Below are 134947 nucleotides of genomic sequence, written 5' to 3' on the forward strand. Positions count from 1 at the left end.
ACTGTACCGGGGCTTCCCTGGTGGCGCAGTGGTTGAGAGTCCGCCTGCCGATGCAGGGGAAACGGGTTTGTGCCCCGGTCCGGGAAGATCCCACGTGCCGCGGAGCGGCTGGGCCCGTGAGCCACAACTACTGAGCCTGCGCGTCTGGAGCCTGTGCTCCGCAACAAGAGAGGCCGCGATAGTGAGAGGCCCGTGCACCACGATGAAGAGTGGCCCCCGCTTGCCACAACTAGAGAAAGCCCTCACACAACAACAACAACAACAAAAGCAAAAACACATTACTTACTAACTTGGGGGTCAACATGAAATCAAAAAGTGTAAAGAGCAAGAATCGCATGACACTGCATTCAGAATTTACGGTATGCAGTGAATTCACTCAGATCACAGAAAAGTAGCCATGACAGAGGAAGATGATGAGTTCTCCAAAGTACACATGAAAGAAAACAGCTTTAAATGTTTATTTGGTAAAAGAAGAAAGGCTTAAAATTAATAAGCAAAGCATCGACCATGAGAAGGGAGAAACAAAACAACAGAATATTCCCAAAGAAAGTAAAAAGAAGGAAACAACCTTAAACGAAAGAAGCAGATAATAGATATAATTAAGATGACCACTTCCGGGTAAGATGGCGGAAGAGTAAGACGCGGAGATCACCTTCCTCCCCACGGATACACCAGAAATACAGCTACACGTGGAACAACTCCTACAGAACACCTACTGAACGCTGGCAGAAGACCCCAGACCTCCCAAAAGGCAAGAAACTCCCCACATACCTGGGTAGGGCAAAGCGGAGAGATCCCCACACAGAGGATCGGTGCCGAGCGGCACTCACCAGCCCGAGAGGCTTGTCTGCTCGCCCGCCGGGGCGCGCAGCGCTGGAAGCTGAAGCTTGGGCTTCGGTCAGAGAGCAGAGAGAGGACTGGGGCTGGCGGCGAGAACTCAGCGTGAAGGGGGCTAATGTGCCACAGCTAGCCGGGAGGGAGGGAGTCCGGGAAAACTCTGGAGCTGCCGAAGAGGCAAGAGACTTTTTCTTCCCTCTTGGTTTCCTGGTGCGCGAGGAGAGGGGATTAAGAGCGCTGCTTAAAGGGGCTCCACAGACGGGCGCGAGTCGCGACTGAAAGCGCGGAGCCCAGTGACGGGCGTGGGACGCTGGGGCTGCTGCTGCCGCTGCCAAGAAGCCTGTGTGCGAGCGCAGGTCACTGCCCACACCGCCCTTCCGGGAGCCTGTGCAGCCCGCCACTGCCGGGGTCCCGGGATCCAGGGGCGGCTTCCCTGGGAGAACGCACGGCGCGCCTCGGGCTGGTGCAACGTCACGCCGACCTCTGCCGCTGCAGGCTCGCCCCGCACTCCGTGCCCCTCCCTCCCGCCCGGCCTGAGGGAGCAAGAGTCCCCGAAGCGGCTGCTCCTTTAACCCTGTCCTGTCTGAGCGAAGAACAGACGCCCTCTGGCGACCTACACGCAGAGGCGGGGCCAAATCCAAAGCTGAGACCCAGGAGCTGTGAGAACAAAGAAGAGAAAGGGAAACCTCTCCCAGCAGCCTCAGAAGCAGCGGATTAAAGCTCCACAATCAACTTGATGTACCCTGCATCTGTGGAATACATGAATAGACAACACATCATCCAAAATTGAGGAGCCCGGAGTCAGTGCTGTGCCTCTGAGGTGGGAGAGCCAACTTTAGGACACTGGTCCACAAGAGACCTCCCAGCTCCACATAATATCAAACGGCAAAAATCTTCCAGAGATCTCCATCTCAACAGCAGCACCCAGCTTCACTCAACGACCAGCAAGCTACAGTGCTGGACACCCTATGCCAAACAACTAGCAAGACAGGAACACAAAGCCACCCATTAGCAGAGAGGTGGCCTAAAATCATAAAAAGTCTGCAGACACCCCAAAACACACCACCAGACGTGGACCTGCCCACCAGAAAGACAAGATCCAGCCTCATCCACCAGAACACAGGCACTAGTCCCCTCCACCAGGAAGCCTACACAACCCACTAAACCAACCTTAGCCACTGGGGACAGACACCAAAAACAACGGGAACTACGAACCGGCAGCCTGCAAACAGGAGACCCCAAACACAGTAACATAAGCAAAATGAGAAGACAGAAAAACACACAGCAGGAGAAGGAGCAAGATAAAAACCCACCAGATCTAACAAATGAAGAGGTAATAGGCAGTCTACCTGAAAAAGAATTCAGAATAATCATGGTAAAGATGATCCAAGATTCTATTTCCCAGATCCAAAATCTTGGAAATAGAATAGACAAAATGCAAGAAACAGTTAACAAGGACCTAGAAGAACTAAAGATGAATCAAGCATCGATTAAAAACACAATAAATGAAATGAAAAATACTCTAGATGGGATCAATAGCAGAATAACTGAGGCAGAAGAACGGATAAGTGAGGTGGAAGATAAAATAGTGGAAATAACTGCTGCAGAGCAAAATAAAGAAAAAAGAATGAAAAGAACAGAGGACAGTCTCAGAGACCTCTGGGACAACATTAAACGCACCAACATTCGAATTATAGGGGTTCCAGAAGAAGAAGAGAAAAAGAAAGGGACTGAGAAAATATTTGAAGAGATTATAGTTGAAAACTTCCCTAATATGGGAAAGGAAATAGTTAATCAAGTCCAGGAGGCACAGAGAGTCCCATACAGAATAAATCCAAGGAGAAATACGCCAAGACACATATTAATCAAACTGTCAAAAACTAAACACAAAGAAATCATATTAAAAGCATCAAGGCAAAAACAACAAATAACACACAAGGGAATCCCCATCAGGATAACAGCTGATCTCTCGGCAGAAACTCTACAAGCCAGAAGGGAGTCGCAGGACATAATTAAAGTGATGAAGGAGAAAAACCTGCAACCAAGATTACTCTACCCAGCAAGGATCTCATTCAGATTTGATGGAGAAATTAAAACGTTTACAGACAAGCAAAAGCTGAGAGAGTTCAGCACCACCAAACCAGCTTTACAACAAATGCTAAAGGAACTTCTCTAGGCAAGAAACACAACAGAAGGAAAAGACCTACAATAACGAACCCAAAACAATTAAGAAAATGGGAATAGGAACATACATATCGATAATTACCTTAAATGTAAATGGACTAAATGCTCCCACCAAAAGACAAAGATTGGCTGAATGAATACAAAAACAAGACCCATATATATGCTGTCTACAAGAGACCCACTTCAGACCTAGAGACACATACAGACTGAAAGTAAGGGGATGGAAAAAGATATTCCATGCAAATGGAAACCAAAAGAAAGCTGGAGTAGCAATTCTCATATCAGACAAAATAGACTTTAAAATAAAGACTACTAGAAGAGACAAAGAAGGACACTACATAATGATCAAGGGATCGATCCAAGAAGAAGATATAACAATTGTAAATATTTATGCACCAAACATAGGAGCACCTCAATACATAAGGCAAATACTAACAGCCATAAAAGGAGAAATCGACAGTAACACAATCATAGTAGGGGACTTTAACACCCCACTTTCACCAATGGACAGATCATCCAAAATGAAAAAAAAATAAGGAAACACAAGCTTTAAATGATACATTAAACAAGATGGACTTAATTGATATTTATAGGACATTCCATCCAAAAACAACAGAATACACATTTTTCTCAAATGCTCATGGAATATTCTCCAGGATAGATCATATCTTGGGTCACAAATCAAGCCTTGGTAAATTTAAGAAAATTGAAATTGTATCAAGTATCTTTTCCGACCACAATGCTATGAGACTAGATATCAATTACAGGAAAAGAGCTCTAAAAAATACAAACACATGGAGGCTAAACAATACACTACTTAATAACGAAGTGATCACTGAAGAAATCAAAGAGGAAATTAAAAAATACCTAGAAACAAATGACAATGGAGACACGACGACCCAAAACCTATGGGATGCAGCAAAAGCAGTTCTAAGAGGGAAGTTTATGGCAATACAATCCCACCTTAAGAAACAGGAAACATCTCGAATAAACAACCTAACCTTGCACCTAAAGCAATTAGAGAAAGAAGAACAAAAACATCCCAAAGTTAGCAGAAGGAAAGAAATCATAAAAATCAGATCAGAAATAAATGAAAAAGAAATGAAGGAAACGATAGCAAAGATCAATAAAAGTAAAAGCTGGTTCTTTGAGAAGATAAACAAAATTGATAAACCATTAGCCAGACTCATCAAGAAAAAAAGGGAGAAGACTCAAATCAATAGAATTAGAAATGAAAAAGGAGAAGTAACAACTGACACTGCAGAAATACAAAAGATCATGAGAGATTACTATAAGCAACTCTATGCCAATAAAATGGACAACCTGGCAGAAATGGACAAATTCTTAGACATGCACAACCTGCCAAGACTGAATCAGGAAGAAATAGAAAATATGAACAGACCAATCACAAGCACTGAAATTGAAACTGTGAAAAAAAATCTTCCAACAAACAAAAGCCCAGGACCACATGGCTTCACAGGCGAATTGTATCAAGCATTTAGAGAAGAGCTAACACCTATCCTTCTCAAACTCTTCCAAAATATAGCAGAGGGAGGAACACTCCCAAACTCATTCTACGAGGCCACCATCACCTCGATACCAAAACCAGACAAGGATGTCACAAAGAAAGAAAACTACAGACCAATATCACTGATGAACATAGATGCAAAAATCCTCAACAAAATACAAGCAAAGAGAATCCAACAGCACATTAAAAGGATCATACACCATAATCAAGTGGGGTTTATTCCAGGAATGCAAGGATTCTTCAATATACGCAAATCAATCAACTTGATACACCATATTAACAAATTGAAGGAGAAAAACCATATGATCATCTCAATAAATGCAGAGAAAGCTTTTGACAAAATTCAACACCCATTTATGATAAAAAACCCTGCAGAAAGTAGGCATAGAGGGAACTTTCCTCAACATAATAAAGGCCATATATGACAAACACACAGCCAGCATCGTCCTCAATGGTGAAAAACTGAAACCATTTCCACTAAGATCAGGAACAAGACAAGGTTGCCCACTCTCACCACTCTTATTCAACATAGTTTTGGAAGTTTTAGCCACAGCAATCAGAGAAGAAAAGGAAATAAAAGGAATCCAAATTGGAAAAGAAGAAGTAAAGCTGTCACTGTTTGCAGATGACATGATACTATACATAGAGAATCCTAAAGATGCTACCAGAAAACTACTAGAGCTAATCAATGAATTTGGTAAAGTTGCAGGATACAAAATTAATGCACAGAAATCTCTGGCATTCCTATATACTAATGATGAAAAATCTGAAAGTGAAATCAAGGAAACACTCCCATTTACCATTGCAACAAAAAGAATAAAATATCTAGGAATAAACCTACCTAAGGAGACAAAAGACCTGTATGCAGAAAATTATAAGACACTGATGAAAGAAATTAAAGATTATACAAATAGATGGAGAGATGTACCATGTTCTTGGATTGGAAGAATCAACATTGTGAAAATGACTCTACTACCCAAAGCAATCTACAGATTCAATGCAATCCCTATCAAACTTCCACTGGCATTTTTCACAGAACTAGAAAAAAAAATTTCACAATTTGTATGGAAACACAAAAGACCCCGAATAGCCAAAGCAATCTTGAGAACGAAAAATGGAGCTGGAGGAATCAGGCTCCCTGACTTCAGACTATACTACAAAGCTACAGTAATCAAGACGGTGTGGTACTGGCACAAAAACAGTAAGATAGATCAATGGAACAGGATAGAAAGCCCAGAGTTAAACGCACGAACATATGGTCACCTTATCTTTGATAAAGGAGGCAGGAATGTACAGTGGAGAAAGGACAGTCTCTTCAATAAGTGGTGCTGGGAAAACTGGATAGGGACATGTAAAAGTATGAGATTAGATCACTCCCTAACACCATACACAAAAATAAGCTCAAAATGGATTAAAGACCTAAATGTAAGGCCTGACACTATCAAACTCTTAGAGGAAAACATAGGCAGAACACTCTATGACATAAATCACAGCAAGATCCTTTTTGACCCACCTCCTAGAGAAATGGAAATAAAGACAAAAATAAACACATGGGACCTAATGAAACTTAAAAGCTTTTGCACAGCAAAGGAAACCATAAACAAGACCAAAAGACAACCCTCAGAATGGGAGAAAATATTTGTAAATGAAGCAACTGACAAAGGATTAATCTCCAAAATTTATAAGCAGCTCATGCAGCTCAATAACAAAAAAACAAACAACCCAATCCAAAAATGGGCAGAAGACCTAAATAGACATTTCTCCACAGAAGATATACAGACTGCCAACAAACACATGAAAGGATGCTCAACATCTTTACTCATTAGAGAAATGCAAATCAAAACTACAATGAGATATCATCTCGCACCAGTCAGAATGGCCATCATCAAAAAATCTAGAAACAGTAAATGCTGGAGAGGGTGTGGAAAAAAGGGAACACTCTTGCACTGCTGGTGGGAATGTGAATTGGTACAGCCGCTATGGAGAACGGTATGGAGGTTCCTTAAAAAACTACAAATAGAACTACCATATGACCCAGCAATCCCACTACTAGGCATATACCCTGAGAAAACCATAATGCAAAAAGAGACATGTACCAAAATGTTCATAGCAGCCCTATTTACAATAGCCTGGAGATGGAAACAACCTAAGTGTCCATCATCGGATGAATGGATAAGGAAGATGTGGCACATATATACAATGGAATATTACTCAGCCATAAAAAGAAATGAAATTGAGCTATTTGTAATGAGGTGGATAGACCTAGAGTCTGTCATACAGAGTGAAGTAAGTCAGAAAGAGAAAGACAAATACTGTATGCTAACACATATATATGGAATTTAAGAAAAAAAAATGTCATGAAGAACATAGGGGTAAGACAGGAATAAAGACACAGACCTACTAGAGAATGGACTTGAGGATATGGGGAGGGGGAAGGGTAAGCTGTGACAAAGTGAAAGAGCGGCATGGACATATATACACTACCAAACGTAAGGTAGATAGCTAGTGGGAAGCAGCCGCATAGCACAGGGAGATCAGCTCGGTGCTTTGTGACCGCCTGGAGGGGTGGGATAGGGAGGGTGGGAGGGAGACGCAAAGGGGATAGGGAGGGGATATGGAAACATATGTATATGTATAACTGATTAAATTTGTAAAAAAAAAAGAAAGAAAGAAAGAAAATAGCCATTTTGGCTGATGTGTTGACAATACAAATTAAATATTGAAACCAAAAAAAAATAAAATAAAATAAGATGATCAACAAAGCCAAAGACTGGCTCTTTGAAGAGACTAACCCCTGGAAAGACTGATTAAGGAGATTTTAAAAATAGAGAGAAGGTACAAATAATATTTGTAATAATATTTGTAATATTTACAAATATTACAAATGTAAATATTACATGTAAAAATGTAAAAATTACAAATGTAAATATTACAAATGTAAATAATATTTACAAATAATATTTGTAAAAATGGAGAACACACAAAGATCTAAAGGATAATAGAAATATAAGATAGAAAACCTTATGCCAGTAAGTTAGAAAATGTGCATTTCAAATGGAAAACATCCTAGAAAAATATAACTTACCAAAGTTGACTAAATAAGAACTAGAAAGCATAATCAGTAGTAAAAAATCTTCCCACAGAAGAAATCTTAGGTTTCCAGAGTTCTATTTGTGAGTTCTAGGAGACATTTTAATTACAGCCTCTGATTACAACCAGTATGTTAAATATGCAGGATGCATGGGATGTAATTGAGGAAGTGATCATATTGTTGCCTCCTACTGTCCCTTTAAATCTTCTCACCCGCCATTGGATGAAAACTCAGACTTTTGTGGTTATTACTGAATAATAGAAATGCTTATATTTACTTTTAGACATAAACTCTGAATCAAATTAGAAACTTAAAATGCCCAGTACAATATAATAAGCTAGGCTTTCAATTTAAAAGTTAAGACTTCATTCCATTCTTTTCCCCCAGCTAGGGGCTGTGGCTGGCTGACCACCTATCTGGGGGGCAGGAGATGGAGTCAGAGTCTTCTCTTTCTCTCTTCCACCTTCTCAATCATCCCTCCCTCATCAGTCAGGGTCCAATCAAGGAGACAAAAACGTACCAGTTATTTGAGAAAGAAGTTAATATAAAGTGTTATTAACTAAATGTAAAGTTACTAACTAGGCAACTGAAGAGAATTCTAAGGTATCATAAATGTAGCAATTTCATGAAGCAGCTACCATCTCCAGGGTTGAAGGAATAAAAGGATGAGGTTAATATTCTTAAGGCTTCAAAGCATAGACAAGGGACCCCACAGAGCTGAAACTCTGGCTCCTGAGGAGGAAGTGATGCTTGGCTGGTGCTGGTGTCTCCGAGCTCAGAGGAAGGAGCCCATGAGGTCAGAACCCAGACTCCGAAGAGGAGGTGGCTGGCCAAGACGCAGTCATGTTTCCGAGTGAAGGAGTGGGTACGACGAGTCTGGTCCTGGAAGTTTTGTAGAAAGTGCAGACGGGATTGGCTGGTGCTGTGGAAGGAACTGCCACTGCAGGGGTGAAGAAGTGGCGCTGGAGTGACACTCACAAGGACCACAAACCAACAGAAGTCCACAAGAGAGAAGCAGGGAGGGCACATCTCTTCTGTTCCTCCAGCCTTCCAGTCTCCCTCTAGCACCCCGATTGGCAGAATCCAACAGGGAACAAACTGGTAAAGCACAGGTGTGGTTTGCAGGACTACGGCCCCAGCATCAAAGAGCAGAGGATGAAAGGGTGGGCTTGGAGCTGAAGGAGAATAACTTAAGAACTGACATCCTCCCCCTGCCGCCCCCCACTGCACCGCCCATTCACTCAGCGTTGTTTCTGATCCTGTCCAGTTTTGGAAGATGGAGAAGGAAGGGGAAGAGAAAGTCTTTACTGAACCGGTACTGTTATTAGAGTGTTCTGCTCCCTCTGGACCTGCTGGGTATTCGAAGCTGGTTCTTTCTCTCATGGAGCGCTTTCGTGTGAACTGTGGAGAACCTATTTTCTTACCACACCACTGCTGATTTCGTTTGATCTGAACGAATGCATTACATTCTAGAAGTTGCTTATTAACACCCCTTTAATGCCCCAAACCTCCCTACCCCAGCATCCACCTCCAGCTTCCCCTGTAATGAAACCTGTTCACCTTCCAGCTGACCTGGCTCTATTTGAAACAATCTGGGAGGACACCGTGCCAGCTCTTTTGTGCATACCTGGCTGTATATGAGCCAAGGAAAGACTCATGCATTCTTTGCCCAGGCAAATTTGGGGAATGCAAGCTGATTCAAGCCTAGCAGCAGCTTTCTTTCACTCTAGCCAGCTCTGATCTTGCCTTCCGCGTTCTAGGTAGGAGCCAGACACAAGTCCTCTGGACCTGCCTAGCTGCAGAGGACTCATATGGAGTTCTCCAAGGGGAACTATTGAATCCCTTCTCAATTGGCTCAATTCATACCAGTAACACTTTCCAAAGGAAAAAATTGAAAAATCTTACAGAGACATCTCCATCAAACTCCACTCTCTCAAGCCATTTACATGCTTCAGAGGATGAGGAGTTGATGTCAAGGAACTAATCCCTGGCTATTTCCTTTGAAAAGGATCTCTTGGCCTATCATCTCACTTTGGAAGTTTGTACCTTCTGAATCTTGGTGCTTCAATTGAAACTTAGTTGAGCATCCTCTTGCACCAATCTTAAATTCTTCCAATCCATTCTGTGAGATTAGTATAACATTGATCCTAAAATCAAATAAAATATGACTGGAAAGAAAACTTTATAGGTCACTCTTACTCATAGCCAAAGTTGCAAAAGCAAATTATTCTAACAAACTATTATCAACCAAATCCAGAAGAATATGAAAGACACTCCATCATACTAAGCTGGGTTTATACCAGGAATGAAAAGTTGGGTTAACATCATAAAAATAACGTAATTCATTATATTAACACGTTAGAGAAGGAAAACCATTTGGTCATCTCAAAAGATGCAGAAAAAGCATTTGAGAAAAAGCAACCTAATTTGTGATAGAAACCCTGAAAATTATAAGTAAGAAGGTTACTTCTTAATTAAAAGCTAAAACAAAAGACATGGAAAATATCATTCTTCATGGTAAAATTTATAAACATTCCCTTTAAAATTCGGAACAAGCTGAAGATGCTATCATTCTATTCAACGTTATTCTCATGATTCATTAGTAAAATTTAAAAGGAAAAATAAATAAAAGGTATTCAAATTGCAAAGAAGAAATAAAATAATCATTATAAGACTGTACCATCATTAAGCAGATACTATTACTGCCTACAGAGAATATCCAAAAGAATCTATTGTCTAGTTATTAGGATTAAGAAGGGAATTTAGCAAAGTGGCCGAGTAAACAAAAACCAATTGCCTTTCCATACAGCAGCCATAAAATTATAGTAATATAACTTTTAAAAGATAACATTACAGGGACTTCCTTGGTGGCACAGTGGTTAAGAATCCGCCTGCCAATGCAGGGGACCCAGGTTCTACCCCTGGTCCAGAAGCTCCCACATGCCGGAGCAACTAAGCCCATGCACCACAACTACTAAGGCTGCACTCTAGAGCTTGCGAGCCACAACTACTGAGCCCACGCACCACATCTACTGAAGCCTGTGTGCCCTAGAGCTCATGCTCCACAACAAGAGTAGCCACTGCAGTGAGAAGCCCTGCAGTGAGAAGCACCGCAATGAAGAGTAGCCCCCACTCACTGTAACTAGAGAATGCCTGTGTGCAGCAACGAAGACCCAGTGCAGCCAAAGCAATAAAGAAAGATACCATTACAATAGAAATAAAACTATACAGTCAAGACATTTATGAAGAAAAATTTTATTGAAAAACATTAAAGAAGACCTAAACTAATAAAGAGATATACCATGTCCATAGGTAGGAAAACTCAATATCATAAATATGTCAACTCTCTCCAAATTTAATGCAAATCCAACCAATATCTCAATAGTTTGTTACAGACATTATTAATCTGATTCTAAATTTTACATAGAAGGGCTAAGGCTCACAAACAGTCAAGATACTTTTGAGGAATAAGAACAAGGGTGTGTGTGTGATGGAATGGGGGTGAGGGTTGCCCTGGCAAATGTCAAAGCAAGATTCATAAATCTATGTACATCAGGCAGTGTGGTATTTGAACATGGATAGACAAATAGACCAAAGGAAAGAATAGTGAGACTAGAAGTGGATCCATAAATATATAAAGACTGATTCACTGGCACTGCTGAGCAGTGTATGTTGGGGGTGGGGGTGGTGGAAATGACTGTTTAATAAATAGTGTGGGAACAAGTGTTTGTCCATATTGGAAAAAAAATGATTCTGGATTCCTCCCTCACATCATATATAAAATAAAGTCCAGGTAAAATAAAGAAAACTTTCAATGTGAAAGAAAAAAAAACTTAAAAAAAATTTTATATATCAACATAGAAGAATATTTTATGACCTTGGGTAAGGAAGTATTTTCTAAAAAAGATGCAGAAAATACAAATCATAAAGGAAAAGATTAAGAAATTAAAAAACTCAAATTATGAATTTCTTTTTAATGAAAGACAACATAGGGGCTTCCCTGGTGGCGCAGTGGTTGAGAGTCCGCCTGCCGATGCAGGGGACACGGGTTCGTGCCCCGGTCCGGGAAGATCCCACATGCCGCGGAGTGGCTGGGCCCGTGAGCCGTGGCCGCTGAGCCTGACCGCCCGGAGCCTGTGCTTCGCAACGGGAGAGGCCACAACAGTGAGAGGCCCACGCACCGCAAAAAAAAAAAAAAAAAAAAAAAAAAAGAAAGACAACATAAAGACAGTGAAAAGACAAGCCAAAATTGAGAGGGCATATCTGCCATGCATATAATTAACAGAATCCATGAAGAACGCCTAAAAATCAGTAAGAAAAATTAAAAACAACCCAATAGAAAATGAGGAACGGGGATGAAAAGGCTTCTCATGGAAGAAGAAATATGAAGGCCAACCAATACACAAGATGTAGTTTAATTCTATTACTAATCAAGGAAAAGCAAGATAAAATCACAAGATATTTTTACACCTACTAGAGTAGTACAAATTTAAAGTCTGACAATTTTAAGTGTCAGCAAAGCTGTGATACAATGGGGTCAACTAAACACAGGTAGTGTTACCAGATAAAACATAGGGGCCCAAATAACTTTGAATTTAAACAATGAATAACGTTTTTAGTATAAGTATATCCCAGATATTGCATGGGGTGTACTTACACTAAAAATTATCTATTGCTTATCTGAAATTTAAAGTTAATTAGAGAAAAAAAGAATGTTAATTAGGTGTCCTTTTTCATTGTTGTTTGTTTTTAGCTAAATCTGGCAACCCTACTCACAGGGAGTTTCAATGATATTTATAACATTCTATTTCTTAAGTTGGGTGATAGGTTCATGACTGCTTATTTTATTGTTTTACTTTTAAAAAACAAACAAACTTTAAAGCAAGTCTGTCATGATTTATAATTCTACCTGGTGGACCCAAAGCTTTGGCTAAAAAATCAGCAGCAGCCGTAGGCTGGGCTGGGGCATCAAGTGCTGATCCTTCCTGGCCTCCTTGGGATGCACCAAATTGGTTGTGTCTGGGCTTTCTCCTTGCTGCTCTCGCTGTGCTTCTGTTGGTGATTACTGCACACCCATCGCACAGCTAGATGGCAGCTATTAGAGTCGGTTAGATAGGGCATCCCACCATCTTGCTTTCATAGTGTCTGGGTGTTACTCAATGCAGGATCCACTTTAAGCTCTTGTTCCAAGCCATAAGATTTTCTAACCATCAAAGGGCCCTCCAATCTCCCCTGCTCCTCAGAGAAAACACAGAAAAGAGATCACAAAGAACATTCAGATTAAAGAGGCTATTAGTTGCAAAATCACTTGCCTAGTCCCATGGGAAGGAGCTTACTGGAGGGAAGAAAGTCTTCCATAAAATTTAATTGATGAAGACTCAATATCTAAAGACTCTTCTTGAAGCAAGTGCATAAGCAATGGGTAAAGACTACAAAGAATACTGAGACCACTAAAACAAGAGTAGGACCTTCCAGCATAGCACAAACAGCAAGGGAGTAGTATGGGGGCTGACAGGACATAGAGAAGAGATTCCAACCAGATGTGCAACTAATAAGCCCCAGGACTGCAAGCAGCTCTGTTCTGCTCACTGTGTAATCCCAATGCTTAACCCACTGGCCAGCATAAAGTTATCCTCAGTATATATTTGTTCATGGAACGCATAAACGCATAATGAATGAAAGAAGTACCAAAGGGAGGATTAAAGGCTACATCAGATCCTTAGAAAGGAGGATTTAAAAAGTCACATCACAATCTGCTGAATCTCTTATATACTGCATTGTGTATCGGTATGTAAACTGTTTATTTTTCTCAATACAAGATGTGGGTTCATAAAGCCTGAATTAAAAGAACCCCTGGGTGAAACCACATATCAATTTCAGTCAAGAACCTGGTGTCCAGAGTGGGCAGAACCAAAGAAGCAGGTTCTAATAGATGCCATCATAACTGGGCCTGCTTCTGCCTGTGTTTGCTTAGTCATCCTAGCATCACTGTTGAATACATCCTTGGTTTCCTCTGGCAGACCTTGAGGGATCATGGCCAAAATTCTGACACTTTTTATTTTGCCATAAGGTTGGGATATACTGGACTTCTCCATCAATTCTTGCATTTAACCATTTATTCAACACACATATGCCAGGTACTGTGCCTATGCCCTGGAGATTTAGAGGTAGTATTTAATGAGCACTTACTAAGTCAGGCACAGTGTAAAGCACATTGCTTATTATCTAATTTTCAGCTCTAAGCAGTAGATACTATTATTAACCTATTTTACAGATGAGGAAATTCAGAGGTGAATAAGACATGGTCAATGGCTTCAAGAGAGGAGATGGACATTTGCAATATGCTGTTCTGAGGATTTTCCAAAGTACCATGGGAACATAGTGTATATGTGACCTGAGATGCTGTCCCAAAACACCTGTATTAGTTAGGTATTGCTGCAAAACAATATTACAACACAATTAGCAACTTAAAACAGCACACATTTATTTTCTTACAATATCGTTGGAATCAGGAATCCAGGCATGATAGCTAGATCCTCTGCTTCAAGGCTAGATCCTCTCACACAAGGCTGCAGTCAAGGTATCAGCCAGGGCTGGGTTCTCATCTGAAGGTCTGACTGGGGAAGGATACACTTCTAAGCTTTTATAGTTGTTGAAAGAGTTCAGTTCCTTGGGGGTTTGAGGGCCTCAGTTTCTTGCTGGCTGTCAGCTGCTCTCAGTTCCTCGCCATGTTGCCCTTTCCATAGGGAAACTCATAACATGGCAGCCTGCTTCTTCAAAGCCAGCAAAGGAGAGGGTCTCCTAGCAAGAGAGATGTTACATTCTTATATAACAAAATCCAGAAGCAACAACCTATCACCTTTTGCATATTATGTTAGTTAAAATAAAGTCACAGGTCTTGCCACACTCTAGGGGGAAGGGGTGACAGAGGATGTGAATACAGGAGATTGGAAGCACAGAAACCACTTTAGAATTTACCACCCTGTGCTCTTCTTCATCTGACCAGATTAACTGTCCCTCCTATCTGCCTCGAGAGCTACCAAGGCTGCCACATGTGGCTGTGCATTCCCGTGGCTGCAATGTGAAAGGCACCCTGTCCCCACCTGGAATTATGTAGCACACAACCTACATAACCACACACAGCAGGCGTGCCACTTCCATCGTAGTGTTTCTAACACTACATTGTGAGAATCTGTTTACTTTTCTCTCTCTTTATTAAATTGAAAGCTCCTTGAAGTCAGAGACTGCTAGATCCCCAGTATAGCAAGTGCCAAACAAGTGTTTGTCAAATAAATGGGAAGAAGAAGGGAGCACAGCTGGCTCACATGGGGTAGCCTGGGGAAGACTTCTCAGAGAAGGCACGTGGATGCTCCTCCTTATTTCTCCGCTACAGATGGACACTCAACTTCCTTAATTTCAGGAACAATTTCTTCTTTTTAAAATTTATTTATTTATTTATTTATTTGGTTGTGCCAGGTCTTAGTTGCGGCAGGCAGGCTCCTTAGTTGAGGCTCAGGGGCTCATTAGTTATGGCTTGCCAGCTCCTTAGTTGTGGCATGTGGGCTCTTTAGTTGTGGCATGCAAACTCTTAGTTGCAGCATGCATGTGGGATCTAGTTCCCTGGCCAGGGATTGAACCTGGGCCCCCTGCATTGGGAGCGTGGAGTCTCAACCACTGCACCACCAGGGAAGTCCCTCAGGAACAATTTCTAAGGAGATATAATAATAAAAATTTTGGTATACTGTGCTTTAGTTTCCTACCAAATAATCTCCATGGAGATAAACACAAAAACACCCTGTTCATTCAACCCAGTAAAAACCAGAGTCTTTGTTCTCTTAAGGAGGTAGTGGGAAGTAGCAAGTGGGATGTTGCCTATTTTTCTGGACCTGGCAAGTAGGGCCCAGAGCAGAGAAAGGGCACTGAGCTTCCTGCAGTCCAAGTCTGGACAGCATGCAGCTCTGGGATGCACCTCTCTGCAGGGCTTGCTGAGCGATGCCATCTCTGCGGTGCCGGCCTCAAGTTCCTCTCCACCACCTTGCTTCTCGCACTGCTCCACCCCAAGCCCCTGGAGCATGCTGAGAACTTTAACGTAAAGTAAATAGAGAGGTGGACAGAACTAAGGACAGTCTTAAAACTGGTTACACATTTTAAGATCATTAGCAACTCTCCTTTCAGGTTTTCCTTCATATAAAATCATTTCTGTTTCTTTAGAGTTTCTTTATGGTTTCCATGTTACAGGCCTTAAGTCATTTGCTGTGGTTCTTCTAGGGACTGATAATGGTAAAGTTAAGACCAACGCTCGATATCCCAGGTCATGGCAGCATCTGCCCCGGGCTCTCTCACCCAGACCTGACCAAGGGGCCAACTTGGAAATTTTAGGACCAGCAGTCACACATGAGGAAACTAATGATATGTGCAGCAGTGATGGGAATTAAAAAACTAAAGCCAGAAATGGCCACCACTTCAAAATGATCGTTCTGTGGTTTTCTTTGTGGAGACAGAGTTGGTTCCTCAAATTAAGCTAATAAAGAAACAGAAATCAAACACTTGCCTGCATGCCACCTCCTCCGTGCTCTCTCGGGGAGGAGAGGCTGGGATGAGTGGAGCTGAGCTTTGAAGGAGCTCATGTTATCTGTTCAGTCACTAGAGGCCTTTGGACCTGCTGTTCCTCTGTGTTCCGAGGAACTCTTTGACTCAGAACAAAGGTGCCCACCAGCGAAGTTCACGGCCTTCTGCTGCTCCCCCCACAGCAAAGATCACCTTCACACTGTCCAGACACCGACTGACTCCACTGACTGCATCCTCGGGCCCTGCTACTGAACGATGCCAGAGTTGGAAAGTTCCTTTTATGCCGCTTCTATTAAATGTGAGCTTTTGGGTGCCCTCGAGTGGTTTTGAGGCAGTAAAAACTACTCAGAGGTTAATGTTGCTTTTAAAAATTAATATGCAATTTATTGAAGTTACAGATTTAAAAAACTATTTTTTTTCTGAAGTTTTTAAGTTCTGCATCAAATATTATTTTTCATTGTATACTATATACAGCCTGTCATATTTTTTAAAACTATGTCAAAGGCCTTTGAATAATATATGATCCTGTTTCTAAGCTTAGATAAATGAACACCTTCAAGCATTTTAAATTGCATTTATAAATCAATGTATTCTATTTCTTTTTTAAATTATTATTTCCATGTTTTGATTGAACTAACACAACCTTCCTGAGTATTCAACTAAAAAGGAATCATCATAATTCAAACTTATAAATAAGGGTGATTTTAACTTCTTTTAATATTTCAATACTGTGTATAAACTTAGTAAAATTATAACAAAATTGAAAGCAATTATTCACACATTATAAATTGGAATTTAATATCTGGTAATTTTAAAATTAGGCCAAATTGTGTTAAACACTGCAGGCACATGAAATACCAAATATATTCTTTTCCTTCACACAAAATATTAATATACCACAGGCTGATTTCCTTAAACACATCCATACTTAAATCTAAACCAGCCTGTGGTTGAGTGATGCTTAAGGTCTGTACTGCTTTCTTAGGGCTGCTGTAACAAATGATCACAAACTGGGTGGCTTAAAACAACAGACATTTATTCTCTCCCAGTTCTGGAAGCTCAGAGTCTGAAATCAAGGTGTCAGCGGGGCCCGGCTTTCTCTGGAGGCTGGAGAGGAGCATCCTTCCTCACCTCTTGCAACTTTGGTGACTCCAGGCATTCCTTGGCTTGCGGCCACATCACTCCAATCTTTGCCTCCATCTTCTCATCACCTTCTCTGTGTGTCTCCCCTTCTGTCTCTTATAAGGACTCTTGCAACTGGATTTAGGGCCCACTCAGGTAGTCCAGCCAGGATGATCTCATTTCAAGATCCTTAATTTTATTACATCTGCAAATAGACTTTTCCCACATAAGGAAACATGCACACATTCCAGGGATTTGGACATGGACATGTCTCTCTGGGGACCACCATTCAACCCACTATCTGCACAGAGGAGCTGTCATTCCAGTGAATCACGCAGTAATGCCCAGAGGTGGTCAAAGGGTGCCTTTCTGATGGCAACACTGCTGGGACATAGTAGTTCTATTTCTAGCATTGCTGTCAATGCCCTTCGGATGAGGCTGTCTCATAATTGAGCCCTGAGTTTACATTCTGTTTTACTGAATTTGTTTAACTTATCACAGAAGTCTGCACCAACCCTCCTCCCACATGGACTACACACTTCACTTGATGAGGTTTTGCATTTATTAACTCAACATATAAAAATATATTTTCTGGTTATCTCTAAAGACATTTGAACTTCAGAATCCTGGATTCTTTTCATATCCTTTCAATCTGTTAGGCTCATCAACTTAGGGTTAGTGATTAAAATGGTGCCCAGTTGAATTCTGGCATTCTTTTTACGGTTTTGCCTGACTCGTTAGTCCCACTTCTAAGGTCTTTCCACTGCCAGTTTCAAACAGCTGGGTAGGAGTTCTCTTAGGACTTTAAACAAGTCATTGAAAAATGAATCTCAAAGAGCGAATTCTGACAGTAGGTCTTTACTTAAAGGAGGTGGATTTGTAGAGTGGTTAAGAAACTATTCTATATGTATAAGCTGTGTGGCTTGAGAAAATTACTTAGTCTTTCTGAGCTGGTGTACCCCTCTCTATAAAGTGGAGGTAACATCATTCCAAGTTTCTTCACTGGGTTGTGAGGATTAAAAGAGAAGTGCATGTAGAGTACTTCCCACGGTGCCCAGTTTATAACAAACACGCAAAAAAATGTTAGTGTTTAGAATACTAGAATATTTGTGTCTAGCAGATGTTCAGAAGAGTGTTCCTATGTTCCCTTAGGACTATATGAACACAAATTGTGGTAGATAGAGATAGTCCCTAAAAGGAGGTTTCCTCCTGCATATAATACATTCATTCATCTTTATTTATATTCAAATATTTATTGAGCATCTACTATCTGCCAGGCACTGTTCTAAGTGCTTGGGATGGATCACTGAACAAAACAGGCATCAATTCCTGCCTCACGGAGCTTAAGTTCTAGTGGAAGGAGCCTTACTGAAGGGGATAAGTACCACCAAAAAAATGGAGTGGGGGAAGCGGGGAGAGCAGTGCCGGGCGTGGGGTGGGCTGCACGTTAGATACGCTGGTCAGGGCAGACCTCATGAAGAAGAAGACATTTGAGTAAGGACTTGAAGGAGGTGAGGGATATGCAGGTATAAGGGGAGACACCATTTCAGGCAGAGAAACCAACAGTGCAAAGGTCCTGAGGTGGGAGCATTCCTGACATGTTCAAGGACAAGCAAGAGATGATATAACTGGAGTGGTGTAAGCGAGGGGGAGAGTACATGGGAAAGACGTAGAGAGATGACGGCTAGATCTTGAAGGTCATTAGCATCTCTTTAATAAGATGGGAGGCCATTGCAAGGTTAAGAGCAGAGGGATGACATGATTTAACCTGAATTTTAAAAGGATCACTCTGGCTACAGTGTGGAGGATAGATGGGAGGAAGGGAAGGGTAGAAGCAGGGAGACCAATCAGAGACTATGTAGGAATTTAAGCAAGAGACAAAGGTAGCTCAGACCAGGAGGTAGCACTGGAGGTGGTGAAAAGTGGGCAGATTCTGCTTTTATGATAAAAAGAGCTTAGGCAATTTGTTGACATATTGGATGTGGGATGTGAAGGAAAAAGAAGTGAAGGAAGGCACTAAGATTGCTGACCTGAGCAACCTGAAGAATTGTGTTACCATCAACTGAGACAGGGTGGGCTGTGAGTAGATCAGGTGTGGGGTGGGAGTGAATGTATACTAGACATTCAAAGGCGAATTTTCTTTTTTTAAATTTATTTATTTATTTATTTATTTTTGGCTGCGTTGGGTCTTCGCTGATGCCTGGGGGCTTTCTCCAGTTGCGGCGAGCAGGGGCTATTCTTAGTTGCGGTGCGCGGGCTTCTCATTGTGGTGGCTTCTATTGTTGCGGAGCACAGACTCTAGGTGTGTGGACTTCAGTAGTTGTGGCACGCAGGCTCAGTAGTTGTGGCTTGCAGGCTCTAGAGCGTAGGCTCAGTAGTTGTGGTGCATGGGCTTAGTTGCTCCATGGTATGTAGGACCCTCCCGGACCAGGGCTCAAACCCGTGTCCTCTTCATTGGCAGGCAGATACTTAACCACTGCGCCACGAGGGAATTTTCTTTCTTTTTCCCAATTTTTAAAAATTGAAGCATAGTTGATTTACAATGCTGTGTTAGTTTCAAATGCACAGCAAAGTGATTCAGTTGCACATATATATATCTTTTTTCAGATTCTTTTCTATTATAGGTTATTACAAGATGTTGAGTACAGTATAATTCCCTGTGTTACACAGTAGGTTGTTGTTGTTTACCTATTTTATACATAGTAGTGTGTATATGTTTCCCAAACTCCTAATTTATCTCTCCCTCAAGGGAGAATTTTCTGTATGAGTTTAGAGTTTGAGAGAGAGACAGAGAGGTCTTGGCTACAGATAAAAATTTCGGAGCTGTCGGCATATGTATGGTATTTAGAGCCATGTGACTAGATGAGATGACTAACACAGTGGAGGTGGATAGAAAAGAGAACTGGACCGGTGGCAGAGCCCATCAGCATTGTGGAGCCAGGGAGAAGAGTGAAACCAGCAAAAGACACTGAGAAGGGGCAACCAAGAGACATGGTGTCATGGAAGCAAGGGGCTGATTCTCAACGGTGCTAAAGTCTGTATTAAACTTGAAATGCCCTCCACTCGATGACAGTGAGCCCTTAACAGTCCAGGTGACATCTGTTGTAGCCCTCCCAGTTTCCCCTAACTCTTCCTGTCTAGCTAGACATCTTTTGACTTTCTGCATAGACTTCTGTAGGGGAAATCTAATGGGTTTTAATAATTTAAAAATAATAAGGAAATGAAAGTCAAGAGATACACCTTGGGATAGCAATAATAATTTTTTTAAAGTATGCCTATAACTTGTTCACATAATCTATATAAAATGTGCACATCACAAGCAAATGCCCTTGCAGTCACTGGTTCTTAGGAAAATTCCAGTTAGTTCCATAACAAAAGTGAATTTTATGCCATAGCCTATAAGTTGTGCAATGGCAATCCATACAGCACTTCTGGGTATAACTCTGGCGATACATTTTGGACAGTGTGGGCAACCACCGATTTTAGCCCCTTTCTTGCCCATGAATATCTACTGGAAGAGGCTTAGTCACTAATGTAAGCTCTTTTTGAGCTTAGAGTCAATCTCATTTTCCTCAGTATCTTTCTCAGTACCCAGCACACTGTCTGCTTTAAGGTAGATTCTCTGAAAGTATGCTCAGTGAATGAATGAATAGTGAGAGCATGTTGCATTAATGAATGCCTTGAAATAAAAAAACTTTCTTGGTCAGAAACTGAAAGTCAGATGAGCATAACAAGTATACTTAAATGTGGCCTTTTATGTTGAATTTATTGCATACTTTTTGATGGGATCATTTATACTTTTGTTTCCACCGCAGGGCAGGCAAACTACTTTCCACCTTATCTGAACCACATATATTTCCAAAAGCAATAACTAGGCAGAGAGAGGAGAAATTCAGCTTTCTAATCAGCACTACTATTGAGGACACAAGCTATTTTATTTTTCATATCTCTCTTTTATTCTCTTGCTACCACTTCAGGAATTATGATTTTCCATATCCTCAAAGTAAAAAATCTCTGAGAAGGCAAGCCAACCAATGTCATCACCGAGTACACCACACAGGTGCCTATGAGAAGCTGTATTACTGGCCAAAGGGGCATAAAATAGTTACTCTGCAAACCAATCAAAAGGACCATTTCCATGAGCAGCTGCCTTATTAGATGCATAATCAACAGTCTATCTAGGGCCTCTTTCCATGGGGGAGGCGGGGGAGATAAAGATTCTTTTTGTCAGTGTGTTCCAGTTTTTCATATGATTCTTTGCTGTCTCCAGAATTCTTTTTCAGCCCTCAGACAGCTATAAAATTGATTGGCTTGAATGCCAAATAAAATAAAACACAGTAGCCTACTTTATCATTTACTACTAGCTATTTATTATGAGCAGTGCTGTGTTGGGGTATCGACCCTGAGATTAAAGCTAGAGAAGTATAGATTCTAAGATTCTGCGGACACATAAAACTCCCCAGCCAGGGTGACAGATGATAATGAGATTATACTCAGAGGCCATCTTTTATCTCAATGGAGCCCAATGGCTAACATTTCTTAAAAATCATGAATTGTACAAACAATGCAGGGAACGTTTGCTTAGCAGTTCTGCAATGCAACTTCCTGGGGCCCTAAGTATGCTGGCAGGCTGCCCAGCTGTCTGGCCACTTACAGCAGACACTCCCTCACTTGGTTGGTTGGTTGAATCATTTGTTCCTTCATTTACTTCAACCCACCTGGCCATGGGAGGTGCCTTTCTTCCTGAATTTTCCTTGTAATCATCATGTTCTTTCTTGACTCCATAACCTTTTTTCTCACAGTATCCCTGTAGCTGGGAAGCCTTCTTGCCTCTCCAAAATCAAAACCATACTCCTCCTTTAGCACACAGCTCAAGTCTCACATCTTCCACAAAATCTTACACAAAACTTTAGAGTAAATTTGTTCCGGATCTAAATACTGGCCTGACGACTTATTAGCAGTGGAGCTGAGGGCAACTCACATCACCTATCTAAATCTCAGCTTATTTACTATAGAGTAGAGGTTAAAATTCTTATCTCCAAGATTCTTATCTAATTCTTATCTGATTCCGAGTACTAAGTATATAGGGCACAGCACAATTCCTAACTCATAATGGGTACTCCATAATGTTAGTTTCCCCTATCTTGCCTTCTTTTCTCAGCTAAAATTTCAGCCCACAATTAGGTCATTAAACAGACACTGAATTTTTTCACAGCAGGATGTCCTGGATCTCAGGCTCTTCTGTGAACATTCCCTTCACCTTCTTGCTTTAATCAATGGATCTGAACTCTGGCTACACATGGCAATCACTTTGGATGTACCCACAGCTTGGGCCAAGTCCCAGAGATTCTGATCTAATTGGTTAGGATGGAGCCCAGACATGACTTGACAAACAATTCAACTCTCTGTCTGCACCACGACTGCAGCCAGGCAACTAGTCAGGCTGAAGGGAAACACATGAACTTTCTGAATGGTCTTAAATCTCACTGGGTGGGCCTTGGTCCAGCAGCCCTTCTAACTCCCCTGGTCCACTCACCGGCCTACTCCCTTGGACAGTGATTTCTCACCTCCTCTTCTCTACTCAAACCTCCAACTCCTCTTGCCTTATCTTTATTCTCTGCTAAGGATGTGAAGCCCTCACTCATTGATAAGATAGGAAAAAAAGTGAACACACCCCCATCAACATATCTTCCAGCTCCCTGTGTGCATACCTTGCCTTCCCCCGCTCTGACTATGAATGGAATGTCCCCACTGCTGTCAAAGGCCAAAACTTCCACTTATATCCTGGAGCCCATTCCTTTCAGCAATTATCACCATGACTCTCCCAAATCATCACTTACTCCCTCTTTACTGGAGCATTCTCACCAGCAGCTAATAAACTGTAATAATTCCCATCTGAAAATAAATCCCACCCCCGACCCCCCAACCTCACATACATCTCCAGCTACTGCCCCATTTCTCTGATGCCTTTTTAGGAAAATAAAAACAGTAATTTAAAAATAACTAGTCCTGGGACTTCACTGGCGGTCCAGTGGTTAAGACTTCGTGCTTCCACTGCAGTGGGCACAGGTTTGATCCCTGGTCAGGGAACTAAGACCCTGCATGCTGCGTGGTGTGGCCAGAAAAAAAAACAGTCCTCACTTGTCTCCTATCCTCTCCTCCCAATCTCTCTTGAACCCCCTCCAATTGGGCTTTCACCACCACGGTACTGAAACAGCTTTGTCAGGTCACCAAACACCTCCAAGGCCAAATCAGCAGTCACTTCTCAAGCCTCAAGTCACAGCATTTGATACAGTTGATCATCCCCGGGTCTCACTGACTCTTGGTTCCCTCCCTACACCACTGGCTGCTCCTCCTGTCTCCTCAACTGACTCCTCATTTCCCTGACCTCCAACATTGCAAATGCCCACGGGTCAGTTCTCAAATCTGTTAATCCATCTACACTTACTCTCCCCGTGTGATTTAGTCCAGCCTCGTGGTTATAAATACTATTCATACACTGGTGACTCCAAGATTAATATCTCCAGCCTGGACCTCTCCCCCAAGCAGCAGATTTGTTTCTCCAGTTGTCTTCTCGACATCTCCACCTGCATGTACCTCTGCCACATCTAGTATCACACTGAACCTGAATTCCTGATTCCTACCCATCCCCAAATCTGCTGCTCCTACCACCTTCTCCGTTGTAAAAAGAAATCCCATTTTTGTAGTGGTTTGGATCAAAACACTTGAAGTTGTCTTAAGACAAATCTCTTGTTGCCATATCCACTCCATTGGTATATCCTACATCATACACATTTTTCAATGTTATTAGATTATCCATACCCATAACTTAAAATCGCCAAATAGCATTCCATCAATAACAATAAGTACACTTACACAGTGCCCAGCATTGTTCTAAGTGCTTGACATATAATTTATTGAATCTACAACAACTCTGTGAGGGAGGTAGACTCTCGATCCCCATTTTATAGGTGAGATACTTAATGCACAGAGGAATTGCCCAAAGTCACAGAGCTAGTAAGTGAAATGGCTGAGATATGAATGCAGGCAATTTGATTCCAGAGTCCATTTGCTTGACTACAATGCCTTACATTTGTCACATGCTTGAATATTTACATTGTTTAGAAGTTTCCAGTGTTATAAATCATGTTGTTTTGATCACCTTTGTGTAATAAACCTTTTCTTAATTTAGAATCATTTCTTTAGCATACATTCTTAGAAGTTGAATTGCTCAATGAGCATAAACGTTCTCAGTCCCTAAAATGGCTAACCTATTATTCGTAAACATTGGCTCTTTGAAATCTGAAGTTATATACAGTGGTAGGAAACTTTTTCTTAATAGAGAAAAACCTCTGAAGAAGAACTTAGCTAGCTAAGTTTGATCCTGACTCAGTCACTTAAGTACTCATTTAATCTTGTGGTCTTCAGTTTCCTCATTTGTAAAATCAAGATAATCCTTACATTACAACTTTCTCACAACGATGCATAAATCAGGCCCTTATTTCCATCAAAAGAAGAAACTTGAGTGTTACTTTCCCCAAAAAACCACAAACTCTGAAACTTAGAACTATTACCATTCAACTCTAGAAAAGTCTTGATCCATTGCATCTTTTAAGGCCATGGAACACACAGTTCTGACTTCTAAATAACTTTGCACATCTGCATTTTACACCTACCTTGGCTCACTCATTATTGTTTCAAGGTCCTATTCTCATCATCTGGAAACCTAAAGGAAAGATTAAGTAGTACTAAATATGCCACGGCTGTATATCAACTGTGACCACACATTTTATTTCTTGTGCTCTAATCTCAGTTTTGATATCACAGGTTTGGATAATGAATAGCCAATAAGTAAACCATGCTCTTATGCTCTTTTTTGTCTTATTTACCCATTCAGCCTTCAGAAGATCCATATACTGTAAGGGGGAAACCCATAACTTACACATACCAACACTTTACTTTTTAGAGAATTTTCATCCCTTACTCTAGAACTAGTTATATTATCTTCTACCCACAGTCAAGATAAACTAATAGGACCCCTATCTCCGCAAGGCAAAAGTCTCAGAAGCCAAGATGACCCACTCCCTTCCTTTTTTCTTTTTCCATCTGCTGTATTGTCTGTCAGCAATCAGCTGGATTGCTGGCCCTTTCTCTGCTCTCCCCTGAATCTGAAAGGTTGGAAGACTGGGAATTCTATTTCTCAGAATACAAAGCCGGCAAATATCCCAGTTTAGATTCTGCCAGTGCCAGAGACAAGAGATGAGGAGGGCAGAAGGGAAGCAGGAGACATAGTCTTCCCCTAGCAGCAGATGTTAGATTTGGCAGTGGCCTCTGAGTATCCCTCAGGAAGCAGTTTCCACAAGTTCCTGACCTGTGTGGCAATAATTCCCTACAGGTTAGCTGCAAACCTGAGAGCTAACAATAGGCTTCCCTCACCTTTGCTCCTCTAGCCTTTCCAACTATTTTATAAGCACTTAATTGCCTATTTTAAATACCTTCCTGCTTCAAGTACCCAGAGTGGTTTCTGGTTTTCGAACTGAAGACTGACGGAAATATCCCATCTCCTAATTTATATAAACCTGTGGTCAGGTGTCCACTTAAGAAAAAGACAAGTCTAGTTTAGATGATCAGTACCAGATCCCCAACCCATAAATTGTAAACAGATTTTAACTCCCAGAGTAGCCCCTTTATGTGATTTCTTTTTCTTCCCCTAGGTCTTGGAGAATTCTATATTAAGAATTATATTACAGAGGCTGTATCTAAAAAATGCAACACCAATATCAAACAATGTTCCAAGTGATATCTGGAGGATGGCTACCTCCACATATGTCCATCCTTAATATTTTCAGCTCCCTTTCATTTTATTTCCCTTCAATTACTTGTGTGTATGTTTAATTTATGATTTTGTTCACTCTTTTAATGGCAGGGACTTTTTGCTTGTTTGTTCCCTAGCACCTAGGGACTATTCAAAGATTTTGGTTAAATTACATGTAAAAGTAAATTTGTGGGTTCCCATTTGCCTTGATGGAGTAAACATCAACTCACACACTTTGAATTTAAGTTCACTTTAGCACACATAAGCAGATCTTCAAGTCTCTTAGGTTCTCCATTTTGATTAGCAGTTCCATTGTATTCCAGAAATTCCTTCTCGTATTGATGATGGGTTTACAGTTACACATTTCACACCTGCCTCAATCTCATAGATTTTAAATGGTCTCTCCTAGGTGATCCTTACGTACACTAAAGCTTGAGAACCACTGCAATAAATAGAAACAGAGCTCCTTTTATTTGAAATCCCTATGCAAGGAGTAAAACCCAACGAATCCAAAGACTTGGGGTTCTTTCCATGATTCACATCTGGGAGGTGATGTATAGAATGACAGAATTTTGGAGCTGAAAAGGTCCTTACAGATCATTTAAGCTTATCATTTAGGAGATCATAAATCATATCTAGAATTTCATAGATAGTTTAGGACAGAACAGAACAGAACTCAGAACCTAGGTATTCTGAATTTCAATCTTGTGCTTTCTTTAAGATGGTTGTCATTACATTTGGGTGAGTGGTGAACTGAACAACTCTATGTGTGCCAATCATACTGTGAACACGCATATGTGTTAGGAAGTTGTCTGACAAGTAGTAGTAAAGTTCTAACAAAAGTTCTAATACAAAATGTATTAGATGCTTTCCAATAGATGCAGGTAAAGTGTCTTGAGGAAGGGACAGTGTTTTCTAATATGCACAAAGATGTAACATGGACTTCTGACAGGTGCCACCCCCTTTTCTTCAATACGACCTTACGACTCACAAAGAATGTGTAAGTGCTAATCTCAGTAACAAATACAATACAGATGCAGCTTTTGGAAATTTGAATTATGTAAACTTGAAGTTGCTAATACAGAAAAATTTTTATAAAGTTGCAACTCTCTAAAAAGCTGGCAAGGGCTTCCCTGGTGGCACAGTGGTTAAGAGTCTGCCTGCCGATGCTAGGGGACACGGGTTCGTGCCCTGGTCCAGGAAGATCCCACATGCCGTGGAGTGGCTGGGCCCATGAGCCATGGCCGCTGAGCCTGCACGTCCGGAGCCTGTGCTCCGCAACGGGAGAGGCCACAATAGTGAGAGGCCCGCGTACTGCAAAAAAAAAAAAAAAAGCTGGCAAGAACTGCAAATTCCAAACTTGGCTGACCCAGTAAATTGCAAACCATGTTCATGGATTGACATGCAGAGGTACTGCATTATATATATAACATGACCCACCCTCTTATTCACGTGTACCGGAATCTCCCCATGTGATTTTAGTGACTGTTGTCCTATTGTTTGCACCATAAACCTTTAGCTCAGAAGTTATATATAATAAAATACTCTGAACCCATAACCACTGCCATTAAAACTTTACCATCTATTAATTTAGGAGAGAGCACACTCTAAAAGGCTCCAGAGAGAATGATGTAAAAATAGATAGAGGATTAGGGCCAAAAAGAAAAAAAAAAAAACCCCTACAGCAACAGCATCTCCCATCCTAATGTTTACTCCTCTGTGAAAACCAGTCTTACATTATGAGTATTGTAAATTATGTGACGTGTTCGGCAGAGCATCCCTCACAAAATGCCTCTCTCTTAAAGCTCCTTCATGTCTTTAAGTGATTCTAACCCCAACTCCTATGCCTGAAAGACAGTGTGGAAAGTTGGAAGGAGCTCTAGGAGTTTCCAATTTAAGCTCACATTTAGTGGTCCACCAAGGGGATAGAATTCTCTGGTAAACATCCCAGAAGTCAGATCTGTCTTTGTGTGTTTTAAATTCTTTTTAGTATGCCAGGAGATGCATCATCGTGTAGAACAACGCTCTGGTTATTTTCACTCCAGGTTCTAACAGGGCTTGTGTTTGTCGTTAAGTCACCTTCATGAATGTCTTCATGGGGCTTGCTTTCATTATGCCTAGTCAATCAATTAAAAGAGGGCCAAGCATTCTTATTGCCCCCACTCCCTGAATGATTAGAGAATTGATGAGCTAATAAGAACAAAACACTCTCAACCTCCTACAGTTAGTCTACAAGCACGGGGCATGGCATGCCTTGTAGTCCATGTGGGGCAGCACCAGAAGATGAAAAGAGCTGCATCCCCCATGCCTCCCCGGTCCCCTCACTACCTGATGCTGCTGCTGCTGCTGGGCTCTCCCAGGCCTTGATCCTGGGCCATCCAAACTCAGGGTGCCAGGGCAGCAGCATTGAAATTGCTAAATTTTGATTGTCAACATTTATAAAAAGCATCAAAGTGCTAACTGTGAAGGAAATTAGAGTTTTGTTCAAGGCTTACATTTGTTCTATGGTTAAGTACTGTTTTTATTTGGAATTACACAAATGGAGGCATAATCATTTCAGTGCTTAGGGCTTCTAAAAGTTACATTATGGCCTCAAGTCTACCAGTCACTTAAAAAAAAATGTCACCAAGAAACTTCAGTTTACTTCCAAAAAATTCTTTCTTTCCAAGCAGGCAGTCTTCATGAAGGACTAAACTCTCTCACCCATATAGATTTAACAGAACACCTTGGACAGTGCTACAAATCTAAGGAGAAAATGAAATCTTGCTTGGCTCAGGAGTAGTCCATGCTTTGAGTCAAGGGCTGGTCTGAAAAGGTCTAGATCAAATTTTAGAATCATCATCACAATGACTTGCAGATAAACTCGGGGGTCCTAGGACTTGAATAGGAACATTCTTTCCTTGTTTTTTTTCCCCAACTAAGAGATGGTTTTGCTGTGTTCTTGGTGAGCCCTGTGATGGCTGGCACTTGTCATCTGCAAATATACATGACTCTACTCTTGCACAAGTGCTGAGATATGTGTGTGCATAAAAGCAAAAGCTATATATTTCCACCCTGAGTCTCCATAGTTGGATCCCCTCCAGACACCATTCTGAACATGACACTCTGCTGCAGGGTACTAAAAATGGTGCTTTGCTCAAAATAAAACCTTTAAAGATCCCTTAGTAGCTATTCAGGGATGGGAATTCAATCTCAATTCTCCACCCTTTGCCCAGCTGCAGATTCAAAATGCTTACATAAAACACTGAGAGTATGTACTTCCTGGCAAATCTGATTTTTCTTCTGCAATAGAAACGTGTTATAGCTACCACAAACTATATTTTTACTTAGAAAATACACAAAGTAATAATGCACCTCCAACAACAGAAAACAGATCCTCTTTTTTTATTTTATTTTATAGGTAGCTTTGGTATAAGCTTCAGATAGACCCACTTACTACACAGTTTGTGAGATCTATACCTTTAAATCATACTACTCTCTATTTTAGGCCATTATATCTAAAAGCATGACTTCTCAAATCCTTTTATTACAAGTAGTTCTTGCACATAAATGTTACACCACAATAGCAAAAAAAAAATGTAAACTTCTTTTGCAAACTACATAAATACTATAATATCTGCCTTGAAGTTATTCTCATTTTAGAATCAGAAGATACTCTATATGCTTTACATAGAAAACTCTGGTCAGTAGCCTATGTATATAAAATTTTTTTTTCTTACTGACTTGCCTTTCATGTTGCCTACTTAGGTCTTTGAAGGAGAAAACTTTCAAATAGAACCCAGATCAAAATTCATTCCACAAGTAAAACAAGTAGTGGAAACATGTCAATAATTGTGGGTAAAATATGAGGTGTGAAAATTATTCTAAATACTAAATCTGACAAGTCACCAGTGGCATGGAAGGAACTGGATAGAAAGACTCATTTAAGCTCATATTTGATCCTATATGCAAGGAACTCAGCCCGCATGCTAATGTACTTTTTTACCCTGCTGAATATCTGTTTTCAAACAAATCACCTCTTTCTATTTTAGGGCACAACAGGTCATTTCTACAACTGTAGTCCTAGACTGGAAAGTCTAGGTGGTCAGTAAATTTATTTCACCATCACTGTCTGTGATGCATTTAAATACAAATTCGAAGTGTGTAAATATACAGGTGTGTATACACACGCATGCACACTGAGAGGACCACGTCAAGGCCTCTTTTTCTTTTTCCTGCAAGAAGAGTTTTTAACATTTACCTTTTTTGTTATTACTTCAAAGTAAATCTTTTTCCTCAGAATGTTCTTTCAGTTAAAAATCAAGTTAATTAATCTGGAGCCCTGACTGATTTGTTATTCTGAGATTCCTATTGCACACCTAGCTACTGGCCATGATTTGTTTGAGGAGAAAAACATCACTGCTGAAGCATTTTTTAAAATTTCAAATGCATGCAGAAAGAACTACATAGGCTTTCCAAGCAGCTACATAAGGTGGCTCAAGTGACATTTTTATTTATTTTGGTCTAAGCCCTTTAACAGCATCCTTCAGAAACACAAAGAGAATGGCTACAAGATGGTGGCAGAGCCCAGGATGTATGGCCTGGTGGGCGATGCCCCAAGGGGTTCACAGGATGTCAGGCAGGAATCCACCGTGCTGCCTTCCCGCTTTCTGTGCGTTTTCTCTCAATGCATTGTGTCCTCTCTTTCCTGCCCATGCTTTTAAATGATGAAAAACAATTTTTAAAGAAATTTCCCAATGATTCATTCAGAGCTCAAATAACACTGTACGTGGGCTTAGTTGGAGACAGGTAACCATTCTGAACAGTTCTCCCAGAGGAGGCTGGGCCAGGCAGAGGGGCATTGAAGCCTAGGAGCTGCTCTTGTTGCAGACCTGGTCTCGGTTGCTGTTATCCTCCATATACTGGCTGCCCCCCGTGTCGCTCTGGCTGAGGACCATGGAGGGGATGTGGGAGGGCCGCCTCTCTGGGTTCTTCTCCTGCGAGAAGCAGCAAAGCATCCTCTTCATGGTGCTGTACATGTCCTCATCCTTGTAGGAGTAGATGATGGGGTTCATGACGGAGTTAAGCAGCGCCAGCAGCAGGAACCACCTTTTCACATGCTGCACGTTGCACCACGTGCAGTTCAGGCCGTCGAGCAGCAGAACCACCAGACCTGGTGTCCAGCACACGACAAAGGCCCCTGGAGGGAGAGAGAGGAAGCAACAGGCACTCAGACCTCAGGCTAATTATTTGGGTTTCTTCTCGCCCAGTCTTTGGTCCGGGGTGTCAAGGGACCTTGAGGATTTGTTCTGACAGCTGCAAAGCAAACTTCCAGCCTTCCTCTGAGCATTTGAGACTGGGCCTGTTAGAAGCAAACAGACTCTTAACCACGTTCCACTTCACCTTCTTATCTGCTTACCCAGGTACCGTAATTAGGGGCTTACACTTATCTCTTACTTATTGAGCACAACATGGACCTTATTTCTGTTTGTTCTCTGAATCACACTAGGAGGCTGTGCAGTCATTATCCACACTCTGCAGGTGAGAAAACTGAGGTCAAATCCCAGGGTCTATGTGGGGAAGCCTCACACACTTAACCCTGCACTCTACTGTTCTCCAAATCAGACGTTCCAAATGTTTTCCTGAAAATAAGATGCATTGCATCTATGGGAGTCTCCTAGTCTTTTAATCAAGTCACCTGCTCAAAAACTGTATTCTTTACAAATTCAAGTTGCTGCTGAGTAAGCACTAAATTCTTTTTGACATATTCATAGGCCATCTCCTTTAATAATCTGTTCTAGGATGAGATATTGTTGTCAGAAATAAATCTTTCTCTTTCATGATGAGATAGAGATGTGCTTTTTATTAGCACATTTATTTATTTAGCATAATTTTAGCACCAATGGCACACGAATGGGGGGTCTGTTCTGAGTCTCTACCCATATGATCATACTTAGCTTACCTCAAACTTTCTGGTATGTTTTTCCTAAAATATGAGACACATGTTCAATATTTCCCTACTTAGTCATCGTAACATCAGATAACAATGACAGCTAACACATCAACGCTTCCCTTTATTAACTCATAGAACCACACTCTGAAATAGACATCATTATCATCCTCAGGAAACTGAGGCACAAGAGAAGTTCAGTAACTTGCTTACAGGCAAATAGCTTGTAAGGGACATTGAATTTTGAACCTAGGCAGTCTTCCTCCACAGGCTGTACACTGGGCCACTATGGGACCTGCCTCCATACTGGGACGTGGTTTCTTTCTCCCAAAGTCCTTCTGATTTCTGAAGGCCCTTACTTATCCACTGAACAAATAGTCATTGTGAGGTTTCAGTGTGCCAAGAACTGTACTATACAGTGAATGAGGTGAAGACCATGCGGTGCGGGAACAAAAGTGCTAATGGGAGAGACAGAAGGAACAAGCGAGTCTGTGAACCGTTTCACCAACTAGTTACCCTTCCTGGTTAGAGTCAGACCTGGACAGTATTCCTCTTGGTGCTTTATCTTCCTTCTGAGAGATATAATAATAAGCAAGTCAAGTCAAGAATTATAAAGAGGCAGTATGAGGCCGTGAAACTCCATGAGCTATGGGGTCAGACAGCTACGCCCAGCCCCTCACCTTACACGCTGCTAGTGAGGCAAATTACTCTTCTGAGCCTTCATTCCCTTATTTAATAAGGATAATGATCCCGATTTACGAAGTGGTTGTTAAGAGTCAGAGGTAATGAAAAGTGGCGTCTAATACCGTGTTGGGTTCACTCAGCAGTGGTTATCATGAGATGCTTTGTCAAAGACATCTGCCAAAAGTAGATGATCAGGAGTTCTCAGGGGGTTTCATTTCCCATTTCATAACTACAGCTCTCCAATGGCTCCCTTTTTTCTCCATCCTGTATTATTTTGAGTTTGGCTGACATATGTGAAGAAAGAAGTGAACTTAGAGATAAAATATCAGGGATTTGGGTCCTAATTCTTCACTTACTGTGCAACTCTGGGAGATCCATGCCATTGGTCTGGGCTTCATCTTCTTAAACTGTAAACTGAGGATGTTAGGCAAGTTCTGGGTTTTTCAAACTGTGGGCCAAGGCACCTTAGTGAGTATGCAATCAATTTAATGAATTGGGAAAAGTTTCTTTTCTTTTTTAATGAAAGAATGGAAATGCAAATGGAATGGAATAGCTCAGAGTATATTACACAGACCAAGAGAAGTACTGTTTCATGAAACTTTTGTTTCAGTTTTATATACTATATTTATGTGTGCATTGGTTATAAAATAAAATATTATTTTTGACTGCTGGGATTAGTCAAAAAGTTTGAAAAACACTAATTTAGATAACCTTTAAGGCTGCATCCAGCTCCAGTGGTCTGTATTTCCCATAGAAGTAATACTTTTGTTCTCTCTGCCATTTCTGAGACAGGGTTACTATGTTGTCAGGAGGGAAGAACTAAACAAAGCAGACATCAAAAGCTGTAGCTACCAAATTTGATGTGAAGAGTCCTTTTTGTGTGAGATGGCAGAATTCCAAAGAAATCCTAGTGGGAGTGTTCCAAGGTTTTTGTGTTAATGGGTAGGAGGGAGAAATATTGATAAACTTTATACTTAGTTAAATACGCATGTCAAAATTTAATAGTGTATATAACTTCCAAACCAATGGAGGGGGAAGGATGCAAGTAAAGGAAAGGAAAAAAAAGTCTCAATGCATAAGAAAGGAGGGAAACATAGAAAAATGGGATAAAGAAAAAATTAAGATGCTGGAAATGAATCCAGATAAGTTGATCCTTGAACAACACAGGGGTTAGGGGCACTGACCCCTGCACAGTCAAAAATCCATATATAACTTTACATTTGGCCCTCGTATCTATGATTCCACATCTGTAGATACAACCAACCTCAGATCAGATTATGTAGCACTGTAGCATGTATTTACTGAAAAAAAATCTGCACATAAATGGACCCGCTCAGTTCAAACCCCTGTTGTTCAAGGGTCAACGGTATACTAATAATCAAAATCAATGTTAATTGTATAGTTAAAAAAGTGAATCTAAATAATTTGATGTCTAACATTATAACCATATGTGCTAAAACCATGAAGAAAAGCAAGATGATTAACATGAAATTTATAATATGATTATTTCTACAGGAGAGAGGGGGCCACCAGGATAGGGCACAAAGAGGTTCTAAAGACACTGAAAATGTTCTATTAAATTGGGTGGCAAGTACACAGGTGTTTTAAATTTTTAATATTCTTTTAAGTGTTATTCTTTAAACTGTACATATATCTTATATAATTTTGTTTGAATGATATATTTCACACACACGTCAGAAAAAAGGATAAAAGTAAATTGTCAACATGTTTTCCTAAAGACTGTTTTTAAAATTGGATTTTTAAAAATCATTAAAGCTTTTTTCCCTAGCATAAAATTCTAGTTTGGATTAATCAGGGGCCCTAAACACTCTAAATAAATCTTCAAATTGATGCCCTGTTTGTCATAATGTGGTACTTCACATACATTTTCCTTTTGCATTGAATTTCATAAAATAATTCATTCAGTCAACACTGACACACTTTTCACTGAGCAATGGTTATACACCAGGCACTCTTGTAAGCATTTTATATGAATTAACCATTTAATCCTCATAGCAACCCTTGGAAATAGGTACTATTACACACACACACACACACACACACATATACATATAACTTTCATTTATATATATAAAACCCTCATTTTAAACCTGAGGAAAGTGAACCACAGAGAAATTGGTAAACTGCTCAAAGCCATGATAAGTGGAAGGGCCAGGATTTGAAAAGGCAGCCTGGCCCCAGGGCCTGTGCTTCTTTTCACGTGCTAGGCTGCTCAGCAGTGAGCTGCAAAGGATATTATTTCTAAAGTAAGTGATGGGGAAGGGGGGAGGGTACTTCTGACCTTTAAAGTCTCGTTCATAGAATATCATACCTGACTGTGAAACTGCATACAGTATATCACAACCAAGTCATTCTTTGCTTTGCTAACAGAAAGAATTTCTGGCAAAGGAAGGAAGGAAGGGAGGGAGGGTGGGAGGGAGGAAGCGAAAACGATGAAGAAGGAAAGAAGGAAGGAAGGGAAGGGGAGGAAAGAAAGGAGAAAGAATTTCAACAAAAATACAGGTAAGAAGAGCAACAAAAATCTGCTGACCTGGGGCTTCCCTGGTGGCGCAGTGGTTAAGAATCCGCCTGCCAATGCAGGGGAAAAGGGTTCGAGCCCTGGTCCGGGAAGATCCTACATGCCGCGTAGCAACTAAGCCCGCGGGCCGCAACTACTGAACCTGCGCTCTAGAGCCCGCGCGCCACAACTACTAAGCCCACGTGCCACAACTATGGAAGCCCGCGTGCCTAGAGCCCGTGGTCCGCAACAAGAAAAGCCACCGCAATGAGAAGCCCCCTCACTGCCACGAAGAGCAGCCCCTGCTCGCCGCAACTAGAGAAAGCCCGCGCGCAGCAACGGAAACCCAATGCAGCCATAAATAAATAAATAAATAAATAAATAAATAAATAAATAAAATTTATCCAAAAAAAAAAAATCTGCTGACTTTTTCTTTACACTGTTTCCAAGAACAACAAAAGGCAAGTCTCTGACAGAACAGCCGCCACACACTGCACTGCTGATGGGTGCTTCAGCGGTGCTGTCTGAGGTGATGATTGCACTCCGAGCAGGAACCCTGGGAAATTGCAGCTCCCCAACTCCTCCACCAGCGGCCAAGCTCTACCTCCAAACACATCTCAGAGCGGGGTCACAGCTTATCTAAACAGCTCATTCCTTGGGAGTTTTTACTGTATGTCAGCAGCAACAGATATGAGGTCCCCAAAAACATTTAAAAGAGAAGAAAATGTCAGGAATGGTTTTGGCCTTGGGAATCCGTCTTTTTGGAGAACTCTTGGAGAATGTGGGAGATGTCAGAAACATACAAATGTTTCTGTCTGTCCCAGTTCTTAAAAGAGGGGCAGAGGGTACATCCTGAGAAATATATATCAGTCAGTCCCTTATCAATTTCCAAAAGTTTCTAGAGGAAAAAACTAAGATGAATGTTTTTTGAGTATTTAAACTCAATGCTCAGACCAAGACAGCTGGGACCAAACAAGGCTTTCAAAGAGACATATGCCAAGCCCGGATCTTTTTTTTTTTTTTTTTTTTCCCTAAATCAGGCATTAACAAGTAGGAGCAGATCTAAAGGTATCTATCTGGGAACTGATGGAAGAAATCAAGCATGTTTCTCTTGGAAAAGAAAAGGCAAAGGAAAACCACATTATGTTAACTATTCCCAAAGACCTGAAGGGCCATCACATAAAGAGAAGCATGACTTATCTTGAAGGTCACCCTGAGACAAATGGAAAAGTACCAAAAGGCAGAATTTGAATGTAAGACTTCTTTCTAAGAAAATGAAGCTATTAGGAGAGGAATTTGTTGTTCGGCAGATAGAGAGCCTCCCTTGGCCAGGGTATTTACTTTGCCCAGATCATCCTGAGATGTACAAAGGGAAGAGATTTTTCCTAAATGAGAGAGAGAGGGTTAAGTGGCTTCTGAACTCTTTTCCAAGTAGAAAACTGCTAAATTCTACAAACTATGAGTTTCAACTCCCCATAAAATTCAAACAAATTCGACGTATTGGTTTCCCTGACACCATTATCAGACAGTATGGCTAAAAACTGATTAAGATGAATTCTCTGAGCTACCAGTTCCCAAAGCTGGCTGGCCATCAAATTCCCAGGGGAGCTTTTTAATAATGCAGATCTCCTGGTCCTAGATCAGAGCCAATGGTCAGACTCTCTGGGGTGGTACATGGAAATCTGTAGTACTAAAAAGTTCCCTGGGTGATTATGATGCATGGCCAGTTTTGCAAACCATTTTTCTACGCTGACCAATCAAGCTGATCCTGTCAGCAAAATTGTAGACTCCAGACACACTTGGCAAAAAGTCATGGAAAAGAGAAAGGGGGCAGAATTCTTTAGAACAAGAAAATCACCTTCAGATCAATACCTTCAGCTTCTATTTGGACAGAATGTTTGAGTACATCTTATGCATAAATGAAATGTACAAACACTAGCAGGGAAACTAGTCTACAGGCAAGGCATATACCGTCCTCCACTGGCCTTGGTTGGTGCTCTGGTTTGCCCTGCCAGGAATGCCTTCCTGGCTCCTAATCTAAGGTCTACTTTTCATTCTAAGCTTAGCTCCTCCACTGGACCTTTCCCATATGTCCAACCCACAATGACCATTCCCTCCTCTCAACTCCTGTGGCATTTTCCACCTACAACATCCACATGGCACTGGGCATATTACCTGCTTAATTCCACTCTAACATTTCCCAAGAGCTCTGGGCTGGGCAGTGTGCTTAGAGCTTTACATACACCCATTGTTTAAAACTCATGGCCCTGTGAAGTTGCCACTCTTATTTTCCGTCTCACATATGAGGAATTTGAACTTCAGAACAGCTCAAGAGTTTGTCCTAGGTTTAGTCAGAAGCCAACAAATAGAAGAGTCAGAATTTGAACCCAGGCCTGATTCCCCCATGCAAACTCTTGAGTGTTGTGCTATTCTGAGGTCATTTTTAATATATACATCCTGTCTCTCGGGCCCATTGCAAGCTTCCTAAGCATGTAGGCTGTGCCTCATACCTGTCTGTGTCCTCAGAATGAAGTATAGAGCTCCATACTCAGTAACAGAGACGATGAGTCCATTGAACATAACTGAAGTTTATTAAGAGGACACATGGGGCCAGGTAACGCATGAGCTGCAGCACTTGCTGATGCAAACAGTGTGCCATCCTGCCCTTCGGGCACTGACAGGCAGGGAAACAGGATGTGATGATTCTGATTACTGTCCAGGAAGGTGTCAGGTGAAATGACACTCAGTTGAGCTGAGTATTGAAGGTCAAGAATGACTGTGCAGAGGTGAGAAGTAGCATGATGTACTTGGGGAATTCCAAACAGTTTAGGATGGTTTTAACCCAGGAAGGTTACTAGGGAAGTAAGATGAAGTCTGAAAGATGAACATGGGTCAGACCTGGAAGGGCCCTGTGGGCAGTTCTCAGGAGTTTGGATTTATTGTATAGATCACACCCCATAAGTCTTTTTCAAGCAGGAGTTCATCAGGTGAATGCCCTCAAGTATCCATGGTATGTAATGAATTAACCTCTCTCCCAAGCACCTAGAATGGTATGAGTCATACACCATCATGGGAGGATTAAGAAAATATTTCTAGGTTCCACGGTTCATAAAGGAAACCTAATGAGAAAGGTTAAGAGCTGAGGTGTTTCAGGCTCAGTTGTAACTCATCAGTGGCTTGTGAAATCAATTTAGTAGGTTGCAACCAGCTTTTTTCCAAAAAATAAAACAGAAAACATCAGGATACATCAAGTATAGTAATGGTATGTTTCATGAAACTTGTTTCAATTACATACAAAACTATGTGTATGTAGTGGGCCATGATAGAGAATGTACATTATTTCTCACTGTGGGGTCCTGATTGAAAAATAAAAATTAAAACCTACTTCTGTAGATTTTTTTTTTTTAAGTAGAGGATGACTTCCCAAAGAAAATCTCTTGTTAAACTTCAATATCAGAGCTGCTCTGACTAAAGAAGGAGACGGGGTGGGGGGAGTTGAATAAAGATCTTCCTGGAGAATTCACTCCCATCTTCACACTACAGTGCTCCCCCTGCTCCCCGCTACACATACATACACTGAGGCACCTCTGAGGAACCCCTGGGAACCTCGCTGGCCTAGGTTTGAAAATGACTGCTGTAGAATGGTAGTTCTTTGAAGATTTTTAATCAAGAGCATGGATAAGTCTTATATTTTAAAGCAAACCTGTGTCTGAGTGCTCAGGATGGAATGGAGGTATGTGACGCTCCCCCTGCATCACAATCACCTGGGCTGACTGCTTGAAATTCAGATTTCTGGGTCCCACCCAGACCTACCAAGTGATAAACTGATGAAGGTATGATCTGGGCATCTCCAGTTTTAACGAGCTCCCCGGGGAATGCTTTAGTAGGGTGAAGTATAGGACCACTGACCTAGGCATGGAGACTCCTCTGAAGACCAGCTAAAATTCAGGTGGAAAGTCTAAGGATCTGATGGAGTTGGAGAGACGTAGCCAGGTCAGCGAGGTGGTAAGGAGGAAAACCTGTAAGACTCGATGTATAAACAACTGGATCTAGGTAGTGAGGGAGAGGAAAGAATCCAGGGTGATTGGGTAGCATGGGATTCTGATAACCAAGCGGGAGAGAGAGGAGGGACAGGCTTAGAAGGAAGAGATGGTGATTCAATTTTAGGCATCGGGCACTTAGAATATCTGTGGCTCCTCCAGGCATAGACGAGTAGAAGGCAGCCAGAAATGTGGGTCGGAACTCTGAGAGCTCCAAATTGAAATGTTAACTTGGGAGTCATCAGCAGTAGGTGGAACTGAAGCCGTATGTTCTTTCATTAATAAATACTTACTAGGCAACCACCTGCCATGTGTCAGCCACTAAGAGTGAATGTCTTCCAGATGATTACATTTGAATAACAAATATAACATCCTTCTAGTGCCACGTGACAGGTCAGTTATGTTGATAAGAAACATTTTTTTTTTTTTTTTTTTTTTTTTTTTTTTTGCGGTACGCGGGCCTCTCACTGCCATGGCATCTCCCGTTGCAGAGCACGGGCTCCGGACGCGCAGGCTCAGCGGCCATGGCCTCACGGGCCCAGCCACTCCGCGGCATGTGGGATCTTCCCGGGCCGGGGCACGAACCCGTGTCCCCTGCATCGGCAGGCGGACCCCCAACCACTGCGCCACCAGGGAAGCCCTATTTTTTTTATTTTAATGATATTCTATGTTCTTTCAGTACCTGTTTAAGAGACTCACTAATAGTCCAATTAGATTACCACTGAGCTTTCCTCTAGTAATTCAACGAGTTTCAGTGCTGTACTCAAAAACCAGTATCATGAATTCAATACAAGTTTCTAAAGTATAGTGAATCATACACTAGAATATTCAATTAAGTTCTGAAATGATATTTAATGACTGCAATTTAAGGTAATCGGAAACATCAAGTTAAGGAATGTCTAACACTTTAGAAGAGACAATTACAACTGAAAATATTGGTGACAAGTGAAATCAAAAATCTTTCAAACTCCCTAGTCAATATTATGCTGAAATAATCTACAACCACCATCCCCCTTGTTTGGAAGTTTTCAAAATATTTCAAACAATACCCTGGTTAACACCTCATGGCTACATTATATGAAAGAAGATACATACATTATAGGAAAGAATACCAGTCCATATGGGAGAAGGGCCCCTCACTGCAATGTATTTAAGATAGTTCTTGGGGTTTAGGTGACAGACAAGATGTATAGAAGATTCAGACCTCAAGTTGTATGACTCCTGTTCTTTAGGACTCATACTTTTCTATTCCATCTAGTTAGCCTTATTTTCCTCTGTTTAAAAATTCATACATACAATTAAAAAGAAAACTTGACATGTGAGTGGCACATAAATAAAACATCCATAGTGATAAAAGCAATCACTCACACAGAATAGTCTCACTTTGGCACACAGGCTACTCATTTCATCAAACAAGAGGATATATTTTAAATATGTTCACTCTGTTATTCTTTGTTTTTAATCCAGGAAAAAACAGCAGGGCACCAGCAATAATGCTAACCTACTAAGCCACAGGGCTGTCTGATTTACTAAAATAGAAAATTACAACTCTACATAAAAATCAGGCTAGGAACCTCATCCTATGGAAGCTCTCTTCTTATTTGAAAAGAATTTTAAAAGTAAAAATTTAAAGTTAATAGCTATTCTTGGTTAGAAGTATTACAATGTGTAAGTTACATACTAATAGAATATTCAAGTAAAAATGCTCTTATGATACTAAAGAATTTATTCAATAATTTAAAAATAACACCTCCAGATGTGGTTTGCATTCAAATTCATACTCGTTTACCCACAGTGTTTTAGAAGTCCAATAATTCAGAAAATAGATTGTCACATATGTGAAAGGAATGAAAATATATACCTTGAGTAAACCTGACTTATTTTTACTGCAGAAAACAAGAAACACTGAGACACTTCAAATAGATGATGAGCAGTTAAGCATTCCACAAATGATTCATTTAACACGGTTGTTACTACCGCTGTATCTTTTGACTCTAACAACTGCTTTTAGACACTTGTTTCAAACTTGTAGCCAGCTTTGGAAAGTTGAAATTCTTTGCTGCCAAGGAGTTATGAGATAAAATTTAAAGCAGAGGCATACTAGCTAGAACCACAGCCTAGACCTAATTGTAGTGTCTATCTCAGGGCAACAGCTGGAAATCATAAACTGCAACAGTAAGAAAACACCATCTCCACCTCCAGATTCCTCTTTAAGCACCGTATGCGTGGACCTACAATACCTCAGTACCTCACTAACTATTATATCAAGGGCTCTCTAGCATCTAAGAAAAGGTGTGAGGTCAGCAGCTATTTGTCTGGTATAATCTTAAAGACTGACAGATCCCAGCTAGCCTGCCCAAGGATCTGAACTTCTTTCTGCTGGAGTCACTTCTTTGAATTAGGAAGGCCTGCACCTTACCTAGACACGAACATATTAAGCTGTAGGCATGTAATAATCTACATATCACATAAGCTGTCATCAGCATGGAGCAGGGTTGTGAGGCAATGCAAAAGGGATATCTTTGATGGGGCTGAAAATTTTGAAAAGGGTTGCAGCATGGGACAATGTACAGGGAAGCTGACCTGATTAGGAGACAAGATTCTAGACACCCAGATGGCACAAAATACCATCTTGAGCTCAGAGGAAAGGAACAGGATGTAGGAGACTTGACTTAGAGAGAGTTGGGCCTGGAAGAGTGATGGTATGGTATAGCTCAGGAAGTACGAAGTCCTGACTCAGGGCTACCCCTTTCCGTCCTACTCCCATGGCTGCCATCATTAATCCACCATGTGCTTCTGAACCCAGATGGCCTGGGAGCCTTCACAGCACAGTGCTCAGCCTCTAGCAATCAGCTGGAATTTGCCCTTGAGATGACATCCACTTACCATCCCTATTATAGTAAAAAAAAAAAAAAAAAAAAAAAGAGCATAGGCTAAAGATCAAGCAGACCCAGAGTTGAAATCCTGGTTTATGCCCATAGGCAAATCAGTTCACCTTCCTGAGCCTCCCTCCACTTCTTAGCTATGGAATGAGCATGAAGGATACTGACCTGACAGGATTTTTTGGGAGATTTACTGCGATAATGGGTGGAGAGTGCCTAACACAGAAGACACTCAGAAAATGTTCATTCTGACTGCCCAGATGGTGTGGGACACTTCCCCTGCTGTGCTTCCTCAGGCAATTTATGAACACATCTGGTGTGTTGCTGTCGTGTGAAAGTGTGAAAGCTTGCTGAAGTGTGAAAGCTTTGGTCGCTGTCATAGGCCCACACCTGTGTGTACACATGTGCACACACACACACACACAATCTATTACACTCTATCCTATTTTGGCTACCCTGCTACACTGACATCCTCAGAGGAGATCCCTTCTGCACCTTCTTCAGCTTGGGATGCACAGTGCTTGACCATGTGCCATACACATAATAGGTACGTAATACTTGAAGCTTATTAAATGAAGAAGTAAGGGATCTTGATTCAAATGCAGACCCTGGACTAGAGTAATTTGAAAAGGTCATTCTATGTCTCTGCCTCCAGTTTCTTCATCCGTATATTAAGGGATTTGGACCATAATGACCTGTAAGTTTCCTTCTGGCTCCTACACTGGCTGATTCTGAGTTTCACCTACAGCTTCCTTCTCTACATGCAGATGTGTAGATAGTCTGCTGTAAATACACCCCACTAGTTCTTAAATAGCCAGCTTCTCCAATAACTCATTTTGCATTTGTTATGCTTTCTGCTACCAAGTGGGGAAAAAAAAGAATCCAAGTGACAAACATCTATAGTTTCAACTTGCCAGGTGTATGAATCAGAGCGCCATTCAGAATCTGTCAAAATACCTTTAACTTGCTACTTTTGATCATATGTAACTTGTCCCTAAGCTTGTTGGAATTGGTATTTACCATAATTTGCTTTAAAGGAATGTAATGTGACACTGTCTTTGTTTTCTAAAGACTTTTTAAAGTTTACTTTGTAATTTAGAAAGCAATGCTAGTCAGAGCACAGTGCTCAAGTCCCAAGAATATGGCAATAATTACTGATTAACCTTTTAACCAGCAATTCAGTGATGCTAGAGGTGCAAACATAGCCTTGTTTTCTAATTTTCTTTATTCCTCAACTCCTTAGCTGCCCTGCTGCCACCCTCCCCAACCCCCAGTCATGTCCGATTCATCCCAGATGCTCTCCTTTATCTACTTTTCTTCATTTTCTCTTTTTCTTCAGGAATTCTGCTTGTATCCTATTTGTGATATAAGCATTGCTATCCCAGGACTGCATGCATCATCCAACGAAAATTCATTGAGCCCCAAGAGGTGCCAATAATTATGTTAATTACCCAGGACACAGGTAAATAAGGTGAAGCATACTAGCTCTTTCCCAGTTCCTGATTTCACTGGCTCCTTCTCATAGTTCAGCTCCAAGTGTACCCTTTGGAGAGCTTTTCCTTTGTGCCATATAAAGTAGCCCAACCCAGCCATTCCCTAAAATATTATTCTGTTTGATTTCCTTATATCACTCTCTGCACTTACCTTGTTTATTTGTTGACTGGTTGGTTGCTTCATTTACTAATTGCCCATCATCCCAGTTGGACAGAAAACATGAAAGTGAGGACTTTGCCCATTTAACTCACCTACAAACACCTTTCTTGTATACAGCGCCTTCTAGTTCGCTTCTGGAGGTTCTGATTCCAGGAGCCTGGAGTGGGGCCCAAGAATCTGAATGTTTAACAGATGTCCCAAGGGAGTCTCATGCTCAGGGTGAATGTGTGAAGTGCTGGATTTTATACAAACCTAGGTCTTAAAGTCTGATGACCATATCTGCTTACATCCCACTTGGGGATCCTTCCACTGAAAAGGAAAAGTCTTCAATTTGGATATACTCTGTGGACTCCTCTGTGAAATGTAATTTGGTGACAGTGAATGGTGTAGGCCTACAGGCATTTAAGAAAAGCCATTCTCCATCAGGTTCATATTCAAGAAAAATAAAATTATTGGTAAAGCACAACCTGCTTAATAACTTAATGAACAAACTATGTAATCAGAAAAAGAAAAAAAAAACCATTATTTGGAAGCATATTCTCAGTTTGCATTGAACAAACTTTCAAAGCTTGATAGAAGGAATATGAGGGAATGGGCGGCTTAAGTATACAGTAAGGATGAAAGAAGAAGAAAGCAAAGTAAGGTTGGAGGTCATAAATAGAATATGTATAACAGATAACAGTGAAAGAGACAATGGACACTGCAAACAAGGAGTGCCAGGAGTACACTTGCCAGGAGTGCCAAGTACAAGGAGATGCCGACAAAGTATCCTGTAAGAACCTGGAAATGAGAGGAAAAAGGTCGTTTTTTTAAATTCAGCCCTATACCAAAGTCATCTTAAAGAGACATTATAGTTCCCAGACCTGCAACACCTTTTCTGAAATCTGACTGAACTGACTAACATCTCAGAAGAAAGAATGTCATCAGAGCCAGGAATGTCTAGAACGACTGTATGCAATTCAGAGGGAGAAGAGTTCTTGGTCAAGGTCAGCCTTTCTCATGTCTGGGATGTCTCTATTTTTCCGATTCTGTACAAAAAACAACGTCTAATGGTAACTTGATTTGCCAGGTATTGAGTATCTAAACCTCTTGGTAACTTTATTTCCTCCATCCAAATAAATACGATGGCATTCTAGTTAATCACACACACACACACACACACACACACACACACAATCCAGAGAGAGGGCAGGCCAAAGGGAGGAAGGAAGGAGGCAAACCGGTTGTGGTGCCATGCTTGATTCACATTCTCCCCTCTGCCATCTGATGGCCTGATGGTCTCCTCCTCCTCCTTTGAAAGCAGCTCCCTTGTTACCTCCTGTGTGCAGCTTTCCTCAGACACTCCTCCCAAGGCTGAGCCAAATGTCCCCATCCCACATTTCCATAGGCTCTCCACATATTTACTGTCAAATTAGACACCATTAGTAGATTATCCCTCCATCTGGCCAGCTGGGTTGAGAGCACCTGAAGGGCAGAGATGCTGCCATATTCACCTTGGATTCCTGACACCTGATTGGGGCTGGATGCTTAGTAGTTGCTCAGTTTTCAAGGAAGCAGGAAAGGAAAGCTGAAATGTCCCTAACCTACTGACCACACACATGACCATATAAATATACCAATACCTTTGAGATCAGGCACTGTACCTTGGTGCTGCAATACCAGCAAGCTTGGAAAACTCCCCGTGCATTTTTCTCCCAGAGAAACTATAAACCATGTTATCATAGGTACCTGGGAAACCAAGGACTCCTCTTCTGATTTGGGATGGTTTATTATAATCTAGAACAGAAGAGTCTGAGGTTCTTATAGTCCATGTGTTTCCACATTTGGGTTAATCAAACACATTTAAGACATTATATCATAGCTTGAAAGAACTCTGTTTAAAATGTTACTTTTACTATACTATTAATCAAATGAGATTAATAAGTCAAAATGTGTAAACGACAATAAATGGTTTATAAATTGTCAATCAGTGAAGACGAAACATCCAAATCACATAAATATAGATGCTGAGAAAGACTGTTCAAAGTTTAAAGGAGTCTATCTTTGAACTAGAGACTATCTATTTACCTTGGTCCAGGATATTGGGCACATCAAATACCCTAAGTTCAATAAAGGGCAAATAAATAAAGTCTGAGATACTGTCTCCCTCAAACTGTGGAACTAAAGACATCGTGATACTCAAATAACAGAAAGCTCATCTTCTTATCATTTAGCCCCTCCCCCACAGGAAAACATTAAACACTTCCTCTTTCAACATATACCTTTTTATTTTCCTGAAGCAAATGTGTTCATTTATTATTGAGTACAATGACTAATTTGATCTTTTAACCTAATGATATACATATACTGAAGGATTTACTAGTTAGGTAAACTCGGGTAATTTACTTAAACTTGCTAAACCTTGTTTCCTCATCTGTAAAACAGACACTAAAATTCCCCTCGTGGGGTTGGTGAGGCCCAGTTGGGAGAACAGATATAAGGCCCTTCAGTGCAGCATTTAGCACAAAGACATCATCGTGATCAGCATCCCTTATGTGTACTCCTTTTGTGATCTGATATTTGGAAAACCTAAAACAGCATTGGTCAGAGGAGCATTTTAACAGCTCGGCCCCTGGCGCCAAACTACTGCGTTCAAATCCCAGAGGTACGCTTGCTTTGGGGTACCCTTGGGTGATTTTTATTTAACCTATTTAACCCACCTGTACCTCAGTAACCTTCTCTGTAACTTGGAGATAATAAGGACGCCCACCTCCTGGGATTGCTGTAAGGGCTACATCACTGATTATACATAAAATATCCAGATCATTGCTCAGCACTGAGTGAGACATGATGTGTTAGTCATTCTTGCTGTGGACCCTGCTTTCCAGGTTTAAAGACGGTCAGAATCAAACTCCAGAGTGGGAAGATGTGGAAAAATACTAGGAAACTAGAGTTATTTGAGATGCAGTAACTAGTTGCTATTTCCTAAGTAATCCCATAGGGATAATGACTTTTTTTCAATAAATTTCGTCTTTATTTTTTATTTTTTTTAATTTAGTCTTTTAGAACATAGGTGTATAGGAGGAACTAAGTGAAAAGACCTGAGTGACAGAAGTAGCCTGCGGAGTCCCGTCCATTCAGCACATCTCTGTTACAGCACTAGCAATGCTGCAAATATTTTTCATTTTCATGCCCGTTTTCTCTACTAGACCATATGTACCTCAAGGATTACAACTAGATACAGCCAATTTACTTTTGCATTCCCAGTTCTTAGCAGAGTGCCTGACATAAAGCAGACACTTAACCAATACTTATTAATGAGTGAGTGATCAAATGAGTGAATTGAAGAATGGTCTAAAGATATATGTAGATATTTGTCCAAGTACAAGAAGATCTTTTCATCCTATCAGAGCAGAATCTGACTCTTGCATCACCAGGTAGGAAGGAGCCAACAGCAAACGAGAAGATCAATGAACAGGAGTGACGTCTATAGCCTGGAACCTCAATTTCACAGAACCTAGTTTTCACCGTGTGGAGGTTTCATTATGAATCCTCTCATTTGCTTGGCAATTCTAATTAGCCCAGCCAGAGCTCATGTACTGCATAAGGCCTTTGGCAAGATTGTTTTGCTTTATGTGGATGATATACACCCAACCAACTAAAGTAGTTAATACTTGCTCCTAGTTCAAATAAGATCAAGTCGTCTTCCCATACCTGCACAAAAATGTTATCGATAACCCTAACAAACATTTTTTATAGAGTCATAGACTCTGAGATTCACAAGCGTTCTTACAGTTTGTCCATCTATCCTCCCACGTTGTGTAAGAATCCCTAAGTAGCACTACACATGAGAGTCATCTATCAGTTACCCAGCACCTCTAGCAAGGGGAAGCCCACCCGTATCACTAGGCAGCCAGCTCCATTGGAGAACAGCTCTAATTTTTACAAAGTTCTTCTGATAATGAGTGAAAATATTCTTTCTCAAATTTCTACCCCTTGATCCTAGCTTTAACTACCAAACTTCTAAAATATAATTCCTTTTTTTTTTTTTTTTTTTTCCTTTTTGCGTTATGTGGGCCTCTCACTGTTGTGGCCTCTCCCGTTGCGGAGCACAGGCTCCGGATGCGCAGGCCCAGCGGCCATGGCTCACGGGCCCAGCCGCTCCGCGGCATATGGGATCCTCCCAGACCGGGGCACGAACCCGTATCCCCTGCATCGGCAGGCGGACTCTCAACCACTGCGCCACCAGGGAGGCCCTAATTCCTTTTTTTGAACACATAAAATGTTTTAAAATAACTGTCATGTCCTCATTTCTTCTCTTCTTTGGTGACAATTCCAGTTCCTTCATCTGTTCTGGATCCTTTCAAACCCCAGTCACTCTCCAGTAGGTACTGACTACACTGACAATATTCCTCTCAAAATGTGATGTCCAGATCTGGCCTTACGGTACCACTGTGGACGTCCTTGTATCCAGAGAAAGCAGCACACTTTCCTTCCTAAGCATAGATCCTTCACATTCCATGAGGATGCCTATGACCACACTCTCCTCTGGGACAGCGTAATGTCCTCGACACGACAGCACTTCTGGTCAGTAAAAACCCTTAGTTCTTTTTTTCCCCCAAACGTATATACATATATTGTTTTTAAGATCTTCCTTATCTTTTTGGTTGTATAACTTCAGTGTGTGGTGTGTGTGTGTGTGTGCGTGCGTGCGTGCACGTGTGTGTGTGTGTTTTGTCTAAACCTAACGACCATATCTATTCTTATAAAGTGCTGTTCTCGCTTGCTTTGGCAGATCATTCTACTCTGTTGACAGCTGTTTGAATAAGGAACCTCCTACTTAACATATTAGCTATTCTTCTCTCTTTTTGCTACCTACATGTTTTGACACCTGCAAGTAATGTTTTTTTCCATCTTCTCTAAGTCGTTGCTACTTTGCTGGGGAAATACAGACCAAGTGCAGAGTTCTCTGGCATCCTTGAGATTCTTGCTAGGTTGACATCAAGCCTGTCCCTAATCACCAGGGCTCAGGTGTACCTGTTCAGGTACTGGTGAATCTTCTGACTATTCTATCATCCTGCCCACAGTTCCTCTTGATCACCAGAATATGACGTCCAATTAACAAAGGGCTTCTTGACATCCACATATACATACTATCTATAGCATGCTCCTATCTATTCTCCTAGCAACCTTATCACAAATTATAAACTGAGCTAATTTGTTATTTAATTTATGTGGTGTTTTATGAGCACCACTTCTTATTTTTTAATTAAAAATCTATTCTACAGTTTTGCTGAGCATGTAAGATTCTTCATCAAACATTAAAGTAGTTAGTTATGCAATATAAATTCATGACTTATCTTCTGACTTCATACAAAACTGCTCATATTTGTAAAATACTCAAAGGTCTTGTAAAGGTGGTCAGAAAATGAAATTTCAAATTTTAAAGTTCAGAACTGTTGCTTTTTTCCACATATACACTGCATCCTAGGGAAGAATAATAACATTTCATTTACAGTCAACCATAATTGCTCATTTGGGACTTTATTTAGAAAATTAGAACAAAATCTTAAAATCACAGGTCTCAAAATAAAGTCATTTCTGTGCTTTCTAATTGCTTCAGTTCGTAGGTGAGGAAACTGAGACACAGAGGGGTTAGTAAATCTTACTAGCAAATAATAAAATTAAGGCTGATCTATTTAACAAATTAAAAGCCCTATATTCTTAAGAAAAAAATAATCCTATCCCTGAAAGAAAAACATTTACTTTATCACTTATTTATTTTAAAACTCCCTTGATATGAACATAGCACTTTATTTAAAGAAAGACAGAAACTTCCCCCAGGTTGACTCTACATGGTCAGCAGATACGCTTTCCTGCAGGTTCTGAGCCAGGTTGGGGCCAGTTAGGAGAATCTGGGGTCCTTTCCTATTCTAGAAAAAGCCCAAGTGACATCAACTCTGACGGAATTAACACAGGGTATATGAAATGCCAAACTTAGGCAGGAGTTTCTCATCATAAAACATGGAAATATGGTATATATACATATATATATATATATGACACACACACACAAATACTATTCATATCAGTTTGTTGCCACTGAAAAGAAAGGCTGAAATCTAATGGAGATAACAAGATACAGAAACAGGAGGGTAGTGAGGCTGGGGAGAGTTATGTTCTTATTGGCACAAAAACTAGGGTGAAAACAATCTTATTTGGAGCTGGAAGAAAAATGGTGTGATTCAGAAACGGTATCCTTACAATACACATAATTCAGTATTATCACATCTACTTGTGAAATATCCTCCAGGGATGGTTGAACTAGATGGCCTTTGAGGTCCTTCCTGGCATAATAGCATGTGATTTTAAAATTCCCCCTAGAACACCAGTGCTCTATAAAACACAGGTCTAACATGTATTGGGGCATAAACAGCATGAAGCCAACTCCTTGAGAAACAAGTTGCATTCACCTCCTGCTAGGGCAGGCTCTGGAGGCTAGGGGGCCAGTGGGGATCCTCAGAGCAAAAGGTATCTGAGGGTGAGGATCACTGTTTCCAACAGTCCTGTGCCAACAGTCTGGTTATTAGCCTCTCTGTACAAATGTTAAGAAATCTGTGCCACCCAGTATTGACGCCAGATCCATTGTGGATTCTTTCATAGGCCATCCTCTTTCACTGTGTACTCTACCATCTCTCATGGTCCTTTTCTCAATGCTGCCAGAACCTGCACTCATATATGGGTTACATGCCATGAGTTCCAGGGAATAGGACCACTGTCCACTCAGTTGTCCAGGCCAGAATTTGGGTGTCACCCCAAAGGACTTTTCCCTTCTCCCACCTTCGCATGCAAACAATCACCAAGTACTGTCAATTCTACCTCATTAATATCTCTCTAATGCATTCGTTTCTTTCCAACCATCCTATGCTTCCCTTAGATCAGATCACCATCATCCCAAGCCTGGGTTAATTTAATAGCTTTCCAAATGGCCTTCCTGCCTCTATATTCTGCAAAGTGTGGTCAGAGATCTCTGTATGAGTCAAGTCTGACAAAGCTGCCTCCTTGTTTAGAACATCTTCAGGACGAGTCCAAAGTCACCAGCCTGACCAGCAGGTCCCTGATGACCTCTCCCTGACTGACCCACCAGCCTCCTTGCTCCCCTCACCCCTTGTTCCTACTTTCTGTGTTACTGGCAGTGCCCTGAATAGGCCATGTCGTCTTTCGTTTCTGGGTCTTTGTCCCTGAAGCTCCCTCTGCTTCCAACACACTTTAAAGATCCATGGGCCAGTTCCTCACACAACTCCACAGCTTCCAGTGCTCAGTTTAATAAAAACAGTAGCTTCCACTTAATATGAGTGGTTCTGTTCAAGGCATTTTTATGCATCCAGTCACTGAGTCCTCTCAACAACCCTTTGAGGTAGGGATTATCATGTTCCCCTTTTAGAGATGATATCACATGATCTCTCAAAGCTGGGTTATGTGCCTCTTCTAAGTGCTCCCAGAGCCCCCTGTGTTTATCATAAAACTTACAATTATCTATTTTCCCAATTTTCTGCACCACAGACTGCAGGTCCTGAAGGAAAGACATGTCTGATTTTTGGTGGTCTCCTAGGTGAAGCTCAGTGAATGATTGCTGAATTAATAAGTGATGACAGTACTTGGCAATATGGTATAGGGTTAGGAGCACATGCCAGGAGCAATCTGCATTCAGATCTCAGCTCTTCCAATGACTAACTGTGTAACCTTGAGCAAGTTACTTTACTTCTCTGCCTAGAATGGGGATAATGATAATACACAGTTCATGTAAGAGTTAAATAAGTTGATAGCTGTAGAGTGCTTAGATGAGTTCCTGGAACATAGAAGGACTATACAAGTGCTTGCTATTATTAGCATTCATGTTAAGGAAGAAACTAAAAGCACTTGTAAAATGATGAATATCATTAGTTCAACTTTACAGGCAAGAGAAACTAAGATAAAGTGACAAACCTCAAAAATATGCTCGTCCTAGAATTAAACATCACTGCCCAAATACTTGTTACAAAGCATCAAGGAAATAGTCTAAGGATGGATTCCTTACAAAATAATCTCATCAGTAGACTTTTTAAAAAACAACAAAAACAACTAACTAACTAACAAAAACAGCAGATGAATGAGTCGGCTCTAACCAACTCTAAAGAGGAAATGATCTAGAAGTTTCAGAGCACACCACTTACATAAAAGATAAACTCCCACATACGAGGAATAAATTTATAAGAAAGCTTTTGGGAAATGTTTCCTAAGACTAACTAATAGGACAAGCTCAGATTTGTGAGAATGGTTAGGACCAAAGAAATTCCATTTTACGGGGAAAATTTCCTGAACAATTTACTCACTGACAGTGAAAAAACTTTAATCCTCAGATCTCAACAGGGATTTAATTGTGTGCTCTTAAAAACAAAGCAGATGTCTTATTAAAACAATTATTTGATCTAAGAAAAGATATAACCAAAGGAATAGACACTGTGCCAGGATTTTGTGGAGTAACTGAGTATTGCATCCCTTGTTAGGGACAGTGTCTTTGCTTAGAGAATACTGGAATGGAGACCCCATTTGCTGAAACAGTGGCTGGTTTTCACCAAAAGACACACATAAATAGAGAAAAGTTTCATTCAGAGTAGACCCTCTGCTGAGCAATCCAAAGCCTTGGTCCTCACGTCCATGACCCATTTAAATACTCACTGGAATTTCCTTGTGAAGAAACAGCAACCAGAACTTTTACTATAAACATTATCCTTCAGTTCTCAACAATGATCCATTCTTTGCCAATGCTTGGCAATGAAAATAATACAGTATTCATTGAGGTTCCTATCTTTTCTTTCTAGATCCCAAGTCAAAAATGAATTCCTGGGCCTCCCTGGTGGCGCAGTGGTTGAGAGTCCGCCTGCCGATGCAGGGGATACGGGTTCATGCCCCGGTCTGGGAGGATCCCATATGCCGCGGAGCGGCTGGGCCCGTGAGCCATGGCCGCTGGGCCTGCGCGTCCGGAGCCTGTGCTCCGCAACGGGAGAGGCCACAACAGTGAGAGGCCCGCATACCGCAAAAAAAAAAAAAAAAAAAAAAAAAAAAAAATGAATTCCTGAAACTCCATTTCCCATCTTTGTGATGGAGATTAAATTCTACTTAAAATGTAGCATAATCATGAAATTCTTTATTTGCCTGAGAGATTTGGAAGAACAACCAATGGAGCCTTATGACAGATAATGTTTGTTTTATTCATTAATTTAATAAAAAATTTTTGTAACAACAAAACCCCACTACAACTAAAAATCTGGAGAGTCCTTAGATTTCACTGAAGTGGAGTTTGTCCTTTAGTGGTAAAGAAAAATGGATGAACCCCCACCCTTCCCCACGTAAGATTCTAGGAAATTCTCAGTGGCTCTTCTATCATTCTCCAAGTACCCACCTCTACACTTTCAAGTTATGCAGTGTGTAGGGCATCATGTTTTGGGATTAAAATGGACACCTACAAGTCAAAGATTCCCTCTTCTCTGGTGACTGCATACCCCCTCAATCTCTCTGTCTGTGTCTCAGATTTGTAGTAATTAAGTATCATATCCCTTATCCCTCTCTGTCTCTGTCTCTCTCTGTCATTCTCTCTTTGTTTCTCACTATCTTTCCTTTACACGCTCCATCCACATGGTTACACAGCTGAGGTTCCTGGCATACCTGATTCTACTCCTGACCAAAATTGGTTCCTTTGAAACACCTGACTCAGACTGGACCAATCAAAATCTCATCCATAGACCCCAGCTTCTGGCCAGATGTGAATGGTCTAAGGCTTAGCATATGATTTCAGGCTGGGCCAGTTGAGTCCCATCCCAGAGAATATGTCAATAGGAGAGAGAGACCTTGATATACACACATAGGAGCTACTGGTTGCTATATTTTGCACAGTCTAGATAGAAGTAGCTGGACAATAAAAAGCAGTTTGCAGAGGGAGATAAGAATAAAATAAGCACATAGAAGAAACTCAGATGAAAAGGGAAAAGAATTTCCTGGAGAACACAGGGCTTTCCAAGACCTGGTTCCAGGCCATCCCTTAGGTCTGGTGATCTACACGTTCTTGGTTCTATGGCACTCCTGCTCCTCTCTTTTTCACTTCAGCTGACATGAGTTGGTCCCTGTTTTTGCACTTAAGATGATAGTTAATAAATGAATGGAACTCTAAATTTAAGCATAGGGCCAGAAACTGAAATATATAGTTTCTTCCAGATATTTCATAACCACCACAATCAGATCAATCATTTGCTGTAATTTTGGAGTTGCAGACAAAAGGAGTTCAGTCATTGGTCAAAAGCCAAAAAGTTCCCAAAGAGTTTGGGATGGGGGGGAACATAATGTATGGCCACACAAGTGGTTTTAATGATGTAAATAAACTTGCAGAAATTATTTTCCTACATTTCCTTTAGCTTCATAAGTTAGAGCTTTGAAGAGATGCATTAAAGAAACGCACTTTAGTAGATTAGTTTTCATTTCTATAAAATGCAAAGTATTCATGCAGATTTTAAACCTCATCAGTCTGTTTATTCATAGCACTCTTACAAACTTGTCATTTAAAAAAAATTATCTGTTAAAGCACTTCTGAGTAAGTACAGTTTTTCTTCATGCAGGTAAATGAGGGTAGACTTGGGAGTTCCTTTTAGAAGTAGAAGATAATAACAACAGTCCTATGTTTGAATTTCAAGTTCAGTATCACATTTGGCATGAATATCAAAATCTTCCAGTGGTGCTGCTTTGTTCACAGGGAGGTTTTTCTTGTTTGAGCCTTCTTACATAAGACTCTTGGAGAAGGGCAAAGAAAAAAAAAAAAGATTCGCCACATGTTGAGACATAGAGGAGCTGGTACGCAGGCAACATAAACCACCCAATAAGCAAGGCTTTGGCCTCTATAAGCCTTATGGCCAGGCAGCTTCATCCTTTCCTTAAAAGATGAGCTCTAAAAGGAGGGGACCAAGTGCTGATGAGGAAGTAAACTCCTGTCTCAGTCTTCACATCACTAAAAGGAACTCAAGCCTAGAGTGTGTGTCTGGGATGAGCCAGTAGTTCAGTGCCTATGGAGGCTCTTCTTAACTCCTGCCTTCATCCTCACATTTAAAGCTGCCTTTTTGCTTTCAGCACATCCTCTTTCACACCCCACACAGCTACCCCTCAATCTCCTGGCTGCTGCCCTCAGCCTTTGCCTGAGTCAGAGGAGTAGGGGAGGGGGTGACCCATCCTTAGACACAGGAGTAACTCCTAGGCCTGGAGAGTGGAAGCTTCTTTCTGCAACCATCTTCCAAACAAACTTGGTTTTTGATTGTGATTTCTTCTCTCTGGTGGTGTTAAAACACTTTAACAAAGAACTGGGTTCTTAGGAAGCAAGAAAGCAGGAGGAAGGCTATGTCAGTCATAAAAGTGTGTTGGTCTAAACTTCTCCAGGCTGGAGGGGCAGTGGGTCCGTTTTACACTTTTATGTTTCAACACAGGTGGTCTTACTGCTAGGGAGAGAGACTGTGTGAAAACTCCACATCTGCTGGACCCTGGCAGAGACTTGCTGGTGGATTTTAGTGGTTAGAATCCCAGTCTACACTAAGAGCATTGCTTTACTAAAGAGACATAAGCATTTCCAAGTTCCTTCACCTGAACATGGTCTTCTATAAAGAAAGTAAGTAGCTCAATTATCCTCTTCTGGAAGATCAAAAGTCAGTGAAGCTTTAGGGCTATTTCTGGAACCCACCAAACTGTTCCTTTCTCGGGCTTTTTCTCTTGCTGCTTGCTGCCAGCTCTGTCTGGGTGGACCCCCTCTGATCAGCTGGGCTCAGCTCTCACTGTATCGGGGGTTCTATTCAGGCATCACATCAGCAGAGAAATTTCCAGGACCACCCCTCTCCCCTCCGCCCACCTCTGCCCTGTCACTCTTCATCCCTTCCCTGCCACTCTTTATCCCTTCCCCTGCTTCATTTTTCATCAGAGAGCTTCACACTATTTGAGATAATATTCTAATTTATTTATGGTTCACGTCCACTAGAATGTAAGTTCACGAAGGTAGGTACTTTGTCTTTTATCACTCTATTCCCAAGGCCTAAATAGGGCCTGGCCCATAACGGCCCTCAATTAAGGGTATTTGAATGAATGAATGGGAATGGAAGCCAAGTCACTCCATTTCTAGCTCCCTGTCAGCTTTGATTTACTCTGTGCTTTCTGACCTTGGTTTGCTGACAGGAGTTGAGAAATGGATAGCTCTCACCCTTTCACACGTCTTGTGCTAAAGCAGGAACACTTCATTTAAAGGTATGTGAATTATATAAACCTGGTACTGATGGAAAGCATGAGAAGAAAGAATACCGCACTGTTTGTGGGAGTGCGGTTTGATATAATCCATTGGAGGACAATTTAGAAATATCTAACAAACTTTAAACAGGTATTTTCTTGACCTGTTAATTCTCAAATAATGTAGGCCACAAAATAGTCCCACAAAACCTCGAAGATGTATATACAAGGTGTTCACTGCAGCATTATTGATAAGGGTGAAAAATTAGAAGTAGTCTATAAAATATCAACAATTCAGTGTGGAATACAATGTAATCTTATATAGTCACCAAAGAGAATTAGATACATATGTTGATACTGACATGACCAACAAAACCCCAAAAAACAAAAAAACAAATCCAAGATATTATGGTCAAGGGAACACAGCAAGCTAGAGAACAATTATGAGTATTAAGAACACCTTTCTGTACAAAAATCATCACTATATGTGTGTATCACACACTTTTATTTGCAGGGAAAACGTCTCCAAGACGACACATCAAACTGTCAACAGTGGTGCTGACTGCTCTAAAGAGGGGGCTGAGTGGGACTTTCACTTTCTAAATATAATACATTTATGTCATGTGTACGTTTTAGCAACAAGCAAATGCCACATTCCTAATAACAAAAATAATAAAGGTTTTTCCCTGCAGAAAGTAGGCACAGAGGGAACTTTCCTCAACATAATAAAGGCCATATATGACAAACCCACAGCCAACATTGTCCTCAATGGTGAAAAACTGAAACCATTTCCACTAAGATCAGGAACAAGACAAGGCTGCCCACTCTCACCACTCTTATTCAACCTAGTTTTGGAAGTTTTAGCCACAGCAATCAGAGAAGAAAAGGAAATAAAAGGAATCCAAATTGGAAAAGAAGAAGTAAAGCTGTCACTGTTTGCAGATGACATGATACTATACATAGAGAATCCTAAAGATGCTACCAGAAAACTACTAGAGCTAATCAATGAATTCGGTAAAGTAGCAGGATACAAAATTAATGCACAGAAATCTCTGGCATTCCTGTACACTAATGATGAAAAATCTGAAAATGAAATCAAGAAAACACTCCCATTTACCATTGCAACAAAAAGAATAAAATATCTAGGAATAAACCTACCTAAGGAGACAAAAGACCTATATGCAGAATATTATAAGACACTGATGAAAGAAATTAAAGATGACACAAATAGATGGAGAGATATACCATGCTCCTGGATTGGAAGAATCAATATTGTGAAAATGACTCTACTACCCAAAGCGATCTACAGATTCAATGCAATCCCTATCAAACTACCACTGGCATTTTTCACAGAACTAGAACAAAAAATTTCAAAATTTGTTTGGAAAAACAAAAGACCCCGAATAGCCAAAGCAATCTTGAGAACGAAAAACGGAGCTGGAGGAATCAGGCTCCCTGGCTTCAGACTATACTACCAAGCTACAGTAATCAAGACGGTGTGGTACTGGCACAAAAACAGAAAGATAGATCAATGGAACAGGATAGAAAGCCCAGAGATAAACCCTCGCACATATGGTCACCTTATCTTTGATAAAGGAGGCAGGAATGTACAGTGGAGAAAGGACAGTCTCTTCAATAAGTGGTGCTGGGAAAACTGGACAGGGACATGTAAAAGTATGAGATTAGATCATTCCCTAACACCATACACAAAAATAAGCTCAAAATGGATTAAACACCTAAATGTAAGGCCAGACACTATCAAACTCTTAGAGGAAAACATAGGCAGAACACTCTATGACATAAATCACAGCAAGATCTTTTTGGACCCACCTCCTACAGAAATGGAAATAAAAACAAAGATAAACAAATGGGACCTAATGAAACTTCAAAGCTTTTGCACAACAAAGGAAACCATAAACAAGACCAAAAGACAACCCTCAGAATGGGAGAAAATATTTGCAAATGAAGCAACTGACAAAGGATTAATCTCCAAAATTTATAAACAGCTCATGCAGCTCAATAGCAAAAAAACAAACAACCCAATCCAAAAATGGGCAGAAGACTTAAATAGGCATTTCTCCAAAGAAGATATACAGACTGCCAACAAACACATGAAAGAATGCTCAACATCATTAATCATTAGAGAAATGCAAATCAAAACTACAATGAGATATCATCTCACACCAGTCAGAATGGCCATCATCAAGAAATCTAGAAACAATAAATGCTGGAGAAGGTGTGGAGAAAAGGGAACACTCTTGCACTGTTGGTGGGAATGTGAATTGGTACAGCCACTATGGAGAACAGTATGGAGGTTCCTTAAAAAACTAAAAATAGAATTACCATATGACCCAGCAATCCCACTACTAGGCATATACCCTGAGAAAACCATAATTCAAAAAGAGACATGTACCAAAATGTTCATTGCAGCTCTATTCACAATAGCCCGGAGATGGAAACAACCTAAGTGTCCTATTCATCATCGGGTGAATAGATAAAGAAGATGTGGCACATATATACAATGGAATATTACTCAGCCATAAAAAGAAACGAAACTGAGCTATTTGTAATGAGGTGGATAGACCTAGAGTCTGTCCTACAGAGTGAAGTAAGTCAGAAAGAGAAAGACAAATACCGTATGCTAACACATATATATGGAATTTTAAAAAAATGTCATGAAGAACCTAGGGGTAAAACGGGAATAAAGACACAGACCTACTTGAGAATGGACTTGAGGATATGGGGAGGGGGAAGGGTAAGCTGTGACAAAGCGAAAGAGAGGCATGGACATATATACACTACCAAACGTAAGGTAGATAGATAGTGGGAAGCAGCCGCAGAGCACAGGGAGATCAGCTCGGTGCTTTGTGACCGCCTGGAGGGGTGGGATGGGGAGGGTGGGAAGGAGGGAGATGCATGAGGGAAGGGATGTGGGAACAGATGTATATGTATGACTGATTCACTTTGTTATAAAGCAGAAACTAATTAAAAAAATAGATTCCACACACACACAAAAAAATAATAATAATAAAGGTTTTAAACATCATTTAAATTCTGGAGCTGGAACACTTTAATATTTATAAAATTATTTACATTCTGAGTTTTCATCGCTGATATTCAGATTAACAAATTCTATCACCTTTCTAGGCTTTATTTATTCCTGACCCATTAAATGAGGCTACTGCTCAGGGTTATTGGGTAGCTAAATCAAAATGATGGCATGAGTTTTAAAAACATTTTAAATTCCAAGAAGCCATTATGTATATTGTTTAAGCTTCTTGTTAGCATGCTATCATTTATTCCTAAGGATACGTTCTAGGAAGGATCTGTGTTATGACTTTTCCAGGTGAAGAAATTTGGGTGGAGAGAAATTAAATTTCCCCCATAGATTGCAGAACTAGAATCAAATGCTCTGAGGTTAAAACCCCGCTTCATCCCATGCATTACCCAGAGAGAATGTAGGTGAATAGTCTCTGTAGACTATGATTCTCTCCAAGGTGAAAGGGACTGGGTCTAGTCAGGAGCAGTAATAAGCACCTTTGGAACTATAAAATAAAATACAACTGCAGTGAAAAAAACACCGTATGTTTCTTTTCCTGCAAAGTGTGTTGGTCCATCTTCACCAAGGCCAATTAACCTTTTGGATTATGCTCAAATAAATGCTTTTATGCACCTAAAACCAGAGCAGTTTAGGAAAACTTCTTCAGAATAAATATTCAGGATTTTAAAAATGAAGAAAAGTAGGTCTTGATTCAAACATGCATTTACCTGGAGGAAAAATAAGACTTAGAAAAAAGCAGGGACACTGATTCCACCAAATTGCAGAAAGGGATACTTCAGTCAGTGGGAAGTTTCTGAAGGTTTGCTTGTTGTGGCACTGTTACCATTATATACAAACGGTGTACAAACAAGTGGGCGGGACATGTCCTACCTGTCCCACCCAGCCATCGTCCCGTAAGTTATAACTCTTGCCAAGGCTTCAAATAAGAGGGCTCACTTCTAAATAAGGTGTGTGGGCTCCAATTCCTTCAGCTTCAAGCAAGCTTTTTTTTTTTTTTTGTCTGTGCCGTGCGGCTTGTGGGATCTTAGTTCCCTGACCAGGGATTGAAGCCGGGCCCTCAACAGTGAAAGTGTGGAGTCCTAACCACTGGACTGCCAGGGAATTCCCTCAAGCAAGCAAAATTTTTTTTCTATATTTAACCATTCTTATATTTGTAGAATTATCCCAGTGTGATTTTTTTTATTATTTTCCCAGATTTAATTCACCAGAAATATATTTTAAAAAATTTTAATCTGTATGTAGTGGGTATGATCTTAATGTACAAACTCAATTGTGACAGAAAGATCACAGTTTTTATCACTTTTAAATCAATTTACTTCCAACTTCAAGCACATAGGCCCCTAGGTTGGCAGGAAATTCAGTCAGTTATTCTTGAGTCCCCTTCCTATTACTGAGGTAGTATAAAGCTTCTGGGGTCTTACAAAGTACCAAGGCATTGGAGGAAACTCTTGTCATCAGTCATCTCTGCTCCTCAGTTGCTCCCAAGCCACCTATTTTCCAGTCCTAGATCCCTGTGCTGCCATTTTCCCCAGGGGTTTTACTGCTTTCTAGAATATGCCAGAACACACAGTACAGATCCCTGATGTTTTAGGGAATTATAAATCTTTCTTTCTTACCAGTTCAAGGGAACTTCTTCGTGGCTTTTCTCTAAGGAAAAACTGGTCTCTGCCATGAAAATACTTAAACTGATCTCTTCAATGGAGTTTTTGCAAAAGAGGAGCGATAACTGTTCAAAAATTCTTGAGGCAGCAAATTACAAATCATAAAGTTTGGGGCTGAGTGGGGTGTGGGGAAGAGTAGTTATAAAGAACAGCAACATAATTTGATAACATGAATTGTGACATTTTGCATGTCTTCCATGCTTTATAACAGTTTAAACAGGACAAAAATATCATTCCTTCTCAGAAGTTGGAAGAACTTCTTGCTAAAATCATCTGAGCTTCATACCTTTTCAGAGAATACCTCTTTTATAAGTGTTTCAATTTATTACATGGTTATTGGTATATTCAGATTTTCTGCTTTTTCTTTTTTTTGAACTTTTTTTATACAGCAGGTTCTTATTAATTATCTATTTTATACATATTAGTGTATATATGTCAATCCCAATCTCCCAATTCATCCCACACCCCATCGCGCTTTTCCCCCTTGGTGTCCATACGTTAGTTCTCTACATCTGTATCTCTATTTCTGCCTAAGCAAGCAAATTTTAATCAATGTTACAAAGTTCTATCAATTTCCCACTACTATGGGTCTAAAAACCAAATTTGAGACAGTATGTTTATTGATCATAAAAGATTGTAAAAAAGACTTCCCAGGGCTTCCCTGGTGGCACAGTGGTTGAGAGTCCGCCTGCCGATGCAGGGGACACGGGTTCGTGCCCCAGTCCGGGAAGATCCCACATGCCGCGGAGCAGCTAGGCTCGTGAGCCTGCGTGTCCGGAGCCTGTGCTTCGCAACGGGAGAGGCCACAACAGTGAGAGGCCCGCGTACCACAAAAAAAAAAAAAAAAGACTCCCAGATAAATTTTCCTAAGTGTTAAAACAGGCATTTTAAAGACGTTTCAGCTATATAACTAAACAGTAAACAACTATCAATTACACTGCTCCTAGACATTAGTTTTAAATAATAATTATTATTCCTCTGTTCCTTGGGAGTACCATCCATGTCTCAAGGCAGGAAAAGACTGTCTTCTTAAAGATTTCTTTGCTTGGCGGGGTTCCCTGGTGGCGCAGTGGTTGAGAGTCCGCCTGCTGATGCAGGGGACACGGGTTCGTGCCCAGGTCCGGGAAGATGCCACATGCCGCAGAGCAGCTGGGCCCGTGAGCCATGGCTGCTGAGACTGCGCGTCTGGAGCCTGTGCTCCGCAACGGGAGAGGCCACAACAGTTAGAGGCCCACGTACCGCAAAAAAAAAAAAAAAAAAAAAAGATTTCTTTGCTTGGAGAATTCAAATCAACAAACATTTCTTGAGCCCAACTGTGTGTAGTTCACAGTACAATGTAAAGATGAACAAGATGGAGGCACCACTCCCTGCCTCAAAGGCGTTCACTGGACACTCAGAATTAAGGCTAGGGACTTCCCTGGTGGTCCAGTGGTAAAGAATCCACCTTCCAATGCAGGGGATACGGGTTCGATACCTGGTGGTGGAACTAAGATCCCACATGCGGCGGAGCAACTAAGCCCGTGTGCCACAACTACTGAGCCCACACGCTCTGGAGCCCTCACGCCACAACTAGAGAGAAGCCCACATGCCACAATGGAGAGCAGTGAAACCTGCACCGCAATGAAAGATCCCATGTGCCACAACTAAGACCCGATGCAGCCAAAAAAATAAAGAAAATAAAGAAAGAAAATAAAGAAATATTAAAAGAAAAAAAATAATTAAGGCTAGAGATGCTAGGCCTAATTTGCACTTCCTTGAAAGTTGCAGTCCTATTAGAGAATCGCAAAACGCAATATTGCAGAACGCTGTGCAATTTTTATCTTCAAGATGCTATAGCAACAGGGTCCTGTGCCTAATTCAGACATACTGGTGTTGAAGACGTGCTGCTCCAAACGAGTCGACCTTGTCATCAGGTTAATTCCCGAAGTCCCTTCTCTCCTCTCACTTATAGCTACTTATCTTTCTCTGCCTGTATTTTATAACTTTTTCCACATAAAGCATTCTCTAAAATATTTGGGGGCAACCTTTCACTCCATGCTTCCTCAAGAGTGCAATAATATTGGAAGCACAGTTTGCAGGTCATCGTGAGAGGTCAGCGAGAAGTCCCCTGGTGTTAATCACTTGAATAATATTGTCTTCTCCTTTAGACCACACCATTAAATTGTTTTCATTACCCACAAAGGGGTTATTTGTGTCAGGGCAAATGAGACCTTACACAAATTCACACTGGCTAATTTCAACCTAACAAAATAGTTTATTCCTATAGCGAAAAGAACAAGACAAGGACAAAAAATGTGTTAAGTCTCCATGATATAGAGGCAGAAGGGAAGAAATGTATTAAATAGATGGGTCCTATCAGAGCAAATGATGCAGCTTTGATGTGGTATCTGGAAGTTGTGAGGGTCTACCCTGCAGGTTATTCTCCTAGAGATTGGGCTTGGGGGAGCACATATTTTCTAAAGGTTTTTAAAGAAATGATATTTTATATCAGAGATTTGGGTTTGGGTCTCTCTATTTCACTGAACTTCTTCCATCTCTAAACCACCATTTTCTTTGTTCTTTTAGTCATCCAAATGTAAAATTCTGAAGCTAAAGTCATCCTTTTGCTGCTCCCCTCATGTCGATATGTCTCCACCTTCTGAGGCATCTATCATTTTAATGTCTTTTAATTCCATCTTTCCTTTGCTTTTCTCACTGCCATCACAAGAACTCTTGCCTCTGAGGTGTTTATGCATGGGATGAGGGCATTCAGAACACCCTGGTAGTTTTTTCAAAACATGCATGTCAGGGCTGTGCCAGCAGACCACTGAAGTAGAAACTGGTATGTGTGTGTAGGAGGGGAGAGAGAGCTCCGCATATGTGGAAAATGTTGCCTGGGGGATCTTGATGCAAAGTACCACCACATTCTGTAATGAATTGTCTGGGCCCTCTTTCCTCAACCCTCCAAACCAAGCACTTGGAACCAGTTAGAGCCTATCTCTGATCAGGAGGAATCTGAAGAGCCTCAAGCCTCAGTTCAGCCTTAACCCTGGTGTCTGCCTTATATCCCAGCCCCACGAATTAGGTCTCCATGGTGACCTGACACTCAAGGTCTGCTGAGGCTGGGCCTCTCCCCAACTCCTGTCAGGGACCTTCTGGCCCCCCGCTCATCGTGCATCCATCCACCCATGGTGATCCCAGCCGGGCCTGGGTCGATGATCAGGTTCCTGTTATCCACAGCCAGGTTTCCCTGACCCTGACTTCCAGCTGCTGCTCTCAAGAGGGCTGCCTGTACCTGGCTGCTGCAGGAAGTGGCATCTGTTGTCCCCAGCTCTCCTGGCTGGATCCCAAACCCTTCCTTGGTGGCTCCTGGGCACTGTTCTCGGGCCCGTGCTGTCATTGAGGACCCGCCACTTTACACTTTACTCTGTGGCACTCCCTCAGTACCTCCTTTAACAGCAGGCACAGGCCCAGAGTCAGCTCCCTCCCTCCACTGTGACCCCTACAGCCCAGCCCCCGCCTGCCAGCCGCCCCAGCCTGTACCTGCTACAGAGCTCAGACAGTGGCAGCTTGAAGGGAACAGTGCTCTCCACCTGAACATGGCCAGCCCCCACCTGCACTACTTCCTTAACCCTACAGGGAGCTCCTGCCATCACTCTGTGACCCTATCCTGGTCTGGAAGTGTGGGAAAAGCTCCACCTAGGTGGCCACCGGACCGCAGGGGGTCATCTGCCCCCTTAGGTCTCCAGGCATCCACTTCCCATGCCAAGGGAATGCCCAGAGAGCTCCGTAGGAAACTCCAGAGGAGCCCACAGCTGCTAGAGAACTTTATCTCCCATGGAGATGTGAATTCAGCGAGCTTTGCACCCAGCCTTCCTTGCTCAGCATAGGAAGGGTGGTCTCAGCATATGCCCTTGACTGACAAACGTGGGACAGGTATTACTGTTCTCCAAAAAGTCTTCAAGGGACCTTAAGAGAATGAGGCCTCTCCTACAGAACCCTCGGACCCTAGGCTACTCTCTTTTCCATTGTCCACGGCTGCCTCTGGCTGATGAGCTCCGGCTTGGCTGTGTTCTCTGAATCGCCAGTGCCTCTAAACGATCCAAGGAGGCCACTCTTTCCTGAGACCCTGAAGCTTCTTGAGGCTGCCCTGAAATCCCAGCTTCCCAGAGCCTAACCCTGGGGGCTTCAGAGGGGCTGCAGAGCCAGATCCCAGGGAACTCCTCGGTTTAGAGATCCCCATCCTTCTTTGCCAGATCCTGAAGGCCATGGCTTCTCCACTCTATAATCACTGAGACCTCCCCCAGGCTGAGCCCAAGCATCACTTTTCCATCTGGGGAGGTTTAGGCCTGACTCTCCCACCTAACAGTGAAGTCTCCTATGTTACGTCGTTCCTGAGATCGAGGGAATCCAAGAAAGCCCTCAACTTAAGAACTTCCAGACTGTCCCTGCAGGGCCCCCAGGCTGGCCAATATTTCTCCTAAATGACAGAAATCCAGAATTCAGGGGTTGGTTCTTGGCATTGTCCCTGGGGACTGCATTCAGAGAGACTCCCTGAGTCAGGAGGGTCTACATGGCCCCTTGTTATACAGAGGCCGACAAAGAAGAATCAGGAATCCTAAAGGTTCTCCAGGCTCATGCCAATGCTGCCGTCTCTGAACTGCAAGTTGCCTTAAAGCAGAGGAACAAGACTTCCCCTCCAAATGAGGAGAGTCCAGTTATTACCCCATAAATTAGCATTAACCTCTTTTTTTTTTTTTTTTTTTTGCGGTACGCGGGCCTCTCACCGCTGTGGCCTCTCCCGCTGTGGAGCACAGGCTCTGGCTCTGGACGCGCAGACTCAGCGGCCACGGCTCACGGGCCCAGCCGCTCCGCGGCACGTGGGATCCTCCCGGACCAGGGCACGAACCCGTGTCCCCTGCATCGGCAGGCGGACTCCCAACCACTGTGCCACCAGGGAAGCCCAGCATTAACCTCTTGTAGGACCACATCAATGTCCGTCTGAGGGTCCATTCCATGCTACTGAAGAGACACAGTTTCAGCTTCCAAGATGCACAGAGAGTCAATGGAGCGCCCAGAACCACTCAGGTCTGCTGAGCCACTTCAACATCCTTATGTTCCCTAGCCTCAGTGACAGCACTGAACTCCACTCGGAGATGGCTTTCAAAAGTCTGCCATGTCATGGTTAGAAAAAAGGCCATGTGAGGACACAGCAAGGAGACATCCATCTACAAGCCAAGGAGACAGGTCTCAGTAAAAACCAGCCCTGCTTGATCTTAGACTTCCAGCCTCCAAACTGTGAGAAAATAAATGTGTGTTTGTAAGCCTAAACAAAAAGGCTTGCCATGTGTCTCTGGAGAAACAGCAAGATACCTAAGCGGCCATGCAGATTCTAGGAACTTGGCTACATGCTTTCCAGCATCTGGACCCTCAGGAATAAACTCACTACAACTCCTGTGGAACCCAGAGCCTTCCACAGAACATCAGACCTAGCGATGAGAAGCCCCAGGATCGAGGAGCTTGGAACATGTCCTGGGGAGGAAAACACGGACCTCTCAAAGGAGGAATTGTTCAAGTAGCAAGTCCTGACCTTCTGCACAGGGCCCATTTGCAGGGTTCTTGAGGTGACCCAGTCATGAGGTGAAGTGCACTGAATACAGCACTTATCTCATAAGCCTTGCCCTGGACGCAGACAGGCAACTCAGAGCAGATACAGAGCAGGAACAGACCGTTCCCTGACTCATTGGTGAGTCCAGATCTGAAAGCCCAGTAACGTATAAGCTCTAAGCGGGAGCCCTGGGCCTGTCTCAGCCACGCAGCCCCACTCCACCTCCCATCAGTGCTCAAGCCTGGTGATAACGAGCCTCACCCTGGAAACAGGACCCTGGAAACAGGCACGGGCCCTAGTGAAGACAAGGAAGGCTCTAAGAAAACACCTCTCTCGCAATCGAGGAGACATCATGAAACGACACACATGATTGGTCCTCATAAAACTGAAGGAGCAAATTCAATGAGACCTAAGTCGTTCAAAGTGCTGTGCATCACAGTAGCTGGGTCCTGGGCTAGTTAAGGTCAAGGGGTCAAACTCAGTAGCCAGGGCCAGCCTCGTGGGCATGAAGCCTGTGCAGTCACAAGTCACTCACAAGGGCCCTGAGCCTGGCTTAAAGCTCTGCTGTTGCTGCCTTGAAATCCTAAGTGTACCTTTGAACTTATTTTTTTGTAAGTAAAGCTTGACGGGACAATGAGCATGAGTGTGAGTAGAGGAGATGTGCAGAAGAAAGGAAAGTAGCACTTCTTTCCCCTGCCTTTTTGTTATAATTAAAAAAAATTTTTTTTATTGAAGTATAGTTGATTTACAATGTTGTGTTCATTTCTGCTGTACAGCAAAGTGATTCAGTTATACTTATATATACATTCTTTTTTATATTCTTTTCCATGATGGCTTATCACAGGATATTGAATATAGTTCCCTGTGCTATACAGTAGGACCTTGCTGTTCATCCAGTCTATATATAATAGGCTGCATCTGCTAACCCTAAACTCTCAATCCACTCTCAATCCTCCCCTTTCCTGCCTTTCTTACAAGAGGTCCACAAATTATGTAGCTGGACCTGTCAGCAGCCCTGATGTAATTGCTTCCCAAGTAACATAAACTCCAGGTATTTTCTGGAGCTCCCTCAACCTCTAGTCCCATGCCTCCCAAAGAAATCTCCTTTGATGCCTTAGGGTCACTCTTCACACAAGTCAATTCCCATCCCAGCTTTACTTGCTACCCTCTTCAAATTTCCCCCAGCTCAAAACAAGACCACTGGTGAGAAGCAGGACATAGGGGGCCTGCATTCCAGGAAGAAATCAGGTTAAGATACCCCAGGGTTAGTAAGAAGGATCCTGAGTGGCAGTAGGACCATCCCTGTGGTTATGACAAGGACAAGGACGGAGGCTGGGGCAGCTGCCTCCCAGTGACTCATCCAGTAAATATGTCTGTTAGTTCATTATATAAACATTTGTTGAGTACCTACTGTGTGCCAGGCACTGCAGAATGAAGATAGACACAGTCCTGACCTTGACAAGCTCCCAGTCTAGTAAGAGGTAAGGGCATTTAGCAAATAAATGGTAATCAAGTGAGCTAAATACTTTTATGCATATAAATAGTGTGCTATAGAAGCACTGCATAATTAACTCTGCCTGAGAGAGTCAGACGATATCACAGAGAAGGATCCTGAAAGATGGATAGGAGTTTGCCCTGCTAAGAAAAACCGCAAGGAGTATCAAGCTGTCCCTGCATTCCTCCAGAGTGGTGGTGGGAAGCCTGACACAATGGAAGAATGGGCTGGGGAGGTGGGTGTGAAGAGGCATTTGGAAAAGAAGACTGGGAACAGAGCTGTGAAAGGGGCCTTGCAATTCCAGCTAAGGCATTTGAGTTTTATGTAATATGTAGGAGGAGCGAGAAAAGATCAGAGTTAATTGTGCTTTTTAGGAAGATCCCTCAGCTGGTGGTATGGAGGAAGGCCTGGGGCAGGGAAAACAGGGAGGAAGGAATCCAGACAGACTCAATGTTAAGCAACAGAATGGCGATGGTGGCTTCATCAGCACGGTCTTAGTAGAGTGGCAGGGTCAGAGCTAGCTTATCATGGTTTAAGGTATTAAGGAAACAGGATAATAAATGGAAGGAGCAGTAGTTAGAAAAGGGAGGTAAGATCAAGGGTTATATTTTTTAATGACCAAAAATAGAGCACAGGAGAGCAAGAATCAGGATGAGGCTCCTGGGGAGGTGGGAAATGACTCTCACAGAAAAGCTAGAAGGTTACGGGGGGGACTTTGTAGGTTGGCTAAGTCAGTGAAGGGAGGGAAATTAGGGGAACTCATGCCAGATAACTTCTATCTTCTTGGTTAGAAGGAAGCAAGGAAGGAGAGGTCAGTTGGGAGGGGAAAAAGGGCAAAGCTCAAAAGCCTTAAGGAAAGCGGGAAAAGTTTGATTAGGTCCAATCTTGTTTTTGCCAGTCCCCTGCCCCTGAATCCTACTTCCCATGATGGATTCCTGCTTCCAGATCTCTCTGACCTTGGCCACCTGCTTATTCCACCTTTGTCTCCTACGAGATTTCCACAAGCTCATGCTCCACTGGACTGCTCCCCTTCTGCTCTCCTGCAGTCCCCATTGGTCCTCCCTGGCTGCTCCTCCCTCCCCGTGTAGACTGGGCCTGCTAGTGACAGATGTGCTTTCCTGTAGCACCTACGATGAAGAGCCAGCTCTGTCTCTCTCGGGCATCTGAGCTACCTACCGCCCACAGAGCCCTGGGCCAATCTCAGCAGTCCCCTAAGTGATCTCTCCCTCTCCAGCCCACCTCGCAACTCCCACCTTCTTCTCAACCCACCAATACCCCAAGATCCTACAGGGGCTCAGATGAGGCAACTTAGCTATGGGCTTATGACTGGCCACAGACCTATTTAACTTAGACTGCAGGGATTTTTTTTTTTTTTTTTTTTTTTTTTGCGGTACGCGGGCCTCTCACTGTTGTGGCCTCTCCCGTTGCAGGGCACAGGCTCCGGACGCGCAGGCTCAGCGGCCACGGCTCACGGGCCCAGCCGCTCCGCGGCATGTGGGATCCTCCCGGACCTGTGTCCCCCGCGTCGGCAGGCGGACTCTCAACCACTGCGCCACCAGGGAAGCCCAGCCTGCAGGGATTTTAACAAAAGTTGAACTGTCCCGTTACCCACAGGTGCCACCCCTCCCTAGTGCCTTATTCCTACCCTTGGCCCAATCCACACACCAAGGTGTTCTACTCAGTCTCTGCAGACACTTGACAATAAAGTCCACACAATCTCAGGATTCAAGGCCTTCCAATCTCTGGTCCAGTCACTTCTCAAACCATGCAAAGCCCTTATTCCAGAAACCTGCCTGCCCTGTCCCCGCCCTCCTCCCTGTCCCGGCCCTGGCATGGTCTCCCTAGATGTATGTATGCCTGTCTCCTGCCCTATCTTTCCCCCTACCAGTAAGGCCTTACCCTCTCCTCTCCACTTGTCACACTGAGATCCACTCACATCCCCTCTCTTCAAGGAGGCCTCCAAAGACCATCCAAACCCACAGCACTATTTGCCTGGACCCTTCACTTTGCTCTTGTATATATTTCTTTGTTTCTTTTTATCTATATTTCTTTGTTTCTTTTTATCTATATTTCTTTTTATCTTTTTTTTCGTAAGCTTCTTCATTCCTCAGGTAAGCCTATAAATAGGGTTCCCTATAAGTCATTCGCCCAAAAAGCCACACAGAGCAGATCTGCCGTTGTGTAATCTATCTCATATGTAACCCAACCGTTGACTCAAACCATGGCTATCTCCTGACAACCATAAAACATCAGAGCAGCACAGATTCGTAGCCTTCAGGACAGAGGCCATGTCTTATAGTTAGTATACTGCCTAAAATCAAGTAGGTACTCAATAAATGTTTATGAGGAGAAAGTATAAAAAGTAGAAATCTCTTCTTGTTAAGAAAATGTAAAGGATAAAATAGGCCCACTATAAACTCTCTGACTTGATGGAAATAAACAACTTATTGTTTATCACTGCCACTCAGGCACCCAAGCACAGGTGTCTTTCACCAAAGCAAGAAGAGAGACCCACAAGAAGAAGCAGAAACTAGGAAATCCGGAGCTCTGGCCCCAACACTAGCAATGATTTACAAGATGAACTTGGATAAATCTCTCAACAGATATTGATTTCCTAGGTAATGGGATCTTTCCTTCTCGCACTCTGCAGAGCTATGATACCAGTCTGGCGAGGAGGGAGAAAGAGCAGGTACCTGGACTACAGCAAGAGGAAGGGCTGCCCACCTGGTATACCCCCACCAATACTGCCTGGTTTGCCCACCCTTTATCCCAGCTTCCATGTTGACCCCTAGGTCTGTGACAGGCTATGATTCCAGCAAACACCCTTAACTCCTAATTCCTCCCCAAAATGTTTGCTTTAGCTACACAATGAATGCAGTCCCCAGTGGAAATTTTAAAAGTACAAATAATGTTAACACGGATTTGGTAAAAATTCTACCATGGATCAACATATACCATGCTATTCCAGGTGTTAAGTTAGTCAGGTGATGTGACAGGTAACAACTACATTCTCCTTCGGCAGAAGTCAAGGCCCTGAGAGAGGGCATGACTGAGTTCTGGAACTCTAACCCTTCCAGGAGGCTGGGTGCAGGAGAGTTGGATGTAGTTGGGTAATGAAACTTCTCTGTTAAGTGAAATAAGTCAGACAGAGAAAGACAAATGCTGTACACACCACATATATGTGGAATCTTTAAAAAAAAAAAACAAAACAAAAGGCTGAGTTCACAGAAATGAAACAGAATGGTGGGTACCAGAGGCAGGGGGAGGAGGAATGAGAGATGTAGGTCAAAGGTACAAATTTTCAGTTAGAAGAAGTGTACGTTCTGAGGATCTAACGTATAGCATGATGACTGTAGTTAATAATACAGTACTGTATACTTGAAAGTTTCTGAGAGCGTCTCTTAAGCATTCTCACCACAAAAAAAGGAACAGTTAACTATGTGACAGATGAAATGTGTTAATTATCTTGATCTTGGTAATCGTTCCGCAATGTGTATGTCTATCAAATCATCATGTTGTATACTTTAAAAATATACAATTATATTTGACAATTATTCCTCAATAAAGTTGGGGGAAAAAAAACAAAGAGGTAGAACTTGAGAAGTGTTCCTGTACCTTGTACTCAGGAAATATTCAATAATTGTTCCGGCTGAAGAGGAAGGTTTCAGGTTTCTAAAAAATGAAAAACCAGAGAAAACCAGTTCTGAAGGAGGGAGTGTGATAGGGAAATAAAAGAAGCTGAATGGATTTAGATTAAAAGAACTGAAGGGGTATACAGAGGCAACAGAAGCAGGAAGAAGGCAGAGCAGTGATTACACTGGAAACGACGACAAAGATCTGGTAAAATGACTTTTGAAGTGACTGCAAAGGAAGGCATCTGAAACAGTAAAGCGGGAAAAAAAATAAAAGAACCAAAAGCCAGACTCGAGATAACAAAGGGCTACATACAGCAGAGGCAGAAGGGGAGGAACAGACTCCTAAAAATGTGGGGTTAAGAAAAGATATCAAGAAGTGCAGACAATTTGAAAAGGTGGGATGGAGAGGCATACAGTGATGGATTGTTTTTTAATTTGAAACTATTTTCCCTCTAACATCAGACGTTGAGGTTTTCTCAATCACCACGTTCCCCCTCAGAATGGAGGGGTCTGTCACACTGTATTGTTGGGGGCAGCACCTGGGGAGTGATTACATTTTTGTCCTCATTCATCTACAGCTTGCCTGGAAGCAAAGGTCCCTCCCCCAAAGGCCCCTGCTGCAATGACATGAAGCCCAGAGGAAAAGCGTCTGCCACAAAGGTGCTCCTTTGATTAGCTGTTTTCAAGACAAAAGTACAAACACCCCTGGACAAAACATACTGTGTAGTGGTGCCTGGGTGGCTTGACTCTGAAAAGAGTTAGTCATTCTGATATGACTGCACAGCAACAAGCAAACTCTTGAGTGCCAAAAATCTGATCGTTTCACTCAGCATTTCTTAAAGCAAAGCTTTAACTTTTTTTTTTTTTTAACAGATATTTGATTACAAAGGCATGCAAGGCAGCAAACATTGAAAGCAGGCTTCTGTGATGTAGAAGCCACTACAAGGTCACAGAAGCTAAAAACAAATGTTTCAGAATTCCTGGGGACCGTAGTTAGTTTCTCTTCACTCCTGGTTTCTGTGTGTGTGCATGTGTACGTGTGTGTGTGTGTGTGTGTGTGTGTGTTCCCAATTCTTTTCAGACAAAGGGCACATTTCCCAATCCTAGTAAAGGTGGTAACAGTACTTGGTTAACTAGGAATCCTGGTAGGATTCATTAGCAAGATGGGGACAGTTTCTCATGAGGAATGTTTTATAGATCCACACACAAGATGTTGGTGCTATATTACAGGATTCTTATTAAGCTAACATTTGATGGTCAGGGTCTCACTTATCATGTTTTATTCATAAATGTTGCAAAAGCAAAATGAATTATTAATGCAAAGATCATTTGGCAGAGATAGGAATCATTAACAGAATTTCACCGGCACTGGGGGCGGTGGGGGTGGGGTGGGGTGGTGATAGAAGATGGTTTACAGGGACTAGCAATGCAAGCACAGAGCTTTTCAGATCTGTGGTGACCGTGTTTTCAGATTGGCCTGGGTCTCCAGGAACTGAAGTGGTGCCATTTGTCTGCTGTCGGATAGCCTTTGCAAAGCACATCCAGTTAGCTTCCTCCTGGCTACTTGTCCACAATACAAAACCTGCCATTATGATGGTGCCAACAGTAGGTCCCTAGTCCCCCCTCCACAGTACCTGCGACATTACTGGGGAAACAAGAGCACTCTGCTTGAATACAGGGCAAGGCTCTTCAGATTACCGAACTCTTCTTAGTACTTACTATGTAAATTGTTTAGTACCTTCTATGTGTCAAGCACTACACTAGGTATTTTATGTGCATTGTCTCATTGTATCCATAAAAACTTGCCATGCCAGGGCTACTGATATTATCCCCATTTTACAGATGGGGAAACTAAGTCACAGGGAGGTCAGGTGAATTGCTCAGGGTCATGCGACTTGGAAGCTGCAAAGCCAGGATTTAAATCTGGTTCCCTCCCTATTCCAAAGCCACTGCTCTTGCCATCTACTTTAATGAACATGAAGTTTGAAGAATGTGGAGCTGTCATTCCCTGGGAGATGTCGTCATAACTGTCACCAAGCTGCAGAATCTTTAAAACATATCAAGAGCTGGGCTTCCCTGGTGGCGCAGTGGTTGAGAGTCCGCCTGCCGATGCAGGGGACGCGGGTTCGTGACCCGGTCCGGGAGGATCCCACGTGCCGCGGAGCGGCTGGGCCCGTGAGCCGTGGCCGCTGGGCCTGCGCGTCCGGAGCCTGTGCTCCGCAGTGGGAGAGGCCACAGCAGTGAGAGGCCCGCGTACCTCAAAAAAAAAAAAAAAAAAATCAAGAGCAAGGTAAACATCGAGAGATCAAGTACCTTTACTGAAATAAACTTAACTAGAAATTAAGGGAGATACAAGTTATAAACGTCATTACGTGGGTAGATGTTGTTCTAGCCCTATCACTTTCAAGAGGCTGCTAATTAACCTTGAAAAATTGGTTCCTGGAGCCAATCTGCTTGGATTTGAATCTCAGCTCTGCTACTAATCTTGGGCAAGACACTGAACCTCTCTGGGCCTCAGTTTCTTGGTAAAAATAACAGAACCTCCCTCATAGGGTTGTCATGGAGATTAAATGCAATAAAACGTGTCTCAGAAACCATGTATTGCACACAGTGAATATTAACTATTATTATTTTTTCCAGTATGGGTCTATGGGGAAGATGCTTAAGTCCATCCGAGTTTCCTCATCTATTAAACAGATCTGCAGAGAGTTGTTATGAGGGTTAAATGAAAGAAAATCCTAAAAGCGTGTAAGATGCAGACCCCCTCATAGTAAGCAATCAAAAAATGTTCGTTTGTTTTCCTCTTCCCAAGATAGACCTCAGTTTCCCACCCTATGAAATGGGATACCCACTCACTCCCCTCATGCCATTGTTTACCTCACAGGCATGTCACAGCCAGAGCCTGCCAAAGGTCAGACTGCACATGAGGAAACCTGGGTTCTACTTTTATTTCCAGCTTTTGAAAAGCCACTCCTCTAAACCTTGGTTTCCTCACTTATTCCTTCTGTGATAACCTCAACAAGTGTGTTCCAGACAGCGTGCTACACGTTAGATATGCAAAGGTAGATAAATAAGGTACAGACCTCAACTTCAAAGAATGTACACCCTAGTTCAAGATAAAGGCATGTAAACAAATGAAGTACACTGACTGAGGTATGGACAAGATAGAGAGTGGCCCAAAGGAGGTAGGATCAGATTCATCTAGGCAAGATTCAGAGAAGATAAGCCCTTGAGTTGAATCTTACAAGACGAATGCAAGTTTCCCAGGCAAAACAAGAGGAAAGGTATTCCAGCTGAAGCAAAGGCCTAGCAATGCAAAGTGAAAAACTGTAAAAAATTACTTATAGCTGAGTAGAGGGTGCATTTAGGGGAGTAGGAAGAAAATAGGATAATGCTATCTTCCCCACTTAACCGTACAGAATTTCCATGAGACCAAATGAGAATAATGTATTAAAACACTGAAAAAGACATAGTGTCGCAGAAATGTCATGTATGATTGTTAGTAGTACTCTAGCAAGGCTTATATGGCACTAAATTTTCACCCATTTCCTAGCATGAGAACTCCTGGTACTGTTTCTTCTCTTACCACCACTTTGTCTCCCTCCCCTCTCCCCTGAGAGAAGGCAAGGTGGATTCAGCATTGATTGGAGTGGAGAAGTAGAAGGGAGAAATAAAAAATTCCAGCTCTTTGTTTCAATGACCACAAACATTTTCAAAGTCCCTTAACTGTAATGTTGCCCATATTTTTGAAATGCTCTATCCTTATTGGCCAGAAAAGTAACCTGGACCCTAAGACCATGGTTTTTCAAATGTTCTTCACTATAACCCATACCAAAAAAAAATAATAATAAATATATATATATATATATATATATACACACACACCATAATCCAGTCTCACACATGCACAAACATTATGAAATACACTTATACCTACTATATGCAATGCACTCTGATATTTTCTCTTCTTTCCTACTTTATGTCATTTTTTAGAAGTGTCAGTTACAATCTCCTAATTGAGTTCACTACTTGCCAGTAGGTCACAACTTGCAATTTGAAAATCACCATCCTAAGAGACAGGAAGGTTTATGAAAGATTTCAAAAGTATGGTTCACAAATCTTTGAATCTTTCTTTTCTTTTGCATTTCAAGATACTGCAGAATAAAAGAAAGCCCAGCCCATTTCCTGGAAAATAAAACATCCATGTGTGCACAGTTCACATAGTATGTTGTTTGACAATAAATAAGAGGTTTCCACATGGGGTTTGGGGTTGCTGTGGCTGATTAGGCTGGCTGACAAGTAAGATTTCAAAATACAGGAGTGTCTCTTAGGCAGGGCCTTGGTGCCCTGTGGAAAGTAGGATCATATGTCTCCAATGTCTTTTCGATGAGAACATTCAACAAGCAACTGGTGGTGCAGTGGTTGGGAGTCTGCCTGCCAAAGCAGGGGACATGGGTTCGAGCCCTGGTCCAGGAAGATCCCACATGCCTCGGAGCAGCTGGGCCTGTGCGCCACAGCTGCTGAGCCTGAGCTCTGGAGCCCGTGAGCCACAGCTGCTAAGCCCGTGTGCTGCAACGGCTGAGGCCCGCACTCCTGGATCCCGTGCTCCGCAACGAGAGAGGCCACCGCAATGGGAGGCCTGCCCACCGCAGCAAAAAGTGGCCCCAGCTTGCCGCAACTGGAGAAAGCCCGCATGCAGCAACGAAGACCCAATGCAGCCAATAAATAAATAAATAAATAAATAAATAAAATAAATAAGCAACTTCTTTCATGTAAAGGGCCCATCACACATTATAACCCAGAAGTGAGCAGCATTCTGCCTCAGGTCTGCTGAAATGGGAACACAAGGCCTAGATGCCTTTCCAGTCACACACAGATTTAAAATCCACACCGCCATCGTCACTACCACCACCTCCCTCATCCAGGAGGTGCTCCCCATCCGGCTCTATATGCTTTTTGTGTTCAACCAAAATCCTAAAGCCACAAAGAAACACAAAGGTCATCTGGTCTACCCCTCTCCTTCCAAAGAGGATGGCCAACTAAACTTTTCTGGCTCATAGCTGAGTTATTTCCCCTTGTACATCAACATGCATCTGAGTTCCATGGGGCCTTCCTTGTGTTACTGCAAAAGCTTTACATGTCTCTGCCATCACACTTCTGATTATAATGTTTCTCCTACATAGAATTCTTTTCCTCCTGCCAATACAAATCCCACCCATCCTTCCAGATCACACCTCAAGCTCCCTAAGAAGCCTTCCCCAAACTCTACAGCCCCTAATTATCCATTCTTCCTTCTCTGAAATGAGATTAAGCTCACTGAATACATGCAGCCCTTTGCCTCTTAGATGCTATTTAACAGACAGTTGATATATATTTATTGATTAACTTTCTAAGACTTAAAAGAAGTTACATATATAAGAAACTTTAATCTTAAATTAGCCTTTCCTACAAAATATATATCAAGGAGTAAACAGAAAGGTTTAGCATTTTATCATGAAGTTTTTAAAATCAGGTAATCATTAATGAAGTAAGTATTAAGCTATTAATTTCCATATACTCAGAACCAATGACTACAGTGATGGTAGGTCCTGCCAGTCCTGTTGATTTTTCTAATGCATATACTATCATATGAGAGACACCTGTATTAGGCAACCAAATTCTTACATGTACCAGATAGAGCAACTAAGGGGCTTCCTTCCTAAGGAACATCATGAAAGATGCTCTCATGGAAGGGGACTCTGTGCTTTGATACACAGTCAATCCACAAACTCTGTGTTGGCTTTGGCTACTTACTGTCATGGTAGGATTACTGAATTTCATAACTTGGAAAGAATTTAAAGTTTACCTATTCAACCTCAGATGAGGAAATTTAACCAAGAAAAGGTGAGCTAATGTGCTTCAGATCACCCCTGTAGAAAATCACAGAGGTGGGGCTAAAACCCAAATCTGTTATCTGAAGAAGTCAGGAGCTGGAAGCCTAAAAACCTCATACCACCTAGCTCTTCGGTTTCATTTCCCCTGTCCCCAGACTTCTTGTCTTCCACCAGATCCCTCTGTCTCACCACTGAGGAACTTCCTCAGGTCCTCCACACCAAACTGTCTTCCTGATGTTAACCAATTCCCCAATGTTGTTTCATCTTGATGCCCTGACTTCTCTTAACCTACTCGGCAATTTCACTGTTTCTTCTGGTTTTGCCCTTATCCAACACCACACCCGCCCAAACCACACAGCTCTTTTATTTTAAGCCCTTCCATACATTCCAAAGTTACATATGACACTGAAGCTGGTGATCATGATGACCATCTCACAAAAAGTCCTACCTAGGATGACAGAAGTTTTTTTTGCCATCTCGTGCTGTATATAATATAGAACATGATGGAAAAAAGTTTTCTCTTTAATTAGGCAGGTAGTTTCTCAAGATACATAGCCAAGCAAATGTTTATGCTTTCAAGTTAAGCAGGGAAAGTAGCAGAGTTGCTGACACTACCAATAAGTACCAAAAACATCAATAGCTCTAGCTCAAGAGTGGAAAAATGGATTAATGTGACTACTCTTTTTCTTACTGTTGTCTATGTTCTTGTCAAGACACTAAAAGGAGAATGAGGTGGTCAAAGCAGAAGACAGGACAAAGAGGAGGCCAGTAAAATGTCCAAATAAAGCAAAACTAGCTACAGAGTGTAGCTAGCAAAACTAGCTACAGAGTGTGGTAATAAACATGTGGACTCCAAAGGCCAACTGGTCAGTCTTGCTTCCACCATTAATAACAAGTGACCTTGGGCATACTGCTTAAACTCTCCACTCAGTTTCTTCATCTGGTAGGGGGGTGACAGTAGCACCTATCTCACAGGGTTGCCATGGGAATTAAATAAGTTAATATCTGTAAAACACTTAGGACAATGCTTGACACATATTAAACCCTACATAAATATTTGTTAATGAAAATAAATCCTCAGTTTCAAATTATTTTAACTATCACACTATGTGTCTGCTGACCTCCAAATCTTATTAGCAGTTTCAGGACCTACAGACATCATGATGGCTCCCATACCACACCATATATACCCTGCATCCTCTATTATGAATTGTTTCCCAAGAATTCATTTTATAGTTCCTTCACATTGGGAATTAAAAGGAATATAGTCCTGGCTCTCTCTCAATAATGGTCCCCATGGCTGCAGCCACCACACATGGTGAGAAAATGACCTCTCTAACGTAGAACACAAGGCCTGTGAAGCCACAAAAGTTCTTGTTTGCTCACATATCACAAATTCTACCTGTAACCCGGGACTGGAATTGGGGCACAACTGGCTACCTGCCATAGAGAAAACAAAATAAAGGGAAAGTTCTTTGCCCCCAAAGTGTCTTCTTGGTCCAGGGCTCACAGTGGAGAGCAAAACTCCTCAGAGCTGTTTAAACTCTGTCTTAAAGACTCTCCTCCCTCCGTTTCTTCATTTCCTCCTCATCAGGCTCTTGGCTACACTAGTTTTGATCTTCTCAAGGTCACCAAACAACTACCACTCTGCTAAGACTACATCTGACTCCACCTCTGAGGAGTATTAACATTGCTGATACACCCTTTCCTTCTCACAGCTTCCAGGCCACCGTATTCTCCTGGGTTTTCAGGCTTCTCCTTTTCCCAGGCTCTTGTGACGTTGCTCCCTGCCTTCCCACCCTCCCTACGTTGGAGTACCCCAGGGCTTGCTCCTCGGTCCTCTTCTCTCTTCCATCCACACTCACCTCCATGGTGGGCTCATCCAGTCTTGTGGTTTAAAATACCATATTTGTCCCCAAACGACTCTCAAATATAGATCTCCAGCCCAGACCTAAATCCTCAACTCTTGATTCAATAGGATCAGTTCAATAGGAGAAATTCAATTCACTGTCTAATAAAATCCTAAGCTTAGCTAGTCCAAAACCAGACTCCCAACCTTCCCCCCTAATCTCCTCTTCTGTCTTCCGCATCTCCACAAATGACGTGCTCCACTCTCCCCTCCTCCCCCCACCTTTCTTCATACCTTACTGCTCAGCAAATCCTATTGACTCTACCATGTATAAAAATTCAGAATGCAACCTTGTTGCATCACCTCTAGACTGCCCTCTGGTCCTAGTCATTACCATCTCTCTTGAGTACTGAAATACTCTCTTAAGCAGTTCTCTGTTTTTACCCTTGCCCCACTACAGTACTTCCTCAAAACAGCAGCCAGAGAGATGCCATTAAAATTCAAGTCATGGGAAGCAGCTGCATAGCACAGGGAGATCAGCTCAGTGCTTTGTGACCACCTAGAGGGGTGTGATAGGGAGGGTGGGAGGGAGGGAGACGCAAGAGGGAAGAGATATGGGGATATATGTATATGTATAACTGATTCACTTTGTTATAAAGCAGAAACTAGCACACCATTGTAAAGCAATTATACTCCAATAAAGATGTTAAAAAAAAATTCAAGTCAGATCACGTCACTCCCTCGTTCAAAACCTTCCAATGTCTTCTCCTCCTCTCCCTCAGAAAAGCAAAGGCTTTGTGATTAACTGTGCAGCCTGACTGAATCTGAGTCACTCCACCTATACCACCTCAACTCTCTGACCTCATCACCTCCCACCCTCCCTCCACTCCACTCCAGCCACACTGGCCCCCTTGCTGTTCAGCCTCCAACGCTCACTGCATCTGCTGCCTGGAACACCCTTCCCCCCACACCCACATGGTTCACTCCCTCATCACTTTCCCATCTTGGCTCAAACGTCGCCTGCTAGGTGAAGCTGTCCCTCACAACACTTTTTAAAATTGCAAACTATACCTGCTTAGCGCACTCCTTATCTCTCTTCCCTGCTTTATTTTTCCCCATTAGACCACTCAACATCTTATTTTACAAATTTTATAATAAAATGTACTGTAAAATTATTTTGTTTGTCCCCATTAGAATACTTATATTGTCTTCCCCTATTAGAGTATAAGCTCCAGACAGGTGAGGGTTTCAGTCTGTTCATGTTCACTGCTGCATTCCTACTACCTAGTAAGTGCCTTGTATACAGCAGGTGTTCAACAAATATTTGCTGAATGAAGGGGAATAATGGCTGACTTGGTTCCTCTTACCTAAGACAGTCATCACCGTCTTCATTAGCTTCATGGGTGTCCTCCGGTGGCTGATGGATCCACTTGTGTGCGGAGATAAGACGTTGGTTTTCCTCTTTACGTACATGTAGATCCGCAGGTACACCACGACCATAATGAAGAAGGCCATGAGGTTGGACACAGTCCAGAAAATGAGGTAACTCCTGCTATAAATGGGGGCCAGGGAAGAGCAGGCAGAGATGTCACAGAGGCAATTCCAGCCCAGTGTGGGGACAGCCCCCATAAAGATGGCAATGGCCCAGATGAGCAAGATGAGCAGCGTCACTCTCTTTTTGGTCAGGTTGCTGTGGACTCGCATCCTCATGATTGACATGTGCCTCTCCACGGCAATAACAAACAAATTGGTCAGGGAGGCTGTTAAGCTAGTGTCCAGAAGCCCCTGGCGGAGAAACCAGCGGTTGACAGTCAGAGTTTTTGAAACTGGGCCAGTGTTAAACATCAGGTATACATAGGCAATTCCAGCAAAGAAATCTGCAGCAGCTAGGTTAGCCAACAGGTAGTAGAAGGGGAAATGAAACTTTCTGTTTTTGATTACTGCTGCGATGACCAGAGAATTAGAAAAAAAGATAAACAGGCAGAAAAATGTTCCAACACACAAAACAATTACAAGCTTCGTTCCTGTCCACTCATTGGCAGTGTCAGTGTTGCTCCTATTATAAAAAAAGTCCATCTGCTTATCATAGTAACACTCATTCATTGTGGAGAAGAACTGAACATCCTAGAAAGAAATTTAAAGAAACAAATATCACTCTTTGGAAAAATCAATCACTAAACCACCAATTGCCATTGCTAAGCCCCTTGTTCTAGTCAACTCCTGTTCATCCTTCAAATCTCAGTGTAAATGTCCTTTGCTCCAGGACCCTGGCCCCCGACCACCTATCACAGCATTTATCTCATATCAGTCATCGTTGTCTGTTTCCCAGTTTAGGCGCAAGCACAGTGAGGGAGGGTCTGTGTCTATTTTGTTCACCATGACAACCCCAGGACCCATCTGCCCTGGCTGCCTCAAGACAGGTATTTGCTGAATGGTTGGCTGGCTGGTTGGCTGAATGAATGAATGGTCATGGAGGCAGTAATAGGTCAAATATTCTGAGCCTTGCAATAATCCCCCCCCACACTGGTAACAATTATAGCCTAGCATGTTAAGGCTTCTCCTGGTGGTTTCCAGCTCATTTCTTATTTATAGGTTCTGTTCATTAATCAAGGGCAGGTTGGTAATGCCAGGCACATTCTTGCCCAGATAACAGGTGTTGAGTTACTCTTCACAGGACCAAATGGCTTCCCCAAGAGATTAATTTTCTACCACTTCTGATTCCAATCCTGATTCTCCTTTTGCCATCTTTTAGTTTCAAACTACAATGACAATACTTGTTAAGCATGTGGTGCAGGGCTGGCCACTTTGGCCTCAATCTTCCTTCCTTACCTTTTTGTTCACTTCTTTCTTATTCTCCTAATCCAAATTGTACCAGTGTGAGTTTGCATATTGGATTTTCCACCTCAATCACTTCAAGTTAGTTTCCTTCCCTGGGCTCTCTTCAATACTGATGGTAGTAGAAGACCAGGCCTCCATGGGTAAGACTAGGATCTGGAGTCCAAGGGTGTGAGAACACTCCTGCCAAGGAGGGGCAAGTCCTCCAGACACATGTCTGAAAGTAGACCCCAAAATGGGGTATCAAACAGACAGGCAAGACACTAATCTCGGGACTAGATCTCTTGCAGCCCAAAAGTGAGGGATTCTGGCCAAGGAGGGGCTGGGCAAGGAGTCAAACAATGCCCATCCATCTATGCTTATTAGCAAGACCAGGTGTTCTGCCTCACGGTAGTCTGGCTATAACCATGAAGTGTCCAATCAATGGAGACTGGGGTTGAAGGCCAGAAAATCTAGCTTCTGGGGAGAATGACCACGGGCTCTCTCTCAAGAAACAAGGCTACAACTTTTTTGCTGGAAAGCTGGAGATCCAGAAGGCCCAGGCACTGAGCAGTCCACTGGTGGGAATGAAGTGGCTCTAAGAGTAAAAGCTTACTAGAAATCCCCAGCTCTTTAGGCTCTTATAAATTCTACAGTCCAATACCACATCCAGAATCAGGATAAGTGGATCAAATATCAGCTTGAAATAGTACAAAATAGAAATTTATCATAGACAGTCTTCTTTTCATATATTTATATTTTAATGGTATAATGATATTTTTAATGAATTAGATATATGCATCCCTGCTGTAAATAATGAAAGGTAAAATATCATTTTATATGCTTAAAATAAACAAAATGGGAGTGGTCTCAAGAGACAAATGGTTCTAGTGCCTTTCAATTACAAGGAAGGGGGATTCAATTTTAATAAGGACAAAACAAAGATACAGCAGGGCAATATATCTACACTACATCATGATCATTTTCCCAAATTAAAACTATAGATCTACATGATAATTTTAATAGCTTCATAATATTCCAGTTTGAATATACCACACTTTACTTAACTAATCCCTAACTGTTGCATATTTATGTTGTTTCCAATATTTCACTTTTACAAGCAAGGCTACATTCTTATGCATTAGTCTTTACACACTTGGCCAATTATTTCCTTAGGATTAATCTATGGATTTCAAGTTGATGAAGTAAAGAATATAAATTTATTTAAAGGTTTCTGATACATGTTGTTGAACTGCCCTTGAGACAGATCATATTTCTAATCCCACCAGCACATATAGGAGTTGAATAGCAGATACTAATCTAGTGAAATTCAATTTTAATATCCAAGGGGAAGATGTAGCTTTCAACAGTACTGAAAGTACACAGAAATTCAGGACAAAAAAATCCAAAAACCACATAAGAAATTTTAATGATCATGTGTCTTCTTATGTATGCAATTTTTTTAAATAAATAAATTTATTTATTTATTTTGGGCTGTGTTCGGTCTTCGTTGCTGCGCGCAGGCTTTCTCTGGTTGCAGCGAGCGGGGGCTACTCTTCATTGCAGTGTGCGGTCTTCTCACTGCAGTGGCTTCTCTTGTTGCGGAGCATGGGCTCTAGGTTTGCAGGTTTCAGTAGTTGCAGCACGTAGGCTCAGTAACTGTGGCTCATCGGCTCTAGAGCACAGGCTCAGTAGCAACGGCACACGGGCTTGGTTGCTCCGCGGCATGTGGTATCTTCCCGGACCAGGGCTCGAACCCATGTCCCCTGCACTGGTAGGTGGATTCTTAACCACTGCGCCACCAGGGAAGTCCCTATGTATGCAATTATTATGTGTCCTACCACGAATGAAAAATCCTTTTTATTTTGCTACATGCTTTAGATAGCTAAGAGAAGCACATTTCTAATTTTAAAATTATATTATTCTTGATTAACTCATCAGTTTAATCAAGATTAAATTGTCGGGCTTCCCTGGTGGCGCAGTGGTTGAGAGTCCGCCTGCTGATGCAGAGGACACGGGTTCGTGCCCTGGTTTGGGAAGATCCCACATGCTGCAGAGCGGCTGGGCCCGTGAGCCACGGCCGCTGAGCCTGCACGTCCAGAGCCTGTGCTCCGCAACGGGAGAGGCCACAACAGTGAGAGGCCCGCGTACCGCAAAAAAAAAAAAAAAAAAAAAAAAAGATTGAATTGTCAGAAAGATGTAGGAATTAACATACTACCAAAAAACTTTAAATTTTCCTAATTTCCTTTTTTTTCTTTAAACATCTTTATTGGAGTATAATTGCTTTACAATGGTGTGCTAGCTTCTGCTTTATAACAAAGTGAATCAGCTATACATATACATATATCTCCATATCTCTTCCCTCTTGTGTCTCCCTCCCTCCCACCCTCCCTATCCCACCCCTCTAGGTGGTCACAAAGCACCGAGCTGATCTCCCTGTGCTATGCGGCTGCTCCCCACTAGCTATCAGTTTTAAATTTGGTAGTGTATATATGCCCATGCCGCTCTCTCACTTTGTCCCAGCTTACCCTTCCCCCTCCCCATGTCCTCAAGTCCATTCTCTAGTAGGTCTGCATCTTTATTCCCGTCCTGCCCCTAGGTTCTTCATGGCCTTTTTTTTTTTTTTTTTTTAGATTCCATATATATGTGTTAGCATATGGTATTTGTTTTTCTCTTTCTGACTTACTTCACTCTGTGTGACAGACTCTAGGTCCATCTACCTCACTACACATAACTCAATTTCGTTCCATTTCATGGCTGAGTAATATTCCATTGTATATATGTGCCACATCTTCTTTATCCATTCATCTGTTGATGGACACTTAGGTTGCTTCCATGTCCTGGCTATTGTAAATAGAGTTGCAATGAATATTTGGTACATGACTCTTTTTGAATTATGGTTTTCTCAGGGTATATGCCCAGTAGTGGGATTGCTGGGTCATATGGTAGTTCTATTTTTACTTTTTTAAGGAACCTCCATACTGTTCTCCATAGTGGCTGTACCAATTCACATTCCCACCAACAGTGCAAGAGGGTTCCCTTTTCTCCACACCCTCTCCAGCATTTATTGTTTCTAGATTTTTTGATGATGGCCATTCTGACTGGTGTGAGATGATATATCATTGTAGCTTTGATTTGCATTTCTCTAATGATTAATGATGTGGAGCATTCTTTCGTGTGTTTTTTGGCAATCTGTATATCTTCTTTGGAGAAATGTCTATTTAGGTCTTCTGCCCATTTTTGGATCGGGTTGTTTGTTTTTTGATATTGAGCTGCATGAGCTGCTTGTACACTTTGGAGATTAATCCTTTGTCAGTTGCTTCATTTGCAAATATTTTCTCCCATTCTGAGGGTTGTCTTTTTGTCTTGTTTATGGATCCTAATTTCCTTTTAAAGGGGTCTTAACATTTATTTTGGTTCATAAATTTGGTTGAATTTGTAATCAGATGATGCCCTAAAGCCTCAATGATTCTTACTTCAAAAATCTTCAAGTTCAGGTTTCCCCCATCAAAACCAAAATGGCATGTTCTTTGACATATTTTAGCAAAATTCGTCCTGAGAATGAGAAGCAGTTTTGTCTTACAAAGTTGAAAACCACAGGAAAACCATGATTAACCAGAACTCCCACCACACAGTTCCTTACCTCCAAGCCTCGAATTCTACTTTCGGGAGAAATAGACAATGAGAATATAAAAGGTTCATGTAGGGAATTGATGAAAAAGATTCCACAGGATGGAATATTATACAGCCATTGAAAACCATGTTTACTATGAAGTTGTAGTAATATGAGGAAAAGCATATGCCATTATTTTAATTATAAATATATATGTATATATACAGATATTTATGTATACATACATATATAACATACATATAAACACACACAAATGTGCTTGTGTTTGTATGTCTTAACTATTTTTAAAAGATATAGAAAGAAAATAAGGAAAAAAACTCAAAGTGTAAATAGTTAATTAAGAATGGTAGAATTGCGGGTCATTTTTTTAAAATTCTTTCCAGTTTTTTCTATGTTCCACATTTTCTGTAATAAATAAATAAATAGACTTTTAAATGCTAGTCTACAAATTCTGTCTTAGGAGCACATATCCTACTTAATCTACCTTTCTTTGACAACTACGACGATGAAAAATCAAAATTAATGCTCAAAGGAAAAGCCTCAAGGATTCACTTATGTTCGTTATTACTACTCTTAGCAGCATAGTGCACTTTAGTATTTTCCAGTGTTAACGAAAATAAAATGGTTTTCTACTTAAAACTTCATGTAACTACAAAACCTTATATGCTGACAACTGACCAAATCAAGACGTCACTTTCCCCAACTCTCTTATAAAACATTTCCTAACACAATTGCCCCAGAGCTGCAAATATGAATAACTAGAAGTTTCTGAATTAGTACTTTTGATTTTTTCTCTCTGCCATATGCTCTCAAGCTTGTTGACAGTTCCCAGTACATATTAACTACAGATTACCGTATTCTCTTAGGTGGAAATTACCAGAAACTTTAGTGAGCTTATAACAAATTATCGACATAGTTTCTTGACCTCTCTCAAACCTTAAAGTATGATTCTATTATCTAAGCCTAAACAGCCCCTCCACAGAGATACCCCTCTCTGACCAATCGAAAGTAACCCCCAGGTCTCGCTATCAGAGAGCCTTGTTTTCTCTACCAGCTGTGATGTATTTTTTTTGTGTGTGTTTGCCTTTATTATTTACCCCCCACTGCTAGACCATTTTGCTCCAGGAGAGCAGGGACCTTGCCTTTTATGCTCATGTCTATAGCATCAGCATGTGTGGAAGGAAAAAAATGAATCTGCACCCGACACTATCTCTTCCCCCACTAAAATGAAGAGGTTCAGTTAAATGCCTTTGATGACTTACACATCACCCATTAAATATGCCAATTAGAGAACTTCACTAATTAACTATGTGTTCTTGGGTTAGTTACTTAATATCTTGACTTCATTATTACTATTTTTAATTGCTAATATTTGAGTGATTACTTTGTGCCTGGTGTTGGACTAAGCATTTTATGTAGGTCATCTCATTTAATCCTCCCCACAGTGATGTAGATACTACTAGCATATCCATTTTGCAGGTGAGGAAACTGAAGCAACCTCGCCTGAGGTTGCACAACTAGTAAGTGGAAGATCCTGGCTTCTCTTCAGGCAGCTATGCTCCCAGGCTTGTGTGCTTCTCTACAACACTACATTTTCTCTCCACAGACAAATGAAACACCAGACAGAACAAGAACTATAGTCATACTTAACAACAACTATGGGATTACCAAAATAGACTGATCCCATCAAATCACGTTCAAAGACTGTCTTGCACTATAAAAAAAAGTTGGGCATTGTAAATACACTTCGGGTTTTTTATTTTGTTTTAAAAGCCCTGAGAAGTACAGAAAAATGAAAATATGTTTTCAAATTTTACAGTAAGCAGGGCACACAATACAATTTCAAGACTAACGTTGCTAAACTTTAATTCTGCCAAATCGCAAGCTTTTCTTTTTCTTTTTCTTTTTCTTTTTCTTTTTTTATACTTAAGGTTTAGAGGGTTTGAATAGTTCTGACCCAGAAACAAAAGATGTTAAACTTTGGAGGTATTACCACAACTTCAAACTTCAGTAATTTAAGACTTCATAAAATGATGGTTTAGAAAGTCTATATGTGGAATCCAAATGAAAACTTCAGGAGCAAAGCTTTCATTTAGACTCTCCCAAACTTGATTCTCTGAAAAACTGTCCAGCCAGCCCATAATGTGGAAACAATTACGAAAATTAAGACATGTGAAAACCACTCAAGCAGCTTATTTCGAGCTACATCTTATGAGACAAGTTACTGCTGGCCTTTTAGTTGACTTTCAATAACACTTTCTTTTTCCCCTTAGGACAAAACAGGGTACATCGAAACAAGATCATTTGGTGCTGTGCACATTTTCTTTTCCTGTGGTCTACAAATGTAGAACTATCCTCCCCACTCTGGAAACTCCAGCCAGATGGGAGTTGGAGATTAGGTTAGTTGGTACGCTAGCGGCCAGAAAAGAGACCACTCCTTCTAAGCAATCACGTTTGCTCACTGAATTCTTTTAATAATTCATGTTAATGGCAAAATTAGGATAGTATGGGAGATTTAAATCCACATATGATCCTTGAGGTTCATTCTAGCCATTAGTTTCAAGGCCCTTAAACTGCTGCTCCTGCCAGAAGCCTCTTCCCCGAGATACCTTCAGGGCTCACTTTGCCACCTCATTCCAGCTTAAATGTCATTTCACCAGATTCTCTTCCCTGCCCCTTTGTAAAAAAAGCACCTCACCCAAACCCCTGCCCTCAGGGCACTATCGCCCTTTCCTCTGCTTTATTTTTTTTACAGCATTTCTCACTACCTGACACCATCTGCTTGGGGTTATGGTCTGCCCCCCACCCCCACCCCGTGTGCTTAGGAAGTCAGGGACTTTGTGGTGGAACAATGCCCAGCACACAGCAGGCACTCAGTAAATACTAGTTAAATGTAGAATTAAATTAAGTATCCTTGGACACACGTGCCCCCTACCCAAACTGAGCATTATTACTTTCTTCTACTGCTGCATACTCTCTAATTTGGGTCTCAGAACTCTTTCATTTTCTTCTGTAGACTTGGCTCCAAGCCCTGCTGACTGAGAGGTGTGAGGAGTGGTGTTTGCCACCCTTGAACAGAGGCTTTACCAGAGCAGACAAGACAGGGTGGTCTGAAGGGCAGTCCCACCGTAGAGACCCCCCACCCACTGTCTGTATGAACATCAGAAATTATGACTTCTCTTTGAACATAACTTCCAAAGAAAGGGAGACCCAATGGCCAAGGTAGAACAATTTGAGCAACAAAATAAATAAAGTAGGATTGGACTATATAACCCAATGTATTTTTTAAAAATCTATTAGTCCATATTGTTGGAAGTAAATGACTGAAAAAAATAATAAATGAAAAAGAAGAGACATATCTTCCATGCAGAAGAATTCCAAATAAATTATGTAGATATTCCACTCTAAAGGAGGGGAACATATCTCCCACTCTGTAAGTGTGGACTGTGCATGGTGACTTCCTCCCAAAGAGGACAGTATGAAAGGGGGAGGCTCACTTTTCAGTGGAGAAACTTGACAAACATGACTTCGACCAGGTGATCAAGGTCAACAACAACAGTGATAAGTCATGTTGCTAGTCTGTAACCTTGATAAAATATGTTAAGAATGGCACTTTACTCTGTAATCTTCCTTCCCAAAACCCATAACCACAGCCTAATCTGAGAAAAACCTCAGACAAATCCCAGTTGGGAGACATTCTCAAAAACCATCAAGGTCATCAAAAACAAAGAAAATCTGAGAAACTTTCACAGCTAAGAGGAACCTAAGGAGACATAACATCTGAATATAATGTGTATCTCAGATCCTGGAACAGAAAAGGAACATTATGTAGAAAGTAAGAAAATCTAAATAGAGTGGGACTTTAGTTAATAATGATGAATCCACATCAGTTCATTAACTGTAACAAATATACCATATTACTGTAAGATGTTAATAATAGGAGGGGAAACCGTGTGTAGGAGTGGGAGTATAACATGGGAACTCTCTATTCTATCTGCTCAAGTTTTCTGTAAATATAAAACGGTCTTATAAATAAACAAATATTAAAAAGAGATTTTAAAAAGAGAGAGGGGAGAGGATATTATCAATTCTACTATACCACAGTAATTGCAAAATAAATAAAGCCTGAAGATTTCATAAGCAGTTATTTTACTCTTTGCTGTGGTAAAATAACACAAAGGAGTAGCCACCTATAGGAGATTCAACTTAAACAGATATTATCTATGACAGAGTATTGAGATCCTCGATATTCTTGGGTAAAGCTAATACGTTTACTTTAGGGGTACCTGTTAAGTGTAGGGCTTTTACAAATCTGCTACTCTATCTTAATACACTAGACCATTTCTCTTAAGAAAGCTGAACTCAACTTTGTTAAAGTTTCATTACTCTGTTTCTTAAGAACGGACGGTAAACTCACGCACATAAAATTGTTCTGATTGTGACCCCCTGCTCTCCACAGAGCAACAAGGTCCCACAGCACACTGAGTGCTTCTACTGGTAGTAAAGTTCCCAAGACAGCAGCCACAGAGGAGAAGCAGGCACACACCCAGTGCGCTTGGGAAATGAGAAACTTCCATGCCTCAAGTCATCTTCAGCTCAATGACACACAGGGGCAACTGCAGCCAGAGCTCAGCAAGATAAACAGGTTATTGTGCCAGTGCACATTTCTGAGTCCTGTAGGTAGGGAGGACCTCCTGTTGCATGTCAGCTGTTTCAACCACTGCTTTCTCTCTCTCCATCGAGTGGGTGGATTTACAAGAGGCCACGGTATATACAAACAGCTGCTACCCTAGGACTTGTTTAATAAACAACTATAATCTAATGTATTGTTCCTCAGATGTCACTGATGACTGAAGACCTCTTAAACCTCTTGGTTAAACAGGAAGGCAAACTTGAAAACATACAGAACTAAACCAAACAAACGAGGTGAGACAGGGATTTTATATGATCAGCAAACTCCCTGACTCAGCTTATCCAAATGTAATGTAAATCTCTAATTGTGTTTACTTTACCAATTGTAAATGATTTTAATCTCATCTAATTCATTAGGCTGGAAAGATGACAGACACATTTTGTCCTCTGACCCTCTTAAAAGTAAAGACACTAATCAAAATGCTTAAAATGAATAATACTTATACATAATATAACCCCATATGTTCTATTATATACCAAATAATCCTTAGATCATCATGTAATCACGTTTGAAGGAGGAGAGAATGCCAAAATTTAAAGTGTGGACATTCATCTCTGAAAGAGATGTTCTTGTACAAAGAACTTCGTCATTCTGTGAAAATATATTTTGAGAAATTTCAAAGTTCCTACTTACAGCCAATGACTTCCCATAAGAAGAAAATTAGATTTCTTTACATTATAAAATTCACAACAGAGAAAATTTTGGTCCAAACTGTTTGTCCTGACTTAACCATGAACTGCATTCATTCCCTGGCTCACTCTCCATTTCGTGACTCCATCTCCTGCCACCAGTCCTGAGAAGGATATTCAACAGCCTCTTGTTCTAAATATCCCCCGCTGTTCCCAGCAATAGGTGAATAGTGATCTGCAGTGACCCATCCTTGCTTCTGGAAAGCACACCAGCTCAGGTTAATGCCTGACTGAATTCTGAAACTCTATACAGAAAGGACAGTCATATTTTCAAAGCATGTGGCTGTAGTGGGAAATGGTTGTTTTAATGAAGGCTTCAGAGGCTCTAAAGGAGGGTACTGCTGTTTCATCACTAAAGCAAGGAACTCAGAGCCATCCCCATCCTGCCCCCCTCTCCCACCCTATGCCTGTCCCGTAGTAAAACAGCACATCTGTGTGAAGGTAACCAGGTCACGGAAATGCATATAAAAGGCATTTGAATGCTGTGCCTGATCTCATCCATTGGTCCCTCCAGCTCCCTCTCCAACCTCCTCCACTTGCTCTTTTCCCTGTGGGACTGAATCAACCGGTTTCCTTGCCCTCCAGCTCTTGCCCTGAGAGGTACAGCGAGAGGTGGGGAGGAGTGGGTGGGGCAAGGCTGAGACATTGCTTTCCCCTGCTCCCTCCCTGCTGGTTTGCTATGGGTTGGCTGGGTTAGTGCCTAGCAGGCAGCCTCTCCTTCTCCCTCCCCTTGGCTTCCAGGTTGAGGGGTGTTAAAAGCTCCTTGCTGTTTCTAGCTCTGGGTCATTGTACTATCTCTTGGTTTCCATGAATTCTGCCCTCCCCCAGTTACCAAGTTACCATCCCCCACTCCAGATACCAAATTAACTATACCATGTTTCCTGTGGAACTCTGAGCAATACAGATATCTTCAAAGACATTGTAATACAACAGTGCTATTTGTAAGGTGTTAATATGTTATAGATTTTTCTTAAATCTTTTAGTAAGATTGAGTACACATAATATTTCCTGGCTATAAGTGTAACAACTCTCAGAGAAGGAAAGAGGAATAAACCGTATTCCCAAAGGCATGGGCCAGTATCACAATTCTTTGGATGCCCCCTATGTCCCCTTAGAGTACCAGAACCCTAGTAAATTTCGCTACACACAGTGATTCAGTCAATGAGTGATTTGCCCATAGTTAGAGGTGTTATATACAATAAAGATGATTGCACTGGATTCCAACAGATCCCTGCATGTTGAAGTCTACCTCACAGATGTCCTCCAGTGTAATCAAGGATCAGTTCCAGCTCTGTGTTCTTGGTCTTGTATACCATGGAAATAAATGACATGGGTTGAAGTGTTTATTGGGACCTAAGGTTAGCCAGGTTTGAATCTAGACACTGCAGAGAAAGAAGCAGTATTCCTTAAGGTGCTGTGAGGAGAGCAGGGCAGAGGGGGTCAGGGTAATGATGACCTAGCCAAAGGGGACACTGCAGCCTGATGCAAGGCCATGCAGCCATCACTACAAGGACTGCCTTTTGGTGGCACTACTGATCCATCCTTCACGGTGGCATTTCCAGTGGCAGGGCCAGCCATGGGGAATGCTGGATAAGTGCTACTCTCCCAGAAGCTCTGCAGGCTGCAACCTAGGTGGAGATGCTATAATGGCAGATGACCTTTAGACCCTGGGGACACAAGCTAGACTTAGTCTCTGAGTAGACAGAGAAGCATGGGGGCTCAAGGCACTGGGGGGAGGGAGGTCAGGAATAAACTCATTTCTCTTCCATCAACAGTCTCATCTTATTGTAGCATTCCTCACCTCTACTCTTCGTAAATGAATACAAACGCACTTGGGGGAGATCGGAGGTGGTCCTTGACTCTGGAACCTGTACACATCTATATACCTGGAACTTTCAGACATGTGTATATTCATTCTCCTAAGGTGACTTTTTATTTACTAAATTCGGACTCTCTTTTAGCCACTGGAGGGGGACTCCCCTGATACTGCACTGTAGAAGCAGCCTCTGCCTCAGTGTCAGCCATTACCACCATACTGTGAGCTTCTGAAGGGCCACCACAGTTTCTTACTCGTGGCTGTGCACCTGATGCCCAATATAGGTGCGTGGACAACGCATGTCCGGTTCACGTGTTGGTTAGTTTTAGTTCACTGTTTGAAAGCAGAAGAGACAGAAACTTGATCACACTGTATTGAATAATGCTCGGGTGATATGGAAGTGGAAAGAAAGTATAGGCTATTCTTCCAAGAAATTTGGCTGACAAATACTTGGTAGCTCTCCTGTGGCATTCAACACATCACATTAAATATTGATTCGTCTTAGCCTCACTTCCAAACCTGTTGGAAGCAGAGCTAGTATCCTTCTGTCTCCCTGTTCTTTGAGGCACAAACACAGAACCTTGCCTGTAATCAGCACATAATAAAAATATGTTCAATTTTATTGAATAATTCAATAACAATTCCTTTGTTTCCAGTCCTCTTTTTCTTTGGTTTCACTGTGGACGCTGAGAGAGTTATTCTCTTTTTGAAACTCCCCTTCCAAGCCTCTGTGACCCTACTTTTTCCTGGTTCTTTTCCCACTGTCCTCAGTATTTCTGTCTCCTGTTTTTCAAGGCTGTTCTTCAGCCTTGAAGTGTACATACTCCTAGACTTGGCTCTCAGCCCCCTTTTCTTTTCCCTTTAAACTTTCTTCCACAAGAGCTATGATTGCTCAAGTTTTTTCCTCTATGTGGATGACTCCTGAACTAGCTCAAGCCCTGACACCACTCATGTCCTCTCTCCCTCATGCTAAGCTCCCAAACTGCCTTCAAGATAAACAAGAAGAAAGTCACCATAAGGGTAGCATGTATGCAAGTTGGGACCTGAAACCTCCCTCAGTTCAGCTGTCGGGTTAGGAATAAAGTTTGAGGTTTAAGCACCAGGTTTTAATGCAGGGGCTAAAACAATGGTGGCCTCAGGCTTCACTAGCTGTTTGTAGCATAGCATTTGCAAGCTGGCAGACAGGTTTGGGATTGGAGAGGCTTCGTCTGGCTCACACTGGCCAGGACCTTTTGTTCTCCCTCCTCCCGGTGCTTTGCTCAGGGTAGCTTTGGGCTCAGGGTAGACTATTGGAACCCCTTTCCTGATGCCCACTGATCCTGACTACTGCAGTGTCCTAAGCCTTCAGATGTGCCCCTGCCCCAGCACTCTGAATACCACCTTGTGGATTCCAGCTCCAAACCTGGGTATTTGATTTCTAGATTTCTTCCTGAGAATGGCTCTCAGCCTCTTCTCACATGAACCTCCCCCTTGTTAACCTCACTGCACAACCAGCCTCTGACCTCCTGGTTGCGTGAAAAGGCCAGCAGGACCCCAGACTCTATTTCTGAGAAGCCCTGTCCTGAGTGACAGGGTACTGAACTCAGAACAGTTCTTCTAACTCATTTGCCCATGATTGTCTGCTGCCCTGCGAGTTCTCTCATAAATAATTCTTTTATCATTATTTAGCTTTATGGTCTATGGCACAAAGTGTTAAACCATGTTTTCCTTTTCTTATAGAGTAAAAAACTCTATTTCCCAGCCTCCTTACAGGGAGGCATGTGACTAACTTCTTGCCAATGGACTGTGAGCACGAATGAAGTATGCTGCTTCCAGGTTAGCCCTGAAATAGCGTGTGTGCCTCCGAGCTCTTTCAGCTTCCTGCAAGCTGGAGCACGAGCAGCCCTGTGATCAGCACTGAACATTCAGACCAGGGCAAAGCCCTAGAAGCACAACTCAAAATAATCCAGGGACAAGTTTCCATTAATGAGGAGATAAGTACAGAAATCGTGAATAAACACCTAGACATGTTTGCGACAATTTGACACTGCTGTGAAATACAAGTGTGTGATCACTGCAGTATAAACCAAAAGTATTGGTCTTCGGCACACCGGCAATAAAAATAATCCAGTCTTTAAACAAAGGGAGTTTGAGAAACATTGCCCTGGTGGATAGTGGAAAAACAAGATAAAAGAAGCCCTTCAAATCCAAACCACTCACCTCAGGACTGTTAACAAGAGAGAAAAATAAACTTCTGTTGTCTTCAAATCACTGTATTTGGAGCCCTCTCTGCCTAAGAAGCCGGCAGCTCTAGGTGCAGGCACTGGAAGGAAACATGATATAAGCAGGCACTGGCTGCTCCTTGCAGCTTTTAGCAAGGCATTCCCAGAAAGAGATGAGCTCAGGCAAGGATCGTTTGTAAGCAAAGGTGGAAAAGAATGGTCAGCATCCAGAAGCTGGAGGCCTTGGAAGGTTAGAAAAGTGAACTGCTTCTTCGACCCTGTAGAGCAGAAAATAGTATCACTGCTCACAGACTTTCTCAAAGGCCTCTCAATAAAACATGGCATTGGAACAAAGAAGTCAGGCCGACAGTAAAGAGTAAGCGTGCATCCTCTTGCCCAAGTCCATGTTTTAGAGGACTTCAGGGCAGAAACCACTAAGGAGAGGAAAAGAGAGATGGGCCCAGCATAGAAGTTGGGAAAAAAGAAATGCCTGAGACCTTGGTCCAAAATAGAATTTGGATGTGGTAATTGGTGTATGGAACTGACTAGAAGCAAACAGACCAGAAGCCTATAAACTTTTTAAGGAATTATACTGCTGTGGAAGCCACAGAGTGGCCTGGAGCACACACTTTCCAACACCCATTTCAGATATGGCCACAGAGGGTAATGGACAAGGAAGAACTTCCCAGGGAACAGAGTGAAAGTCAGGACCACCAGGAAGCCTCTCACATAAAGCAGAGGAAGGGACCAGGGCAGGGAAATCTTAATTCCTGCCCAGCGGGGTTTCATCATGTCTGCTGAATGTCTCCCTTTCTTCTGAATGGGAGTTTTGTTTTGTTTTGTCTTGTTTTGTTGTGGTTTGCTTATTTCTATTCCTCCAGTGCATAATGGACGTTCGTTGGTCAGAATAAATAAAGAAATGGACATTTTAGCATGGGTATTTAAAACAGGGTTTAGAGAATGGAAGGCCAGACCAGTGGAGTTCTGGTCACCTAAACACTTTCAAGGAGAGCATGGCAGGCTGTGACACATAGGAGGGCTGGGTAGCGGGGGGAAAGGAGCAGAAGCTTTGGCATCAGCTGAACCTGGGTCAGATGTAGGCTCATCACTTTCAGCGATGGCTCTAACCTGGCATACTGCCGATCTGGCCAGAGACTTTTCTTTCCTCTCTAAAAATAACTACAACAACTATATACGATTGTTGAAAGGATAATTAAAGCAATGTTTATAAAGTGCATAGCAAGATGCTTAGGACATAGGGTGTACTCAATAAATGGTAGACAGTACCTCCCAAGAAAGTCAACTCAAAATTTCCCCAAAATTCAATAGAGTATACAACTGGCATTCTGGAATTTTAGCTGTTCATGCTCTAGCACTTCAATTTAACAAGGACCAATAACAAAGGCATCCTATACTTACACTAAAATAACTACAGTCCAGGAAAGACTCTTCTCCTGCCTGAGAGTACAGGCCTAGAGCCACAGTGACTAGGCTTAAGAGACTGCCACTTCCCTCTTCTGTTGCTTGAAACAAAGCAGGGAGGCAGGAATGTAGAAGGGGGTGAGGAAGCAGAGGAGAGACAATGTGGTGTGGCAGAAGAACACAGGCTTCAGGTTCTGGGTTCAAGTATTAGCAGATAAGCAGGTAAGCAGAGTGGTTAAAGAGCATGACCCCCAGAATGAACATCATACTCAACAGTGAAAAACTGAAAGCTTTTCCTTTAAGATCAGAAACAAGGCAAGGAGACCCACTCTGGTCACTTCTATTCAACAAAGTATCTCAAGTCCTAGCCAGACAAGACAAGGATATAAAAGGTATCTATATCAGAAAGGAAGGAGTAAAATCATGTTTGCAGATGACATGATCTTATATGTAGAAAACCCTAAAGATACCACAAAAAATAACTGTTAGAACTAATCGATGAATTCAGTAAGGTTGTATGAAATCAACATACAAAATCAGTTGCATTTTCATACGTTGTTTTCATATGCTAACAACGAACAAGCTGAAAAGGAAATTAAGAAAACAACCCATTTACAATAGCATCACACTGAATAAAACACTTAAGAATAAACATAATCAAGGAGGCAAAAGACTTGTATACTCAAAACTACAAAACAATGATGGAAGAAATTAAAGAAGACATAAATAAATGGAAAGACATGCTGTGTTCATGGATTAGAATCTAATATTGTTAAGATGTCTATACAACTCAAGGTAATTTACAGATTCAAAACAATTCCTATCAAAATCTCAGCAGCATCTTTTTTTTTTACAGAAATAGAAAAGAAATCCTAAAATTCAAATGAAAACACAAAGGATTCCAAACAGCCATAACAATCTTGAGAAAGAACAAATCTAGAGGCCTCATACTTCCTGGTTTCAAAATATACTACAAAGCAATAGTAATACAAAACTACAGTAATCAAAAAAGTATGGTTCTGACATAAAGACAGACATATAGATCAATGGAACAGAATAGAGAGCCTAGGAATCAACCCATGCATATATGATCAATTGATCTTTGGCAAAGGTGCCAAGAATATACAATGGGGAAAAGACGGTCTCTTCAACAAATGGTGTTTGGGAAACTGGATATCAAAAGAGCAAAAGAGCATGGCCTCTGGAGATAACTGGCCTGAGTGTGAAGCCTTACTTACCAGCAAGTTAGTTAACCTCTCTGTGCCTTAATTCTGTCATCTATAAAATGGGGATAACAACAGCACCTTCTTCCTAAGACTATAGGGAGATTTAAATAAGGTGCTTAGAATAGCCTCTGACACAGAGTGTTAATTTCATTACTGTTATTATCAGTGGGGCCTGAGGATAGTTACTTAACCTCTTTGAGCCTCAATTTCCTCTGTTACAAAAGGGAGACAAGATCTAACTTGTCAGGTTACTGGGTTACGGGGGCAAAGTGAATGAAATTGCCAATGTAAAGTCCTCAACCCACTGCCAGGTCCAGAGGAGTGAGACAAGTCCAGTAAAGCAACAGGGTAAGTCTGTTCCCAGTAGGTTGGGGAGAGAGATTACCAGGGAGGGGAGGTCAAAGGAGGCAATCCCTCCCTCAGACAGGGTGGGTCACTGGCATTACAACCCGAAGAACTTCTCCCCTCTACCACCCTGTCCAGGGTCACTAACTGGTGTTTTTCACTACCAGTTGAAACTACTTAGTCCCAGAGAATAAGTATAAAAGGAGTTTAGCCAGCTGGGTTGAAAACCTGATGTTTAACCTTCTAATCATATTACCAGGCTTCCTCTAGACTACTCTATCTGGATCTTAGAGTAATCCATCAAAATATATTCACGAATATACCACTGAACAGTTTTCAAAGTGAGTTCATGTCTCTTTTCCCATTTGATCCCATGGTGAGATGGGCAGTGTAGCTTTCTGCATCTTACAGAGAAGAAAATTAAAACTGGGAGACACTGATTCACTTTGACCAGCTCTCATCCTTCTAGCCCAGGGCTCTTTTCACCACCTTGACCACTGGAGCCTTTTTTCAGTAGTTAATCCTCTAACCCCAAGAGAAATAAAAATGCAGATTTGTTCTCCATAATGACATTCATGCCTTTTGCAAATATTTAGTGATTCTAGAAGTAATATAATGTGGTTGTGGTAAATGTCAATAAAAATTTGTAAATGTGTCTCTACTTAGAATTGTTGACAAGAGTTTATGGGAAAAATCCATAATCAAATGAAAAGAACTGAATAAAACTCTAAATACACGATAGAAAATAGTGATGATTAGTCAGTTTGCCTGCTTCAGAGAAAGCTCAGAAGAGCAAGCAACCCAGTTTACTTCTAACGTGTTGAACGATATAACGTAAGAAACAGTTTCTCCTAAAGCATTTTACTTTCTCCATCAACAAAATAGAGACTACCAGTTGAACTAGGCCACAGACATCAATTATCTGACTATAGAAATTAGGCTGGAAATCAACTGAGAAAGGCTAGTAATGACCTAGTAGCAATCCATGGAAACCTTTAAAAATGTATATGCTGTTTCTATCTTTGCTTTCTTTCATTCCCATCTTCTTCTCTCTTCCTCTGCTTTCTCTTTTCTTCCCTCCCCAGAACTGAGGGGTCAGCATGTGGCTGAGAACGCAGTATGATGGAGAGAGTTTGGGGAGTTGCACAGAAGCATGGGCTGTGGCTGGGGAGCCATACATAGTGAGCTGGAGGGACTGGAGGCTGATAATAAAGCTGCATAGACACCTGGGCTAGCAGGCCTGGCACCAAAGATGAGCAGCAGTGGGAAGAGAGATGGACAGAGAGGAGGCAGGATGGCCTTTGTGGCTGAGAGGCAGGCTACTCTGAGCAAATAAGTAAAACTATTGAAGGTAATGAGAGTCAAGTTTCTAACTGCCAGAGAAGATATGTAAAAAGATATAAAGGGATAAGACTAGAAAGATCCTTGGGTGTTGGATTGGAATTGGAGGTATTAGTATGAACTCATGATTTTATAATATATGGCCTAATGTAGAAAATATATAAATGTGTATGTATAAATACACACATACATGTATTTCCTAGCTCTGTCCTTTGAGAGATCTAAGACACCCCAGTAAAAATGGACACAATCAACCTTCTATATTTTGGTTTCTAAATACCATTCTCTACCAAAAGGGGTGACTAACCAGGTAAGGGAAAGTACAAGATGAGCCTGGGATGCCTTGTGGTGACAGAAAATTGTTAAATTTGTTAAATGTTCAATGGATGATAAGGATGTCAAAAGGACAAAGGAGCCAGTTCAAAGGGACTCCCACTGGCCAAACTGAGAACAATTTGAGCATCAGAGTAAGTAATTATAGTAAGAGATCTCAACATATTGTATACAAAAGGAATCCACGAATACTTCCTAATATAAATGAATAAATGCACGAAGGAGAAAGAAAGTTCTTCCTAATAGCAGAATGCCAACTAACAAATGTGGAAGGAGGGATGGAAATAAAGAATCACCATTTGGCAACCTTCAGAGAGGTGGCTGATTCAGGCAGAAGTCATCAGTGAATGATAAGGCTGTAGGTGGATGTTTAATGAGAAACAGGCTATTAGCATAACCTCAGAACACCTCCCCACAAATACCAATACGTTTCAAAGGGAAAAATGGTGAATCTAAGGTGGGGAGATCTGGCAAACACCAACAGAACCAGGTGATTAAGGCCAATATTCCAGTGGTGGACAGGTTGACATTGTGTACCTTCTAATGTGATGTGCTGAGAAGAGCAGAGTACCCTGCCAAGAACATATGACCTACGTCTGGTTCTGAAGAAACACCTGCTAGACCCAGGTTGAGAGTCATCTACAAAATGCTAAGACCTGTACAACTGCAAGGACTTTAGGAACAGGGAAAGTATGAGGAACTATTTTACAAAAGACATGACAAATAAATTTAACATGGATCCTAGATCAGACAGGAAAAAGAGACACTTGGGGAAGTACTGATGAAATATGGATGGGCTCTGTGGACGGTAGTGTTGTACCCGTGTCATCTTCCTGGTTTGGTGGTGCAAGAATTAATTTTATGGGCCAACTTGACTGGGTTAAGGGATGCCCAGGTAGCTGGTAAATCATTATCTGGGTGTATCCATGAGGGTGTTTCCAGAAGAGATTAGCATTTGGATCTGTAGATTGAGTAAAGAAGACGATCCTCACCAATGTGGCTGGGTATCATCCAATTCCCTGAGAGACTGAATAGAGCAAAAAGGCAGAAGAGCAAATTTGCCTGGTTGCTTGAGCTGGGATATACATCTCCTCCTGCCCTCAGACATCAGAGCTCCTGTTCCCAGGCCTTCAGACTCAGACTGGACTACACTACCAGCTTTCCTTGTTCTTCAGCTTGCAGATAGCAAGACCACAGGACTTCTCAGCCTCCATGATCCCATGAGCCAATTCTTATAATAAACCTCCTCTTATAAATAGCTATATATGTCCTATTGGTTCCATCTCTTTGGACAACGCTGACTAATCCCAATGTCATTTTTATAGAAAAAATATATATACTTATTTTCTCTTTGCCAGACCCATGTGACAGTTTAGTTCAGGGAAAGGGCTCCCATTTAAAGGACTGGCCTATTAAAAATCAACCAGGGCAGGAGGCAAATGATTCAGTGATGTTCTATACCTGATGCCTTGCTTTGATCTTCAATAACTAGTTACTCTCAAGGGCTCTGAGCCTTAACGTTAAATTTCTAGCTCTCCTTGGGAAGTGAATGCCTCTGACTGACTCCACTGACCACCTCTGATTTACATGGTCTGAGTCCATCTGGGGACAGCTCCAGAATTTCTGAAGAGGAGGGGTTTGGGGGCAGACTGACTGAAAGGGGGCTTGCCTTAAAGCTGCATTTGCAAAGCAAGCACACTGCTTTTATTTAGACTGCATGTTTGTTTGGAGAGCCTTTGGGAAAACTAGTGGCACTTATGGGGGAGGCTAAAGTGCCCTCTGACCCACCCCCAGCACCTGCCAAGCCACCCTTGATGATACCACTGAATCTGCACACGGCGGCGTCAAAACCAGGGCTAGGGCTTCCCTGGCGGTGCAGTGGTTGAGAGTCTGCCTGCCGATGCAGGGGACACGGGTTCGTGCCCCGGTCTGGGAGAATCCCACATGCTGCGGAGCGGCTGGGCCCGTGAGCCATGGCCGCTGGGCCTGCGCGTCCGGAGCCTGTGCTCCGCAACGGGAGAGGCCACAACAGTGACAGGTCCGTGTAAAAAAACAAAAACAAAAACAAAAACAAAAAAACCAGGGCTAGTAGGTCCTGCAGCCTAATGTCCCAGGGAACAATAAAAACATAGGACTAGCTGATGAGTAATTAGGGGGCTGACTAACATTGTTTGGAAGGGGTGAGGCAGGCTATACTGGGCAGGCTGTTTTCCAGAGAGACACCCAGTCTGGCCTGGACTAAGGTATATGAATGATTCACATCTGAGGAGGGGAGGCAAGGTCCATGGGAGCAGGGAGGGGCACAGGCAATGGAGTTCAAGGAAGTAGGCAGACAGGACAAGAGGCTAGGGGTCAGGGGCCGCAGAGGCCAGGCCAGGAGATGAAGAGGAATAAGGATGATGACATCAATCTGGGGAGGAAAGAGGGGGTGGGGACAATCCAGGAAGTCAGACCTTCCTCTCACTGGGCACTACTCTCCTGGCTCACGAGGCAGGTCAGGCAGAGAGCAACACACATCTCTCAGATTGAATTAAATAATTAGCTTAATTGTTTGTGGGGGGGTGGGGGGATGCCTTGAGTCAGTTTAGTGCTTTGCAGAGTGAACCTCAGAGACTTAAGTTAGCAAGAAGGTACAGGCCAGTGAGGATGGCACAGGGCACCCCAATTCAACGTCTGATGATCGCCAGTACCACTGTCCTCTGCCTCATTGGCTGATTAGTTAACTCTATGTTTCTGTCCACTAAGAACTGAGATGAGCAGACAGTACAGGTAATTCTAAGAGGGAATTAAAACTTCTTTGGACCTTTGCCCTGTGCCTTCGATCACACAATGTTAGGTAATCTCAGCCCTGAAATTTCTCTTCCTTTCATATTTCCCACAGAGCAGTTTTTCAACCTTTGGCAGGATTTCCTCCTTGAAATCTCATTTGCCATCAGAAGGCAGGAAAGAGGGGTGTGGAGAGACAGCAGCAATGACCACTTAGCACGTCCAACACCCACATGGAGATCCTCCCACCCCCTACAGCCTGCCTGGGGTGTCCTACATCTGGAGGCCATGTCTCTTTATCCAACATTTATGTGGCCCTCACCAGGTACAAAGCTCTTTCACATGCCTGATTTAATGGGACCCAACACAACCCATGCAGGTAGCTAGAAAAGGAATTATCATCCCCATCGTGTGAATGAGAAAACTCTTTCAGAGATGATAAGTGACTTATTCTAGGTCACAAGAGCTCACAGGAGTGGGGCTGGGATTAGAACCCAGACCCCTGTACTCCAAATTGCCTCTCTAACCCAGCACTGTGAAAGCACAAACTCTCAGGGCTTCTGCAGACAGCTCTAAAGCCCTCACCTCCATCTCTCCCATCCACGGCAGAACTAAGTTCCAGGGGTCTCCTCCACATAAACACAGAATCCAGGATGAAGGACAAAGGATCAGCAAGGCCAGACAGGAGGCAGCTCAGTACCTGCAGGAGAAATGATGGAGGGAAGAGCAAAAGGACCATGGCAAGGGAGGAGGAAAGCAAGTAAGGAAAGTGAGCAGAACATCTCTAAATCACCCAGGACTTGGGAATCTATCTTTGCACTCTCACCAGTGCAACGTACATTTGCACCATGTTTATAGAAATGTCAATACTTTATCTAGGAAAAGAAGAGGGCAACCAACATATAAGGAATACTTCCTGTACATCAGAGACCCTGCTAAGTGCTTTCTCTTTTCATCTTGGGGGGTGGATATAATCTTCATTTTTACAGACAAGGAAATTAAGGCTTAGAGAGGTGAAGCAAAGTATACAAGGTTACGAAGCCTGGCCTAGAACAAAGCCTGGTCTCTCTGCAAAGCCCTGCTCTTCTCTTTACACCACATTAATACCTTAGGCCTGGGCTCTGCCATTTAGAACCTTGCAATCAGACTTAACCACTCTGCTGGGTATAATCACAGGCTACAGAGCATTTTGAACTAATGTATACTCCAAGGAGAATGGTTAATGGGTAATTTGAGCTATAGTAATTCCCATCCAAGTTATAGTGATTCCCCCTGCCGCGGCCCAAAGAAATAAGATGCTGGGCTTAGGTTATGGTGGATTTCTGCTCCAATATGAAAAACTTGGGGGAGATGCAGCCAGCCTTGGACATGTGTGCACCACTTTGAGAATGTGTGCCTTGATTGCTACCTGGCTACAATGCTGTGTGTGCAGTGGTTCCTCTGTGCCTGTGTGTTTTGGAAAAATGAGAGAGATTTTCAAATAGGCTCTGATGGACATACATGAAAATCATCCCATATTGGAATGTTTTCATTTCAGTCTTCATTCAGAGAAAACATATGCAGATCTGTTCTATCAAACATCTTGTAAAACAGCCAGATACCTAAAATAGATCTGATCTAACAATATAAAGAGGCTGGTAACTACTATTTATGCATTTGTCAGATTTAGAAAAGAAATGTGTTATTTCTCGTTTAATCGAAGCTACAAAGTTTTGAATTCTAAAGACAAAAAAAAAAAGAAAACCTGAAAATGTGCCAAAATAATCTATTTTCCTAGTTACCTGGTAGTAACAATCGATATAAGTTACGTCCAGATGATTGGATGTCCAGTCCCTACGTGATACAGTCATACAGTCTCATGGCACAAGAAACAAGTCCAGAAGCTTATCTCAAGTACATAAAGCCCACTGGTAGGGTCTGCTTGCTGGTCTTTTTAGAATGGCCCAGTTTGTTTAGACAAGCATGGTGTTCATAGAGCCAAGGTTGTGTGTTTCTAACTGTATCACTTCTGTTCAAAAAAGAGGAAAACTCTATTCACAGGACTCAGACCACACAAAGTTGGATGCAATTCCTCACTGTAAGCAGGGTTAGCAACCACTGATAGGTAGTTCACTGGAAAACCCAACAACTCTCCGTAGCAACACAAAAGTTCATGCATTAATGACATGCTGTGCAGTGCATGAAATAATAAGCGACTTGTAAAGAGATCACCTGTTTGGCATTTACTTTATTCTCCAACTTACAAAGAGCAAGTAGGAACTGTGACAAGCTAAGCGGCGCTTAACTTCTAAAGTAACGTTCCAAGGCCAGGTAATGCTCAGGGCAGCAAAGAAGTGAGGAGGGAGAAGTGTAGGACAATGACAGTAACGAAGCACCAGGAACACACTTCGTGGAAAATACTCAGTTTAAAAATGCTTTTACCAATTCACATTCCCACCAGCAGTGCAAGAGTGTTCCCTTTTCTCCACACCCTCTCCAGCATTTATTGTTTCTAGATTTCTTGACGATGGCCATTCTGACTGGTGTGAGATGATATCTCATTGTAGTTTTGATTTGCATTTCTCTAATGATTAATGATGTTGAGCATTCTTTCATGTGTTTGTTGGCACTATGGAGAACAGTATGGAGGTTCCTTAAAAAACTAAAAATAGAACTACCATATGACCCAGCAATCCCACTACTAGGCATATACCCTGAGAAAACCATAATTCAGAAAGAGACATGTACCAAAATGTTCATTGCAGCTCTATTCACAATAGCCCGGAGCTGGAAACAACCTAAGTGTCCATCATCGGATGAATGGATAAAGAAGATGTGGCACATATATACAATGGAATATTACTCAGCCATAAAAAGAAACGAAACTGAGCTATTTGTAATGAGGTGGATAGACCTAGAGTCTGTCCTACAGAGTGAAGTAAGTCAGAAAGAGAAAGACAAATACCGTATGCTAACACATATATATGGAATTTAAAAAAAAATGTCATGAAGAACCTAGGGGTAAAACGGGAATAAAGACACAGACCTACTTGAGAATGGACTTGAGGATATGGGGAGGGGGAAGGGTAAGCTGTGACAAAGCGAAAGAGAGGCATGGACATATATACACTACCAAACGTAAGGTAGATAGATAGTGGGAAGCAGCCGCAGAGCACAGGGAGATCAGCTCGGTGCTTTGTGACCGCCTGGAGGGGTGGGATGGGGAGGGTGGGAGGGAGGGAGATGCATGAGGGAAGGGATGTGGGAACAGATGTATATGTATGACTGATTCACTTTGTTATAAAGCAGAAACTAATAAAAAATATATTAAAAAAATAAAAAAATAAAATAAATAAAAATGCTTTTGAGGGCAGTTTAAATGATGACCTTAATAAGACTAAATTGTTTCCAATACTCACAGTCACTCCTCAAAGTACTTGCTTGAGAAATTTCTAAGCCATTTTAGGTAGTCGCAACTTGTTGAAGGAAAGCAATAAAGTAACGCTGCTACAGAACAAAGCACTTTTGTCTGCCGGTGGTGAGAGGGGGACCGCGGGGACCGTCACTTACTCTCAAAGCACAACCCCCAACGGTGTCACTAGTCAGTTCGTAATAACCATTTCCCGAATCTTTGGATGCTTTGCTTGGTTCGAGCTGTTCCCTAACACACCACCGGCTAGGGAGTAACTGAAGGCTGGAAAATGTTACATCCCTAGGCTCCACGAGAGAACCTCAGTTCAAGCATCGACGGCTGTAAAACCGAGTTTGGAAAAGAAGCACCCGTGCAAAAGCAGAGCGGAGCCTGCGCCCCGCTCTGCGCTCCTCTGCGCCCAGCCCACCAGCCCACAGCTGGGGCGGGGGCTACGCGGATTCTGCATCCCGACTGCTTCTCCCTCCTAAAATAAAAAAATTTTTTAAAAGAAGGCCGATAGGGCAAGATGCGCCACACACCGCCCAAAGAGGGCTGTCCCAGGTACTTGGAATGGGTCTGGAGCCCGGGCTGGACGCCAGGCAATCTCGAAAAGCCTCCCCACGCGCCCCGGCCGGCCGCCGCTCCGAGAACCCACTCACCGCTCACGCTCGCCCGCGCCGCGGAGCCCGGGAGCGGAGACACCTGCTGCTGCCGCATGCCCTCGGGGCCGAGCGCGATAGGGAGACCGGGGGACCGGGCGCGAGCAGCCGAGGGCGACGCGGCGAGCGGGCGGTCGGCGGTGCGCCTCCTCTCCAGCGGACACTGCGACCCGCCCGGAACCCGAGGAAAGTTCGGCAGAGCGAGGGGTGGCGCCAAGGGGGCGGAGGGGCCGCGTCCCGCCCTGCCCCTCCCCGCCCTGCTCGACCTTTCCCACGGGAGAGCGCCCCCCACCGGCGAGGCACGGATAGGCGCTCGGGGGATCTTCTGCTGATGCCCTTCTGCCCGGGACTGGTCCCCAGGAGTGTGGCCGGCCTCCAGGGGGAGATGGCGCCCACTAAAGGACCGCTAGCACCCACAGGCCCTACAGGGCCGTACTTCGGAGCCCCGTATTAAATCACTGTCCTCCTGTCCCTCTCCTCACTCTCCTCACACTTCGGGGAGAGATTTGTTTGAAGTGGCTTCAGGGAAGTACAGCCCACGCGTGAGGCAAGCTCACCACCAGGCTGACCGCTTGCTCTAAAACTCCAGCTCCAAAGCTATCTGAGGGAGCAGGCAGTCCCCAGAGGCCACAGGTGTTCACAGACATTTGGCTTGGGACCCTTCCTGGGCACCTTTTTATTGAAACAGGAAACAAAAAATATTTAAAGTTCTTGTAAGAGAAATCTGGGCCTCTTGGGGTCAATAGTCTTGGATACTTTGTTTTTCAAAGCTGAAATATAAAGCCTCCACTGACCCACATTTGGTAAAGAAGAAAGGTACAAAGTAAAACAATGTTTGTCGTGAAGACTTTGTTCTCTCTGAGCTCTGCAAAGCAAAAAGAGGGCACAGGCGTGCAGAGAGTTGGGTTCTCCCGGTGACCTCAGGAGGGAAATATTGTGAGTCCTTCCTCCTCATTCTTTAAAACCTTGGGAAAAACTGAGAGCATATGCGGGAGATGTCTTCCTGTAGCCCTTTGCCATTCATTCGTTCGTTCATTTATCATTCAGTATTGATATTGGGTCTTTCTGTATGCCAACTAAGAACCATATCCCAGGAAACAATCTGGACCTGCCTTTTACCATCAAAGAAACTCCACTGTCTCTGAAAATAATGTTTTAATAATGTTTTATTCCTTGTGCAATGGATCTCATCCCATAGACCATGACAGCGTGGTGTGCCTCAAACCTTCACAAGGATTGGGCTATATTTTGATCAACATGTGCCCAAATTATTGTTGCTTCACCTGGGTGTGCAGAAAATGACTCTGTTGTCTTACAGATGAACTGCGTAGAGAGAGATACAACTTACAATGTTAATGCTAAAGAAAGATCATGTTTACCTGCACAAGCAAAATTCTTGCAGATGATATATATGAGAATGAGGCCAGGGGAGTGAACAGCTCAACTCAAATAGCACAGTGCTGAAGGGCAATGTAGTGAACACAAAAATTCTCAGCCACCAGCACTTAGCAAATGCTTGACTCAACAGATGTGTAGTATATTGAGTGAGTAACTTGTTGTAGGCCGGACTGGGAACTGTAAATACCACTTAGAGCCTACTTTTTGCTGGGAAATTTGTTCCAAGTTCCAAACAACTTATTCGCAAAGGCACTTTGGCAACACATTATGTTGTAACTTGAGAACTTCCTGAACTGGATTCTGTAGAGCCAGATGCGATTACCTTTAATGTATGAATCCTTAAAAAGGAAGAAAGGATAAAGAATCATGGTGAGCTGTGTTGCAAAAGGAAGAAGACATTCTAACTAGATGGTTTTCAACAAATGTGGCTCAGATCTGAGCAGAAGACTAGGAAGTGATGTAGGAAAGAGATGCAGAGGGGAGGAGGTAGAGAGAACATCCAGTTTATTGACCTACAGGCAGGAACAGGAAAAAGAAGACAAGAGGCAAAGTAAAGAGAAAGATGTGGCCCCAAATTCTGGTTTTTAGGAAGAAACTCAGGGATTATCCACCAGAACTTTCTTTAAGTCCTCATAGCGTCTACAGTGTCTCACTTCTCTACCAAATTATTTTTTTAAATCAGTAAAACCAAGTTAAAATTAACATCAAAAATGGTGAACACAAAGCCTGAGGGTATACTTTGCCTTAAAGAGCACTGGCTGGAAAATCATTCAAAACTTTTTCAACAAACATTTGCTGATCAGCTGCCTGTATACAAAGCGTTGTATTTTGTGTTCCTGGAGACTGTGAAGATTTATAACATTGTTTCTATAAGGGGAAGGGGGGCTGGAATTCTACAGTGCTTGATAGAAAGGAATAGCGATGGCTGAAGGAACAATTATGGCCTTGGAGAACTTGTGTCAGCCAGCATTTACTTGGCAGGGAATAAATGCTGCAAAATAAATAAATAAGCAAATAAAACTAAAAACAGGCCAGCCACCTGCCACAGTGAGAAGCAATGTGGGACAGGAGCACAACTTCTCCCTCTCAGGATTTATGAAAAGAGGTTCATGTTCTTCTGCCCCCAACTCAGCTGGGACCTCCAAGTACAAGGGCAGGAGCTCACAGATTTGTTCTTCTTATCTTTGGGAAGTATATGAACTGAATCACTGTTCAGTTTTGCTCATCTGTACTAATTAGCAATGAGGATGCTTATAGCATGTGAATGGTATGAGGAAGTGGAATGGCAGCTGTAAAGTGAGATGTGAGTGGTACTAGAAATAACAGTTAGCTAGAAGGTTCTGAGGAAAGCCTGAGCAAAAGGTTAACTCTAAAGAAACCAAAGGAAAAGAGAGATGGCACAAGCAAGGTGATGGCCATGTAGAGTATCTCTCAACTGCATGTAACTTCAAGTGGAAAACCATACTGAAGATCACAGTAATAGTCCCAAAATACCAAAATTCAACATCAACTTAAACTTCATTTAAATTGAGCAAACCATCTCATATGACATGTGTGAATCATTCAAAAATACTTCTTAGATATTCATCCCATCACTACTTAATTCTGCATAGTTTTATGTTTGCAAAAAGAGTGACCAATTTTGAAAATAAAACTCATGATGGGGATATTGCTTTAGCAGATATGAAAATACATTATAAAACCATAACTAGGATGCCCCGGGACCCAGATTTGTGATTTGCAAAAGATGGGTGCTCTTGAGCTTCAAAAGGCTAAATGCTGAAAGAAGCTGAACATAAACTTTTTGTTCCCCATAAACAATCAACTAAAAGAAAGCAGATGAAGAACCAGACCACCCTCCCTGGAGACTAGATAAGGTTCTCCCTTACTGGAGAGGAGAACTGAGCTGGAGAAGAAGCAACACTGATAGCCTTGAGCATGAAGTAGCTGACTTCTCACCATTCCTCAAGCTAAATTGTCAAAGAAACGTAGATCCTTCCCTTAAGTTATGAAGCCAGGAATAGTGTGGTAGATTGTATTATTTAAAAACATAAGCTACCCCTCCCTGGGGAAGAATTATACTTCTCTGCTTATCCATTTGACTTCTTTGGTCAATAAAGTGTGAGCTGGACTACTAGCCAGAACAAAGTCCATCCTGTTCTCTCTTCCTCTATACTGATATCAGCAATGTCCCAGACAGAGACAGTTCCGTCATCCAGTTCCTGGATCCAGGAGTAAAGAGGGCATGGACCAGCAGTACCATGCCTGACCCAGGAATGACATACAAGTGAGAAATAAACCTTTGTCCTTTTAAGCCACTGAGATTTGGGGAGCATTTGTCACCACATCATAATCTAACTTATCCTCATTAATACAAGTAGAGACATACTGTGCCCTGCTGTCCATCTGAGGCTTGGGTAGGAAACTTTCTTGCATGTGTGCTCCATGCTATGGTGATAAGAGAACAACAATATTGAAGTGGTGACATGGCTTAGTTAGACGTAGGAGGAACTGAATCCACTGTCTAAGTTTTCTGTGGGCCCCAGACTGAGGCAGAAAATCACTGAAGTCAGTTATGTATGGAAAAGTACCTAAAGGGACATATACTGGCAGTGGGTGCATCAGGGATAGAGCCAGAATTCAAAGACTCACCTCTTAAAAGAATGTATACTATGTGTTCATTACCCACCCATTCAACCCCAGCACCTGAATACTAATAAGTCCATTCAGGTCTCAGATGTCACAACAGGGAGAAAATGCGAGGAGCAGAAGCCTAAGTGTAAACTTCAAATGACCAAGACTGCTGAATTTGCCTGTCAGTGATGGAAATAGGAGGTTCAAGATAGAATTTAAATCCACTTTTAGAAAAATAGTTATATGTTTGCCTGCCTCAGTTTGCAGCCTGAGAAATGTGTACATACTACACCAAGATACTTTAAGAACACGTCATGGAGGTTGCATATATTCAACCACTGTGGGGTGCTGAGAGTCTAGGCAGGCAAAGCTAAAGCCATGCATGGACAATGAGAACACCTTATATAATAGGCCAGTTTCTGCTCCCAAACCTGACACTCAAGCTATGACTAGATATTTGCCCTGTCTGAGAAGCCATCAAGAACCTGCTACTAGCAACACTTTCAGCTGAACAAATATTTATTCTGGTAACCTGAAAAAGCAAAAGCAAATAGTTGTAAATAAATCTTGTCAGAATTTTCTGCATTCCATGCACTAAACTTTTTTTCCTTGTTTTGCAAAAGAAAGCTGTAATATGACCCTAACGTTCTCATCTCAGGGATTGATTGTTTCAATTGGATTTGATGGATACTGTCTGGGTTAATATTTAATGTCTTTTGTATAATTTGAATAATAATACAGAAGACTGAGGCATGAATAGACTATAAAAACAATCTGAGCTATTAACCTTTACTCAATTTAAAATAGAGGATTGATTCATTCAAAACAGAAGATCAAGAGAACTTTTCATTCTTTTTTTTTTAATGTAGTAAACTTTGAAACCAAAAAATATAAAATAAAATCGGGTTCTGTGATTTTATGAAAGAAGCACATTGTAATAACTGCATCACATAATTTTATACTTGGCTTTACAATCATTAATGAATATTTCTTTCTTACAAACAAGAAAATATGTCATGATACATTATTTTGCTATAACTGAAGATTTTTTTAGAAGGCTCAATTCTCAGCTCCTTTTAATTTCTGGGTCATGGCTTACTTTGATTATGTTGTGTTATGGTGAGAATGAACATAGTGGAGGCAAAGAACAATGAGAGAAGCATGAATATTAGTAAGAAGAATACTGACTCGTGTGTAGGAATAAATATTAAATAAATAAATATTGTGAAAACCAAAAAGATTTTTAAAAGACATGTTATAGGACTTTATCATAGAAGATTATTTGAATTAAAGTACTTATAACTTCTAAGACTTGCTGTCAAGTTCAAAAACTTTACTATACTCTACCATATTCACTAGTTATACAAACTTGGCCAGTTTCACTCAGTCTTTACAACTATAAATATAATAATGTACCTACCTCAAACTGCAGTGAAAATTAACAAGAAATATTATACTCTAGTAATTCTTTAAAAGATGAGATTATTACTAGAAAAATAAAACAGGGTTATTTCATGATGTTAAAAGGGTCAATTCATCAAATAGCAAACCTTCAAAATGTATGAAATAAAAATTAACAGAACTAAAAGGAGAAATAGACAAATCCATACACATAGGTGGAGATTACTTTTTTTTTTTTTTAAGAGTTAGGTGGTGACTTTTATTCCAACCTCCCACCCAGGACAGAAATTCTTCCTGAAGGATGATTCTAGGCCTCAAGTATCTGGTTGAAGGTGACCAGAACTTGGAAAGTTCCTGACACGGTAAGTCAGGACATCCGATTTAAGAACAGATGTAATGTTAGAAAAGTTTTCTTTATGTAGAGCCAGATCTGCCTCCATATGTAACTTTCAGCCATTTGATCCTGGTTCAGGCCTTGGGAGCTGGTTTTGTGTTTTTTTTTTTTGAATTTTAGAATTTATTTTTTTATACAGCAGGTTCTTATTAGTTATCCATTTTATACATATTAGTGTATACATGTCAATCCCAATCTCCCAGTTCATCACACCACCACCACCACCCCAGCCACTTTCCCCCACTTGGTGTCCATACATTTGTTCTCTACGTCTGCGTCTCAATTTCTGCCCTGCAAACCGGTTCATGTGTACCATTTTTCTAGGTTCCACATATATGCATTAATATATGATATTTGTTTTCCTCTTTCTGACTCACTTCACTCTGTATGACAGTCTCTAGATCCATCCACGTCTCTACAGATGACCCAATTTTGTTCCTTTTTATGGCTGAGTAATATTCCATTGTGTATATGTACCACATCTTCTTTATTCATTCGTCTGTCAATGGGCATTTAGGTTGTTTCCATGACCTGGCTATTGTAAATAGTGCTTCAATGAACACTGGGTGCATGTGACTTTTTGAATTATGGTTTTCTCTGGGTATATGCCCAGTAGTGGGATTGCTGGGTCATATGGTAATTCTGTTTTTAGTTTTTTAAGGAACCTCCATACTGTTCTCCATACTGGCTGTATCAATTTACATTCCCACCAACAGTGAAAGAGGGTTCCCTTTTCTCCAGAGCCTCTCCAGCATTTATTGTTTGTAGATTTTCTGAGGATGCCCATTCTAACCGGAGTGAGGTGATACCTCACTGTAGTTTTGATTTGCACTTCTCTAATGATTCGTGATGTAGAGCAGCTTTTCATGTGCTTCTTGGCCATCTGTATGTCTTCTTTGGAGGAATGTCTATTTAGGTCTTCTGCCCATTTTTGGATTGGGTTGTTTGTTTTTTTAATATTGCACTGCATGAGCTGTTTATATATTTTGGAGACTAATCCTTTGTCTGTTGATTCATCTGCAAATATTTTCTCCCATTCTAACAGTTGTCTTTTCATCTTGTTTGTAGTTTTCTTTGAAAAAGCTTTTAAGTTTCATTAGATCCCATTTATTTATTTTTGTTTTTATTTCCATTACTCTAGGAAGTGGATCAAAAAAGATCTTTCTGTGATTTATGTCAAAGAGTGTTCTTCCTATGTTTTCCTCTAAGAGTTTTATAGTGTCTGGTCTTACATTTAGATCTTTAATCCATTTTGAGTTTATTTTTGTGTATGGTGTTAGGGAGTGTTCTAATTATTTCTTTTACACGTAGCTGTCCAGTTTTCCCAGCACCACTTATTGAAGACACTGTCTTTTCTCCATTGTATATCCTTGCCTCCTTTGTCATAGATTAGTTGACCATAGGTACATGGGTTTATCTCTGGACATTCTATCCTATTCCATTGATCTACATTCCTGTTTTGTGCCAGTACCATATTGTCTTTATTACTGTAGCTTGGTAGTATAGTCTGAAGCCAGGGAGCCTGATTCCTCCAGCTCCGTTTTTTTCCCTCAAGACTGCTTTGGCTATTCGGGGTCTTTTGTGTCTCTATACAGATTTTAAGATTTTTTGTTCTAGTTCTATACAAAATGCCATTGGTAATTTGATAGGGATTGCACTGAATCTGTAGATTGCTTTGGGTAGTATAGTTGTTTTCACAATATTGATTCTTCCAATCCAGGAACATGGTAAATCTCTCCATCTGTTTGTATCATCTTTAATTTCTTTCCTCAGTGTCTTATAGTTTTCTGCATACAGGTCCTTTGTCTCCCTAAGTAGGTTTATTCCTAGGTATTTTATTCTTTCTGTTGCAATAGTAAATGGGAGTGTTTCCTTAATTTCTCTTTCAGATTTTTCATCATTAGTGTATAGGAATACAAGAGATTCCTGTGCATTAATTTTGTATCCTGCAACTTTATCAGATTCATTGATTAGCTCTAGTAGTTTTCTGGTGGCATCTTTAGGATTCTCTATGTATAATATCATGTCATCTGCAAACAGTGACAGTTTTACTTCTTCTCTTCCAGTTTGTATTCCTTTTATTTCTTTTTCTTCTCTGATTGCCGTGGTAGGACTTCCAAAACTATGTTGAATAATAGTGGCCACAGTGGACATCATTGTCTTGTTCCTGATCTTAGAGGAAATGCTCTCAGTTTTTCACCATTGAGGATGATGTTTGCTGTACGTTTGTCATATATGGCCTTTATTATGTTGAGGTAGGTTCCCTCTATGCCCACTTTCTGGAGTGTTTTTATCATAAATGGGTGTTGAATTTTGTCAAAAGCTTTTTCTGCATCCATTAGGAGGATCATATGGTTTTTCTTCTTCAATTTGTTAATGTGGTGTATCACATTCATTGATTTGCATATATTGCAGAATCCTTGCATCCCTGGGATAAATCCCACTTGATCATGGTGTATGATCATTTTAATGTGTTGTTAGATTCTGTTTGCTAGTATTTTGTTGAGGATTTTTGCATCTATATTCATCAGTGATATTGGTCTGTAATTTTCTTTGTTTGTAGTATCTTTGTCTGGTTTTGGTATCAGGCTGATGGTGGCCTCATAGAATGAGTTTGGGAGTGTTCCTTCCTCTGCAATTTTTTGGAAGATTTTGTGAAGGAAGAGTGTTGCCTCTTCTCTAAATGTTTGATAGAATTCACCTGTGAAGCCATCTGGTCCTGGACTTTTGTTTGTTGGAAGATTTTTAATCACAGTTTCAATTTCATTACTTGTGATTGGTCTGTTCATATTTTCTATTTCTTCCTGGTTCAGTCTTGGAAGGTTATACCTTTCTAAGATTTTGTCCATTTCTTCCAGGTTGTCCATTTTATTGGCATAGAGTTGCTTATAGTAGTCTCTTAGGATGCTTTGTATTTCTGCGGTGTCTGTTGTAACTTCTCCTTTTTCATTTCTAATTTTATTGATTTGAGTCTTCTCCCTCTTTATCTCGATGAGTCTGGCTAATGGTTTATCAATTTTGTTTATCTTCTCAAAGAACCAGCTTTAATTTTACTGATGTTTGCTATTGTTTTCTTTGTTTCTATTTCATTTATTTCTGCTCTGATCTTTATGATTTATTTCCTTGTACTACCTTTGGTTTTGTTTGTTCTTCTTTCTCTAGTTCCTTTAGGTGTAAGGTGAGATTGTTTATTTGAGATTTTTCTTGTTTCTTGAGGTAGGCTTGTATTGTTATAAACTTCCCTCTTAGAACTTCTTTTGCTGCATCCCATAGGTTTTGGATCGTCATATTTTCGTTGTAATTTGTCTCTAGGTATTTTCTGATTTCCTTTTTGATTTCTTCAGTGATCTCTTGGTTATTTAAGAATGTATTGTTTAGCCTCCATGTGTTTGTGTTTTTTACGATTTTTTCCCTGTAATTGATTTTTAATCTCATAGCATTGTGGTCAGAAAAGATGCTTGATACCATTTCAATTTTCTTAGATTTACTGAGGCTTGATTTGTGACCCAAGGTGTGATCTATCCTGGAGAATATTCCATGCACACTTGAGAAGAAAGTGTAATCTGCTGGTTTTGGATGGAATGTCCGATAAATATCAATTAAATCTATCTGGTCTATTGTGTCATTTAAAGCTTGTGTTTCCTTATTAATTTTCTGTTTGGATGATCTGTCCATTGGTGTAAGTGAAGTGTTAAAGTCCCCCACTATTATTGTGTTACTGTCGATTTCCTCTTTTATAGCTGTTAGTAGTTGCCTTATGTATTGGGGTGCTCCTATGTTGGGTGCATATATATTTATAATTGTTATATCTTCTTCTTGGATTGATCCCTTGATCATTATGTAGTGTCCTTCCTTGTCTCTTGTAACATTCTTTATTTTAAAGTCTATTTTATCTGTTATGAGTATTGCTACTCTAGCTTTCTTTTGATTTCCATTTGCATGGAATATCTTTTTCCATCCCCTCGCTTTCAGTCTATATGTGTCCCTAGGTCTGGAGTGGGTCTCTTGTAGACAGCATATATATGGGTCTTGTTTTTGTATCCATTCAGCAAGCCTGTGTCTTTTGGTTGGAGCATTTAATTCTTTCACGTTTAAGGTAATTATCGATATGTATGTTCCTATTACCATTTTCTTAATTGTTATGGGTTTGTTTTTGTAGGTCCTTTTCTTCTCTTGTGTTTCCCACTTAGAGAAGTTTCTTTAGCATTTGTTTTAGAGCTGGTTTGGTGGTGTTGAATTCTCTTAGCTTTTGCTTGTCTGTAAAACTTTTGACTTCTCTGTCAAATCTGAATGAGATCCTTGCCGGGTAGAGTAACCTTCGCTGTAGGTTCTTCCCTTTCATCACTTTAAATATATCATGTCACTCCCTTCTGGCTTGTAGAGTTTCTGCTGAGAAATCAGCTGTTAACCTTATGGGAATTACCTTCTCTGTTATTTGTCATTTTTCCCTTGTTGCTTTCAATATTTTTTCTTTGTCTTTAATTTTTGTCAATTTGATTACTATGTGTCTCGGTGTATTTCTCCTTGGTTTTATCCTGCCTGGGACTCCCTATGCTTCCTGGACCTGAGTGGCTATTTCCTTTCCCATGTTAGGGAAGTTTTAGACTATAATCTCTTCAAATATTTTCTCGGGTCCTTTCTCTCTCTCTTCTCCTCTGGGACCCCTATAATGTGAATGTTGTTGAGTTCAGTGTTGTCCCAGAGGTCCCTTAGGCTGTCTTCCTTTCTTTTCATCCTTTTTTCTTTATTCTGTTCCATGGCAGTGAATCCCACCATTCTGTCTTCCAGGTCACTTATCCATTCTTCTGCCTCAGTTATTCTGCTATTGATTCCTTCTAGTGTATTTTTCATTTCAGTTATTGTATTGTTCATCTCTGTTTGTTTGTTCTTTAATTCTTCTAGGTCTTTGTTAAACATTTCTTGCATCTTCTCAATCTTTGCCTCCATTCTTTTTCCAAGGTCCTGGATCATCTTCACTATCATTATTCTGAATTCTTTTTCTGGAATATCTCCTATCTCCACTTCATTTAGCTGTTTCCTTCATCTGGTACATAGCCCTCTGCCTTTTCATCTTGTCTCTCTTTCTGTGAATGGGGTTTTTGTTCCACAGGCTGCAGGATTGTATTCCTTGCTTTGCTGTCTGCTCTCTGGTGGATGAGGCTATCTAAGAGGCTTGTGCAAGTTTCCTGATGGGAGGGACTTGTGGTGGGTAGAGCTGGCTGTTGCTCTGGTGGGCGGAGCTCAGTAAAACTTTAATCCACTTGTCTGCTGATGGGTGGGGCTGGGTCCCCTCCCTGTTGGTTGTTTGGCCTGAGGCGACCCAACACTGGAGGCTACCTGGCTCTTTGGTGGGGCTAATGGTGGACTCTGGGAGGGCTCACGGAAAGGAGTACTTCCCAGAACTTCTGCTGCCAGTGTCCTTGTCCTCATGGTGACCCACAGCCACCCTCTGCCTCTGCAGGAGACCCTCCAACACTAGCAGGTAGGTCTGGTTCAGTCTCCTATGGGGTTACCGCTCCTTCCCCTGGGTCCCGATGCACACACTACTTTGTGTGTGCCCTCCAAGAGTGGAGTCTCTGTTTCCCTCAGTCCTGTCAAAGTCCTGCAATCAAATCCTGCTAGCCTTCAAAGTCTGATTTTCTAGGAATTCCTCCTTCCATTGCCAGACCCCCAGGTTGGGAAGCCTGATGTGGGGCTCAGAACCTTCACTCTAGTGGGTGGACTTCTGTGGTATAAGTCTTCTACAGTTTGTGCGTCACCAACTCAGCAGTTATGGGAATTGATTTTACTGTGATTGCACCCCTCCTACCATCTCATTGTGGCTTCTCCTTTGTCTTTGGATGTGGGGTATCTTTTTTGCTGAGTTCCAGTGTCTTCCTGTCGATGATTGTTCAGCAGTTAGTTGTGATTCCGGTGCTCTCACAAGAGGGAGTCATAGTTGGAGATTTTAACATCTGTTTCTCAGTAATTTATAAGATAGGTAGGCAAAAAATTACATTATAGATTATTTGAACAACACTATTGAGCAACTTGACCTAGTTGGCATTTATTAAACATTAGACCCATCAACTACAAAATACATATATTTTTTAAGTGCACATGTAACAGTCACAGACCATATTCTGAATCATAAAACAAGTTTCAATAAATCTAAGAGGACTGAAATTATTCTCTGGCCAAAATGGTAATAAATTAGAAGCCAATAACAAAAAGATATCTAGAAAATCCTAAAATATCTGTAAATTAAGCAACATATAGAAGAATAACCTGTTGGTCAAAGAAGCAATAACAAGAGAATTTAGAAAATATTTTCAACTGAATGATAGTGAAAACATTACATATCAAAAGTTATGGGCTGCTGCCAAAACTGTATTTAGAGGGATGTTTATAGCTTTAATTACTGATAATAGAAGGAAATAAAGTTTAAAACTCAATGACCTAAACTTCTACTTTAAAAAGCTAGAAAAAGAAGAGCAGAAGTTCTCTTGGGGCCCTTTCCAGTGAATCACTGACCCTCTGATTTCTATCACTATATCTTAGTTTTCTTTGTTCTAGAACTTCATATATAGAATCATATACTATATCTGGCTTCTTTCACTCAACTTAATGCTTTTGATATTTACCCCAGTTGTTGTTGTATTAGTAGTTCATTACTTTTTGTTGTTTTTGTTGAGTAGTATTCTATTGTATGGATATTTAAAAATGTATTCATTTATCTGTTAATGGACATTTGTGTTATTTTCTGTTTTTAGCTACTACAAATAAGACTGCTCTGAATACTGCTATACAAGTCTTTTTGTGGACATATGTTCTCATTTCTCTTGAGTAAATAACTGTAAGTTGAATTGCTGAGTCATGGAGCAGGTGTATGTTTAAGTGTGTAAGTAATGGCTAAATAGGTTTTCAAAAGGTTGTACCATTTTATACTCTTCTTGACAATATACGAGACTCCCAGTTGATTCACTTTTTGCCAACATTTGGTATCCTTAGTCTTTCTAGTTTTAGTCATTATAGTGTGTGTGAAGTGCTATCTCATGGCAGTTTTAATTTGTATTTCCCTGGTGACTTTTGATCATCTTTTCATGTGCTTATTAGCATTCATTTATATTCTTGAAGTGTCTGTTCAAGTATTTTGCCCACTTTAAAATTGGGTTGTCTTTTTATTATCACTCTTGTGTCTAAAAGTAATCACAGAATGCCCAATTATCTAATAAAAACTAGGACATTTATGAGACTTGCCTATGACTTCACCTAAAAGACAGGGAAAAGGCCTGATCATACATCAGGGTTAAATGGGAATTTGGGGAAAGATTACAATTATAATCTGTTTATATCTTATGAGTCCTGCTCATACAAGAAGTTGAAAATATAGCAAGACACTTTTTTTTTTTTTTTTTTTTTTTGTTTTGCTGTACGCGGGCCTCTCACTGCTGCGGCCTCTCCCGTTGCGGAGCACAGGCTCCGGACACACAGGCTCCGCGGCCATGGCTCGCGGGCCCAGCCGCTCCACGGCATGTGGGATCCTCCGGGATCGGGGCACGAACCCTAGTCCCCTGCATCGGCAGGTGGACTCTCAACCACTGTGCCACCAGGGAAGCCCTAGCAAGACACTTTTAAAAGAAAATAGGACAGTGAAAAAAGAGAATCAAGAAGAACTTCTAGAGGGTTTCCCTGGTGGCACAGTGGTTGAGAATCTGCCTGCCAATGCAGGGGACACAGGTTCGAGCCCTGGTCTGGGAAGATCCCACATGCCGCGGAGCAACTGGGCCCGTGAACCACAACTACTGAGCCTGCGCGTCTGGAGCCTGTGCTCCGCAACAAGAGAGGCAACGATAGTGAGAGGCCTGCGCACCACAATGAAGAGTGGCCCCCGCTTGCCTCAACTAGAGAAAGCCCTCGCACAGAAACAAAGACCCAACACAGCTAAAATTAAATAAATAAATAAATTTATTTTTTAAAAAAAGAACTTCTAGAAATGAAAAATTGAGTCACTTGAATTTCAAAAAAATTCAATGAACCACTTGAACAAAAATTTTAAAACCTCTGAAGAGAGAATTAATGAACTGAAAGATATTACCTAAAGAAATTCATTACACTGTAGCAGAAAGAAAAAAGGGGGATTAAAATATGAAAGAAAGATTAGGAGATACCAAAAAGAGAAGGTTCAACAGGTTTATAATCAGAATTTCAGGAAGCCAGAAAAGAAAGAATGGGCAGAAAGAAATACTTTTTTTTTTTTTTTTTTACTGTACCGGGCCTCTCACTGCTGCGGCCTCTCCCGTTGTGGAGCACAGGCTCCGGACACGCAGGCTCAGCAGCCATGGCTCACAGGCCCAGCCGCTCCACGGCATGTGGGATCTTCCTGGACCAGGGCACGAACCCGTGTCCCCTGCATCAGCAGGTGGACTCTCAACCACTGCACCACCAGGGAAGCCCAGAAATACTATTTTTTTAAACTACTGACTCAGTATTTTTCAGAATTTAAGAAAGACATACATTTTCTGATTCAAGAACCGAGGTTCTTATGCAATTAAAGAGTAATATTAAAATTTTGATTAACTTGAAGGACTTCCCTGGTGGTCCAGTGGTTAAGACTCCATGCTCCCAATGCAGGGGACTACCTCAAACAAGTAAATTTTAAAAATACATACACACACACACACACACACACTTGCTGAAGTATTAAAGATGAGTAAATCTTAAAAGCAACCAGTGAGAAAAGACAGTTTACTTAGACTGATAACATTTCTCAACAGCAAGAGACCAGGGCAGTAGAATACCATTACCATTTAATTTAATTTCCAGCTAAAGAGTTACATATTGACAACCGGCTGTGAAATAAAGATGTTTTTCAAATGAAGACAGAATCGATAAAAGAGCTACTAAAGAAAAAAGGAAATTAAACCCAGAAAGAGGAAGTGGTTTGCAAAAAGCATTTTTACTAAAGTAAGTGGTAAAACTATGAGTAAATCTGAATAAACATTGCCTGTACCAGACAATAAGTAAAAATAACAATTAATGAGGGAAATGAGATAGAAAAAGGAAGTAAATTACTAGACAAGAAAATCATGTAAGACAGACAGTAAATGGAAAATGAGGGTGACCTGAGGCAAAAGACCAAGGTTCTTATGGAATTAAAGAGTAATATTAAAATTTTGATTAACTTGAAGGACTTCTCTGGTGGTTCAGTGGTTAAGACTCCATGTTCCCAATGCAGGGGACCAGGGTTTGACCCCTGGTCAGGGAACTAGAGCCCACATGACGCAACTAAGAGCCCACATGACATAAAACTAAGACCCAGTGCAGCCCAATAAATATTTTTTTAAAAAACTTTTTTTTTATTAACTTGAGACTTTTCTAAGTCAGGTAAAAGATTCAAAAGTTAAGAGTAAATACTAAAAGAAAAGAAATAGAAGGGAATAAAGAAAAGCTCCACTAATCCAACAGAGGAAAGGAGGGGGAATGAAACGAGAAAAAAAGAGCATAATTTATGAAAAATAAAAATTAGGATTGTAGAAATACGTCCAAATATGTCTGTTGTCACAGCAGCATAAGCAAAATAAACTATCCAGTTTAAATATAGATGCTTTGATTTAGCTAACAAATCCAGCTACATGCTCTTTGAATGAGATATATTTAAGTCATAATGATAAGAAATATATACTAAGCAAGGATTAACCAAAAGAAAGCCTCTGGGGCTTCCCTGGTGGCACAGTGGTTGAGAGTCCGCTTGCTGATGCAGGGGACACGGGTTCGTGCCCCGGTCCGGGAAGATCCCACATGCCATGGAGCGGCTGGGCCTGTGAGCCATGGCTGCTGAGCCTGCACATCCGGAGCCTGTGCTCCACAACGGGAGAGGCCACAACAGTGAGAGGCCCGCGTATCGCAAAAAAAAAAAAAAAAAAAAGAAAGAAAACCTCTGTAACTCTATCAATATCCAACAAATGAGACCTTAAGGCAAAAAGTATTTGAGATAAAGAGAATCCTCACATACATAAATTTTTCTCCAAGAAACTACTTTGCTAAATAAAAAAGCACAGTTTTGGCTATGAAACTGTTTTTTCCTAACTTCCCTTGCAACCTTTAGAGAAGTATTTCTACTGGAAAAAAAAAAAAATAATAACCCCTTCCCATCCCACCTCCCAAATAAATCAGATCTAGAAATTACTAAGTTTAGTTCTTTTATCTTTCCTTTTAAGTTAACCCCATGGCAATTTAAAAGGTTTTAAGCTGCTTGCAATTTTCAGCAGTGTCAAAAGAAAAGGAAATCATGTTGAGTGCTCGTATTATTTTATTCATTAAATCCTGATTGCAAAGAGCAGCAAAAGGAATTATAGATTTAAGTGAGGGTTCTCTGCAAGTTGGGAACACTGACTATAGTATATCAGCAATTATATTAAATATTAAAAATTATAAAAGAAATGAAAGTTTCCAGGCAGAACAGTAGGTAGTTTCAGAAACTGAGTTCCTCTTTTGCCAGGTTTCAGATGCATTTCTTATAATGCATGGGCATTTCAATTAACTTTCTTTATTTAGCTTTTCTGTTTGTGAAAGAATATAATTTCTCCATATATAAAATAGGGATAATAAAACTTTCTCTACCTAGTGCAAGGTTATTGTCAGAATAAAACTAAATAATACATGTGACAGCCCTTTGCGAACCTTTTAGTTTTTACTATTGAATGTAAGAAGTTATTATGAATCCATGGTCCTAGGATGGATTGTTAGTATTAGCTTTACTCACCATTTCTTGAACATGCCTATAAAATCTCAATTATCTGTTATTGGGCTTTGTCTAATGTTTAAGAGTAAAACTACTCCCATTCATACAGTTACACAAATATAAGCAAATCATGGCCGAGTAAAACAATTCTCACCATTCATCTCTCTCTCATTGGAAATGCACACACTGGAGTTAAATGTATACCAAAGAGAAAGAAAACTTGTTTCAGTGTTTAGTGTAAAGAAGTGTTTTTTCTTAGTGGTTGGTTTTGTAGCTCTTGTAAGTTTGGTTAGAACGTCTAACCCATCATTCTTATTTAGGTGACCCTGAATTTCTGAGGTGGAGACATGAGTCTGGCAAAAAAAAAAAAAAAAAGTGGTCAAAATAGTAGAGAAGAGGGGGTGTGATGGAATATGCAGTGGATATGATATAGCAGTGTTCCCTCCAAAAGCAATGGCCGCCTTCTCTTTCTGTGAAGTCTGTGGATTCACACAAACATATCTGCAGAAAGAGCAGGTGCGCTGACCTGTCAAAAAGCTGGGAGCTGGGTGAATAAAGGCAAGTCACTCCATCTCTCTGAGCCTCCATTTTCCCATGTATAAAATAAGGATAAGAAAGTCTACTAAATACGGTCTTCAATCCACAGCTCAGTCTGTCTGCTTTTGCACTTCAGGAGATCAAGTGCTCTTTGTAAGCTACCACCAAGACCTCTGGCTCTCACACTAGGCCTTTAACTACTTCTCAGCCTTCGTTTCTCACCTCTCTGCAGAGGGCCAGTCAACTTAGAAGTAATCAGCCAACTCTACTGTCTTTGTAAGCATTCTTCTCCCCATATCTTCAAAATGACTGAGTCATCCTGAATCATCGCAGCTGCAATGGCATTCCTGACCACCAGGACGCATTCCCAGGTCACCGGTAGTGAAATCTTTGGCAACTGGGCCACCACCTTGTATCAGAGACTATGTGTGCCCCACCTACCACTCAGGACGGTATCCTCTTCACCCACCAGGGATGAGTTAACCAGTCCCAAATCTCCATCCTAACACCTGTTTTCAACCACCTCTTTCTGTATCATTTTGTGTTGGTTCAGACCCTCCAAGAGGCAGATGCCGGGAAATGCAAAGGAATTTGCAGGGAGAAGGAGCGGCTGTGAGGGGAAAAAGGGGAGTGAGCCACAGGAGGCAGGGATGGCTGGCAGACAATGCCAGTCTGACCTCACGAGGGAGGGAAGAGAAGATGAGTTCTGGGTAGGAGAGCTTTAGATGCAACCCAGTTCGAAGAGGAATTCAGCCAGGCTGCTGGGAGCCCATCAGAGGGGTCCCCGTCTGGCAGGAATGGGCCTGCCTTATGATTGTTGCTGTGTTCACTCATTGGCCAGAGCAGTCAGTGGAAAGTGGGATCTCCACACAGATGGATTCTGTGCACAGCAGCCGGGACAGTCATCAGTTAGGCTTCTCACGTTGGGAGATCTGAGTTGTGCATTTTTATGACCACTATAATGATGGAGAAACCAGATAACATCTTGACAGGGTGATCAAAATAGATATCACCCATGAGGAGCACACCAGTGTCATGTGCTTCTAGATATGATACCGTGAGGAGGACACCACAACGCTTCCGTGGTATTCCTACCAAAAATATATAACCTATATGTAATCATGAAGAAACATCAACAAATCCAAATTAAGGGGCTGTACGTAAAATAATGACCAGTATTCTTCAAAAATCTCAGTGTCATGAAAGACAAAGTCTGAGAAAGTGTTCTAGATGAAAGGGAACTAAGGAGATATGACAACTAAATTCAGTAGAGACTCTGGATTGGATTCTGTGCTGGAGGGGAAAGAATGTTATGAAGAATATCACTGGGACAATTGATAAAACTGGAATATGGATTGTAGATTTGATAAAAGCATTGTATCAATGTTAAATTTCCTGAATTTAATTATTGTACTATGATTATATAAGAGGCGATTTTTGGTTTTTGTTCGCTTTTTAATTGAGATACAGTTGATGTACAATATATATAAATTTCAGGTGTACAACATAGTGATTCACAATTTTTAAAGGTTATACTTCATTTATAGTTATTATAAAATATTGGCTATTTTCCCTGTGTTGTACAATATATCCTTGTATATAAGAGGCTATTCTTGATCTTAGGCAATACACACTGAAGTCTGAAGGCATAAAGGGACATAATATATACAACTATCTCTCAAATGGTTTAGAAAAATAAATTATATAAATTAGACAGACAGAATATGAAGGGCGTTTTCCAAAAGGTACGTTGATTGAGATGCACATACAACTGCTGACTTTGTCAATGATCAAATACTGCACAGAGGCATTAAAAGTACATGAGCAATATTAAAACAGGTTTTAACACTGACTCTCCTGGCTTCCCGCCAGTGAGATGAAAGAGGTGCTGAGTCGAGGTTTTATGGGGTGGCTATCTTTTCTCAATCACAACTATATGGTGATTCATCATTGCACATGCCAGAAACTCCACCCCAGTGGATGCAATTATCTGTTTTATTTTCATTTTCTTTTTTCTTTTGAAAAAGCTAGTTGGGTATGATTCTAAGTGTGGGCATGTTGTCTTTAATCCATTAATCAGTACTGCCATACTGATTTACAAAAAGGGGATGGGAGGGAGGGGATGATCAGACTGCCAGTGTACATTTTAAGCTGTAGAAATTTTAAAATAGATACTAGGTCAAGAAGGACACACCCAGACATCTGAGATGTCCCTATCAAGCTCTTATTTTCACAATGCTTGCACACACAAAAAAACAGGTTTATAACTTTAATTTTTATCTCCGTTCACCCAATGTGTCCAGTTTATCCTTTTCAAACCTTGCTGACATCCCTTATCTCCTAGACATTACATCAACCTTGTGAGCTAGCCAGCTCTAATGATGGACTGCCTGGGTCTGAGTCCCAGCTCTGGTGATTACTGCTGTGTGACCTTGCACAAGTTACTTGACCTCTCTGTCAAGAGAGCCTCAATTTTATTATCTCTGTATTAAAGATAAGGATTCTCAGGTTTCGAGCATCTTGACAACTTGTTTAAATCACTTGGCAATTTAATGTAAGAAGTGGGAACTTCTATGGAGCTTTTAACTCTCCTACAAAGATACCGATTAGTTTCCACTAGCACCAGCATTGTGTGAGTTCAAGGAATGTTGCTTAACAGGGTGTTGTTTGAAAATAGAAGTCACATTTCTTATTAAGGAGGTTAAACATTTTTTTCCTGCCATTCAGTTCTATTCAGCAAGCATTGTTTAGAAAGCAGGCAGAAGAAAGGGAAGATGAGAGAGAGCTTTGGAGTCAGAAGCTTTGGATTTGAAGCCAGGCTCTGTCACCTAATCTGAAGTTTTCTCTTCAGTAAAGTGGAAATCCTGGTACATAAGCTGTAAGTTTGTTGGGAAGAGTAGCAATAATAGGTGTAGGTAGTAGGCATCCAGCTGAATATAGCTTTTCAAACATACCGTTTTTTGTGTGCTTGCTACTCGTCAGGAAAAATGCTATACACATGAAATACAGAAACACAAAAAATTTAGTCCTTACCTTTGGGGCTCACCCTCCAGAAATTTGTAATGTTTCTTCTCTGAGAAAGGATACTAAGCCAGTCATATATGCTGCAATTCTTTTTTCCCAGGGCACTTTAAAATTTTTGTTTACGTTCTTAATTCTCTGAAATTTTCCCTTTTTGTGTAGTAAATCTGTCTGATTTTTCTCTTATGGTTTATTTGCAGCTTTAAACTCAGAAAGCCCTTCTCTACTTCTTAGGTCAGATCAATATTCATCTATATTTCTTTCTAGTTCTTTTACAGGCTTAATTTTTCATGTTTAAACCTTTAATCCATCCAGAGTTTATTTGGCTACATGGTTGCAAGGTGCTGAATAGTTCTCTTTTTTAAGACACATTTCTGATGATGCTGGTTGATGAGACTAGCTCATTTGGCTTGTACGCATTTCTATCTCAATAACTTACTGTCTGAACTGCCTGCTGTGAACATGAATTGCCCTTCTTGGAAAAGGCCCATGGGGTAGAAGTATACATCTACGGGGTTTATCCCATTTAGTTGCTTCATTTTTAATGCAGAATAACAAATGTCAGCTCTTTTGTCTCAATCATATCCATGTGGAAACTGTGACAGAATATTTTGCATAAGGGCTAAAGGTTAGGGCCTCCTGAAGCCCAGAGAAAAGTGTGAGAGAGATCAAGCCCCATCATCACCCATTAGCTACAACCATGCCTGCACCCAAACTTCCCTCACCTGTCTGTCATCTCTTCCCATGTGCTCATCTTTCCCAGATGGACTCTGGAGCCATTTATGCAAGGGAGATAAAAGTCTAGTACAAGAATCATCACTGATCCACCCATCCCTTCCTCAGTCCATTACTATGGTTCCTTAAGTACTGTTCCAGGAACTTGACTTTCTCAAGAAAAGATACAGGAAACAGTCTCCGAGTTAGTCTGCCTGGAAACTCCAATGCATTTTCCCCAGAGATCAGACTCGGGCTGGGCAGCCTCACTGTCCAGGAACAGTTGTGGACAAGACAGTTTGCCCGCATAGGGTCTTGCTGGTCACCCAGGGTCACAGTGCTGGTGTAGAGTGCCTGAAGATCACGGTTTGGCCCTCTGAGCATGCTGAGAGGGTGAACCTCCAGCAGCCGAGCCAGGCTGCCCACTGTGCCCCTCAGGATGCTCAGCCTGTAGAGCTTCGAGAGTTCTCTCTCACCACCAATGCCCAGCCTGGCTTCCCTGACCTCCTACTTTGAGAGGTGAGGAAACCCCTGATAGGGTTCCCACCCCCTGCCCCTCACCCATTCCATGAATAAGGAAGTGTTAAGAGTCTCCCACCTCTAGTCCTCATGAGGTGAGTTCACTGGAGCAGGTAGACCTTGAAAGGAGGAATGACTGAGGTTGGTCTCAGCACAAACTGCTGACCTTCTCTGCAGGGGTCTGGAAGGAAACAGTGCACCTGGGCACTTGTACATGCCAGGTTTTCTACATTTGTGAGATGGAAGCTATGCCACCCTCTCTGCCCTGGCTCTCCTCCCAGTCTCAGGCTACTTGAGCCCAGGAATATTCCTCTAACATGACCACGTTCACTACAGACCTCCAAATCACACAGTCTCTTCTCAGAATCCTTTTCTCTTTTTTTCTTTTTTTTCTTTTTTTTGCGGTACGCGTGCCTCTCACTGTTGTGGCCTCTCCTGTTGCGGAGCACGGGCTCCGGACGTGCAGGCTCAGCGGCCATGGCTCACGGGCCCAGCCGCTCCGCGGCATGTGGGATCTTCCCGGACCGGGGCACGAACCCGTGTCCCCTGCATCGGCAGGCGGACTCTCAACCACTGCACCACCAGGGAAGCCCTAAGCTTCTTTTTAAATATGTGGGAAGGATAAATACCATGTGATAGAAATATGCATTCAACCCATTCATCCTAATAAATACATTTCTCAATAATAGAAGTTATGAAAAGAGACCCTCCCTCTAAATGCATAGGCTAAAAGCACAAACTCTCAGGGAAATGACAGAGTATTTAGCAGAGAAACCTTTTAAGAAAGAAAAAATATACATACAGATAGATAACACATATATGTGAGAACTGATATATTCCTCAGAGACAGTTTTCAGGCAAAGTTTCTCATTGTGTTTGTTTTTGAGTTTAATTACAGGGTAATAGCATCACTTTTTTTTTTTAATTTGGATGATTGCAGCTGCTTTGTAACTGATTTCCTTGCTTATCTCATACCACTCTGATCCATCCTTCCCAGTTCTGCCTTCTCTGGTCATGTACCTACCGGGTCTAAAGCCCTCCTTTGTCATTTCTCGAGTTTTGTCTTCTATCATTTTCCCCAACATGTGACCTATATTCTGACCACCCCCAAAACATAGTTTCCCTAACTGGCTGGGTTCTCTCTCAGATGTCCAAGCCATTGCCACACTGTTCCTTTTAGCCAGAAAGCCCTACCCACCCACCCTACACCATGGCCATCTGGTCAAATAAAATGTGTTATTCAAGTCTCAGTTCTAGCATTGTCTACTTCTCCTTCAGAGGCCTTCATTTATACTCCAGGCAGGCAGGAGCTACTGCCATTCTGCTCTCATTTAGTACCGTGGGTGACCTTGTATTATCCTTGCTTGGTACATGGCTGTCCCTCCCACTAGACAGCAAACTTCCTGAGGGCAGGGATCGTGTCATTCATTCCTTACTTCCTAAGTTCCCAGCACAATGTTGGAAATCAACAAATATGTATTGAATTACAGTCTTTAATAGCATCACCATTTTCCATCTACACACGTCTTTATCTAATATTTCCCAAAATTAATGGTGCTTATCACTTCCCTTGCTTAACTTGTCATCCTGGAAATGTCCATGTTTCTTGTCTAAGTCTACCTTTTAAACTCCCAAGCTGGAAAAGATTAAATATTGATAGCAGCTCCCTGATTTTTCTCCAAAGGCAGCCAAGAGCTAAGACCCAACACATTGTCCTGTATTCATAGATAACACATGCAGGATAACACAAAGCTGGAAGAAACTAAATATTGATAGCAGCTCCCTGATTTTTCTCCAAAGGCAGCCAAGAGCTAAGACCCAGCACACTGTCCTGTTTTCATAGATAACACATGCAGGATAACACAAACAGCCGGTGCTGGGTCTGAAATCAGGCATTATTAATACCCTCTCCTTCTGTAGACCCGGCATGGCAGGCTCACAAGTGAGGATGTAAATTCACTTTGTCAAAGCAAACATTTCTCTTGGGGGACATGGGCTCAACCGCCAGGAGAGAGTAATGACCGTAGCCCACAGGAAGCGGGGGATGAGTAATTTACTGCTGCTAGGCAATTAGTGCTGCTAGAAAAAAAAAATTGCTTTCATTTAAAATTCTCTGTAAACCATATGTATCATGGCTCATGGGATAATTTATGTATCATTAGAAACTAAGGAACATATATCACGCTAACAAATTGTCTTTTCCATCCACCACAGCTGATAGCTCCCAGGGATCTTTAAGAAGTCAGAGTTTTGCTGTCCTTATTACAAAAGGTGGTGTGGAAATGTTCATGTGTACCCATTTATCTTCTCGTTCACTCCCTGGTTCTCTGGCAGAGACAGATGGCAAGAGAAACATTGGCCATCAGTTTCATCCTCTGGTTTGCAGCCTCATTTGCTGTAAATGAGCCTATGGTAGAAATGCCATGAGTTGTATTGTTTTCCCTAACAACTTGAGTGTCTGTTTTGAGATTTGGTTCATCTTGAAGTCTTCCCAGTGCTACTGTGTTATTTTCTCCAATACACAGCATGCTGAACAATTCTACGGCTTCCCATTCGAAGATGGGTCTTTTATTCTAAAAGCAAATGACTGCAAAGACCTTGGAGCCAGTGCTTGACTATCTAGTGGGTGGAGCAGGTCCCAAAGGACTTTGCTGAGCAAGGTGAGAGGTCATATGGCAACTAGGCAAACATGCTCGAGTTTAGAAGAACCACCCTAAGCTGATTCTCTGTTAAGGGAAAAACATGAAGTGGAAATTGGGAAAATGAGGCTCTTCATTGATGGGGGGTAGGGGGCAGGGTGGTGCACAGGGAAGGGGGTAAAGTTGAGCAGCCCAGCTCCAACCTGCCAGCGTGACATGGAAATGATATTGGCCAATATCACCAACCACAGTAGTTTAATCTGTGAAACAAAGATGTGAGATGAGAAGAAGCCCCACAGCCACTTACTTGCGAGAATAGAAACTGAGAAAAATGATGCACCCGAAAGTCTGTTAAAAAGTATTCCCGGGGCTTCCCTGGTGGCGCAGTGGTTGAGAGTCCACCTGCCGATGCAGGGAACACAGGTTCGTGCACAGGTCCGGGAAGATCCCGCATGCCGCGGAGTGGCTGGGCCCGTGAGCCATGGCCGCTGAGCCTGCGCGTCCGGAGACTGTGCTCCGCAACGGGAGAGGCCACAACAGTGAGAGGCCCGCAAAACAAACAAACAGCTTCATTCTTTCCTTTTGTTACATTTCAATTGTTTGAAAGAATGTACAATGCTGGGATCCTAGTCTTTTCCTAAAGGGCCATGCTTTAATCATTTTGTTAGTCACTGAGTTACACAGTCCCATCATCAGAACTTGCTACATCAATTGTGAGGCCCTCTGTTAAAAAAATATTGAGAATTTCAAGACTGTGAGGGCAGAGCATTAAACCTTTTCAGATGCACAGGTCACACAGACACGAAGCTGCCTTTTATCAGTACTGAGAGCCTGGAACCTCTCAATTAGAAAAAAAACAAGGAGGGGAGGCAGAGGTGTTCGCACGAGCTCCAGCACCAGTTCCCAGGCCATCATTCACTGTCCTTAAGTGCCTAAGATTAGGATGCCGTGCTTAGGGTTTCGCCTGTGAAGTCCTCAATCATCCTGTCACACAAGAGCAACTTCGTGCATGTTCTACAATTATGGGAAATTCTAGATATTTGTTAGAGAAAGACTCTGCGTCATTGGAATACTGTGGTCGAGACGTTCAAACTTCAAGTCAGGGGTAGCAAAATAAGATTTGCTCAAGTTACATGAAAATAAAGGTGAACCAGTGAGTAGTAAAATGGGGTCTAGTTATTCAATGTTATTGGAAGAAGTGGCCGACACACATGAGTGATACAGATATCTGGAATCGTATCTCTAAGCATCACAGCTCTTTATATTGTCAGGAGCAATCCATTGCCAAGACCATAGTTGCAGTTCAGGGAACATACTTTCCCAATGACTCTAGGGCCCCTAAACCTCAATGACAGTGCTGGGCTATTTTTACAGGGAGGCCCTCGGGCACTATAGGGTGACTGGCTAGTAACCTCTAAATCAAGAGGCTGGATCACTGTGCTTTTCATAAACCTAAGATGCTAAACCTAGGCCTCCTCGGGCAGGAGGGTGGGTCAGGCAACCCTCCCACAATTGTTATGATGTGAGCCTTCAGCAGGGGTTGGGGACGGTGACTGGAATCTCTTGAAGACCTTTTCCTAAATACCCTTTCTCACCTTTTCACATTTGCTACCTCGGATCAGCAATAGCTGACCTGTACTTCACACATTCTGACAAATTTGGTTGAGACAGTGGGCTCCTAGCTGAGGACAGAGGGTCTCACCCAAGGTGAAGGACTGGGGATTTGTGACACTTGTACACCTTGGGGAATTTTACCCTCTCATCAGGACTGACAGCTTTGCCCCTGAAGGCAGGGCATTTAGGCTGTTCATGTCCACAGTCTCCTGTACAACTGTGTGAACTTTAGAAGCTGAATTGATCACTGCCTCCAGGACAGGGCTGGATATGGGTGTCTACACACTTAGAGTCCTAACAAAGTCCACCAAAAGTGTGTGATGAGCTCACTTCAAAGCAAAGATCTTCCTGGCTGGCCCAGGTGATAGATTTGTACATTTGTAGACCGTGAAAGAAAAGCTTTTTGAAGATCTAACATTCACTGAGCACTTATAAGTCATGCCCTGCTCTACTCACTTTAAATCTGACTAATCCTTGCAAGCCCCACTTTACAGATGAGGAAGCTGAGGCTGGTATGACCTGTCCAAGGAGACTCGAATAGTAGGAGGACAGGCACCCAGGCAGACTAAATGTCTTAACATCTTCACTCCTCCATGATCCCATGGAACCTACTTACTAACATGGCAGAAAATCAAAAGAAAAGAATGGCTCAAGTTTCAATTCAGTGCCAGGCTTTGCATGAGTTATCTGACTTAAATGCCAATCCCACAGTTTAAGGTTTGTCATCATCACTTAGAAGCAGAAAGTAATTTGCTCAGGGCCCCAAAGCTACAGGATAAACTGGGATTTTGACTCAAGTCTGTCTAGATGTCCTCCACGCCCATGATCTTTTCTACCACCCCAAGTCAACAGGCCTAACGATGCTGCATCTGGCTTTGAGCAAGTCACTGCAAGCCAAGGAGGTACATTCGAAAAGAACAGGAGATCCCATAATGAAACCAATAGGCAGAAAGAATGTGTCTCCTAACTTTCACAGTGAACTCTCCAAGTGGAGGCCTAGGGAAGGAGAGAAAGTGGATTGTCCCAGATGTGTCTATTAGCAGAGTTATGAGAAAACATTGTTCAATAAAATCCAAATAGATAATACAGTTGGCAAGGTGACAATTGTTTAAAATTATTAAAAAGAGAGAAAACAATGTTTCCACAGATACAGGGTAAACTTGAAAAAAGATTTTTCTTCCTGAAAGTGTTTTGTCCAGCTGGAGGGAAAAGAAATAAAAGGAAACATGAAAGCCAATAAAAGAAAAATATGAGCATAGAAGACCGTCATTAATCTTCAATTCAAATGGTAGTCACAGCGGCATCACAGTGGCAGATTACATAAAAGGCATTAATAGCAATTCTATTCAGAGATAAATGATGTACTGGGGGTATACTGAGAGGTGAATAAGTGATCTAACTGCACACTGATTTTGGAGTCATGGGAATGACCCTAGAACCACAGGTTAAATGGTTCTTAATCTTAAAATTGAGGGCTTCCCTGGTGGCGCAGTGATTGAGAGTCCGCCTGCCGATGCAGGGGACACGGGTTCGTGCCCCGGTTCAGGAAGATCCCACATGCCGCGGAGCGGCTAGGCCCGTGAGCCATGGCCGCTGAGCCTGTGTGTCTGGAGCCCGTGCTCCATGACGGGAGAGGCCACAACAGTGAGAGGCCTGCGTACTGCAAAAAAAAAAAAAAAAAAAAAAAAAAAAAAAAAATTGAATATAATTCTTGACATTTTTGGTAAGTAGTTTATAACTAAAATAGTTTTAGCAAAGTATTTTGTGTATAGACCTGAGTCACCCACCTACAGACTTTAATGGCCTTAACTGGAAGACTTTCCTGGCCTAGATTTGGTGTGGGCACATGAAGAAAGTATGGGGGCATGGAGAGAGGAGTGGGGCACCAGAAGGACTCTGGCAGGGGCTTGGTGGGGAGGAGCAGGATAAAAAGAGGGAGAGCCCTGGGATGAGAGTCTTACTTAATTCAAACCCTACTCTTCACCAGTAAATTTAAAATAGTTGACCCCTAAAATAGCTCAGGTATGAACTAAATCTATGCATGAAGTGATCTTAATCTGAAGTCATTCTCATAAACATTTCTTGAATAACTAGCCCCTATATCTCCTTCACTGTTTTTAAGAAAGTGGGAAATCCCTTTTGGAGACCAGATAGCTGATAGAGATGTGATCTGAATTTTTCACTAAGTGTATGTTAAGAGACAATACATTTTAAAAAAGTAGTAGTAGTTCCATATATTATGATAAAAATTAATTTAATTTATTTGGGAAAAAATACCCTCTTCCTTGCTTGACAAGGGTAAATCCCCACCATGGTGGAGTTTGGTTGTTAAAATGAGTGACCACTGCTGTAGTATAATGTCCACATGTCATGTGTGTACAATCAACAATTAGCACAAGTAGTAACAAGGTGTCCAAATGACTGTTTCCAGTTTATCCCACTGACTTTACCGATAGTTTCATATCATGCTGAGAAGAAGACCACAGGAAAATAAGCCAAGAAATGTCCACTGCAAGAGGTCTTTTTGTCGATTTAAGTGTAATCTTTACATGGCTTAACAGTTCTCCAGCTTTGAGTGCCTAAATTGTTATTGCAACCAATTTCAGTTTTGTGCAGACCATGAATTAACAAATGTCTTCTAACCCAAGAATCACTTTTAAGACAAACCCATATTTGATGATAAACTTATATCTTCAAATGCATGGCTTTAAACACCATTGTTTTGCACACTCTGAAATGTGATT

At 41.7% G+C, this 134947-nt stretch overlaps 1 protein-coding gene across 1 annotated transcript; it reads right to left on the reverse strand.

Annotated features, from left to right (window-relative positions):
* Positions 1–30992: 30992 nt before the first annotated feature.
* LPAR3 (lysophosphatidic acid receptor 3) lies at positions 30993–90196 on the reverse strand. The gene is made up of 3 exons (XM_060085042.1): positions 90149–90196; positions 80647–81403; positions 30993–31324 (listed from the first exon to the last, which is right to left on the reverse strand). The coding sequence occupies exons 2-3, from the start codon at positions 81380–81382 to the stop codon at positions 30993–30995; spliced, it is 1068 nt and encodes a 355-aa protein (XP_059941025.1). The 5' UTR covers positions 81383–81403; positions 90149–90196.
* Between the last annotated feature and the right edge of the window lie 44751 nt (positions 90197–134947).

The sequence above is a fragment of the Mesoplodon densirostris genome, chromosome 2 (genome assembly GCF_025265405.1).
Source record: "Mesoplodon densirostris isolate mMesDen1 chromosome 2, mMesDen1 primary haplotype, whole genome shotgun sequence".
Classification (NCBI taxonomy): Eukaryota; Metazoa; Chordata; class Mammalia; order Artiodactyla; family Ziphiidae; genus Mesoplodon; species Mesoplodon densirostris.

Coding starts and splice junctions, on each gene's coding strand:
- LPAR3 (XM_060085042.1), bottom strand. CDS start 81,382: ATGAATGAGTGTTACTATGATAAGCAGATGGACTTTTTTTATAATAGG. Junction 31,325..80,646: donor GACGGTGATGACTGTCTTAG/GTAAGAGGAACC, acceptor CTCTCCCTCCAG/GGGCCTTTGTCGTGTGCTGG.